Raw genomic sequence first — 144,179 nt, forward strand, 5'->3', positions numbered from 1 at the left:
AGGTGCTTCCTCCTGGTCTCCATGAAGGTGAAGGGGTCCAAGCACTTGGGCCATCCTCTCCCATCTCCCACTCCCTCTCCCATTCCACTCACATCAAAATTCATTTTCAATTCTCTTTATACACAGAAGATCAATTTAGTATATATTAAGTAAAGATTTCATCAGTTTGCAGCCACACAGAAACACAAAGTGTAAAATACTGTTTCAGTACTGTTACAGCATTAATTCACATTGAACAACACATTAAGGACAGAGATCCTACATGAGGAGTAAGTACACAGTGACTCCTGTTGTTGACTTAACAATTTGACACTCTTGTTTATGGCATCAGTAATCTCCCTAGGCTCTAGTCATGAGTTGCCAAGGCTATGGAAGCCTTTTGAGTTCGCCAACTTCGATCTTATTTAGACAAGGTCATAGTCAAAGTGGAAGTTCTCTCCTCCCTTCAGAGAAAGTTACCTCCTTCTTTGATGGCTCATTCTTTCTACCAGGATCTCACTCACAGAGATCTTTCATTTAGGGGTTTTTTTTGTTTTGTTTTGTTTTGTTTTTTTGCCAGAGTGTCTTGGCTTTCCATGCCTGAAATACTGTCATGGGCTCTTCAGCCAGACACAAATGCCTTAAGGGCTGATTCTGAGGCCAGAGTGGTTTAGGACATCTGCCATTCTATGAGTCTGCTGTGTATCCCGCTTCCCATGTTGGATCCTTCTCTCCCATTTTGATTCTATCAGTTAGTATTAGCAGACACTTGTCTTGTTTGTGTGATCCCTTTGACTCTTAGACCTATCAGTGTGATCAGTTGTGAACTGAAATTGATCAAATGGACTAGTGAGATGGCATTGGTACATGCCACCTTGATGGGATTGTATTGGAATCCCCTGGCAGGTTTCTAACTCCACCATTTGGGGCAAATCCGATTCAGCATGTCCCAAATTGTACATCTCCTCCCTCTCTTTTTCCCACTCTTATATTTAATAGGGATCACTTTTCAGTTAAAATTTAAACACCTAAGAATAATTGTGTGTTAATTACAGAGTTCAACCAATTGTATTAAGTAGAACAACAAAAAAAAAATACTAAAATACATCAACAGTCAGGACAAGAGCTGATCAAGTTACTGTTTCTCATAGTGTCCATTTCACTTCAACAGGTTTGGCATTGTTTATAATGTATTTTTCTGTCCATTTGTTTACTGATCATCCAGCTTATTTTCACTTTGTGTTTCATATCTAGAATTTTTCAAACTCCTTATGAACAATGGTAAGCATCTTGATTTTGCTTACTTGCTCTTATCTTTATTGATTCTCTACTTGTTTTCTTCATTTACTGATTGCCAATAATTCATGACAATTATTATATGAAACATAGAATTATCTGTATATTTCCAAAGAATGTTTTTCTTTTCCAACAAATTTATAAAAATAAAACTAACACTTATAATCACTTAGATATTTGGTTTAATATTTACTTTCCCATTTCAATTAGGTTTCTTGCTAAGTTGTATTTGATAATTAACATATATGGTATGTAAATTTTGACACAACAATGTTAAATAACATCTGAACTACTTATTCTATAAATCTTTACATGATATATAATTTCTGATAACACTTTTACCAAACACAGCATATTTAAAGATTTATTTTAATTCATGATTTATTTACTAGATCTTAATATGTCTTATGTTGATTAATAAATTGAACTTGATAATAAATTAAATAAGATAAAATTAAATAAGATAATAAAATTAAATAAGATAAAAAAGATTATTTATATATATATTATTTGATATAAAAATTCTATAATTGGCCATAAAAATTACAGTTGAAGAAAGTAAAAGGCAAAAAGTACTTAGATTTTGATATAAAACCCCTGTAACTTTCATATTGTTTGATTTTGCATTGTTGTTTATCTCAGAAGAAGCAGTTGTTAACTTTCCCTGTACTCTTTCTATTCAGGCAAATTAAGTATAAATAGTTACTTTTTTCTTTTTTGCAGAATAGGTGACACAGGAATAATAAGCAACAGAGAGAACATATTACATGCCATTATGCTTCTTTACTTCATGGTAGTTTCCCTAGAGATTATCAGCTCTCACAAATACAATAGTCCACAAAGTTGTAAGTCAGTCACGACTTGAAAACTTGCAATAATGTCATGTACAACACTTAAGCTTACCACCTTGCAATATTGTCTTTTTATCCATTATAAATCTTCACTTGCCTAAGATTTATTATGTTTACTTTTCTCCCATAATTTTTACATGGAACTCTGCCCATTGTGATGTGTTCATCTGGTTTGTTAATCAGTAGGTAGAGATATGAAATGTGAATGTGAAGAGTGGGGGTGGAAGGTGTGGCTGTGGTAGGAGAATCAAAGTGCTGATACACCTGTCTACCAGCTGCTGCAAAAACTGCAGGCAAATAGCTCACAGGTGCATCCCCCAAATTGAGATTTGCCCCAGGTCACAAGGGTCTACCTTGCTGAAGGTTGGTGAAGGTGGCAGGCATACAGGTTAAAATAGATTAGCTTTGTGAGCTGGAAAACCATGCCTTTGCCACACCTTCACCATGCCCCTGTGTGACCTCATGCCCTTACCTGGCCACACCTGGGTGCCCATCAGCCAATCAGGTTAATTAACCACTCCCCTTTGAGAGTGGATTTAAAGCCTGGGACTGGTGTGTCAGGCCCTTTCCTTCATTTCCCTCACCCCGGCTTCTTGCCAGAAGGGGGCTGGCTGTAGCCCTGAGCCTCTAGAGATTGTGGCCTTTGGACCACCTGCCCTAGGCTTCCTGGCCTAGATGCTCCTCCACGCAGCTGGTTCCTGGTACTTGGTATGAACCCAGATTCACCCCTCTCTCTTAGATAAAGCTCTCACTCTCCTATGCATCTTACTCACTAAATAAAAGCCTAAAATGTACCATGCTGCCTCATTTATTTATGCTGGCATTTAGAATTCTTCTCTAAATATTAGGCAAGAACCTTCTCAGGCTTATTAATATTGGGGATTTATTAATAAGCATATTGTGATATCATATGGCACCCAAATTTTGATAACATATGTGGCACCCCAGATGGGACTTCTGGGGAACTTTAAGGGGCCATATTTTCATATATATTTTAGGGGCTCAATTCCAATATCATAGGGACTGCTGGTGAGCTACAGTCAGTTCTTGATGACCAAGATGGAATTGTTTAATATTGAGAATTTATTTTCTCATCTGTTATTAAACTGTTATTAGCTTAAAACTGGCCATACAAATATCTACTTTCCCCCCTCTTTTTCCTGAATATATGTATCAATAGCATGACCTTGAGCAAAATACTGTGGGGATACTACTTCATTTTGATACAACTCTAAGCCTTCCTTGCTCTGCGGCACCAATTGAGTAAGCCAAGTGCTCATTGGGCACCAAGTTTCAGGCCTTTTTTGTAATCTGCCCAGTCTTGAGGATTTGGAAGACATGCCTGTATAATTTTTTTTTTTTTTGGCCTGAAATTCTCTTCTATGTATCTGTTTCCCAGGAAAGTATTTTTGATACCAGACCCATAAATGAGATTATGAAATTGTCACTCTCAATGGTTCTCCTGGCTATGAAGATCTTATTATTGGTGTTAAGTGCAATTGTTAGGTACAAGTCAGAAATTTAGCCTATGTGTGTGTGGAGACAGGACTGAAGACCAGCACCTACTGTGGAAGCTCCAGAAGCCCAGCATCTTACAATTAAAAAATCCTGCCCAGACCCTGATAACCTCCCAAGTAGCCCCAGCCCTTCCCCTAAAAAAAGCTCACAGGAGAATTCTCTCCTCAGGACCAGATGGGTTACCTGACCTGACAACATGGGGCAATAAAACCTTCTCAGAAACCCTAAGGGAAGCCCCCCTACTCTGCCCAGGTGCCAGAAAATCTGGGGAGGAATTTGCTGATTTTCACATAACAAATCCTTCTGCCAGGACTCTCCATACTTTTTCCTGGAGGAGAGGGGCAGTTGGGTAAACAGACTCCCTTAAAAACCTAGGGAGTCCAAAGGGACTGCTGGATCAGCCCTCTGTCTCTCTGCTAAGCCGCCCACCTGCCTGCCCAGATGTATTCTCTCCATTCAACCATGTAACTTCTCTCTCCCCCAGTCCAAGGGACTGGGTTCTCTCTGTCCCCTGTCCCTTCTGTCCTGATGGATGCCCTATCCCCAATGAAACCTCATCACTCCACTCTCTGAAGCCTGAATTCTTTTTTTTTTTTTTTGTCAGGCAGAGTGGACAGTGAGAGAGAGCGACAGAGAGAAAGGTCTTCCTTTGCCGTTGGTTCACCCTCCAATGGTCGCCGTGGCTGGCGCACCACGCTGATCCGAAGCCAGGAGCCAGGTGCTTCTCCTGGTCTCCCATGGGGTGCAGGGCCCAAGGACTTGGGCTATCCTCCACTGCACTCCCGGGCCACAGCAGAGAGCTGGACTGGAAGAGGAGCAACCGGGACAGAATCTGGCGCCCCGACTGGGACTAGAACCCGGGGTGCCAGTGCCGCAGGTGGAGGATTAGCCTATTGAGCTGCAGCATGGCCAAAAAATAAAAATTTAAAAAGAAAGCAGTACGAGCCTTTGTGGGGGAGCTCACCAGATTTACTTTTTTTTATTTTAATTTTAATTTTTTTTATTTTTTATTTTATTTTTTTGACAGGCAGAGTTAGACAGTGTGAGAGAGAGAGAGACAGAGAGAAAGGTCTTCCTTTTCCGTTGGTTCACTCCCTAAGTGGCCGCTACTGCTGGCGTGTTGTGGCCAGCGCGCTGTGCGGATCCGAAACCAGGAGCCAGGTGCTTCCTCCCATGCGGGTGCAGGGCCCAAGGACCTGGGCCGTCCTCCACTGCCTTCCCGGGCCACAGCAGAGAGCTGGCCTGGAAGAGGGGCAACCGGGACAGAATCCGGTGCCCCAACCGGGACTAGAACTCGGTGTGCTGGTGCCGCAGGTGGAGGATTAGCCTATTGAGCCATGGCGCCGGCCCTGAATTCTTTCTTGCATGAAGACAAGAACCCCATGGCTTACATGGCCTTTCCCCCAGTGACAGAATTTGGATGACTTTTAGTAAACAGGAGTTGGATCCCTTGTAGCTTTGTGTTTATTCTCATATATTTCTTATTAGTATTTAGTCATTTTAATTCTATAGCTGAATACCTCTATTATTATAATCACCATTTGAGTATTTTTCAATTTCAAAAAGCTAGGGTGGGCACTGCAGCACAGGTCGGTAACCACTTGGGTTGGCTCAAATGCTTGGGCCCCTATCATTCACATAGGAGACCTGAATGCAATATGGACTCCTAGCTTCGGCCTGACTCAGCCCTGGCTGTTGTGGGTATTTGGGGATTGAACCAGCAGATGGAAGTGTTCTCGCTCTCTCCCCACACCTCCCTCTCTTTCTTTCTCTGTTTCCTCCCATCCTTCTCTTCTCCCATCTTCTTGAACTGGTACCCATAAAGGGGATATAGGAGACTCAAGGGGAAGCTTGACCTGATATACCATAATGCTCACCACTGCATACTGGTTTGAACCCAAAACTTAATGACTAAATATACTGTGTTTTTAATGTTAATTTGACACAGATATTTATGTTGACATAATTGTATATACACACATATAAATAAGTGCATAATTATATACTTACAGTCTAATTAAAACTTAAATCTGTCTCATTATTGGTATGTGAATGATATACTATTTTTGTTGCTTTTACAGAATACCCTTTATTCAATATGTAAACATAATTTATGCTTACAAATAACAGGAAATGGATAACAATTTTGTCTTTATATGTTTCATAAATATCAATTTTTGTAATTTCAGAATCATTAAATAGCATTCAATATATTACATTGAATGCATTCCAGTTTGTATCAAATATAATGAATTTTTATATAGTTTATTGAAAATTAGTCTTTTTGAAAATAATATTTGCATGTTCCATTATAAAAAACATTAATAGCAGGGTTTCAGCACGCATAGACATCAAAAGCATATTATGCATTATGATGTATATGAGTAAATAAGATTGCTTTTAAACAGGATGGCTATGATAGTCCAGGTGCTTGGGTCTCTGACTTCCATGTAGGAAATGCAGATGGAGTTTCTGGCTCTTGAATTCTGCCTGGTCTAGCCTCAGTTATTGCAGAAATTTGGGGAAAGAATCAGAAGATGGAAGATCTCTTGATCTCTCTTTCTCCTCCTCTCCTTTCTCTCTATCAATCTGCCTTTCAAAAAATTAAGTTGTACAAAATTCTACAGACAACATATATATTCTTTAATATTATATTTAAAAACATATTTTAAATATATATATTTTTGACAGGCACAGTTAGACAGTGAGAGAGAGAGAGAGAGAGACAGAGAGAAAGGTCTTCCTTCAATTGGTTCACCCCCCAAATGGCCGCTACAGCTGGTGCACTGCGCCAATCCGAAGCCAGGAGCCAGGTGCTTCCTCCTGGTCTCCCATGGGATGCAGGGCCCAAACACCTGGGCCATCCTCCACTGTCTTCCTGGGCCACAGCAGAGAGTTGGACTGGGAGAGGAGCAGACAGAACCTGAACCCCAACTGGGACTAGAACCTGGAGTGCTGGCACCACTGGCGGAGGATTAGCCTAGTGAGCCACGGCGCTGGCCAAAAACATATTATATTTTATTTAAAATCAATATAAAAGAAATTGATGAAAATATTACTGACTTCCATGAAAAACATTCAGAGTTTGTTTTTTCCCTAAGAGATTGAAACACATATTACTGTATTAAAAATAAATAAGTTTTCTGCTTCTCTTTCCTAAACACTACTAATAACGATCACTTTCTTCATATCTGCTTCTATCCAAAATAGACTACTATGCAGAAAAATAATTTATACCTTTAAAAAGTAAAATGAAGAAAACCTCTTCTGCCAGATCTGTGAGGTCTGCATCTCAATTTGAGCAGTCACATCACATGTTCCAGGTCACTGGAGTGCTCCTGGGCACATTACAGCATTAGTGTGGGGCTCATAAATCCTAAAACACTTACTGCGGCTTTCCAAATTGCCGAATGTCATCCAACGCAAGCACAGGATAAAAATAGATTGGCTGCATTTCTGTTTGTGGGTTTTTATCCAAAAATTATTTTTTGTATTATAGTTTCATGTCCATTTTTAATTGATAGCAACATTTTTTTTATAAAAGGAAGAAAATAAGTGTGTATACAGATCATGCCCTGGGAATAACTGGAATAAATATCCACATTTGAATCCAGCCCAGTGATTGAAATCATTACCTGCCATAACTGCTTATGCGGTGGTTTGGTCCAGTATTTAAAAAAAAAATCATTAAACATGATAATTTTAACACAATTACATTGAAAGTAATGTGACAGAGAAGCCACTGTTTATTCTAACATATTACACCAAAGGAATTTAGTCACTATGCAAATAATTACTTTTGGTGAAAGATGCAATATCTGTTTGACTTGGTTATTTGTGTTAGTGTCACTTTTAAATATGATGGAGGGAGCAGGCATCTGGTCAGAAGTTAATATGTCTGCATCCCACATCAGAATGCCTGGGTGTGAGTTTCATTTCAACTTCTGATTCCAGCTTTTTGCTAATATGCAACCATGGAGGCAGTAGTGATGCCTCAAGTGCTTGGGTCCCTGTCAACCACAAGGGAAACCCATATGAGTTCCCAGCTCCTGGCTTCAACGTGGCTCAGCCTTGATTGTTATGGGTATTTGGAGGATAAATAAGCAGATGAAAGACATTTCTCTGTTTATCTCTTTCAAATTAAATAAAATAATAGTCAAACATAGTCAAATACTACTGATCATAAACTGTGTGTATAATGTATAAGAAAGAATGCATTAAAACTCTTCCACATAGGCCAGCGCCATGGCTTAACAGGCTAATCCTCCGCCTTGCGGTGCCTGCACACCAGGTTCTAGTCCCAGTTGGGGCCCCGGATTCTATCCTGGTTGCCCCTCTTCCAGGCCAGCTCTCTGCTATGGCCCAGGAAGGCAGTGGAGGATGGCCCAAGTGCTTGGGCCCTGCACCCGCATGGGAGACCAGGAGAAGTGCTTGGCTCCTGGCTTCGGATCAGCGAGATGCGCCGGCAGCAACGGCCATTGGAGGGTGAACCAATGGCAAAAAGGAAGACCTTTCTCTCTGTCTCTCTCTCTCACTATCCACTCTGCCTGTCAAAAAAACCAAAAAACCAAAACAACAACAACAACAAAAAACCTCTTCCACACAGTTGTAACATAACTAATTCATTTGAGAGGGAACTTTGCCTGGGTTTCTCATGAATAATTTTTTAAAACAAATCAAAAAACAAAACAGAGCAGATGCAGAAAAAATTGTTGTTTAGACCTTTTGGTAAACCCCCATAGGTGAATTCCAGTGCAAGTCTTTAGAGTTTTGGAACAGGACCCAGTTGTCATCAATAAATAACTATTCTTCTTAAAAAAAGAAAAAAGAAAAGAAAATCAATTTCAGAACTTTCATTGGCCCCTGTAAGTTTTGATCATCAGCTTTTCAAACATCTTAAGAATAGAATTATAATATTAATGTATATTTGTAATTTTCTTTAAGTATTGGTTCATGTATAATAATGTCCTTACAAAAGTATTATTTTATAAATCTGTCTTTTGTTCAAATGAAACTGTTTTAAATAAAGGCATTTTTTTTTCTTTTATTTTAAAGGCAGAGAGAGAGAGAGAGAAAAGCAGACTGAAAGAGATCTTCCATGCACCGGTTTACTCCTCAAATGCCTACAATGGCTGCGCCAGGGCCAGGCAGAAATTGGGAGGCAGGAATTTCATCTAGGTTGCCCACACGGGTGGCAATGACTCAAATACTTTAGCCATCATGCACTGTTTCCAAGGCACATTAGCTGGAAGCTGCATTGGAAGTAGAAATAGGACTTGAACACAGGCATTCTGATATGGGATGTGGGCATCTGAAGTAGGAGACTTAACCAATGTGCAGCACCCACCCCTCAAATATTAACATTCTATTCAGCTAAGAAATATGCTTAATTACCTTAAAAATTATCTTTCTCTGTATAGGAAGGAAGGAAGGAAGGAAGGAAGGAAGGAAGGAAGGAGGAAGGGAAGAAGGGGGGAATAAAGGGAGGAAGGGAGGAATGGAAAGACACTTTGTGAATTGAGACAGAGTAATATAGTAGTGAGTTCACAGCACAAGCCCTAATGATGATAAATACACAAATGAATCAGAATCCGGAGTCCTCAGCAAAAGGATCATTGTGGGAAAATTAGACACACGAAGCAATTCAAAGATGGCGCCCAAAGGAAGTAAGGTGGGTGGAACCCAAGGTTGTTTACCACCAAAGCCAATTGGCCATGCAACATCAGGGGAAGTAATAACAACTGATGACGAGTGTATAGACATATGGCTAGTCCTAAGCCAAACTATCCCTCTTTGCAGACAATATGATTTTTATATAGGGGATCCAAAGAACTCTACTAAGAGACTATTGGAACTCATTGAAGAGTTTGGCAAAGTAGCAGGATATAAAATCAATGCACAAAAATCAACAGCCTTTGTATACACAGGCAATACCACGGCTGAGAAAGAACTGCTAAGAAAAATCCCATTCACAATAGCTACAAAAACAATCAAATACCTTGGAATAAACTTAACCAAGGATGGTAAAGATCTCTACGATGAGAATTACAAAATCTTAAAGAAATAAATAGAAGAAAATACCAAAAAAATGGAAAAATCTTCCATGCTCATGGATTGGAAGAATCAACATCATCAAAATGTCCATTCTCCCAAAAGCAATTCATAGATTCAATGTGATACCAATCAAGATACCAAAGACATTCTTCTCAGATCTAGAAAAAATGATGCTGAAATTCATATGTAGATGCAGGAGACCTCTAATAGCTAAAGCAATCTTGTACAACAAAAAACAAAGCCAGAGGCATCACAATACCAGATTTCAGGGCATAGTACAGGGCAGTTGTAATCAACAGCATGGTACTGGTACAGAAACAGATGGATAGACCAATGGAACAGAATAGAAACACCAGAAATCAACCCAAACATCTACAGCCAACTTATATTTGATCAAGGATCTAAAACCAACTCCTGGAGTAAGGACAGTCTATCCAATAAATGGTGCTGGGAAAACTGGATTTCCACATGCAGAAGCATGAATTAAGACCTTTACCTTACACCTTACACAAAAATCCACTCAACATGGATTAAAGACCTAAATCTATGACCCGACACCATCAACTTATTAGAGAATATTGGAGAGACCCTGCAAGATATAGGCACCTGCAAAGACTTCCTGGAAAAGACCCTGGAGGCTCAGGCAGTCAAAGCCAAAATTAACAATTGGGATTGCATCAAATTGAGAAGTTTCTGTACTGCAAAAGAAACAGTCAGGAGAGTGAAGAGGCAACCAACAGAATGGGAAAAAATATTTGCAAACTATGCTACAGATAAAGGGTTGATAACCAGAATCTACAAAGAGATCAAGAAACTCCACAAAAAAAAAAAAAAAAAAAACCCACTTGAGAGATGGGCCAAGGAACTCAATAGGCATTTTTCAAAAGAAGAAATCCAAAGGGCCAACAGACACATGAAAAAATGTTCAAGATCACTAGCTATCAGGGAAATGCAAATCAAAACCACAATGAGGTTTTACCTCACCCCAGTTAGAATGGCTCACATTCAGAAATCTACCAACAACACATGCTGGAGAAGATGTGGGGAAAAAGGGACACTAACCCACTGTTGGTGGGAATGCAAATTGGTAAAGCCACGATGGAAGTCAGTCTGGAGATTCCTCAGAAACCTGAACATAACCCTACCATTCAACCCAGCCATCCCACTCCTTGGAATTTACCCAAAGGAAATTAAATTGGCAAACAAAAAGCGGTCTGCACCATAATGTTTATTGCAGCTCAATTCACAATACCTAATACCTGGAATCACCTAAATGCCCACCAACAGTAGACTGGATAAGGAAATTATGGGATATGTACTCTATAGAATACTATATAGCAGTAAAAAACAATGAAATCCTGTCATTTGCAACAAAATGGAGGAATCTGGAAAACATCATGCTGAATGAATTAAGCCATTCCCAAAGGGACAAATATCATATGTTCTCCCTGGTCAGTGACAACTAACAGAGCTCCAAAAAGGAAACCTGATGAAGTGAAATGGACACTATGAAAAACGGTGACTTGATCAGCCCTTGTCCTGACTGTTGATGAGACAACTTAATACTTTATCCCTCTTAGTATTTTTTTGTTTGTTCTACTTAATACTATTGGTTGAATTCTGTAATTAATACAGAGTTATTCTTTAGTGTTGAAACTTAACTGAAAAGTGATCCCTGTTAAATATAAGAGTGGGAATAAGAGAGGGAAGAGATGTACAATTTGGGACATGCTCAAGCTGACTTGCCCCAAACGGTAGAGTTAGAAACATACCAGGGGATTCTAATTCAATCCCATCAACGTAGCATGTACCAATGCCATCTCACTAGTCCATTTGATCAATTTCAGTTCACAATTGATCATAATGATAGGACTAAGAGTCAAAGGGATCACATAAACAAGAGTAGTGTCTGAATAATACTAACTGATAGAATAATAAAGGGAAAGAATGATCCAACATGGGAAGCGGGATGCACAGCAGACTCATAGAATGGCGGATGTCCTAAACAGCACTCTGGCCTCAGAATCAGCCCTTTAGGCAGGCGGATCCGGCTGAAAAGCCCATGAGAGCATTTCAGGCATGGAAAGCCAAGACACTCTGGCAAAAAAAAAAAAAAAAAAAAAAAGACTTAAATGAAGGATCTCTGCGCGTGAGATCCCGGTGGAAGGAATGGGTCATCAAAGAAGGAGGTACCTTTCTCTGAAGGGAGGAGAGAACTTCCACTTTGACTATGACCTTGTCTAAATATGATCGGAGTCGGTGAACTCAAAAGGCTTCCATAGCCTTGGCATCTCATGACAAGAGCCTAAGGAGATTACTGATGCCATAAACAAGAGTGTCAATTTGTTAAGTCAACAACAGGAGTCATTGTGCACTTACTCCTCATGTAGGATCTCTGTCCCTAATGTGCTGTACAATGTGATTTAATGCTATAATTATTACTCCAACAGTATTTTTCACTTTGTCTTTCTATGTGGGTGCAAATTGTTGAAATCTTTATTCAATATACACTAAACTGATCTTCTGTATATAAAGAGAATTGAAAATGAATCTTGATGTGAATGGAAGGGGAGAGGGAGTGGGAAAGGGGAGGGTTGCAGGTGGGAGGGAAGTTATGGGGGGGAAGCCATTGCAATCCATGTGCTGTACTTTGGAAATGTATGCTCATTAAATAAATGTTATAAAAAAAGTAAAAAAAGGCCGGCACCATGGCTTAACAGGCTAATCCTCCACCTTGCGGTGCTGGCACAACTAGTCCTGGTTGGGGTGCCAGATTCTATCCCGGTTGCCCCTCTTCAGTCCAGCTCTCTGCTATGGCCCAGGAAGGCAGTGGAGGATGGTCCAAGTCCTTGGGCCCTGCACCCGCATGGGAGGCCAGGAGAAGTGCCTGGCTCCTTGCTTCGGATCAGCGCAATGCGCCGGCCGCAGCAGCCATTGGAGGGTGAACCAACGGCAAATGAAGACCTTTCTCTCTGTCTCTCTCTCTCACTATCCACTCTGCCTGTCAAAAAAAAAAAAAAGTTAAAAAAAAAATGCCCCATAAAATGACCTTTAAGTGATTTGTTGGTCCTTATGGCCTGCCACAATGACTCTGCAGTTTTGTGCTTTAAAAGGCTTTGCTACACATGCAATAAGCGAGTTCTTGCTTGACCTGACTCCCCGCTGCGTCTGATTGTCTCCAGGCTCGCAAGGCTGGGAGACTGGCGAGCGGTGCGCTTACCTTTCCTCAGACCCAGTCCATCCTGGTTTGGGTGGACTAAGACCCTGCAGATCATAAAATGGGAGGATGAGAGAAGAAAAGAATTTCATACTACTTTGAAAACCATCAATTTTTTTTTTATAATTGAAAAACCAGTATCTTTGGCCTACTGCAATGTTATGTCTGAAGATATCAAAATATAACCAAAATTATTAAATTTAAAAATCTAGCTTTGCCATTATGTTTCCCAACCAGATGCCATGTTTTAGTGTACTTTCCTTTCATCTTTACTAGCCTAGAGAGAGATAATGTGTCATTCAAATAATCAATGTGTCAATTCTTTTAGTATACTCACTATGCATTTTATTTGGTAACTATTTGAATCAAGGAGAGGGTGTTCTGCGCAGGTAACACATAATTTACATCCAGGTATATGGCTATTTATTAACATTAACATATAATTTACTTTCTCTATTTACTTAAAAGTTTTTATTGTAGGGACTTATTTAAAAATCTACTCAAACAAGCAAATCTTAAGAGTGCTGTGGCCAGGACCAGTGCTCTGGCAAAGCAGATAATGCCACCATCTGCAGTGCCGGCACCTCATATGGGCGCCAGCTCAAGTCCCAGCTGCTCCACTTCCAATCTGGTTCTCTGTTATGGCCTGGGAAAGCAGAAGATGGCCCAAGTCCTTGGGCCCCTGAGCCCCTGTGAGAGACCAAAAGAAGCTCCTGGCTCCTGACTTTGGATCGGCGCAACTCCGGCCGTTGCGACCATCTGGGGAGTGAACCAGAAGATGGAAGATACCTCTCTTTTTCTCTCTCTCTCTAAGCCTCTAACTGTGTAACTCTTCCTTACAAATGGATGAATAAATCTTTTCTTTTTTTTTAAAAAAAAAAGGACTGCTGTGTCATTCCGAGATGATCACAATAGTCTGTACCTGAGGAGAAGGTGACTCTTAAGGCGCTGGCAGTGAGAACACTTGGGTTTTCTCAAGCATCAGTCCTTGTCATTGTATTTCTTTTTTTTTCAAGCTTCAGCAAGCTATAATATTGTCAGTACTTTGGGAACAAAAAGAACCATGAAACAAGCTATTCTATAATCAGCCAAAGGCATAGGAACACTGTATGGATTTGTTATTTGTATAAAAGAAAGAGGAACATCCTGAAACTGCTTTAAATGACAAATGACTATTATAGAAGAGGATAGGTTAATTAAATAACAGGAAGGAAAGCAGAAAGTAGAAATTAGGCAATAGATAACATATAAACAGAGCTGATTAATGCTCTAATGTCATTAAGAAATTGAGGCTTGCCACACCTGCATCCTATATGGGCGTGCTTTCGTGTTCCAACTCCTCCAATCCAGTTCCAGGTCCCTGCTAATCTGCTTTGAAGAGCAGCAGAATCTGACCCAGGTGCTTAGGTCCCTGTACCCACTTGGGAGACCCAGATGAGGCTTCAGTCTCCAGGCTTTGACCAGGCTCAATAAATGAGTGTAGAAATCATTTATATCTAATTTGATAGTAAAATTACAATTGAGTAAGTGTATTTCCAAAGGTATATAATGTCTCTCAAGTATTAAACAATGACTAGCAAGTTAAAACAGCTGATTCTCCTCTTTCCCCAAATTTCTCTTTCTCTGGAAAAATTTATTTTAACACATTAATTCAATAATTACTGCACTAATAATGACAGCTTAATTATTAAAATCATTCTTGTTACTTTTATTGGATTATATTCAAAATTAACTAAACATAATGACTGTGGGATATCCTTAAATCAAACAGGACAGATTTAAAATATGGTACTGGGTCTGGTGTTGGGGCACAGTTGTTAAGCTGCTGCTTGGTTCCACACCATCCAAAATCAGAGTGCCTACGCAAGTCTTAGTGGATGAACTGCTAATCTAGATTCCTGCTAGCGTACCCTGGAAGGCAACAGAGGATACAGTGGATGATGGCTCCAGTACTTGGGCCCATGCCACCCATGTGGGGGACCTAGGTGGAATTCCTGGATCCTGGATTCACCCTGGTCCAGTCCTGGCTATTGCAACCATCCAGAGAAACAGGAGATTAAAGTCTCTCTCTCTCTCTCTCTCTCTCTCTCTCTCTCTCTCCTTCTCTCTCACCCCCTCTCTTTTTGTTGCTATGCCTTTCAGATAAATAAATATATCTTTAAATACCAAACAAAGTATTATGTGGTGGTACATCTGTTATAGAAGAATAAAAAAACAGTGTTTTTGAGCTTTCATATGTTTTTCTTGGCATATATAACTTCACGAACATGAGGGAGTGTCATGGACTTCACCGTAAAGTGCAGAAATATATTATGAAATATGTCACTAAAAACTGAGGTGTTTAAATGTTTCAATGTATTTTTTCCATAGAAATTTTTTATTTAAGTAATACAAGCTCCATGAATTTCATAAATATAACTTAAGGAATATAGTGATTCTTGCTACTATACCCCACCTCACTCACATTCCTACCCCTCCTCCTACTCTTTCTCCCATTCCCAGACCCATTCTCCACTAAGATCCATTTTCAATTAGCTTTATACACAGAGGACCAACTCCATACTAAGTAAAGAGTTCAACAATTTTCACGAAAAAAACAAAAAACTGTTCCTCAATAATCAAGATAAACAGCATTTGTCATATTCAAAGTCACTGTATCTCAAAGTTAATTTCACTATTTTTAGAAACTTAATTTTAAGGATGCACCCAAGAATGATACATCTTTTGTGAGCACTTAGACACAACTATAACTTCTGTTTTTTTTTTTTTTAATTTGTTTGACAGGTAAAGTTATAGACAGTGAGATAGAAAGAGACAGAGAGAAAGGTCTTCCCTCCACTGGTTCACTCCACAAATGGCCGCCACTGCTGGTGCTGTGCCTATCTGAAGCCAGGAGCCAGGTGCTTCCTCCTGGTCTCCCACACAGGTGCAGGGGCCCAAGCACCTGGGCCATCTTCCACTTCCCTCCCAGGCCACAGCAGAGAGCTGGACTGGAAGAGGAGCAACTGGGACTAGAACCTGGTGTCCATATGGGATGCCGGTGCCGCAGGTAGAGGATTAACCAAGTGAGCCATGGCGCCGACCCCGAAAACAAGTTATTTTAAAAATAGTAGTTTATTGTGAGCAAAACCAAGGTGCCAGCCCATCTATAACTTTTGAGACATAATAATATCCTCCACTTAATACATTAAAAGAAAGTAGTCCTTGAGAACAAGTTTTATCATTAATTAGGGAAGCACATAAGAAAACAAGCAATGGAGTTGGACACTTAGGCGTAACAAAAAAATTATGAGACATCAGAATATCCTCCATTTAATACATTAAAATGAAATAAATCTTTGAAAACAAGTTTTAGTGTTCATTTTCATAATATAACTCTTTGAGGATAGAGGTCCTACATGGGATGTTAGTGCACAGTGACTCCTGCTGTTAATTTAACAATTAACACACTTATGTATGATGTCAGTGATCATCCAAGGCTCTTGACATGAGTTGCCTAAGCTATGGAATCCTTTTGAATACACAAACTCCTTCAGTATTTAGACAAAGCCATAAGCAATGTAGAAGTTCTCTCCTCCCTTCAGAGAAAAGTACCTCTTTCTTTGATGACTGCTTCCCATGTTGGAGCATTCATTCCTTTTTATTATATCTACTATTATTACCAGGCACTTAATCCTATTTATATGATCACTTTAACACTTAATCCTGTTGATCACTTTAACACTTAAAATGGTATTTTTGCCACCTGGCTCAAGGGGATTTGTTGTCCCATGGCAAGTTTTTGAACTATATCCTTAGAAGTAAGTCTGTAGGGTTATATGCAGAACTATAAAACTTTACTTCATACACTTCATACAGAAAATGATGAAAAAATACTCTAAAAGCATAAAACTATACTCAGGAAAAACTGTGAAGTACCTTAGTATTTACATTTTATGATACAGAAGAGGCCACTTTAAAGCTCTGCCCAAACTCTCATTTGCTTGGCATTCTTGAAGGAGACTGAATGTAGGCATGCAAATTCATTTGACCTAAAAATAATTATTATACATTTGCTGTTTGTGCTTCTGCTATTCTGCATGATGCTAGATGTATTCATTATTATTGTTGAAAATATTACAATTACTAGCCTTTTTCCAACTTACTACATTATTAAATAAGATTTACAGCACTCTGGCTTCAGAATCAGCCCTTAAGGCATTCAGATCTGGCTAAAAAGCCCATGAGAGATTCTCAGGCATGGAAAGCCAAGACACTGCAAAAAATGGCCTAAATGAAAGATCTCTGTGACTGAGATCCCAGTGGAAAGAATGGGCCATCAAAGAAGGAGGTGCCATTCTCTGAAGGGAGAAGAGAACTTCCACTTTGATTATGGCCTTGTCCAAATAAGGTCAGAGTTTGTGAACTCAAGAGGCTTCCTTAGCTTTGGCAGCTCATGACAAGAGCCTCAGGTGATTACTGACATCAAAAATAAGAGTGTCTATTGTTAAATCAACAGGAGTTACTGTGTACTTACTCCTCATGTAGGATCTCTGTCCTTAATGTGTTGTACTATGTGAATTAATGGTAAAACTAGTATTGAAACAGTACTTTATACTTTGTGTGTCTGTGTGGGTGCGGTCTGTTGAAATCTTTACTTAGTATATACTAAGTTGATCTTCTGTATATAAAGATAATTAAAATGAAAAAAAAATTTACAGAGTTTAAAAATCCTTCATACTAGGAAATGAAATATTAGAAAATACTAAAAATGCTTTATTATATTGTGATAGATACTAGTTGCATTTAATTTATCATGAGTTTTTAATAGATGAATATAAATATGAAAAATTAGGTTAATAGATGGTTTTACTTTATATTTTGAAAAACAGAAATCAGATCAAAATGTCTACTAAAGTGGGCTGGCCTGTGAAGTAGCAAGTAACATCTGGATCTGTGATGCTCACATCCCATAAAGGTGCCAGTTCATGCCCTGGCTGCTTCATTTCTGATCCAGCTCCTACCAATGACATGAGAAAAGCAGAGGAAGATGGCCCAGGTATTTTTCAGCACCTGCCACCCATGTGAGAGACCTCTATGAAACTACCTGGCTCCTAAGTTCAGCCTGATCCAGCCCTGGTCTTTGTGGCCATCTGTATAGTGAACTAGTGGATATTCTCTCTCTCTCTCTCTCTCTCTCTCTCTCTCTCTCTCTCTCTCTCTCTCCCTCTCCCTCTCTCCCTCTCTCCCTCTCTCCCTCACTCTCTCTCTCCCTCTCCCTCTCTCCCTCTCTCCCTCACTCCCTCTCTCCCTCTCTCCCTTCCTCCATCTCTCCCTTCCCCTCTTTTTCCCTCTGTAACTCTTAAATCTTAAAAAATTTGTACTTGGAATATGTTGGCTTCTAAAATAAATTCAGTGTTAACATTATGAAAACAAAATAGAATTTTGAGTGCTTTCTACAAGCCAAGATGCAATAAAAAAACAGCTTCACCTTCTTGTTTTAAAAAATTAAAATTGAGTATATTAGGAATTAGTTTTGGGACATTGGATAATAGGTGTCACATTCCTGTGAATCCTGAGGCAAAATTAAAAAAAAAAAAAATGAGAGTATACTGAAGAATGTCTCAACTTAGTACCTACAGCTGGTCTCCAAGCAATAGTAGAGGAAGGAAAACATAAAGAGAGCCCAGAAGCATTGATAAGTTTATCAAGTTAATATAGGCTATGGACATTAAAATGTGTGTGGCATAAGATTGGAGAATTGAGAACTACGTAGAAAGAGACCACAGGGTTTCCTTACATGTTTGGGAGAATACTGACCTTCACTTGTATAAAAGGAAATTATTATAAGATAGGGAAGGAACACTCAGAAAGCAGAACAAATACCTCTGAAATTACAAAGGAGCTAGAAATAATTAATGTTTGCAAATAGCCAAAGAAGGAAGACTTAGTAATAAATGGGGTACTAGAGTAGTCAGAAAGGGATTTTGGGCAAACTTAATTGTTAATATCTCTTTAGCAGCAATAATTTAAGTAAAGTCATCATTCATGTTTAGCTTATCTGGTGACATTTTTTCCTTGACAAAAGAGTCTTGGAAAGTGATTAAAGATATTCAATGTATTTCTCAACTAAATTTATAAATAGGTAAAATAAAATGGATTGGAAGAACAAAATTTTGTTTTAAAATTTTATGTAATAAACAATCTAATATTGTTTAGTTGCATGAACACTATTTTAACTCTAAAAACACAAATCTTATACACTAGTAGCTATAACTATAACAGGACAAAGTTATTCTTTTTATTACAAAAACAGTAATCACCAAATATATCGCTAAGCAATAGTCTAATAAATATAATGTCCTATTACAAACATAGATACATATACTTTGAAGGAAATAAAATAAAAATATCTTAGAACTTTAAATTTCATTTATTTCAAAATTAAACTGTTATTAAAATGTTGCACATGTATGAAAAGTCTGAAGTCATAAGTACACAGCCTGATGAATATTCAGAAAGCAATCACAAGCAATGACAAAATGAAAAGACCTAGGGATAGAATCGCCAACCACAGTAAATACCAACACATCGTATTCAAACACAGCCAATATCATACCCAACTCTAAGGTCACATGATTCATTTGGTATAAAGCTACTTTGCTCCATAGAAGAACCTTTTACTTGCCTAATACTAGAGCAAATTTTGTCCAGTATCTAGAATTTGTGAGTGCTGTTATATTTGTAATCTCACCTTGCTGAAATTTCACCTTAGTTCATGAATCTACATTGACATTCACTAAACATTACCCAAGTCCTCTCCTTATTTTGTTTACTAAAAAGCATGTTTATTTTCCTAAGAATGCCTTAAGGCTTCCCAAGTGTCTGATCAGCGCTCAGATTTCTAGGTTGCTTCTTGAAAAACAGCAGGTTTCTAGGCAATTAGTTTTGAATGTCAGATAGCTTTCTGACCACCTTCATTCCTGGAATTTATATTCCAGTTTGTTGCCTATATTCATAATCGTCTGATGCATTCAAATAATCCCCTAAGTGTGTGTAATATATAAAGGGATACTTAAAAAAATCCATGGAAGAAGTGTTAACTTTGAATTCTATTGCTCATAAAATATCTATGTGTCAGCTTTTCTAGATGTTCTGATGAATGCTAAGGCAATTATTCCAGATCTTATAGAATAATGTTCAGAGTTTTTTGGTAAATGACAAAAGCAATATTTAGGAAACAGTCAAAATTTAGATTTTTGGGGGCTGGCATTGTGGAACAGCAAGTTAAGCTGCTGCTTGTGGCAGTAGCATCCATATCAGAGTGCCAGTCTGAGTCTCGGCTGCTCTGTTTCTAATGCAGGTCCCTACTAATGTGCTTGGGAAGGCAGCAGAAGCTACTGTAAGGGCTTATGTGTCTGTTACACCTGTAGGAAACCTGGATGGAGTTCCTGACTCCTGGTTTCAGCATGGTCCATCCATGGATGTTGTGGCTATTTGGTGAGTGAAACAGTGGATGGAAATTCTCTCAAGCTCCATCTCTCCCTGTTGCTCTGCCTTTCAAATACATCTTTTAAATTAGATTTTTATGTAAGTACTACTTTTAATAGCAAGTATTCAAATATTCTCTAATCCCTCTCAATTTCAAAAAGCAGTTTTTTTAAAAAAAAAAATCTAGTAGGGGCCAGCATTGTGGCATAGAGGGTAAAGCCGCTTCCTGCAGTGCCGGCATCCCATATGGCCGCTATTTCTAGTCCCAGCTGCTCCACTTCTGATCCAGCACTCTGCAATGGCCTGGGAAAGCAGTAGAAGACGGCCCAAGTCCTTGGGCCCCTGCCCCCGTTTGGGAGAACAGGAAGAAACTCCTGGCTCCTCACTTTGGATTGGCGCAGCTCTGGCCATTATGGCCATCTGGGGAGTGAATCAGTGAATGGAAGACCTTTCTCTCTCTCTTTCTGTGTGTGTGTTTGTGTGTGTGTATGTCTGTCTCTGACTCTGTAACTCTGCTTTTCAAATAAATAAATCTTTAAAAAATAAAATTAAATTAAACAATCTAGTACATATTATTTTCCAGATTTCTTGAGTGCATTATCTAGTTTCCCATGGATTATTAAGCGTAATTGCTAACCACAGGGTAAAACATAACCATAATTTTTGCCAAAGTTAAATCCAAATGAACAAAGTTTTGATTAGGGAGCATGGAACTTTTTGATATCATAATGCACACACACAGGTGCACACACACACATGTACACCCACACATATATATTTATTACCCAAAAGTCTATGAATACATTGTAAGAACTTTCAGTTAAATAACATACAAGGTTCAAAGCAATGTTAATTTTCTTTAGGTTTTTTTTTAAAAAGCTGCATAAAATATAAAATTTATTTTTAAAATTATATGAAGATCAAATTATAAATATTTTTCCTAAAGTTATATACCAAAAAATTATAAGCCTTTGCCATTACCATTTGAAATCCCTGGAAATATCCTTTTTAAATAACTTAGTTGTTACTCAGATACTTACTATCATTTTTTTCTGAGTCACAGTTTTACAGAGGTAGTTTTTACTTTTATTTTTTGAGTTTTAAGCATTGTTTATTTATTTCTCATTATTGATTTTAAAGTTATTTAGACTTTCATCAAATGCTATCAATATATTTACATGTGTCAAGTATCTATGAAAAATTTCAGTTCAATCAAAATTTTTAGCTTCTACTTATATAAATAGGTATGTTAGTGACAGTCAAGTAGTATTTCATAACAGCATATCATTGCTTTCTTTGAAATTAATATTTTTTCTAATTTATTTTTTGTATTTCTGCCTTATTTAGCTTTTGCTATTACTCTCATATTAATATATTGAAATTTTTTTAATTAACAGAAACTTTTTTCAAATTAATCAAATTTTGTCCATTGTTATGTTAGGTTCCCTTTAATTTTTGCAAGCATACCTTAATTTCTTTAACTATTATTCCCTTAACAGTAATGTATTACATCATATTATTCCTACATCATGATTTAACAGTAGTGTTTTATCTCTCATGGATAATAGTTACAGACTTCAAAAGTTTTTTCATCCCTCTCTTGTCTCTATTTTTCCAAAATTATTTCTATTTTTGTAGCTGTTTCTTGTCTTTGTTATATATGAAATATGTTCTGCAAATGTTCTGATATTGCTGTTTTTTTCTTATATTTAAAAGTGTATTAAAGGATTTGATTAGATGTACATATGAAAGAAGTGGTAAGGAAGAAACAAAACTAGGTAAAAGCATCAATCTGATTTCCAGCCCCCAATGCTTTATTTTTGCTATCTTGTTATTTTCTAATAACTCAATTATACTGTAATTGAAGGAAAATATACCGGTTTTGGCAAGACAGCATGTTTAAAAGGTTCTGTAAATGTTAATTGTTTAAAACATCAAAATTGTGTTTTAGATTAATTTGAATTTTAAATAGAGACATTTTAATCAATAAAACTAATTATCAAAAGTGCATTAGAAGAATCATTTTGTATATCTTTATAATATGGTCTTGTTACTTTGCTCATAATACAAGTGAAAATAAGTCTTCCATCAGTTTACACAAATACCCTTTTCTGATAAATTGAAGTGTCAGGGTCTCAAGCCCAATGCTAGCCCCTGACCAGCAGGGGCAGCACAAGCACTCCTCAACAAGGTGAACGGGAGAGGTAAGGTCGATGGGTGATGAACACAGTACAAGCACCCGTGAGTTCTGTCAAAGCAGGAGCCACTTTACTGAGGAAGTGTATAGGTTTATAAAGCTTAAAAAAGACATGCGCAGTAGGGGAGCCAATCAGCGATAAGGTCATGTAGGAGTGGGTGGATCACACACAGGGGCATCTTAAGCAAAGTATAGGGATCACGCACTGTCCACGTGTCCGGAACTACCCCTGCCAGTGGTCTGATCTTAGGTATCTTAACCACAGCATCCGCAAACACACCCCTCCCTGGAACATCTGCCAGGAGCCATATTGTAATGGAGATTTTAGGCAATGTCCAACATTGAAGTATAAATTTTAGAAAACAAAAGTTGTAAAATAGTACAAAGGGTTCCCATGTAACCCACATCCACCTTTCCTTATTACTAAGATATTAGTGTGATATATTTGTCATATAAACCTCACCCAGAATCCCCTATGTTTTTTTAATCTGCACTTCCTTTGTTCCTCCATCCCATCCCTTCAAGTCTCTAATAATCACCAGTATATTTTCATGCTGTTTTTTTTTTTCAGCTCTCACATATTAGGGAGAAAATGTAGTATTTGTCTATAAAATTATGTGAAAACATTTCAGCAGTGTGTAAAACTGAACTAGTCTAGGATGTTATGTAGTACTAAATGCAAGTTTTATCCACATTGTGTGGTCTTTGATCACTGGAAATTTATGCAGGTTGCAGAACAATTCTGCATTGTATGGCTGTGTCATCTGCAATGCATAGCACCTATCAACCTTGACAACCAACAAGTTCCACAGATCATATTCTAGTTTCCAACATTTCCTACAGTAAAATGTATTTTGCACTATACTCATATACTTCCTTTTTTTTTTGTGAGAGAGAGAACACATGACAAAGTCTTTACTTTTAATTTATCAGTACACCAAGTAATAACATGTAATAAGTTCTTAAATTCTATCATTTAGTAATTTTGAATAAGAAGCTAAAAGCAGCCTAAACAATTACATGAGTAATTCATTGCTTTTACCTTTAGAATAGACATTAAGGTTGGCTGCTGCTTCACACAAGTTACAGGAAACTATTTACTACTTTTTCACAGATAAAGCTCCTGACCTTCAAGAAAGCATAGGGGAAACAAATTGTTTAGTCCCTTTCTTTCTTCAAAGAATTTTTTTTTATACTAGATCTAAGAGAAAAGTCAACACTGACATATATGTTGCTTGAACTAAAAGGCACAGGAAAACACACGACATATACTTATTAAATGTCTCTAAGAAATACGAAGTAAAAAGATGAACTCTTTGGATAAGTCTGGATAAAGAAGCTAACGTGTAAAGGTCCTCCTATGAAACACACAGAAATAATTTAATGCCTCGTCATGAGGGCAGAGCGTGAGCTTTGCTGAGCTCCAGGCTCCAGGAGAGCATCTGAAACGCCCAGCCGTGGAACAAGGGCAGCTTTCTTCTATCCATTTATGCGGTAGTTCTCGTGGAGTTCTGGCCGGATGTCACAGACAGAGGCCAAGAGGTTATCTAAGACCTCATCCCTGTTCTGCTGGAAGTAGGTCTGCAGGATGGTCATCTTCTCCTGGGTCTCCTTCTCTACTTCGCAGCTGCAGCTGCCATGGGATGCCAGGGCCGCAGTTTCCTTGGCCTTGAACTCCTTCTCCCTCTGCAGGCGGTACTGTTCAATTTCATCCTGTGCTTCTTCTTTGGCCTGCTTCAGCCTCCTGTTTTTTCGCTTGCGGGCCTCCGACACCTTCTCCGCCGCCCGCTTCTCGGCCTGCAGCAGCTGCTGGATCCCCTGCGACTGGCTGGCCATGGCGACCTGCACTCTGGAAGCCCAGAGCAGCGGCCTAAACCGACTCGACGGCTCCTCTGGTCACCTGACTCACCCACCCGGCAAACTGCGCCTCACTCATATACTTCCATTTATAAGTATAACACGACACAGAAAGTTAAACATATCATTGAATGTGCATATAAATAAAAGAAATAAATTTTTTAAAAAAGGACTCTGTCCTTTGTTCTAGGCCCCGTCTAGTGCACTTGGGCCTCATTCCTTTGTAATCATAACCTCTACTCTACCTCCAATGGCTCTACTCCCAACCTGTGTGTACTGATGGTCCTCTTCCCCACTTAATGCTGTATAATGGTTCAAACCTGGTAAATGCCACTCTTAGGATCATTGGTTACTATCCTCACTCTGTCTTTTATGACCTTGTCTAAATATGATCAGAGTCGGCAAACTTGGAAGGCTTCCATAGCCTTGGCAACTCATGACGACAGCCTAGGGTGGTTACTGGCGCCATAAACTAGAGTGTCAATTTGTTGGGTCAACAACAGGAGCCACTGTGCACTTGCTCCTCATGTGGGATCTCTGTCCTTGATGTGCTGTACATTGTGATTTAATGCTATAACTAGTACTCAAACAGTATGTTTCACTTTGTGTTTCTATGTGGGTGCAAACTGTTGAAATCTTTATACTGAATTGATCTTCTGTATATAAAGAGAATTGAAAATGAATCTTGATGCAAATGGAAGGGGAGACAGAGCGGGAGAGGGGAGGGTTGCGGGTGGGAGGGAAGTTATGGGAGGGGGAAGCCATTGTAATCCATAAGCTGTACACTGGAAATTTATATTCATTAAATAAAAGTTAAAAAAAAAATTGTGTTTAAAATGAAAATGGTGACAGATTTTCAAAGATTGGGCCAAGAGATGCATGTTTTATGACTAAAGCAAAGGCCCTGTTGTAAGATAAAATAATCAATTCACCACCTAAGCGACTTTAATATAATGAATAAGAAATTAAAGTGATAGACTTCCAAAGTCATTACCAAGATATAGTTCAAAATCTTTTAAACTGATTAAAAGTGTGAGAGTTGTAAAGGAAATCTTAAACATCCTATAAAGAATAGTTCACTGATGCAGAGTTCTACCATAAAGTATATAAGGGTTCCTCAAAAAGTCCATGGAAAATATAATTAAATATGAGTTGATATGCTTGCAAAAATTATACACATGAAATTTATACACAGCTTTTACAAAGTACACATTTTCCATGAGAAAAATATTTAGCACCAAAATAAATTCATACTTTTAATTGTATTTTTCCATAAACACTTTGCTGGAAATAAATATATAATATATGTATATTATATGTAGAAGTAAAGATAATTGGAAATGAAAAAAAAACCTGGTGTTAAATTGGAAATGGCATAGAAAATTAATTAATTTTTTAAAAAAATATTATGTAGGATCTCTGTCTTTAATGTGCTGTACACTCTTATTTAATGCTATAACTAGTACTCCAACAGTATTTTTTTCACTTTGTGTTGCTATATGGGGGCAAACTGTTGAAATCGTTACCTAATATATACTAAACTGATCTTCTGTATATAAAGAGAATTGAAAATGAATCTTGATGTGAATGGAAGGGGAGAGGGAGCGGGAAACGGGAGGGTTGCAGGTGGGAGGGAAGTTATGGGAGGGGGGAAGCCATTGTAACCCATAAGCTGTACTTTGGAAATTTATATTCATTAAATAAAAGTTCAATAAATGAAAAAAAAGAAAAAAAAAGAAGTATACATATGTATATAACCGTATGTCTATATGTTGAATTATACTTATGTATATATAGAGAGAGTATGTGTACATATATAGTATATGTGGAAGTATATATCTATATGTAAAATAGTATGCATATATGTTGAAGAATATATATGTTTGTGTATATATATGTAATCTACTAATTTCATATATTTGGCAAACCAGAGGAAAACCTAATTTAAAATATACAGGCAGATGAAATTAAATACATGTGGTATCTACTGAGCAATGCAGTAGGAATTATACAATGCATCTAAAGTAATGTAGATATGGGCAGTTTTGTATATTTTTACCACACATAACCATGATATTTGAAGCAATCTATTGACAGAAATGATGTATGAGAAATTTAAAGAAAAAAACCACAGTAAGAAAGTTTAGAGTAGTTATATTTAGCAGAGTACATAATAAATTAGACTAAGAAGATATTTTTAAAAAATAATATTACACACAGAAACAAGATAGGGTGATTCATGTGTAAAAAAGAAATAGAATTTCAAAACAATAAATGTAATCATTTTGAATCAATGCCTCTTCATGAACTAAAAATGCAAATTTATATTTACTTCTTGCTCTTTATTTTATCATTAATTATATCTTTTCTTCTGTGGAAAAAAAAGCCAGTGGGAAATGTACTGGGCAGGTCAATAATTTTCCTGCTCATTCAAGAAGCTACAGAAATAGAATCTCAAAATAAACGCCCACTTACTTGGCTACAATGAAAATTCTAAATTTTTCTTCCCAGCCTTAGCCTGTATTGGAACATGTTTCATCTGTTATCAAAAAAGGATCATTGTACTTACAGTCTCATTTTTCCTCAAAACTCCATTTGCTAGTTTAATATTGGTCTTCAGAAAAGGGCCTAAAGGGACAAGTGACTAACAAAAGGTCTTAGTCCCACAAGAAGGAAGTAGCAATCATTTGACGTCAGGTTCTGGATATTTGCTGCTTCCCTCTTTGGCCTTTTGTGGGACCCTCACAGCTTTCTGTAGTGAGTACTTGGTGCAAATGACATAGAAAAATAACCCTTTCAGCCAGTCACTTCTCCTTGGCTCCTGGTCTCCTGAAGATTAATCCTCAGGCTATTAAATGCTTGAGTTCTCTTGCCTTTAGGAGGCCTTTTTGAGCAGAATTTGATATAGTTCTCATCATCCCTCTCTTTTTCTGATCCATTCATTGTTCAAAAAAAGAAAAACTTCATTGCATCTATTGACCAGCTCTAAGAGTGGCAGCCAAGCTTAACTCTAATTTCCAAGAATTTCATCGAGCTATTAAATTCCATTATTCAGATTTATTGAGATATGGATCAGACTCCAGACTCTAGAGAACAAATACATTTTGAGATGTAGGAGTAAGCAGTCTGCAACTCCTTCATAAGGGAGAGTGGGGAGGACTTTCAGAAGAGCCAAAGAACTCCTCCTCAGCCATCTCTCCCTCCTCCCTCAAGCTCTTGCTCCAATTACACAGCCCTTTTGGTTCACATGTCATAGGTAGATTCATTAAAGCTCTAACACTTTTGTGATTTGTTGTGGATTTGAACACTTGTGTTTTTATCTGTCAAAATGCATTTGTATCAATCACATTATGTTATCAATGAGAATTTCATTTTGAGAATTGTCTTCAGTAACTGTCAACATTGTCAAATACCAAAGACAAACTGTGAAATGTAAGATTAAATAAAAGGACACATATAAAAAAATCATAAAATCATTGTTACTGATAATTTTCATGAAAACTGTGGAGGTAAAGCATGATTGTAAAGGACTTGGATATTTATTATTTGCCTAACATCTTAAAATTTGATTTCTTGAAAAATTAAGACTTTATGGATATTAGTTTTTGCAAATCTAATGGCTACTTACAATGCCATTTTGAATAAACTTAGGAATAGAGATATATAGCTGTAGTCTAATCACTTAAAACAACAGGAGTCAGAAAAATAGAACTTCATAATTTATAAATATATATGCACATTTTTGAAGATTTGCTTATGTATTTCAAAGGAAGAGTGACAGAGGGCAAGAGAGGCAGAGAGGAGGAGGGACACAAGAGAGAGAGACACACACACACAGATAGACAGATGCAGAGAGAGTGAGAAAAATCTTCCATTTGCTGGTTCACTTCCTAAACAGCCACAACAGCTGGTTTGGTCACATCGAAGCTTGGCCCAGAAACTCCATTCTGGTCTCCACACAGGTAGCAAGGATCCCACGAACTTGGGACACCCTCCTTTGCCTTCTCAGGAGCATTGGCAGAGAGCATGATCAGAAATGGAGCAACCAGGACTCAAACTAGCATTCCAATATGAGATGCAGACATCCCAAGCAATGGCTTAAATCAGTGCATCACAATGGCAACCTCAATAAGTATGCAATTTAACACTATAAACCAAATGCATCACGTGAGTTCCTATGGCACTGGGAGTCAAAGCAATTTTAGGACTAAAGGAGAAAATAGTAGATTATTCAGCCACAAAAAGAATGAAAGAGTGAAATCCCGACATTTGCAGCAAAATGGATAGAATTTGGGATATTACATTAAGTGAAATAAAGCCAGACACAAAGACAAATATTGAAAGTTGCACATCATGTTTGGAAATTAAAATAAATTCTATCGATTTAAAATTTTAACTTATAGAGGCTGAGTAGGGTGAACTGACGGGGGATAGGGAAGTTGGATGATGGGTATCAAAACATGATACAATGAATGTAATGGGTCCTAGGGTTTTGCAGTAATAGTATTGTGACTACAGCTCATGATAATGCATTATATTCTGTATAATGAACTGGAACAGATGAACTGGAAGGTTACAAACCCAGAGAAAAGATAAGGATATGAAAAGCTAATGGCCCTATATGGTCAGTTTATGCTGTGCATGTTTTGAAATACGCTATTGTATCTTTTAAAAAGTCCAAGTATTACACATTAATACAAAATTGAAAAATAAATACTAGAAAACAAGAATAACACCTTGCAAAGAGGGATGGTGATACCGTCTGCCATGTTTAATACAGTTCTTGAAAACAATGATAATATATCACATACATAACAGCATAAACACACACATAAACATAAACACACACACAATATTTCAATTTCATTGGTTTAGTCACAGACCTTAGAAAAACAGGAGAAAAAGGAGCTACAGATATAGGATAAGTTACCAAATTTTGTGTTGCTCCAAATCAAATTAAAGAAGCCTAAATGATCTTGTTTGTCTCTCCTGTCATTTTAAGACACAGCAAGAACATGCCCTCTTTATAAAATTTGCTTTTTCTAGTTGAAAGTCAGAGAAAGATAGAGACAGACAAAAAGATATTTTCCATTGCTGGTTCACTTCCCAAGTGTCTGCAATAGCCAGGGCTTGGCCAGGCAGAATCCAGGGGCTGGGAAATCAATCTGGGTCTCCCTCTTGGGTGGCAGGGATCCACATGCATAGCAAATCCCCAAGTGCCTCTCACTGTACCTTAACAAGAAGTTTGTATCAGAAGCAGAGGTGCGACTTGAACCCAGGCACTGGGTTCCCAAACAGCTACTCAGCCACTACCCTAGAAGCCCACTCCAGATGCCATCTTTGAAGCAGAAAGTGAGGCTTCAACAAACTCAGATTTTCTGGGCCCATGATTTTGTACCTCTTACCCTCCACAACTATGAGTAATAAACATCTATAGTTTAGCTATTGCTCAAGGTATTGTCTTGCAGCAGCATGAACAGACTAGAACAATGATCTTGTACATAACTTTCTGCCCTCCAAAAGCTTCTGTCAGACTGGAACATGAATGAATTACTTATCTCCTGACTTGTGTCAACTTCTATATTCTGTGCCAAACATCTCCACCCTCAGCATCCCTGCACACACAGGGGATAGAGAAGACTGAAGTACAGTGCAGCTGCTGGATATTGTCAGTCTATTATTATCTTGTCTCTTCAGCAAATGAGACTTCTCTGATTTTAGTAGAATATGCTCAGAGCAGTCACATACACACAGGGTGAAAAGAAATAGCATCTGAACAATTCATTTTTCAGGAGGATCAGATCCAGTTTGGGTGGGTAGACCACTTGCAATTGGTTTCTCCTAGGTATGGCACTAGAGTCCACCCTTCAAATTTTCAGACCAAAAGGCTGGGTTGTTTGTTATCATGAGAGTGGCTGATTCTCTGATTTCACTTGAAGTCTTGAGAATGTCTTTCTCAGCGAGGTCCTGCCAGGCAGCTTTTCCATGTTATGGCCTATGGTGAAACACCAAAACGGAGGGCACATTGATGTGGTAGGTGGATGGATTCTAATTCAGAAAAATTCCTCTAAGGTAGCTACACATCCTCTTTGGAATCTTAGGAAACCCCTGTTCTGCACACCTGCAATCTCTCAGTAGTTAATAGTTAAGAAGTGACAGCAGTGTAGGCTTGGTATTCTATATGGCAATAGAAGAGACAAAACATATTTAAAATATAAGGTTGGAAGATATAAGGAATGTTAGCAGAGTGATAAATTTAAAGAGTGAAAAATATCAGGGCTGGTGTTGTAAAGTGGGTAAAGCTGCCACCTGTGATGCCAGCATCCCATATGAGCATTGGTTCAAGACCCAGTTGCTCTATTCTGATCCAGATCCCTGTTAGTGTGTCTGGGAAAGCAGAGGAGGATGGCACAAGCGCTTGGGACTCTGCCATCCATGTGGGAGATTTGGATGAGGCTTTTGACTGCTGGCTTTGACCTGGCCAGCCCTGGCATTTGCGGCCATTTGGGGAGTGAACCAATGGAGGGAGAATCTCACTCTCTCTGTCTTTTCCTCTCTCTGTGTAACTCAGATAAATAATCTTTTAAAAATAAAAAACTGAAAAACATCAGGGTGATCTCTACATATGACAGGGAATAAAACTGACCTTGAAAACTCGTTTCCAGGATGGCAGAATAGGGAAAAAGTGGGTGTATTGCTCTAGGCAAGGGGAAAATAGTTTAAAAAAAGTGGAGAAACTACATTCTCAGAAGAGAGTTACAAAGAAACCTGCAGTAGAGATTCAACAGAAGGGAGTAGGGACGGCATAGGCCTTTGCTGAAGGTGCAGATACGCAGCAAGGAGTACCAACACAACACAAGGCACAAGCAGCAGAGAGCTGGAGGAAGTGCCAACATTGGAGAGCCAGGTGAGATCAGACTGTGGTGGACACCAGTAGCAGCTGCAGTAGATCTTGTGCACACACCCAGCTGGCAAGGAGAAGATGACATCTTGACAGCAGAGAATTTAGGCCATTTACATTCGAGGTTTTTATTGAAAAGTAACAACTTGGTTCTGTTATTATTCTATAAATATCCATATTGCTTTCTTGGGATTTCCTTTGTGCTTTTACTGCGAGAATTTCTGCTTTCACTTTCTTTCCTAATGGTGACTATTATTCTGTGTTTCTGTGGGTGGCACATCCTTAAGCATCATTTGTAAGGCTGGATGAGTTGAAGAGAGGAGGTGAGGGTGTGTTTATATCAACAGAAGTGATCATACCCTTCCCTCTGCTGACAATAGAGATCTACCATGCCCAACTTGGGTGACACCCTAGAGCAATGGCATGGCCACACCCAGCACTCAAGTCTGGGTAGTCACTGAAGGAGCAGACACTTCACTAAGCCACAGAGGCATAGTTAAAAGATAAAAGTCATCAGAGGAGAAAACCAAGTAAGTCCACAAATACCTAAAAATAAATAAGGAAATTCAAGAAACAAGAATAAGGAAGACAACCTGACTCCACAAAAGGGACACAATATTAGAATGTGAAGATGAAGAGATTGATGAAATACCTGAAAATGAATTCAAAAGATTGATCATAGGATTACTCAGAAACAATGAGAAACAAATCCACAAGTTAAAGAAATCCATACATGACATGAATGAAAATTTTTCCCATGAAATTGAGATTTAATTTTTTTTTTTTTGACAGGCAGAGTGGATAGTGAGAGAGAGAGAGAGAGACAGAGAGAAAGGTCTTCATTTGCCGTTGGTTCACCCTCCAATGGCCGCTGCGGCCAGCGCATCTCGCTGATCCAAAGCTAGGAGCCAGGTGCTTCTCCTGGTCTCCCATGCGGGTGCAGGGCCCAAGGACTTGGGCAATCCTCCACTGCCTTCCTGGGCCATAGCAGAGAGCTGGCCTGGAAGAGGGGCAACCAGGATAGAATCTGGCGCCCCAACCAGGACTAGAACCCGGTGTGCCGGCGCCGCAAGGCAGAGGATTAGCCTGTTAAGCCACGGCGCCGGCCAAAATTGAGATTTTAAAGAAACCAAAATGAAATGTTAGATATGAAGAATTCAATTGATAAAATAAAAAATATGGTGAAAGCCTTAACAGAGTTGGTGATGCAGAAGAAAGAATATCGAAGTTAAAAGACAAATCCCTGGAAATTTTGCAATTAGACAAAAAAAAAGAAATTAGAATAATTAAAAACAGTGTTGGAGATTTATGGCATATTATAAATTGACCCAATACACAGGTCTTAGGAGCTCCAGAAGGTGTAGAATGGAGAATGGATTAGAAGGCCTATTTGGTGACTTAATTATAGAAAATTTCCCCAATTTGGAGAAAGAAAATGAAGTCTAAGTACACTTAAAACTCCTAATAGACATGATGAGAAAAGATCTTCAACACTACATACTGTAGTCAAACTTTCAACAGCTAATATAATTATTCTAAAATGTGCATGAGACAAATTCCAGATTACTTTCAGAGGATCTCCACAGCTGACTTCTCATCAAAAACCCTATAGGTTAGGAGAGAATGGACACAGTCCAATTCTTAAAAAAAAAAAAAAAAAAAGGCAAAAGGCAGCCCATGTCAACACAGAATACTGTACCCTGCAAAGCTCTCCTTTATAAATGAAGGTGAAATAAATACCTTTCATAAGAAACAGAGATTGAAGGAACTTGTCAAGGGGCCAGTGCTGTGGTGTAGTGGGTAAAGCCACTGCCTGCTGTGCCGACATCCTTTATGGGCGCTGATTCAAGTTCTGGCTGCTCCATTTCTGATCCAGCTCTCTGCATTAGCCTGGGAAAGCAGTGAAGGATGGCCCAAGTCTTTGGGCCCTTGCATATGAGGGAGACCCGAAAGAACGTTCTGGCTCCTGGCTTCAGATCAGCACAGCTCCGACCACTGTGTCCAATTGAAGAGTGAACCAGTAGATGGAAAACTCTCTCTCTCTCTCTCTCTCCTCCTCCTCCTCCTCCTCCTCTCTGTGTAATTCTAACTTTCAAATAAATAAATACATCTTTTAAATAAAGAAACAATTTGTCAAATAAATAAAAACCTTTTTAAAAAAGTAGTGTGTTTGGGGAGGGCACTGTAGAACAGGATTTTAACCACGTCTGAGATGTCCACTTCCTATACCAGTGTGTATTTCAAGTCCCAACTGCTCTGCTTCTGATCCATATTACTGTTAATTCACTCTGGAAGTCAGCAGATGGTGACCCAATAATTGGGTTCCTGCCACACATGGGAGATATGCATGGATATTCAGGCTCCTATTGTGGAATTTTCGGGTTGGAACATTTCTCTCTCTGTATCTCTTTCTCTCTTTCTCTCCCTCTGCCCCCTGCCTTCCATCACTCCATCCCTTTTAGTGAGATGAACTAAATAAAAGTAAACATCGAGAAAGAACATTATACATTTTATTCTGGTGGGAGATGGAACTATATAAATTTATTTTTGAAAGAGTTTTGAGAGTAGTTTGAGAAACTGATACTTTTTCCAACACTAAATAATTATTTTCTTTTTTGTCAAATATGCTTTTCTTTTCTCTCCTATGTATGTATATGTGTGTTTGCCTGTGTGGACTCTCTGTGACTCAATTTTCTTATATTTTGCTCCTCAAATTCTATTCTGATAATTTCTCATGCAATCAGTTCTTCAATTGCTTAATTTAGCTATATTTAGTTGGTCCAAATGATTTTGCCCACATTATATGAAATACCATTTTATAAAAATGTTGTTTATTTCTCATAATTAACAAAACCAATTAGAAACAACTGCATGATGAATTAAATAAAAGCATATTGCATTCCAAATGCCACTTAAGAAAAAAGCAGTCCTGCACTGTTGGTTTATATGAGAAATTATGTCAGGGCTATGCCATGGGGAAAATATGATCTGAACTAGAAAAATGAGAAATACAAGAAGGATATTAAATGATAAGTCACTCTCCAGTTTTCTGAATTATTTGAAAAATATATTTATAATTTTGCTTTTCTATTTTACAGCAGATTCAGTTATGAAGTGGTCATTTTCTTCATCTTTCTCACAACTAAAGCTTTAGTGCAAAGGAGAAAATATTAGAAAATTTCATGAAATTCCACCTTGATGAAAATTTAAATTTATTATAAATACACAGATTTATTATGTACTTTATTATTAAGTTCCTAATTGCTCTGGCTTTATTGATTTTTCTTATGATCAGATGTAAAAAAATAAAATATTATGTGGCACAATAAGTATTATTTTTCTATTTCATAGTCTGCCTTTCCATTTCATTGATTATTTCCCTTTGTGTACAGAATAGTTTTAGCGGGGCCGGCACTGTGGCTCACTTGGTTAATCCTCCACTTGCAGCACCGGCATCCCATATGAGCACTGGGTTCTAGTCCCGGTTGCTCCTCTTCCAGTCCAGCTCTCTGCTGTGGCCCGGGAGGGCAGTGGAGGATGGCCCAAGTGCTTTGGCCCTTTCACCTGCATGGGAAACCAGGAAGAAGCACCTGGCTCCTGGCTTCAGATCCGCGCAGCGCTGGTCGTAGCTGCCATTTGTGGAGTGAACCAATGGAAGGAAGACCTTTCTCTCTCTCTCTCTCTCTCACTGTCTATGACTCTACCTGTGAAATTTAAAAAAAAAAGGATAATTTTAGCTTAATATAGCCCTATGCCTTAATCTTGCTTATTTTTTCTGTATGTAGGGTGTCATATCCAAAATTCAGGTCTTATTTTTTTGTTGTTCTTGATTTTTAATAAAACTAAATATTATTAAGATAAATTTTTTTTCAGAATGGGTCACATAGCAAACCCAATTGTATGCTATATGTAAGAAACACATCTAAACAAAAAGATTTGGAAGTTTCAAAATTGAGCAAACACCAAGGAAATAAAAACACAAAGAAAGCAAGGGTGGATATATTAACCAAACAAAATGAAGAGAGAAGAGAATGTTTCAAGTGACAGACTTCAGTGGAGACAAGATTTATAAATATCAATATACTAAATAATATGACATACATTTTTACTGTATACCCATATACATATTAAATTCAACATGTGAGAGAAAATGTATATAGTATTTGTCTTTTTGTGCCTGATTTAGTTGACCCAGCATAATGATCTCCAATTCTACTCATTTTGTTGCAGATGTAAAGCATCCATTCTTTTTAGGTCTGAGTAGTATTTCAGTGATTCTGCATATGTTTATAACATTTTATTTATCCATTTATCCATCATCAAAGTTGATTTCATGTCTTTCCTATGGTGAACAGTGCTGCAATCAATACTGGAGTTCAGGTATCTCTTTTATATGCTGATTTATTTCTTTGGCCAAGACTGATTTAAAGAGCTTGTCCTATGATTTCTTTCAGAGACTATAGTGTTTTAGATTATATATTTAAATATTCAACTCATTAGAGTTAAGTTCCGTAAATGCTTTCTGAAGGGGGTTCTCCAGTCTCCCCAGCACAAATTATTTATTTATAAGAATATACTTTCCCCATTTAGACTTTTTGGTACTCTGGCAAAAAATTAGTAGCTTTTATAATATTGGGTTTATTTATGGACTCCCTATTGTGCTTTGTTGCTTCATTGTTCTATGTGTTTGTTTTTACAACAGGACTGTATTGTTTTAATTACTTTGTGATATGATTTGAAACAAGGAAAGTTTTGTTCAATCATAAAATTACTTTGGCTATTAAATATTTTGTGGTTCCATGTGAATTTAAGAACTGTGTTTGTCTATTTCTGTAAAAATATGCCTTTTTGATTTCAATATACATTTCAGTGAATCTGTAGATTTCTTTGCATGATTTGAATCTTTTTAAAACATAACTTTTCCATTTGAACACATGGGGTATCTTCCCATATATTTGTATCATTTTCAATTTCTTCTGTCAATCTTTCATAGATTTCAGTGTAGCCACCCTTCACTTCCTTGGACAAGTTTACTCTAAAATACTTTAGTTTGTAATGCTGCTGTAAATAGGATGCTTTTCTAATTTCTCCTTCACATGTTTATCGTTAAGGTCAAGAAGCACAACTGATTTATCCATATCTATATTGTATTCTACAACTTTATTAAATTTATGTATTAATTCTAGTAATGTTTTGGCATAGTCTTTAGGTTTTCTATATATAAAATCATGTCACCTAAAAGTGAGATAATTTAACTTCTTCCTTTAAAATTTGAGTTTTTTCTTGTGTAATTGTTCTAGCTAAGACTTGCATTATTATAATGAAAAGAGTTTCTGAGTGTGAGAATCAGTGTTTTGTTTCTGATTTTAGAAGAAAAGCTGAAGATGTGCATGGAATCGAGTCCCACCTGCACATCTGATCCAGGTTATATCTAACGCATCTGGCAAGAAACAGATGATGTCCCAAGAACGTGTGTTCTTGACACTCAAATGAGAGACCGAGAAGGAGTTTCTAATTCCTGGCTGCAGCCTGATCCAATCCTGGCATTGGCAACATCTGGGGAGTAAGCCAGCAAATGTAATGCGTACTCAATAGCAAAAATATTTGATTAAATAATACACACAACATAAATAGGCATTTTTCCAAAGAAGGAACATAATTGGACAACACATATATTAAGAGGTTTTCCACCTTATCAGTGGTGAGAGCATTATACTAAGTGAAATAAAACAAAACAGAAACACAAATATTATATGCATGATCCCACTTTTATTTGATTGTTTTTTTAAAAATAGAACACACAGTAATGGGGAATAGAATGGTGGTTTCCAGGGGTTGGGAATTGTAGGATATGAGAAGAGGAGACCCTGATCAAAGGGTGCAAATTTCCAGTTATATAAAGGAATATACTCTGAAAATGTAAATACACTCTGGATCCTGTAGTTAATAACACATTATTGTATACTTGACATTTTCTAGGAGAGTGTATCTTAAATGTTCTCTTCAAAAAACTAAACAAGAATAAAATAACTACATGAAGGTGATGTAAAGGAGGTGTTAATTAACTTGACTGTGGTAATCATTTCACAACCTATATGTTTATTAAATCATTATATTATACCATGTAAATATATATATATATATATAAATAATTTCTTTGCTAATTAGGTGTCAGTAAAGCTGAACAAAAATAATTGTTACAGTAATTGCCCCTCAATTAAGTGGAAATTGTGTATGGAGTACCATTACTTGCTGTTTTGAAGACATATTTAAATATCAAAAATGTATTTAAATTAGTACTACACATATTTCCTCAATAGCCCATTTTGATGTACAATGTATAGTTGTTCTTTTCATAAGAGAGAAACCAACAATAATCCCTATTTCTTAAAAAAATTATTTTATTTAGATGGCAGAATTACAGAGAGAGGAGAGACAGAGAAACAGAGATCGACCATCTGTTGGTTCACTCCCCAGATGGTCTCAACAGGCAGGGCTGGACCAAGCATAACCAAGAGTCAAGTGCTTCATCCAGGTCTCCCATGTAGGTGGCAGGGTCCCAAACACTTGGGTTATCCTTTGCTTTTTTCCCAGGCTCACTAGCAGGTAACAGGATTGGAAGTGGAGCAGCTGGGTCCTGAACTAGTGCTCATATGGGATGCTGGCACGGCAGCCAACGGCTTTAACCCGCTGAGCCATGGTAGTGGTTCCACTACTCACTTTTAAAAGCAGAATCTTAAAATTTAATAATACAAACAACTTATTCTTACCTATTTACCCAGATTGTGACTCCTGGTTAATTCCAGAATACCTCAACAAATTAGAAGCACTTTCTAGTGTGAAAAGGGAGCTTAGTTACACACAGTTCATTAATGCCACTAATGTGGTTACTTTTTCGAACGAGAGTTGAATCTTGCATTAACCTGGCATAGTCTAAGTGCTCTATATGTAAATTAACTTTGTTAACCTCACATTTAATTTTTCTTTAGCAGTAGTTTCCATTTAATGGCATTGTGCATGGATAAATACTGTGATATATTTTCTAAGAGTAATTTAAAAGCATAATAGAATTAGTTCTAGAGTGCATCAGTTTAACCCATTTTGAATTTTAATTTTTAAGATTTGTTTATTAACTTGAAGGCAGAACTACAGAGAGAGAAAGAAGGTAAGAAAGAGATCATTCATCCAGTAGTTCACTCCCCAAATGTCTGTAACAACCATGGCTGGGCCAGGTGGAAGGCGGGAGCCTGGAAATGAGTTTGGGTCTCCTATATGGATGACAGAGGCCCAAGGACTTGGACCATTTTCTGCTACTTTTCCAGGCACACTAGCAAGAAGCTACACAGGAAAGCAGAGCAGCAAGGACTTGAAAGGGTGCTTCAGTATGGTATGTCAATGTCATAAGTGGTAGCTTAGCACCTTACAGTACAATGCCTATCCTCTCTTTACATCTGGTATTTACCTAGGATATATATATCATTTTAAGTGGAAGATATCATCATGTTATTTTTAATATCTTATTTATTTTTTAAATTTTATTTAAGGTATATACATTTCATGCATTTCATATAAATAGATTTAGGGACATTCTGATTCTTTTCACCCTACCCTCTCTCCCTCCTGTGCTTCCACCCTTCATATTATTTAATAATTGTTATTTGATCTACGCTGGTTTTGAGAATATAATCATTGCAATCTAGAGACATTTTATTGTCTTGCTTACAATTTCTAGAGGGGTAATTTGTTAGCTGAATACTAGCAATTATTCATCCCATCACCTTTTCCCACTAGTCATAACAAAGCTTCAGGTGACTGAGCTGAAGCTAATTATACACCTAGACATAGCACATGTTATGGTTCATAGGAGGACAGTTGAGATAAAATAAATAATTACTCTGAATCTCAGGAGGCTTTTTTATTCCTGTATAAGCTAGGATAAATATACTTTTATTCTGTCAAGCAAAATGGACAAATCACACAATTCTATGAGCTGTTTAAAAAATATTAGATACATGGTTTCTCAAAATATAGCATTAATAGCTGGAAAATAAAAAGGAAAGAACTATATTCTTTTTTAGCTCTGTGGATTTAATAATTAGGAGTTGCCTGCCATCAAAATTTACCTAATTTTCAATTACATAAAGCAAATCAATAACAGTTTCATTAAGTATGATATATATCCATGTATATAGAAATATAAAGGAGTTTGGGGAAATGTGTACTATTGAAAAATTATGCATACATTTCCATTTTATATCAGAATAAATTCATCTATTGATTTCAATTTTTCCAAAATTTTACAAATGCCCTCATACTTCATATAAAGTACACAAAGCATAAATGCATGACACAATAAATTATCATCCATAGAAAAACTTCCATGTCAATCAGCATATAACAAACACCCTCAAAGTTTTTTGATATGTTGGGTGTTTGGCCAATAATTATGATGCCATACTGAGGACACCCACATCCTGTATCAGAGTGCTTGAGTTTGACTCCCAGCTAGGCTTCCAGTGATGGCTTCCTGCTAATGCACACCTTGAGAGGCAGCAGGTGATGGGCCAAGTATTTGGGTCTCTGCCACCCATGTGGGTAACCCAGATTGTGTTGCAAGCTCCTGGCTTCAACCTAGCTTAGTACCTCCTGTTATTATAAGTATTTAAGGAATGAATCAGTGGGTAAAATACTTTCTCTCTCTCTCAAATGAATAATAGATAGATAGATAAATAGATAGATAGATAGATAGATAGATAGATAATGTTGTAACAATGAGGTTAAACTATCTGAGATGCCTGCATTCCTTTTCAGAGTGCCAGGTTAGATTTCTGGCTACACCACACTTCCAATCCAGCTTTATTCTGATGTGTTTGGAAGGCAGCAAATGATGGCTCAAGTACTTCAGTTCCTGCCACCCATGTGGGAGGCCACAATGGAATTCCAGACTCTTTGCTTCAGCTTTACCTAATCGTGACTACTGGTGGCATTTGGGGAGTGAACCAATGGATAGAAGATGTTTGTGTGTGTCAGTGTGTGTGTGTGTGTGTGTATGATTCTTTTTTTTTTAAGATTTATTTACTTTTTTGAAAGGCAGAGTTATGGAGTGGCAGAGGCAGAGAGATAGAGAGAGAGAGAGAGTCTTCCATCTGTTGGTTTACTCCCCATTTGGCCACAATGGCTGGAGCTGCACCAATCTGAAGCCAGGAGCCAGGAGCTTCTTATGAGTCTCCCACATGGGCCATCCTCTACTGCTTTTCCAGGCCATAGCAGAGATCTGGATCAGAAGTAGAGCAGCCAGGACTCAAACTGGGACCCATATGGGATGCCGGCACAGCACAGCAGATAGAGGCTTTACCCACCATGCCACAGAGCTGGCCTCTGTGACTCTGTTTTCAAGGAAATACATCTTTAAAATTTAAATTAATACAAACGTTTCTAAAGCTTATTGATGTCCCCTGCCAATCATTGTTCTTAACTTCCTGCCCATTCACAGGCAAATAATATACTGGTTTTCACACAAGTGATTGATTTTTCTTGATTTGGAACTGTAAATCCCTAACTCATACACAGAGGTTTGATAGAGACAGGAAACAGACAGATTCTTTATACAAGGTGAAGAGGAACAAGGGACCCCCTAAAGAAAAATGATGCAATCACTAGATGAGGTTTCATCAACCACTTGTTCTGGCCATGGCATCTTATTTAGGCACTGTATCAACTTCTCTATGTACAACAAGTTTCTCTGGCTCTGACTTCTGAGTGGATCACCAGGAGCAGGTCAGTTTCACCTTGTTAGTACATGTGCGCAAAAGCAGTGATTTTGTCAGCTGGCTCTCTGATTGACGCACATCCAGGGTTAGTGATTTTTACCTTATTAGTATTTATAAACACAATCAGGGGAAGTTCCCTTTTAAAAACATTTAAAAACCCCTACATACAACCTCTTCTTCAGCAACTCCTTTCTGGATCCCCACCACATGCTGGAACTTTCTCTTTCACTCAGTAAACTTCCTTCACTTCGCTCACATCTCCTTTCCATGTGTGTACCTAATTATTCTTTATAAGACAAAGAACCTAGTGGAGATAAAGGGCTGTAAAATAAAAGAACTGTAATATTTCTGAAGAATTAAGTAGAGTGAAAAGTGAAGAAAACCTTCATCTTCATTTTTTGCCTGCCTTCTATTGTAAAATTGTGCTTATAAGATGGAAGCAGATGTTTAGCCTATAATTAAGATGCCCACATCTCATATCAGTTACCTAATTTCCATCCCTTGCTCTGGCTGTTGACATCAGCTTATTGTCAATGCTGAGGCAGGAGTGGTCAGTCCAGTAATTGGGTTCCTACAGCTAATGTGGAAAAGCTAGATTGAGATCCTGGCACCCAACATCAGCCTGCCACAGCCCAGCACTCATAAGCATTTGACCCAGATTATGGGAAGTTTCTCTCTCTGACTCTCCACCTTCCAAATACTTTAAACATATTAGTGTGTTGCAACAGGTTGAAAAGCCACTTGTGATGCTGACATTTGATACTCAAGTGCTGGCTTAAATTTTGATGGCTTTGCTTCCAACAAACTTCCTCCTGATGTGCCTGGGAAGGAAATGCATAATGGCCTAAGTACTTGGGCCCTGCCATCCATGTGGGCGATCAGGGTGGAGTTCCTGGCTAATGGTTTTTAAACACCCCGTAAATGGCTGTTGTGGCTATTTTGGGAGTGGAGTGTGGGAGTGAATCAGTGAATGGAAAATCTGTTTCTCAGTCTCTCCCTCTCTATCTGCTGCTGTTTCAAATATTTTTTTTTAAAGAGGAAACTGCAGATAGCTGTAACACATTCATTTTTCATACTATATTCCACTTCTGATTGTTCAGACTTATTTATCCATTCTATTGCCCATCTGCTGATAGATCTTTATTAACATATATGTCAATAATATATACATTCCCATGGCTAAGTATGTTTATTTTTCTATTTACCTTTTTCCTATGAATGTCACTGTTCAGAATTTTAAAAACAGTCTAATTTAGTGGTCTTTATTAGTCTCTTAGGACCTTTTATAATATTTTTCTTTACTCTGAGATAACAAAGATATTATTCAAAATTATCTCTAAAAAGGATCATTGCGCTGAAATTCATATGGAGACACAGAAGACCTTGAATAGCTAAAGCAATCTTGTACAACAAAAACAAAGCTGGAGGCATCACAATACCAGATTTCAGGACATACTACAGGGCAGTTGTTATCAAGACAGCATGGTACTGGTACAGAAACAGATGGATAGACCAATGGAACAGAATAGAAACACCAGAAATCAACCCAAACATCTACAGCTAACTTATATTTAATCAAAGATCCAAAACCAATCCCTGGAGTAAGGACAGTCTATTCAATAAATGGTGCTGGGAAAACTGGATTTCCACATGCAGAATCATGAAGCAAGACCCCTACCTTTCACCTTACACAAAAATTCACTCAACATGGATTAAAGACCTAAATCTATGACCCGACACCATCAAATTATTAGAGAGCATTGGAGAGACCCTGCAAGATATAGGCACCAGCAAAAACTTCTTGGAAAATACCCCAGAAGCACAGGCAGTCAAAGCCAAAATTAACATTTGGGATTGCATCAAATTGAGAAGTTTCTGTACTGTAAAAGAAACAGTCAGGAAAGTGAAGAGGCAACCGACAGAATGGGAAAAAATATTTGCAAGCTATGCAACTGATAAAGGATTGATAACTAGAATCTACAAAGAAATCAAGAAACTCCACAACATCAAAACAAACAACCCACTTAAGAGATGGGCCAAGGACCTCAACAGACATTTTTCAAAAGAGGAAATCCAAATGGCCAACAGACACATGAAAAAATGTTCAAGATCACTAGCAATCAGAGAAATGCAAATCAAAACCACAATGAGGTTTCACCTCACCCCAGTTAGAATGGCTCACATTCAGAAATCTACCAACAATAGATGCTGGGGAGGATGTGGGGAAAAAGGGACACTAACCCACTGTTGGTGGGAATGCAAACTGGTTAAGCCACTATGGAAGTCAGTCTGGAGATTCCTCAGAAACCTGAATATAACCCTACCATTCAACCCAGCCATCCCCCTCCTTGGAATTTACCCAAAGGAAATTCAATTGGCAAACACAAAAGCTGTCTGCACCTTAATGTGTATTGCAGCTCAATTCACAATTAGTAAGACCTGGAACCAACCCAAATGCCCATCAACAGTAGACTGGATAAAGAAATTATGGGACATGTACTCTATAGAATACTATACAGCAGTCAAAAACAATGAAACCCAGTCATTTGCAACAAGATGGAAGAATCTGGAAAACATTATGCTGAGTGAATTAAGCCAGTCCCAAAGGGACAAATATCATATGTTCTTCCTGATCAGCGACAACTAACCGAGCAACAAAAAGGAAACCTGTTGAAGTGAAATGGACACTATGAGAAACAGTGACTTGAGCAGCCCTTGTCCTGTTGATGTACAATGCAGTATTTTATCCATTTTAGTATTTTTTTTTGTTCTAGTACTATTGGTTGAACTCTGTAATTAACACACAATTATTCTTAAGTGTTTAAATTTTAACTGAAAAGTGATTCCTGTTAAATATAAGAGTGGGAAAAAGAAAGGGAGGAGATGTACAATTTGGGGCACGCTCAATCGGACTTGCCCCAAATGGTGGAGTTAGAAACCTGCCAGGGGATTCCAATACAATCCCATCATCCAACTTTTGAAATCTTTACTTAATATATACTAAACTGATCTTCTGTATATAAAGAGAATTGAAAATGATTATTGATGTGAATGGAATGGGAGAGGGAGTGGGAGATGAGGGGGGTGCGATTGGGAGGGAAATTATGGGTGGGGGGAACCATTTTAATCCATAACTGTACTTTGGAAATTTATATTTACTAAATAAAAAAAAGTGTGAAAAAAAAGGATCATTGCTTTACTTTTCTCAGCCCTCAGTCTTGGATGAAACTATTTTTTGCAAATAATGTGATAGAGGGTGAATGTTGTTTTTGTTGCTGTTTTCCTATTGTTTGTTTTTCTACTTGAATATTCAACTGATTTAGCACTTTCACTGAACAGTTTATTTTTTCTTTTTGCTTTGCGATTCACCTTTGTAATAAATAAAGTATCTTTATTTGGACCAGTCTATGTGAGCTCTATTCTACTCTATTATTTTCTCTGCCTCCTTTGTTTTCAATATTGCCCTAGCCTTAATCAATTTTAATAATCATAAAGTTATGATGTCTCAATATTCAGTAAGATAAAATTATCAGTTTTCTTGGTCATTAAGTATGTGTTCAATTTCAAAAAAATTTTAGATCAGAAAAAATATATCTAGATTGTTTCCCATCCCAGGACTGAATTTTTAAAAACATGTATTTATTTGAAAGAAACAGCGAGAGACAAGGAGACAGAGAGACAGACAGAGGGAAAGACTGAGAGAGAGCAAGATCTTCAAATCACTGCTTCACTCCCCAGATGAGCTCAAAAGCTGGGGCTCTTCCTGACCAAAGCCAGAAGCCTGGAACACCATCTGGGTCTCCCACATGGGTTTTAGGGGCCCAACCACTTTGGTCATTATCTTCTGACTTCCCAGGCCAAGAACTTGGAATTGGAACTGGCACTCTGATATGACATGCTGGCATGGCAAACTGTGGTTTAATCTGCTATGCCACAATGCTGCCACTCTCCCACCACCCCATCTCACAGTACTTAATTCATTAAGAACTAGAATTTTGTGGTGGAATGAGCAGGCCATGCCAAGATGGCCACTGGCAATGGAAACTGCCTGGCAACAGGCTGTGATTGGATGGCTTTGGAAACTGCCTGGCAACAGGCTATGATTGGTTAGGGAATAGACTGCCCCTTGATCGGAGTGGCTGCCATGGCTATTTAAGCCGCTGTACCAACTGAAATAAATGAGTCTGCAGACTGCTCGCCTCAGGCCTGTTTTCACCCAACTCCCAGGGTCTGTGTGGTAACTCTGTGCCTCTTGGCCCTACCACACTCCTCCTCTCAGAACGAATCCACCTCAACAGAATTTCCTTTAATTTGATGTCTCAATGAAGCATTCACTCCTGTTCAATCCTAGGACTGTGAATTCTCTGGATAAGCACCTGTCACTTAAAATGAGTCTAGGATAAAAGCTTTCCCTTTTCCCTAAGCTTCCACATTATTTATTTCATAATCCATTTTTTGATGAAATTTATGAAAATTTTCCTTCACTTAATTGAGTTTGTGATGGGAAACAAACCTTGCATTTGCAAAATATGGTAGATCTGGAGTGAAAATATTGAAATACAGAGTTAGCAAACACTTTTAAGTAGCTGTCCATATAAGGAAAACCTGTTTCCTCCCTTATTTCCCATGCACTGACTGATAATACCTGGACCAAGGGAATTCTGGAGCCACTATCTAGCAGGATGCCTACTACCAACAAGGAACTCATACTCAAAAGCAAATGCCAGATAACTTCATATTGTTTTTTACTTAAGAAATTTATCTTACTGTTTCACTTACGAACTTCTAATTAATGTTCAGCCTTTCCTATTCCTTTTTAAATTTGAAAATTTATGACAAACATTTCTAGTTTTTCATTGGTTCTCAAAAATTGAAATATGTGATAGATTGCTTAGTGTTAAATATCTACTAATTCCTATTATGATTTGTTATTCAACTCACAATTAAGAAATATAATTCATACTTTACATAACTCATTATATTTTAACATACAATTTAATTGCATAAAAGGAAAGAAAAGTCCTCTATGACATATAAATCTAAAAATTTCTCAAATAATTTTCACAAGTATTCCATGGAGACTTTTGTGGGTGTTAGGTTTAAAGGCTTATATATACTTTGAGATAAAAAATTTTAATTCCATTTTTTTAAAATTTGCCATATATCTATTGTTTTTGGTTGTTTAATATTATTGACCTGACTACTAAGAAATTAATTAGATGTTTTACTTTATAGTTAGTTTTTATATGACTCTGTGCATACAATATATCTATACTTTCAGTTTTAGCTATTTTTCTTTGTTTAAGTCACTATGTATACATATATATATATATATTATTTTGGTAGTTACTTTATTTTTATATGTATCTATTTTGTTGGGTCACATATATTAAATGAACCTAGGGTAACAATGTGTGTTATACCTGGGTTCTGTTGAACATTTCTTATGATTATATTAATTTATCTTTATGTCTCAATCAGTGACAAAGAATTCTAGTAATTCAACGATGATTCAGTGAGTGAAGGCAAGTAGTAGAAGTAATATCTGTGGACCTAGGGTTTCAGGGTCTCCTATTAATCTTTTCTGTGTATGAGCCCTGGGCTTTGTCTGCCAGCCTCCAAGATATAAGACACAGAAAAACAATTTATGGGTTTGCTAAATTTGACAAATGTCTTCAAGGTGAACATCAGTTTCATCACTTCTTTTATATCTCTCAGTTACAGCTTTCTTTAAGATTTTGGACTTGGCACTCTTTTCCTTTTTTGGTCAGTACAAAAATTCATTCAAAAAATTCTTTTTTAAATGTTTTGTATTGCATTTATATTTTTTCCAACAGATATTCAATCCATACTGCTAGAAATAGAAACAGTGAATCTTAATCATAGTACAGATTTTTGTGCAGATAAAATAATATCTATTTACCACAGCATCTAATGATAAATGTTATTAATTTTGGTAATTATTTTATTGATATTCAAAGCATCTTAATTTTACTGATATGACCATATTGGCAGTATACTAAGCTCTGTAATATGACATAATTGTACTGAATGAAATGTTTATATGCTAAGAAAAATACACTATGCACAATTAAATATAATAAAGGAAATTAATCTTAACTAATGGTTTAATAATTTTTAAAATTCTGCTTTCTTTCAGGAAATATTTTAATGCAATCACATATCACATGAAGTATGGCATAAAAGTACACAAAAATAGGCCGGCGCTGTGGCTTAACAGGCTAATCCTCCGCCTTGCGGTGCCGGCACACCGGGTTCTAGTCCCGGTTGGAGTACCGGATTCTATCCCGGTTGCCCCTCTTCCAGGCCAGCTCTCTGCTATGGCCCGGGAAGGCAGTGGAGGATGGCCCAAGTGCTTGGGCCCTGCACCCGCATGGGAGACCAGGAGAAGCACCTGGCTCCTAGCTTCGGATCAGCGAGATGCGCTGGCCGCAGCGGCCATTGGAGGGTGAACCAACGGCAAAAAGGAAGACCTTTCTCTCTCTCTCTCTCTCTCTCTCACTATCCACTCTGCCTGTTAAAAAAAAAAAAAGTACACAAAAATAAATAAAACACATTGGGATTTCTAGTCAAATAAATCCATTTTTTCCATAATCTACATGGCTTTCTCTGTTCTTCCATGGCTATCTTTAAAACTGTATTGCCCTGAGTGGTCCATTGCCTTACTCCTTCATAATACTCATTTTGATCCTGTCATCAGCTATTGTCTTTCCCAATATTGATATTTTGCACACAATATCAGCTTCCGCTACTCTTATCTTCACAAACTCAATGTGTACTGCATTAGCCCATTTTAGGGTGCTTTAAGAAAATGCATCAAATTTGGTTCCTTATAAAGAAAATAATTATGTATATTGAACTCACACTTTTTGAAATCTTAAGCCCAAGAATGAGTTGCATCATCTGGTTGGTCTCCGTTGAGCACCTTGGGAAAGATGGCATCACAATGGTGGGGACATGCGCAGCAGCAACAGCCAGAAACATTCTGGGGTGACACTTGCTCTTTGTTTAGTAATGTGCTCTCATGAAAACTAAGGGACAACATTAACCCATTCATGAGGACTTGCTACTAGCAACCTAGGGACACCCCCATTAGGCCCCAACTCTTAATTTTATCCATCTCCTAATACAGCCTCATTGGGGGATCAAGCTTTGTAACATATGGAATTTTAGGTGACGCACTCAAATCAGACCACACATTTTGCACTCAGATATCACCCACCCCAGAGGAGGTTTTCTATTTTCTTCTTAAAGCTGATATCTTTCTCAATTATTTATCATCCTAACCAAATGGTGATTTGAGTAATTAATTACAATATGCTTTTTAATTGCTTAGTTGTTACATTCCTTTCCCAAATAATTGTTTCATTATTTAGATTTGAAATTCATTTATTTGAGAGGCAAAGAGAAGGAGTGACAAAGAGAAAAAAGACAGGAAGACAGAGTTCTCATGCACTCGTTCTCTCCCCAAATGCGCCTGAGTACCAGAACTGGACTGGGTGCAGAGCCAGGTGTGGGCAATTCCAGCAGTTAGCCTGAGCCCAGGCACATCTCTCCCCACTCTTGCCTCCTGACAATCCAGTAAACTGCTTCCGGGTGTGGCCCAGGCCCATTAGGCCCACCTGGAACGCTACGTGACCTACAAGCTGATTGGAGAGGCATATTGGTGCCAGTGTCAGTTCTGTCCTTTAGTAAAGTGTTCCCCTGAGTTAGTTACACCCCTTCTCCCTGCTCTTTAAAAAGCCTAGGCTGCTGTTAATAAACAGATATGTTTGCCAAAGCCTGTCCCCGGTGGGTGTTTCTTTGTGGGAAAGGACACCGCTGCCTTTCTCTTTCATTGGGCAGTGGACCACACTGCCTGATGGTGTGGCCTTGCAGGACAAGCCACAGCCAGGAACCAGGAGTATAATTCAGGTCTCCAAATGGGTGGCAGCAACTCAATTACACTGGTAACACTGCTGCCTCCTAGAGTCTGCATTGGCAGGAAACTGGAATCAGGAGCCAGAGCAAGGAATCAAAAATAGGTACTCCATAGTGGGATGAAAGCATTGTAACTGCTAGGCTGAATATCCATTCCCAGAGTGTACCTTTAATGATTGTAACATCATAGATTACTGATGAATACAAGGTGCTTTTTAATTTTTTTTTATTTTTAAGGAATATAAATTTCATAAGTACAACTTTAGGATTATAGTTATTCTTCCCACCATATAAGCACTACCAACCACACTCTCACCCCTCCACCTGCTCCGTCTCCCCTTGCCACTCCCATTCTCCATTTAGATTCATTTTCAATTAACTCCGTACTCAGAAGACCAAATCTATAGTAAGTAAAGATTTCAACAGTTTGCACACACACACACACACACACAACCTGTTTGAGAACTTGTTTTACAGTTAACTCTCAATACAACTCATTGAGGACATAAGTCCTGCATGGGGAGTTAGTATACAGTGACTCTTGTTGTTAACTTAACAATTAACACTCTTATGTATGACATCAGTGACCACCCAAGGCTCTTGGAATGAGCTGTCTAGGTTATGGAAGAATTTTGAATCCACAAACTCCATCAGTATTTGGACAAGACCAAAAGCAAAGTTGAAGTTCTCTCCTTCCTTTAGAGGAAAGTACATCTTTTTTTTTCTCTTTTTTATTTTATTTACTTTGAATTTTTTTAAAATTTATTTGACAGGTAGAGTTACAGACAGTGAGAGAGAGAGACAGAGAGAAAGGTCTTCTTTCCATTGGCTCACTCCACAAATGGCCACTATGGCTGGCGCTGCACCAATCCAAAGCCAGGATCTAGGTGCTTCTTCCTGGTCTCCCATGCGGGTGCAGGGGCCCAAGCACTTGGGCCATCCTCCACTGCACTCCTGGGCCACAGCAGAGAGCTGGACTGGAAGAGGAGCAACCAGGACTAGAACCCGACACCCATATGGGATGGCGGCACCACAGGCGGAGGATTAACCAAGTGAGCCACGGTGCCGGCCCCTATACATCCTTTTTTGATGACCACTTCTTTTCATTGGGGTCTCACTCACAGAGATCCTTCAAGTAGGATTTTTTTTGCCACAGTATCTTGACTTTCCATGCCTTAAATCTTCTCAGCTAGACCAGGAAGCCATAAGCACTGATTCTGAGGTCAAAGTGTTACTTCAAGTGTTACTTAAAGCAATTGTCAGTCTATGAGTCTTCTGTGCGGACTACTTCCCATGTTTGACATTCTATCCTTTTTAATTCTATTATTACTGCCAGGCACTTAATCCTATTTATATGATCTCTTTGACACTCAATCCTATCAATATGGTCACTTTAACACTTAATATGATCACTTTAACAAGTAAGAAGGCATTTTTACCACCAAGTTTAATAGGATTTGGAGCTCCATGACAATTTTTTAAACCATACCCATAGAAGTAAGTCCATAGAACTAGACAGCTTTACAGTTACAAACTTCCTCTTCCTTCTCTGTTGCCCATTTGTATTTCCTCTTTTGAAAAATGTCTGTTTAAGCCCTTGGCTCATCTCTTAACTGGATTGTTTGTTATTGTAGAGTTTCTTGATTACCTTGTAAACCCTGTATATTAATTATCAGTTGCACAGTTTGCAAATAATTTCTCCCATTCTGTTGGTTGCCCCTTCACTTTCCTGACTGTTTCTTTTGCCATACAGAAACATCTCAGTTTGAAGTAATCCTATTTGTTAATTTTGGCTTTGACTGCTTGTGCCTCTGGGGTCTTTTCCAAGAACTCTTTGCCTGTGCCAATGTCTTGCAAGACTTCCCCAATGTTCTCTAATAAGTCAATGGTGTCGGGTTGTAGACCTAAATCTTTACTCCATGTTGAGTGGATTTTTGTTTAAGGTGTAAGGTAGGGGTCTTGCTTCACATTTATGTAGGTGGAAATCCAGTCTTCCATTTGTTGAACAGCCTGTCTTTGCTAAAGGGATTAGATTTAGCTCCTTGGTCAAATGTAAGTTGGTTGAAGATCTTTGGATTGATTTCTGGTGTTTCTACACTATTCCATTAATCTGTCTATTTTTGTACCAGTACCAGGCTGTTTTGATTATAATTGGCTTGTAGTATTTCTAGAAATCTGGTATTGTGATGCCTCCAGCTTTGTTTTTGTTATATTAGATGGCTTTAGCTATTCGAAGTCTACTGAGCCTCCATATGAATTTCAGCATCATGTTTTCCAGATGCCGTGGCATCGTCTGTGTATACAAAAGGTGCTGATTTTTGTGTATTAAGCTTATATCCCACTACTTTACCAAATTCTTCTATGAGTTCCAATAGTCTCTCTCTTTTTCTTTAAGATTTATTGATTTATTTGAAAGTCAGAGTTACAGAGAGAGAGGAGAGGCAGAGAGAGTGGTCGTCCATCCGATGGTTCAATCTCCAGATGGCCGCAATGGCCAGAGCTGTGCCGATCTGAAGCCAGGAGCCAGGAGCTTCTTCTGGGTCTTCCACATGGGTACAGGGGCCCAAGGACTTGGGCCATCTTCCACTGCTATCCCAGGCCACAGCAGAGAGCTTGACAGGAAGTGGAGCAGCTGGGTCTCGAACCGGCACCCATATGGGCTGCCGGCGCTTCAGGCCAGGGCATTAACCCACTGAGCCACAGCGCCGGCCCCCCAATAGTCTCTAAGTGGAGTCTTTTGGATTCCCTATATATAGAATCATGTCATCCTTCCCAATTTGTATCCCTTTGATTTCTTTTTCTTGCCTAATGGCTCTGGCTAAAAATTCCAGGACAATATTGAATAGCAATTGTGAGAGTGGGCATCCCTGTCTGGTACCAGATCTCAGCAGAAATGCTTCCAACTTTTCCCCATTCAATATGATGCTGGCCATGGGTTTTTCATAAATTGTTTGACTGTATTGAGGAATGTTCCTTCTATACCCAATTTGCTTAGAGTTTTCATCATGAAAGGGTGTTGAATTTTATCAAATGCTTTCTCTGCATCTATTGAGATAATCATATGGTTTTTCTTCTGCAGTTTGTTAATGTGGTGTATACCTTGATTGATTTGCAAACATTGAACCATCCCTGCATACCAGGGATAAATTCCACTTGGTCTGGGTGGATGATCTTTCTGATGTGTTGTTGGATTCAATTGTGTAGAACTTTGTTGAGGAATTTTACATCTATGTTCATCAGGGAAATTGGTCTGTAATTCTCTTTTTTCTGTTGCATCTTCAACAGGTTTAGGAATTAAGATGATGCTGGCTCATAGAAAGAATTTGGGAGGATGCCCTACCTTTCAATTGTAATGAATAACTTGAGAAGAACTGGAGGTAGTTCTTTTTTAAATGTCTGGTAGAATTCAGCAGTGAAGTCCTGGGCTTTTCTTTGTTGGGAGGGCCTTTATTACTGATTTAATTTCTGTCTTTGTTATGGGTCTGTTTAGGTTTCCATGTCTTTAATGGCTCAAGTTATGTAGGTTGTATCATCCAGGAATCTATCCATTATTTCTAGGTTTCCCAGTTTGTTGGCATACAGCTCTTTGTAGTAATTTCTAATGATTCTTTAAATTTCTGTGGTGTCTGTTCTTACATTTCATTTTTTATCTTTGATTTTATTGATTTGGGTTTTCTCTCTCCTTTTTGTGGTAGTTGGGCCAATGGTGTGTCAATTTTGTTTATTTTTTCAAATACCAGCTCTTTGTTTGGCTGATCTTTTGTATTGTGTTTTTTTTTTATTTTTGGATTCAATTCTGTTGATTTCTTCTCTGATTTTAATTATTTCTTTTATCCTACTATTTTTGGGTTTGGCTTGCTGTTGTTTTTCTAGATCCTTGAGATGCACTGACAGCTTATTTGTTTGGTGCCTTTCCAATTTCTTGATGTAGACACCTATTGCTATAAACTTTCCTCAAACTACTTTTTCTGTACCCATGAGTTTTGATATGTTGTGTTGTTGTCTTCATTTGCAGAAATTTTTTTGATTTCTCTTTCGATTTCTTCTATGACCCACTGTTCATTCAGGAGCATGTTTCATGTTTTTTGTTTGTTTGTTTGTTTTTGTTTTTTTGGACAGGCAGAGTTAGACAGTGAAAGCATGTTGTCAGTCTCCATCTGTTTGCATACATTCCAGAGATTCCTGAGTTGCTGATTTCCAGCTTCATTCCATTGCAGTCTGGGAAGATACATGATATGATTTCGATTTTTTGAATTTGCTAAGACTTGCTTTATGGCCCGGTATGTGGTCAATCCTAGAGGAAGGTCCATTCACTTCTGAGAGGGTGTATATTCTGCAACTGTAGGGTGAAAAGTTCTGTGGATATCTGTTAGGTCCATTTGGTCTATAATGTCAATTAAATCTACTGTTTTCTTGCTGATTTGCTGTCTGGATGATCTGTCATTGCTGAAAGTGGAGTATTGAAATCCCCATTACTATTTTATTGGAGTCTAAGTTTCCCTTTAAAATCTCTTAACATTTCTTTTAAATAGCCATGTGCCCTGTAATTAGGTGAATATACATTTATATAATAGTTATATTTTCTTGTTGAATTGATCCCTTAATCATTACATAGTGCCCTTCTTTGTCTCTTTTAACAATTTTTATGTTAAAGTGGCTACACCAGCTATTTTTTTTCCTTTCTGTTGGCATGGAATAACTTTTTCTATCCTTTCACTTTCAGTCTGTGTGCATCTTTGTTAGTGAGATGTGTTTCTTGTAGGCAGCAAATAGATGGATTTTGTTTTTTAATGCATTCAGCCAGTCTGTGTCTCTTAACTGGAAAGTTGAGGCCATTTACACTCAAGGAGACTATTGATAAGTAACCATTTTGCCCTGCCATTTTTCCAAAAATAGTCCTGTTTTTTACTTTGAATTTCCTTTGAACTTTTACTGAGAGATTTTCTTTCCTTACCTTCTTTCTGTGTTTCTGTGTGCAACACATCCTTAAGCATCTTTTGTAGGGCTAGACAGGTCAATTTATGTTTGTTATGGAAGGTCTTTATTTCACATTCATTCATAAATGAGAGCTTTGCATGGTATAATATTCTCAGTTGAGAGTTTTTTCTCTTAAGACTTGTTCTATATCTCACCATTCTCTCCTAGCCTGTGGGCTTTCTGATGAGAAGTCCACTGTGAGTCTAATTGGAGATCCTCTGAGAGTGATCTGGCATTTCTCTGGTGCAACAATTTAGAATCTTCTCTCTATGTTTTACTGTGATGAGTTTGATTACAATGTGTCATGGCAAAGGTCTTTTCTGATCATGTCTGTTAGGAGTACTATGTGCTTTCTGCACTTGGATGTCCCTTTCTCCAGATTAGGAAAAATTTCTGTTTTTATTTCACTAAAATCCCTTATAATCCTTTCTCTTTTCTTCTGCTTCACTGATTCTGTTAAGGCTCTCCACTGCATTTTTTAATTTGTTCTCTTGTATTCTTCATTTCATTTTGATTTTTCTTTAAGATTTCAATTTCATGGGAGAAATTTTCTTTCATATTCTGTATGGAGTTCATTATTTTGTGCATTTGCTTCTGATTACTTCTATATAATCTATGATCAGTTTTTTGAATTCCATTTCTTGCATTTCTTCCATCTCATTATCTCCACAATCTATTATTGAATTGTTGTGTTCTTTTGAGGGCATTACATTGTTCTTCTTATTCTTGTTTCTTGAATTGGTGCATTTTTTCAGCATTTGTGGAGATACTCATGGGCTATCCTTTGTTTTTTTTTTTTTTTTTTTTTTTTTTTTTGCTGTGGCAGCTTTTATCTTTGTACTATGACTTTGTAGATAAATGGAATCTATGCTTTCAGTGAATATCTAGAGGCTTGTAGTGGGTGTGGCCAGGGAGCTCTGTTCAGTTCTCCAGGTGTAGGGCATGCCTAAGGTGAAATACCCAGGTTTAGCATGGTAGATCTTCTCTTTTTTTTTAATCAGAAGGGAAATTTTCTGCTCAGCTGAGCTCCTCTCCTCAAAGGAGACCAGTGCCTGAGCGCTAGCCCCAATAGGTATATTTGTCTGCACTGTTCCAAGGACCACACAAAGGATCTGTGCAGTCCTCAGTGTAAGTTCATATTCCCCAGCAATGTTTCTCACCAGCTAACCAGGAAGCACTGAGTGTGTGTAGTCTTCCACTGTGACTGCCCAAAGTTCCAGCCACACCGGAGTCCTCCCACACACCCTCAGTTTTTTTCATTGCTCCAGTACAGAAGCTTCACACAGTCACAAGCTCCTAGCCCCCTGTTAGTTCTCCCACCATAGTCAGGAGTCTCCATCAATCAGCTGAGTGGTATGGACACGAGCTGGTGCAGCTGTTACATATGTCCAAAATGGTGCCTGCTCTATTGGCTTGTTACAGGACACTGTTGTAAATTGATAGGGGAGAGAAAAATGTATCTGAGTCCCATCCTTTTTTTTTTCTCCTCTAGTTTGGCAGGTACACCATCCCCCATGGGGCTCCAAATCAGGTTCCCTATAGGCTCTTTCTGCAGCTTTTTCACCAGTGGCTTGGGCTCTGCAGTTTGGGCTCACCTCACTGCATAGGCTCTCAGCTGCTGGAGTCCTGAATTGTGAGTCTCCATGCCCTCTGATAGGTCCACCATGTACCTCTAATTTTGATACAGTTTCCTATGCTGTTTTCTTCCTAACTCTTCCCCGAGACTACAGTCTCTCCCATTTTTTAAACTATCTTCTCCTAGACTAGAGTAGTAAGCTCCCTCTCCACTCCACCATCTTAGAACTGACCAAAGGTAATTTTTACATATTGCCATGTGAGTGTGAATATAACTTTGCATGATTTATATGTACTAAGAAAATTCTCACCTTCCTGATACCGAAGATCAGAAACAGAAAACCATGTGTAGAATATAAATATGTATTTAAATAAAGGGAAAGTATTTACATAAGTATTATAAATATACAAATTAAAAAGGAGGTAATTTATACTTGCAAAATGAAAATAAAGAAATTCAGGAGTTTTTTAATGTTGTAGTGTTATTGGAGTCTATATGAGGCATATAGCAGGACTTAGCCACCACTCCCTTTACTAGCTCTAATTTATTAGTAGAGGCTGAGTGGAAAAACTGAATGTTTTCCACCACACAGTGATATCAAGGATACCCACTCTCCCTGTGCTAGTAATGTAGCATTGAAAGTGGAGGACGGCCGGTGCCGCGGCTCAATAGGCTAATCCTCTGCCTTGCGGCGCTGGCACACCGGGTTCTAGTCCTGGTCAGGGTGCCGGATTCTGTCCCGGTTGCCCCTCTTCCAGGCCAGCTCTCTGCTGTGGCCTGGGAGGGCAGTGGAGGATGGCCCAAGTGCTTGGGCCCTGCACCCCATGGGAGACCAGGAGAAGCACCTGGCTCCTGCCTTTGGATCAGTGTGGTGCGCCGGCCGCAGCACACCAGCTGTGGCGGCCATTGGAGGGTGAACCAACGGCAAGGGAAGACCTTTCTGTCTGTAGCTCTCTCTCACTGTCCACTCTGCCTGTCCAAAATAAATAAATAAATAAAAGAAAGTGGAGGGCAATTAGTAGGTACTTCTATCCCTATATTCAGAGATGTATAACAGGAGGCCTACTGGGGAACCAGAAGTTGGCTCACAGTAATAAAGAACACTCCTACTCCACACACATGCACACACATACCCATGCACATGTCAATGGAGATTCCATAGATAAATTGAACTTCTATATCTAATTGGTAGCTTAAATGATGAAATCATGTCATAAAATCAAAACTAAACAGAAAACTTAACATTTAGTCTTTCTACATAATATACAAAATGTGCATGTTTAAATGAAAAATTGCAATATATCAATAACCAGAAAGATTTCAATTTGAATGAAAAAAAGACATTTCAGGGATGACAGAATGTTATAATCATCTGAAGCATACTTAAAGGTAGCCATCATTAATCTGCTCCAATGAGCATTCTTGAAATAAATGAAAAAGTAGAATCTCAGCCAAGAAATACAAAACATATGGGATCTCAAGGAAATTTCACAGCTGTAAAATACTTTGACTGACATTAAACATTTTAATAGAAGGCACACAGGATAATGGAAGCGTCAGCAAAGTAAAATTAATCAGGCTCCCTTGCTGTCATGACAACTGGAAGATCCCCAACTGCTACAACCTGGAGTTGCTGCAACTGTTATATAACTGCTTGGGTATGTGTCATCATTATCTGTAAGCTTATATAAGGAACTGAGAACACAGTTAGGAGTGGGCCTCTTTGTAGCTCTTTGGCCACCAGCAAATTGAATTTGTTTCTTGTGTACTCTCCTCTGCCACTGCAAATATAAAGAGGTATAAACTTACAAAATGGTTCGAAGCTTTGCTTTGGATTGCTTCAATTTCAATTTGATTTTCCTGGAGCAGGGTTCTTCTGTAACAGTTAATATAGCCAGAAGGATTTGTCTCAGGCCAGTATGGAGCCTTCTGCCCCACCGCAATACAGGACTCAGTGATGGCCAGTCCTGAGAGTGTGGTCCTAGGTGGCTATTGCCTTGTCTGCCTAAGTACACAGACTCCCCACGAGTGGATCAAAGTGGACTGGCTTGCCTACTAGTGTAGAGAAGGCATTGACTGCCCTGGGAGAAACCTGGATACAACTGGATAGCAGCTGGAGACATGAGGTAGGTGTTTTAAACTACCTTGTGGACAGAAAATATTGCTAGATTACAAGTGAAGACCCAAGAACAGGGGCTGCATTGTGACTTTGAGGAGTTGAGAGAGGATCAGAAGGTGGAGAAAAAGTTCATTCATGCCCTGCAAGGATGAGTTGCCACCTTCTGAGCTACATTCAATATCAGAAACAACCTGGCACAGCCCTCCACCCTAGAGGTAAAACATTCAGTGTTATACCGGTATACTCAGACTCAAGCCTGGGCAGGAAATGGAGCTCTGACTTGTGTGTATTGATGTGGCAGCTACTGTGCCTCAACCAGGTGTCTCCACTCAGTAAGTTCCATAGCACTGCCATGCCTGCACCCTCCCCTGGCATCATACCACTTGCGCCACTGCTGGGGACCAGGGGAACCTCGGTTCAATTTTCTATGCAATTTCAGCAAAATTCCAAAGAGTCCTTTTATTCCATTATATAGATGTCAACCTGTGACTCACTTGTAGATTATGAAGCAGCTATATCCACCAGACTGAGCTGTCTAATGTCACCCTTTGAAAGATGCACACAAATTTTACTGGACCTTTGACCCAGTCAGACAGTTACAGCCATGTGGCTACAAACACCCTAATGGACTAGATGTACTCATTCATAACAGTGGCGAGCCAGTCAGCTTGCTGGACATGCACTGAGTTGACTGTCAGCTTTGCAGCTGGCATGCCTTAGAAGACAACTGAAGCCACTGACCAAAACTGGACTTAGTTGGAAAAATGGAGTTCCCATTATGGAACAACACCTGAGCACCTATAAAGACATTAGTTGTGGAGAAGTATAATAAAATCCAGCTCAGGTTGGGATATTTTGTGTGGAATTATTTGGACTGCTTTTTTTTTCTTTTATAGAGACAATAAAGTTGCTTCCCACACATGCCAAAATGCATTAAACAACACAGAATGGGTCCCAAATTTTGGGTGCTTTATGGGCTTGTGTAATGTTTGGATAACTAATCAATAAAATAACCAATAGAATGAGCCCTACTTATTCTATTTGGTGTTACATGCTTACTTACAGTTTGTTGCTATAGCTTACATTGTTGTGCCATCTGGATGCTGTTATACACGTCTTGCACTCACTTCACATGGAGACTCTCCTGGAAGATAACATACACATAAATTGTGAGACAAGAAATCCTGAAAGGGTGCAGTAATGGAAAACGCAAATTTAATCGGGTTCTATGGCTGTCATGACAACTGGCAGACCCAGAACTACTAGAACCTATAATTGCTGCAACTCTGTTACATAACTGCTTGGCATTGTGCCACTATTGTCTGCAAGCTTGTATAAGAGACTGGGGGAACAACTGGGTTTGGACCTCTTTGTAGCACATCAACCACCATGAGCAAAGCAGATGTATTTCCTGTGTACTTTCACTTGCTCCAGAAAATATAGAGAAGGCTCTAATGTTGTTCTTTGGCCTCACTGAATTTGAACCTGATTTTCAAGGAGCTGAGCTCTTCCATTATATGGAGGATAGAAAAATCAGTCAAACTGAATATTGAACAACAAAAATGCTCAAATCTGAACAACTAGGAACAAACAGATTTTAACAATGAATGAAATGTGTTGTAGCAATTCAACTGACAATGTTCCAATTATAATCAGCGAATACGTTCAAGAGATCTGCTGTACAATATTGTATGTATGGTTAACAATATGATACTTTGCACTTAAAAATTTGGCAGGGAAGGGGAACTCATGTTAAGTGTTCCTACTGTAACACAAATTAAATAAATAGAATAAAAACAACAGAGCTTCAAGACTCCACTGGAATATAACAAAGGATTAACATTGTACAATAATAATTCAAAAGAAGAAAATAGCAATCACTTAAAACATTCAAATAAATAATAAAGAAAACTCCTCAAATATTGGAAAGAAATTAAAAGCACAATAGATTTCACATAAGAAATCCTTCTTGAGATCAAAAGCAAGTCCCACAGATTGCTAAATGTTGTAAAGAAAAGATTTATCAATCAGAATGCTATATTGATAGAATGTATCCATGATAAAAGTATAACAAATTAAATAGTTAAGAAATTAAGCAGATTAAGAAAATTTATAATCTTCCTATCCTAAAAATGATTCAGATGTGATTTCACTGGTGAAAGAAGGAATTTTGGAATACTAGGATGTAAGAAAAACACACTAATAAAAGATATGGGTAATTGCACTAGGCTTTCATTTTCATCTTGCTCCTTCTTAATTATATTTGATAGTCAAATCGAAATTATAACACTGATTTGTTTTAAATTGTCATAGAAAACATTAATACAATTATACTATAAGTGCTAAAGAGAAAAGGGAATTAGATACAGCAAAGTTTTCTATATTTCACCTAAAATAATAAATTGACAATTATTAGTAGACTGTGATGTTCTTTATATGTAGTATAGTACCTGATAACCAAAAAGAGCTTTTAAAAAGATATAGTTGGAATCTCACTCACAGAGATCTTTCATTTAGGTCTTCTTCTTTTTTTCTTTTCCATGGTATCTTGGCTTTCCATGCCTACAATACTCTCATGGGCTCATCAAAGAAGGAGGTACCTTTCTCTGAAGGGAGGAGAGAACTTCCACTTTGACTATGACCCTAGCACAATAAGATCAAAGTCAGCGAACTCTAAAGGCTTCCATAGCCCTGGCAACTCATGACTAGAGCCTAGGGAGATTACTGACGCCATGAACAGGAGTGTCAAATTGTTAAGTCAGCAACAGAAGTCACTGTGTACTTACATCCCATGTGGGATCTGTCCTTAATGTGTTGTCTAATGTGCAGTGATGTTATAACTAGTACTGAAACAGTATTTTTACACTTTGTGTTTCTGCGTGGGTACAAACTGATGAGATGTTTACTAATTATATACTGAATCGATCTTCTGTATATAAAGATAATTGGAAATGAAAAAAAAAAACCTGGTGTTAAATTGGAAATGGCATAGAAAATTAATTAATTTTTAAAAAAAATATTATGTAGGATCTCTGTCTTTAATGTGCTGTACACTCTTATTTAATGCTATAACTAGTACTCCAACAGTATTTTTTTTTCACTTTGTGTTGCTATATGGGGGCAAACTATTGAAATCGTTACCTAATATATACTAAACTGATCTTCTGTATATAAAGAGAATTGAAAATGAATCATGATGTGATTGGAAGGGGAGAGGGAGCGGGAAAGGGGAGGGTTGTGGGTGGGAGGGAAGTTTTGGGAGGGGGAAGCCATTGTAACCCATAAGCTGTACTTTGGAAATTTATATTCATTAAATAAAAGTTTAATAAAAAAAGAAAGAAAGAAAATTAAAAAAAATAAAAAGATATAGTTGAAAACCTAGAAATAAAATATTTTGTAAAATGTTCTGACTAAAGAGAAAAATGCAAGAAAATAAAAACAGAAATGTAGATCAGTGAAATCAAAGGTAACTCAAAATTTAAATTGGAATGGAGATGGCATTATTGTGTACAGGTTAAGATGCCACTTGTGATAATGGCATCCCTTATCAGAGTGCCAGTTTGTGTTCCTGCTTTTCAGCTTCCAATCTGTCTTCTAGCTAAATGTGACTGAGAAGACAACAAATGATGGCCCTCTGTCGCCCATGTAGGAGCGTAGGATGGAGTTTCTTGAACTTGACTTAGGTCTGGCCCAGACTTGGATTTTGCAGCCATTTGGAGATTCAACCCACTGATAGAAGATCTTTCTGTATGCCTCTCCCTCTGTCTTTTCAATAAATAAATATCTAAAACTTTTAAAAAAATGGCAAATTTCATGTGCTCTTCAGCCATGACGATGACCATCAGAAAGACGGCAAGACCTACAGGTGCCGGATGTGCTCCCTGACATTCTACTCAAAGTAGGAGATACAGATCCACTCCAAGTCACACACCGAGACCAAGCCCCACAAGTGCCCACATTGTTCCAAGACCTTCGCCAACAGCTCCTACCTGGCCCAGCATATCCGTATCCACTCAGGGGCTAAACCCTACAGTTGTAACTTCTGTGAGAAATCCTTCCGCCAGCTCTCTCACCTTCAGCAGCACACCCGAATCCACACTGGTGGTAGGCCACACAAATGTGCACACCCAGGCTGTGAGAAAGCTTTCACACAGCTCTCCAACCTGCAGTCCCACAGACGGCAACACAACAAAGACAAACCTTTCAAGTGCCACAACTGTCATCGGGCGTACACAGACGCAGCCTCATTAGAGGTCCACCTATCTACGCATATGGTGAAGCACGCCAAGGTGTACACCTGCACTATCTGTAGCAGATACATCTGATACAGATGTATCAGAAACATACCTTATGAAACACATGCGCAAACACAACCCTCTTGATCTCCAGCAGCAAGTGCAGGCGGTGGCGGCGGCAGCAGTATCCCAGGCTCAAGCCCAGGTCCAGGCCCAGGCACAAGCCCAGGCCCAGGCCCAGGTCTCTCAGGCATCACAGCAGCAGCAGCAGCAACAGCAGCAGCCACAACCACCACACTTCCAGTCTCCTGGGGCAGCCCCCCAGGGTGGGGGTGGTGGGGATAGCAACCCTAACCCTCCACCCCAGGGTTCCTTTGACCTGACCCACTATAAGATGGCGGAGCATCATAAGGACATCTGCCTCACTGTCACCACCAGCACCATCCAGGTGGAGCACCTGGCCAGCTCCTAGAGATCGGTGGGAAGAGGAGGAAGAAGTTCTGGTCCCTTCTTTCTCCAACTCCTCTTGGTAGAAAAAGTCCTCTTCTTCTTGACAAGCCTTGGCTACGTCTCCTTGGGCCTCAGGCACAGACATCATAAGACATCATCCTTATTCTCCACTCCTCTTCAAAAGGAACATCAGTCTTCCTGATTGGCAAAGGAATACTGAGCTGATGGTGAACCCAGCAGGTTCCCCTCCCAAGCAAAGCTTTTAAATTGGGGGTTGGTGCTCAAGGGAAGGATTGCTGTGACCTCAAAAGAACTTGCCCTTTGTGGGTATTTGCCCTAACCCTCCTCATCCTCAAAATTTGGGCTGATGTGGACGAGAGGTTTGCCCTTCCTGATCACAGAGAAGAGGGAGCCCTAGCTGCAACCAGCCTCCTGTTCTGTCCTTGCTGGCAAAAGAACAGAGGATTTTCATGTGCCCGAATCCCTGAGAGCCATTCTCTTCCTTCCATGATCTCACTTCACGATTTGGGGGGAATTAGACCTTTTATTTCTAAGGGGGCAGGGGCTGAGATGTGGTCCCCAAGGGGCCAGAGGTGGTGAAGAGTGGCTTGTAAGTGTGGGTTATGGTTTTCCTTGGAGCCTCTCCCCCCTTCTCAGCCAGCCAAGGCCCTATACACTCAGTCTACCTACCCCAAGCCCTAAGGAGCTGTGGGATTTTATGTTCTCTGAAACTCCAAAACAAAGAGTGTTGCAGAGAAGGGGAGAGTCAGGGTAAACACATGGACTGGACTTAGCTCCCCAGGTGCCATGGTCAGATGCTGGACACAGATATATATATACCCACTCATCACAGCCATCTTTGTTGTAACCATTTCTGCGTTTATAAATGCGTTATCTCTGAGAATTTAAAAAAAAAAAGAAAATGTACTAACAAATATTTTAAAATTAAAGATCAAGACTTCTTAAAACAAAAAAAGGCAAATTTGAAGCCTAACATATCATTAACATTGCAAAACATAAATAATCATAGCATTAAAATTCAGGTAAGAAAAATAAACTAACAAAAAGGACCCAATTACATGCTGTTACCAATAAATGGCCTTGAAATATAAAAGAATAGGAAGATTGAAAGTAAGAAGATGACCAGTTATATTATATAAACATTAATCAGATAAAAGCAGGAATATGTCTTTATTGATATCACAGTAGGGAGAATTAGAGAAAAGAATATTACCAGGTAATAAGAGAGATATAAAATAGTGATATAATTTTCAATAAATGATAAGGCACGGCAATACTAACTTGTATGTACCTAACAATAAAGGTACAAAAATTAAAGGAATCGCTGCTATTGTGGTGCAGTAGGTTAAGTTATCATTTGTGATGCTGGCATCCTACACTGGAGTACCAGTTAGAATCCCAGATACTTCACTTCTGATCCAGCTTCCTGCTAATGTATCTTGGAAGGCAACAGAAATGACCTAAGTGCTTGAGTACCAGCCATCCAAATGAGAGAAAGAGACAGAGTTCTAAGCAGCTATCTTCAGCTTGGACAGGCCTCAACCACTGTGGCTATTTAGAGAGTAAACTGGAGGGTGGAAGATTTTTCTCTTTCTATCTGTCTCTATCACTCTGCCTTTAAAATTAAATAAATGTTTTTTTTAATGAAAAGGAAAAATAATAGAACTGATAAGAGACATAAAAACCTATAATGAGAAACAGAAATATCAACTGAACAATCAATAGAACAAATAGGCAGGAAACATATACATCTAAATAAGCCAAAAGTTACAGAGAAAATATCATTGATAAACAAACCAAAATATTGAACCGAGTGAAGAGGACTGAAAAGCATGCTACATTTGTTGGATGCAAATGACACAATGTTGAGAAAGAAATTTATAGCACTAAAAGTATTAGAAAAGGTAATTAAAAGAAAAGTCCTATACTTTCTCCTCTATAAACTAGAAAAATAAGAACACAATTAATCCACAGCAAACTGAAGTAAAACAAAACAATGAAAAGAGCAAAAATTCATAAAAAGCAAAAAACAAGCAAAATCCATGTAGCAAACAGCTGGCTCCCTTAAAAGATAAATGGATGAACCTCAACAGTATTTCTCATGAAAAGAAATATGTGGGCAACTCTCAAAACTCAATAGTCAATAGGGGTAAATTTCTGCAATCTGACACCATGGTCCCCTTGAGAGGCCACCTCCTGCTGGAACCCTGTCTTGACTGTCAGTCCCTACTGATTCCCTACTCAGCTTGAAGCATCCAGAGCAGGTGTCCCCCTCAGCCCTGTCAGCAGCCAGGGTTTCCTTAAGTAGAGAAGGGGAATGAGGGAGCTCGAAACTAAATGCAGGCCAAACGCCATTCCACAGTGCCTTCCCAACTATGAACAGAACAAGGTGGAAGCCTCTTGTAACGGATACTTATGATGGCAAGATCTAGGCTTACATAAAACAAGCTAGAAAGGGGTCAATTAAGACTGCCCCCAGCCTTCACAGCAGCTAATGTACAACTTCTACCTTTGTTCCTTTGAGATAACATGTTAAGAACATACAAATACCCCTAGACTGTGAGACCCAGAGGCTTGGTCTCTTTTTCTACAAGCCCCTCCAATCATACTGCTTGGAGGTTTTTGTTCTTAATTAAATAAAACTCACTTCTTCTACTTTCAAAAATATAAAAGAATCTAGAGAATATATGCAGAAGAGACATTATAGCAAAGAGAATGCACACACACACACACATGAACACATAAAAATGCTCCGTGTCATTAGAATTTCAGATAATTGAAATGCAATTATTATAAAATATCACAATATGCTTATCAGAGTAGCATAACTGTGTTAACATCAAATACTGAACAGGAACAGAGGATCATTCATAGATAACTGATGTAATATTAAACTGGTTTGATAATCTGGAAAACATTTTGGCAGCTTCTCAGAAAACTAGACACACCTCTTCCATACATCACAGTATTTGCTTTCCTGGGCACTTATCCCAGAGAAACAGAGACTTATATTTACAAAAATCACATAAAAGTGTTTATAGCAGCTTTATTCACAGCTGCCAAAAAATGAAATAAATTCCAGATGTCTTTCAATGGCCAAATTATTAAGCATATCCTGGTACATACATAACATGTGATACTTCTCAGCAGTTGAAAAACAAAAACAAATATTAAAGCCAGCATTGTGACCCACTGATTAAACTGTTACTTGAGATACCAGCATCCCATATCACAGTGCTGGTTTAAGTCCTTGCTGCTCAGCTTCCAATCCAGCTTGCTGCTTAATGCACCTAGGTAAGCAGCAGAAGATAGCCCAAGACTAGGAGTCCTTGCTATGCATGTGGAAGCCCCAGATGGATATCCTGGCTCCTGGATTTTTTGTGCCCAAAACCTGGCTATTGTGATTGGGGCTATTGCATAGCGAATCAGCAAATGGAAAATCTGTCTCTCTATATCATCTGTTTCCCGCTCTCCCTCCCTCCCTCTTCCTCCCTCTCCCTCCCTTCCTTTCCCCCCCGCCTTTTTAAATAAATAAATCTTTAACAAGTAAGATTAAAAAACCAAACATTAATCTATACAAGGACCATGAACCAATAATATGAAGACACAGTAGATATCTAGGAAATTATGCTGTGTGTAAAAGCTAATTCCACAAGATCACATACTTGATGAAAAAAATGAGAAATGAAAATCACAAAATTATAAAACAGAGAAAAGTTTAGTAATTGAAAAGATTTATGGAGTTTGTGAGAGGGTAAGAAAAAAAGTGGCTATACATAAAAATCTAAGGACAATTGTGGAAATTAAAATGTATATATCTCAACTCTGACCAATGTTAGTATCTTGGATCTGATAATGTAACATGGTTTTTCAAAGTTTAAACATTGGAGAACTTGAGTAAAAGGCACATAAGATTTATTTGTAGCATTTCCTTTCTTTTGTTTATAAGTGAATTTGAATTTGTAATTATCTGAGCATAAATAACATGATTTAAATATTTAGAAGTTCTGAAAATTATGGAACTCAAAAATAACAACAATAAGTATTTTAAAAATCTGACTACATGGTCTTAATAATAGAGTGGAGGTAACAAAGATAAAGTCATGGTGCTTGACAACTGATAGAATAACCCTATCTGGAAAAGACAAATTAAAAATAGATTTATAAACAACCTAATAAGCAGAGCTTATGGCATCTTTGTGGAAATAACAAAATATCAAATAGCTTTATCATATTTATTCCCAAAGAGGAGGAGGAAAAACAGAAAGACTGAAAAATGTTCGATGCAGTATTGGTTAAAAATACTTTCCAGATTTGGGGCCAGCATTGTGGCTTAGTGGGTATAGCCACCACCTGTGATGCTAGCTCCCCTGCTAATGACCTGGGAAAAGCAGCAGAAGATGGCTCAAAAGCTGGGACACATTTCACCCACGTAGGAGACCCAGATGAACCTCCTGGCCCTGGCTTCTGCCTGGCACAACACTGGCCTTTGTGGCCACTGGAGAGTGAACCAGAGAATGGAAGATTCTCATTCTCTCTCTCTCTCTCTCTCTCTCTCTCTCTCTCTCTGTCTTCTCTTTCAAATAAATAAATCTTTTTTAAAAAATTGAAAAATTTTCCTAAATTTGAAGAAAGATAAACACAACTTCACATAGCTGAGTGAGTCTGAAAATGGATTAAATGGCTGGCTTTGAGGTATACCAGGTTAAACTATTGACTACAATGCTAGAATACCATATGGGTGCTGCCTCTTGTTCCAGATGCTCCCCTTCCAATCAAGCTCTCTTTTAATGCACATTCACATTAGCAGGAAAAGCAGTGGAAGATGAACCAAGTACTTGGGCCCCTGCACCCACTTCAGAGACCTGGATGAAGCTCCTGGCTTCTGGCTTTGGCCTGAACCAGCCCTGACTATTGTGGCCATTTGGGGAGTGAACCAGCAGCTACCAGATCTCTCACTCTTTCTGTACTCTGCCTTTCAAATAAATAAATAAATTGTTAAAAATAATTAAAATTAAAAATGGGTTATATTATCAGAAGAAGCCCAAAGACATGCACAGCAAGCCACATCATAATGAAACATCCAAATACAAAAGACATATTTCAAAAAGAAATGAGAAACAAAACAGCCCCTGTACAGAAACTAAGTCAGAGCAGATCTCTCATCTGATACCTCGAAGGTCAGAATATAGTAGTGCAGTTTGAATGATGAAAGAAAAGAAATATCAACTAGAATCATATGTTCAATTAAACTCTACGTCAATGATGAAGGAGAAATAGAGACATTATCATAAAATAGAAAACTAAGAATTTGTTTCTGGCAGGACTCTCCTTAAAATGGCTATAGAGAGCTTAACAAATGTAAAGAAAAAGATTATGGAAGACACTGTAAGCTTCAGGAAGGAAATTTTGAAAACAACGAGAGAATGTAAACCTTTCCTTTTCAATTACTTTGATCATATAATTATGGTTGAATAAAAAGTGATAATCTATGATGCACAGTCAACAACTTTTGAGGGGATATTTAAAACATTTATAAATTTAAAATGAGGATAAAGACCAAAAATTAAAATAAAATTTCAATATTGCGCTAGAAGCGATGAAACATTAACACTAGTAGGTAGTGATAAGCTAATCTGTATATGAATATACCTGGAGCAACAACTAGGCAAATTTAGAAATTATAGATACTAATAACAAAAGCAAACAAACAAACAAAAAACAATTGGGAACAGCATCTTTTTGCTACAGGATAAGCTGCCACTTGTGGCACCGAGTTCCATACTAGAGTGCCAGTTCAACTTCTTGCTACATCATTTGTTATCCAGCCTCCTGCTAATGCACCCAGAAGGCAGTGAATCTTTAATGGATCCTCAGGTCCCTGCCACCCATGTGGGCAACCAGGATGGTGTTCCTGGCTCTGGGCTTCAATCTGGCCTACAGCCAGGCTCCAAATTGGCTAAAACAGCCATTTAGGGACTGAACTAGTGGATGGAAAATCTCTCTCCCTCTCCCTCTGTCTCTCTATCTTTCTATCACTCTGCCATTCAAATACATACATACATACATATTCATTAAAATGGAAACCCAAGGGGCTGCTGTTGTGTGTAAGTCTGCGGCCTACAAAACTGGCAACCCCCATGGGCACCGGTTCATGTCCAGCTGCTCCACTTCTGATCCAAATCACTACTAATGGCCTGGGAAAGCAGCTGAAGACGGCCCAAGTGTTTGGGCCACTGCTACCTTTATGAGAGACCTTGAAGAAGCTCCTGGTTCCTAGCTTTAGCTTGGCCCAGCCCTGGCCATTGTGGCAATCTAGATAGTGAACCAGCAGATGGAAGATCTCTTTCTCTATGTCTTTCCCTCTCTCTCTGTCACTCTGATTTTTCAAATAAACAAGTAAATCTTTAAAAATAAAACTAAACCCCAAAATGTGTTCAAGTATTCCAAATGAATGCAAGATGAATGAAACAGCATAATGAGCAACAGGTGGATGTAGCTGCCAAAAGATGAAATTTAACCTGTAAGGTACAGGTAATTTAATTAAATGTAAATAAGTACAGAAATTAAGATATATTGTCAGAGAAGATTTCAAAGAATTAATAAATTATCCACAATATACAAGAAATATTTGTCAAGCAAAATGGTATGTGTGATTTCTAAATAAAAAGATGGAAAATATTTGTATATGGTATGTGAATTAAAATCAGATAAAATACACACCAAATTAAAACAAAATTAGAGAAAGAGATAGCAACTCTAAGAGTATATTCACCAAACAATGGACTTTCAAAATAAATGGAAAGAATTTGATAAATGTAAAACGTAAAAATTGACAAAACACAATTATAATTGAGGATTTTAACATCCTACTCTCAACAATAATCAGGACAATAAGCAGAAATATTCAGAAAACTTTTGGTTGAAATGATCTTCAACATCAATTAACAGGTTTAGATTTATACCTACAGAGCACTCCACACAATAGCCAGCACATATCCTTTCAGGTGTGCTTCGGACACATCTTAAGATAGACCAAACTTTGGTTCATAAAACAAACCTTATCTGTTTTAAATATTTAAAACCATGAAATATAGCTTGTCTCACCATATATTTCCATTAAATCTCTTACAACAAATAGATTCAAGAGGAAATCTATGCTAAAAAGACAACAGGAAATCTAACCATTTGAAAATTCAACAACACCCTTCTGAATAAGGCGTAGATTATTGAGAAAAGTTTTTAAGATTTTAAAAAACACATAATAGGCCAGCGCCGCGGCTCACTAGGCTAATCCTCCGCCTTGCGGCGCTGGCACACCGGGTTCTAGTCCCGGTCGGGGCACCAGATTCTGTCCCGGTTGCCCCTCTTCCAGTCCAGCTCTCTGCTGTGGCCAGGGAGTGCAGTGGAGGATGGCCCAAGTGCTTGGGCCCTGCACCCCATGGGAAACCAGGAGAAGCACCTGGCTCCTGCCATTGGATCAGCGCGGTGCGCCAGCCGCGGCACACTGGCCGCGGCGGCCATTGGAGGGTAAACCAATGGCAAAAGGAAGACCTTTCTCTCTGTCTCTCTCTCTCACTGTCCACTCTGCCTGTCAAAAAATAATAATAATAATAAAATAAACATAAAAAAACACATAATAGAATGAAAATTAAAGCAAAGCATTGTTTGTGGAATACAAATAATGTAGTGTTGAATATTTTTGCTTTTAATTCTTAAGTATAAAATTCTGAAATAATTCCAAGTTTCTTCTCAAGTGCAGACATTTATTGCAGTGTTTAAGACAGCACTTGGGTCACTAGAATCCCTATTAGAGTACCTGGGTTCAAGTTCTGACTCCATTCCAGATTACAGCCTTCTGTTCTTATACACGCTTGGAGGCAGCAAGTGATGCACAAGTAGTTCGTCCCTGCCACCCACATGGAAGATAGAGATCAAGCGCCTGGTTTTCAGCTTCTGCCTGTGCTAGCTCTAGCCATTGCAGACATTTGTGGAATGAACCAGTATATTTTATTTATAAATAACTGAATTAGCTATAATTAAACATAGTTTTTAAAAATTAAGTTTGCTATCTCAGAGCAGTCACGAAGCCCAACAGTCAAGCTGCTGGTTAAGCTGCTTTCATACATTTTCTGCCTCCTTCTTCCTGCTAATGCAGACCCTGGGAGTCAGTAGTGATGATATTTCAAGTAACTGGATTCCTGCCACCCACATGAGAGACCTGGCTCAAGCTCCCAACTTGGGTTATCCCAATTTGAGTCTGTAAAGTAATTTTGTAAGTGAACTAGTGATTGGGAGTCCTCTTCCTCCCTGAACATTCCTCTGTGTGTGTGTCTCTCTCTCACACACATACACATTCTCACTTTCTCTGCCTTCCTTTCTGTCTCTCTCTAATTGATTAATTTTTAAAAATGAGCTACTTCAAGAAATGGGAAAAAGTAGAGCAAGGTACACACAAAGCAACTAGAAAGTAAGAAATAATAAATGCAAATCAATGAAATTTTAATAAAACCACAGAGAAATCCGTAAAAATTAGGTTGATTTTCAAAAATATCAATAAAAGTGATAAATCTCTAGGCAATTTAATAAAAATAAAAGAATAGAGATTTAAATTAGTAATATCAGGAATTAAATTATATACTACAGTGAATACTTGATCTATTAAATGGATAAATGAGAGATATCATTTCAGGCCAGTGTGGAAGAAATTTATTAATTATCACTTATGTCCTTTCAACAAGAAAAATCTTGCAAAAATTCAACAACTGCTCTTGACACCACCAGAGAACTGAGGATGCATAGCAAATAATCACCTCTAAAACTGAAGAACAGGTGGATCCAGAGCCATGACTAGGCTGTACTTACATGCAAAAGAGGCTGTGGAAGCTAGAAACTGGATGGGACACTATGTTTATTCAATTTTCTGTTGTAGCAAAATAGTTGAGAAAACTAATTGACAAAGAATAGAAGTTTATGTAGCTCATTACTGTGGACACTGAGATGTCCAACATATGGTGCTTGCACCTGCTGAGAGCCTCTAGCTGCATCCTACCATGGCAGAGGACATCACACAGAGCTGGAGGAAGTGTGGGAGCTCAGCTCTCTGTCTACCTTCTGATAAACCTACTGATGCCATTATGGGGTCCACCCTCATGATTATCTGAATTATTTCACCAAGGCCCCACCCAAAACACTATTAACACATGAAATAAAGATTATGTTTTTAACACATGAACTTTCTAGGGAGGCACATTTAAAATTCAAACATAACAAGCACTACATTGGAAATGCTGATGAATTTCTGTTTGCTAGTTTGGACTGGGATGAGGATGAGAAACTCCTTCATCCTTTCAATCCTAGAAAAATACTCACAATTTTGTGGTATTTGCCACAAGAAAAATATATCATGCTCACCAAAGGACCATGATTTAACAAATAAAACTAAGCATAATTTTCTCTCCCATACCATAATTTACCATTGCAACAACAAGGCTCTAAAATAATTATGATAAGTTACAATTTAATGACCTGTAAAACAATGTTGGATTTTAAGCAGACTTTAATGTTACGATTTTAACAGTGTATTGGAAGATTATCGTATCTGGACACATGATCTGAATGAGAGCAACGTCATAATTGATGGGAAGAAAAAATTGGAGGTTTTTACAATATTCTACTTGAAATACATGTTGAGTGAAAAAGTATCTTAAGGTCAATACAGATTGTGGAAAAATAGACATCCTAACCAATAGACAACTTTTATTTTCTAGTAGTGTAATTTGTTATATCTATTGGCGTTCAACAAGAGAAAGAATCTGACAGATACATATTAAACGATCTATTAAAAGGAATAAGTATATGTGACTGTAAGGTTTCGTGGAGAAAATTAAAAAATCAGAAGAGCAAGACATCAGGAAACATTGCTTAGAATGTTCCTGTATAAACAGAATATCGAGTTCTCTGGGAAGCTGTATTTCTGTTCCTCAAAGGGTTTAGCTGACTGAATCAGTGTCACCAAAGTATCTAGAATAATCTCTCTCTACCAATTTATTACAGATTTCATTCATATCTACAAAGTAACTTCATAGCAAAATTTAGATTAATGATTGTTGAAAAAGCATATAAAACATCTAAGAAAACAATTAAAATAAGATGTAGAAATTATTTATGCCTTTGCAGAATATTACACATATATTTAAATTTATATAACAAATTATAACCAAAGGGAAATGTTCACTTATGAATATAATAGGAGAAAGTAAATGAAAATATTAAGGTATAATTCAAAGGTACACATAGAAAAGCATTTGGAATAAAATATACAAAAATATGAAAACATTTATTTGGATATTGGGATTAAGCATAATTTTTATTCTGTATATTTACTATTTCCAAACTTTTTACATTGTTTAATTTCAAAATTATTTATAGAAAATGTAATTAAAAATGTTATAGTTAGTTCAGATTCTAAGAGCAGGAAATCATTCTAATCAACTGATGGTAATTTTTTAAAAGCAGTTAAAGATTTTAAGAAACTATTACTGAAATTGCTTTATTGTTCCATCCTGTAATGTATGTCATGTGTGGCTAACAATTTTCTGTAATAATAGCATGGCCACATAGAAAACAAAATAGCATAGCCAAAATGAGAGCTTATATTACGATTTGACAGCTGGATCTACTTTGCCATAGGCACAGTAAACAAGCAAAATCTCCCTTTTCAAACCAAACTAGAAGAGAAATAAAAAGTTTCAATAATAACTTCAAAAATTATAGATAAGATGGTCATCACGTTTGAGCTTAAATTGAGGACACAGATTTTCTTATGGGCACTGTCTACTTCACACAAAAAACCACTATCGAAACATGCCTGTGACTATAAATTTCTAGCTCAGGCCATAAAACGTTGGGAATGGGATGGAGCACTTCTTGGCTGACATCCTAAAGGATGCCTCTATGGTCTACCATAACAGACCAGGAGGAAGAAGAGCAAGCTGGACAACAGGAGCAACGTAAAGACAGGTGGCATGCCCAGCTTTTCACAGTGATCTGCCATCAATAAGAACCAACAAGGTCAGTCCACCACCATTGGACTTTGATGTGGAAAACCATGGCTTCAGATGGACAGCAGTCATGTCAGACATCAGCCTCTGAGGAGCCCTGTCAGCTCTGCCAGGCAAGAATTGGGTCACTGGAAATGGAATTCCCCAGAGTCTAAGGACTCTTAAGTGAGAGCCACAGATCCTGTTGGCTCTAAGCTGAAAAGCCCTTCATCTTGTCCAGATTCTAATGTAACCATCACTGTTGAGGGGACAGTGTAGAGTCAGTAACATTGCAGGTAGAACTATAAATTTGCTTTTAGAGACACCATCTATTTGATACTAACCTATTCAGGACAACTATCCTCTCAGGCCATCTAGGTAATGGAAGTCAACAAGGTACCTTGCCTAAGGAGGTTCACACCTCCTTTGTGATGCCTCTTCCAGTACACAATGTGAACAGATAGATAGGTCTGAGCCCCATAAAACCTGGGCAGGCCTTATCACCCACCTGATTATTATCAAGCTCTTCCTGTAAGTTTCTATTTACCTCTCAATGGGAAAACTTCTTCATGCTTTGGACAGCACATTTCTTAGGTTCTGTAATAACTCTCTCCTATTAGACCCTGTGTATAAAACCTGCTAGCTAGAGTCATTTTCTCCAGACATTAAATTCCAGAGGGCCATGCTCATGAAACCTCAATGGAAGCAGTTCCTCCAAGCTGGCATTGCATCTGCCTGGAGGGGCCACCTACTGCTGGAATCCTGCCTTGACTGCCAGTCCCTACTCACCTTGAAGAAGCCAGGGCAGTGGGTCATTGTCCCATACCCTAGCACAAGTTAGGGTCCATATTCTAGGGGAGGGATTATGTGGAGTCAGATGGGCCAGCAGGCAGTTAGATTGGTCCCAGTGCAAAGTAAGGAAAAGTAGAGGCCCTCTTAGAGAGTATAGAATGCCTGCTTCCCCTAAAAGTTATCTTTACCAAGATCAAGGTGCCAAATCCCACTGCATGTTTCTCCCCAAAAGTTGCCTTCAGCAAGGCAAACATGGCTGTCCCACCCCTGAGTTTCTATTTTTACCATGAGAATAGAGAGAAGTTGATTAGCCTACTCTTCCCATGCCTCTTATGTTTTATCATGAGCAAGCCAGAAAGGGTAATGATTACCAATCAGGTCTTCTGATGAGTTTTTTCCCCACCTTGTAACTGATTGTTAGCTGTGTGTCATTTTTTTCCTCCCAAAGTTGTGCTTAAAAACTCCACTACCATAAGCTTCTTCGGGGTTTGCCTATCTTGGAGCCCCCATCCTGGCCAATTTGGCAGAAGGCCTCCGACTTAAATAAATCTTGCTTTTCTCTCTCAAGAAGGAAAAAAAAAAAAGGAAATGGAAATAAAACATGTTGATTTTGATGAAAAATTTGAAATCTATACACAAAGGATCTTCAAAAAGTTTGTGGAAAAATGTGGTGTTATAAAAAATATGCATGGGTTTCAAAGTATTTTGAACCAAAATTAACCTACCTTTTAATTAACTTTTCCACAATATTTTTAAATTCTGTTTTATATTACTTTTATAATATTAAAATATCATATGTAAGCATTAGCGTAAGGAAAACAATCTGTATTTTTAAATTTTTTGTTTTATTTCAAGATTTTTCTATATTAAACTACTGGAGGAAAATACAAATAAATGAGACCTAAAAAATCCACTTAAACTATTTATATCAAATGAATAAGCATAAATCCACATAAGTATAAATATGATATAGATACAGTAGCTAGTGATCACTAGAAAAATATAGTTCAGTCTCAGTAAGTTTAACTAATTACTGGAATTTATGAAACAGCAACTGTCAAATACTTTTTTATGTGATTACTTTCCATAGGAAATAAATATTTCAACAAGATGTCATAAATCCTATTGTTCTCTGTTGTTTTTAAAGCACTGTATATCACTCAAACATGTTCAAATTTCCCAGGAGGAGTCATGCCTGACAATTTTAATGACATAAACCCCCTTTGATTTGACCTGAATCCTAAATTCAGAAAACAAAACAAGCTAATCTAATGTTCAAGAAAAGCAAGTGTCATGAAAGTGGATTAACAACTCTGATGACTAAAGTGTTTTATTTATCAATTGACTGAGAGAATTGAATAGTCAATAAAACTCAGGCAATTTAAAGCTCAGTCAACCCTAAACCTGAGGGACCAATTCTAGGAGTAGCTGGTATTCAGTTTAATGCTCATTCAGTTCTTGAGAGCTCTGCTGAGGATGTGAAGTAGTTGCCGAAACCTGGGAAGCTGGTGGCTTACTATTATGATGATTAGAATTATCCAATGACTTGCCTGTGAATTTGTTCTAGTGACTTCTCTTTTTGAGATTAATGATAATAAGAAGTAACTGAAAGGTTAAGTTTTAAATTATAAAATTCAAATAGAGACTTTTTTTAAGGAAAAGAACTTAGATTTGCTTTTGCTATCTATTTTTATATTTCCTATTTTTGCCCTAATTATGGCACATTTTTATATCTCCCTGTGTTTTCTTTTTCTGGAAGTGGATTTCTTCCGTATTTATCTCCCACCTCCCCCCACCTCTTGAGTTTAGAATGTATCTGTACTTTAGTGATTATGGGGTTTTTGTCTTCATGCAAGAAAGAATTCAGGCATGAGACAGAGAGCAGAGTGATAAGGCTTTACCAGGGATAGGGCATCCCTCAGGATGGAAGGGACAGATAGAGAGCACACCCAGTCCAGTCACTCAGACTGGGGGAGAGCAAGGTTACCTGGTTGAGTGGAGAGAATACACCTGGGCAGACCAGGCAGGTGGCTTAGTGGAGAGGCAGAGAGCTGTGTCCACAACCCTTGGGACTCCCTAGGTTTTAAGGGAGTCTGTTTACCCACCTCCCCCTCTACTCCAGGACAAAGGATGGAGAAACCTGGCAGAAGGGTTTGTTGTGTGAAAAATCAGCAAATTCCTCCCCAGATTAGCTGGCCCCTGGGCAGAGTAGGGAGGCTTCCCTTTGGCTTCTGAAAAGGTTTTATTGCCCCATGTTGTCAGGTCAGGTAACCCATTTGGTCCTGAGGAGAGAATTCTCCTGGGAGCTTTCCCTGGGGGAAGGGCTGGGACCACTTGGGAGGTTATCAGGGTCTGAGCAGGACTTTGAGTGCAAGATGCTGGGCTTCTGGAGCTTCCACAGTAGGTGCTGATCTTCAGGACTTCCTCATACACACATAGGCTCAATTTCTGACTTGGTACCTAACTATTCCACTACAGATTTTACTTTCATATTTCTTTTTTTTTTTTTTTTTTTTTTTTTGACAGGCAGAGTAGACAGTGAGAGAGAGAGACAGAGAGAAAGGTCTTCCTTTGCTGTTGGTTCACTCTCCAATGGCCACTGCAGCCGGCGCGCTGTGGCCAGCGCACCGCACTGATCTGAAGGCAGGAGCCAGGTGCTTCTCCTGGTCTCCCATGGGGTGCAGGGCCCAAGGACTTGGGCCATCCTCCACTGCACTCCCAGGCCACAACAGAGATCTGGCCTGGAAGAGGGGTACCCAGGGCCAGAATAGGCGCCCCGACTGGTACTAGAACCCGGTGTGCCATCGCCACAGGTGGAGGATTAGCCTATTGAGCCACAGCGCCAGCTTAGCTTTCATATTTAAACTACTAAAGTATATGATACATTAAGATCTTTAGTCTCCTGAATACCACAATAAGTTGAGAAGGTTTCAATTTAGATAATTTACCTGTCATTTTTCACAACACACAAAGATCTGCATACCTTGATATACTATTTTTGATGGTATAAATAATAAAGGGATTGTCAGCATTTTAAAAAGTCACTTAGTAATTAAGTAATTAATCCAGTAAAAATTAATATCCATATGCAATTTTAGTTCACTATTTCTGTTTGATTTCACACTTATATTTACTTTTTCTGAAGTACATCTTTTATAAACCCTTTAATGAAGTCTTATATGAAATGAGTCTCTTTGGTCTTATATTTTCTGGATATGCCATTCTAGGTTGTGATTACTTTTTGACACAAATAATACAAGCATTATAATAATATTATTAAATTAACTAATTTAAACTGGAAATTTAATTTTGTTAAAAATATATCATAGGTGGGGTTGGCCCTGTTGCATAGCAGGTAAAGCCACTGTCTTCAGTAATGGCATCTCATATGTGTGCCAGTTCGAGTACCGGCTCCTCCACTTCCAGCCCAGCTCTCTGCTATGGCCTGGGAAAGCAGGAGAAGATGGCCCAATTCCTTGGGCCCCTGCACTCACATGGGAAGACCTGGAGGAAGCTCATGGCTCCTGGCTTTGGATCAGCACAGCTCTGGCCGTTGGGGCCAACTGGGGAGTGAACCAGCAGATGGAAGACCTCTCTCTCTCTCTCTCTCTCTCTGCCTCTCCTTCTCTCTGTGTGTAACTCTGTCAAATAAAAAATCTTTAAAACAGATATATATATATAAATATATATGTATATATTTATATATATATATAAATATATATATATTGGTTTTCCTTTTACCAATTTTGAGTAAAACTTTGAAAACAAAATATTTCAAAGTATCTTCTCAATTTTTTGGTTTATATTTTGAACACATGATATATATATATTTATATATATTTATATTATATATATTATATTATAATATATATTATATATATTTATATTATCATATATTATATTATAATATATTATAATATATTTATATTTTAAAATTTATATATTTAATAATTTACATATATATTATATATTATATTATAATATATATTATATATTTATATTATTATATATTATATTATAATATATTATATATATATTTATATTTATATATATATATATATCATGTGTTCAAAATATAAACCAAAAAATTGAGAAGATACTTTGAAATATTTTGTTTTCAAAGTTTTACTCAAAATTGGTAAAACGAAAACCAATTGAAAAGACAACATGATCAAAATATATTGTTAGATATTTTAGTGAAAACACTACATAGCTCCAATACTCATGAAGATGTGTTCAACTTCTATAGGAGTAGGGAACCATTTTTTTGCAAAAGTTATTTATATATATATATATATTATATATAACATTATTCATAGAGCATACAAAATTAATAACTTAAAATTACCCTACTGTTGATTTATTGAATTTCATGTACCTCCTACAATTGCCTGGCAGGGCCAGACCAAATGATTTTGTGAGATTTATATGGCCCAAAGGCTGCATATTTTCAACGTTGGCAATAATTAGAGAAATAAAAATTATACTAACTCAATATATTATTTTAGCATAATTGTGTTGACAAAATTTCAAAACTCTATCAATTACAAAATATTTTGTGATTGCTTACCAAATGGTAATTTATAAATTACAGTTGCAGCATACACTGAGACAATCATAGCAAGAAACCATTTAATCCACAAATATATGTAATTGGCTTATGAACTGGAATCTACAAATACTACTATATGTTTATAAACATAGGCATATATAACGATTATCTTTTCCAGTATATGTTAAACCTGGCCATGCTGAAACCTATCACTTCCAGTAATCTATGTGCTGAGTACAATGGCAATTATTACAAAGCAAATTCCAATCTTGTAAATACTAGAAACTTTTTCAACCCTAGTCTTTCTTCTAGAATGTCATTCTGTCCTCCTTTGTTTTCTTTTTTTTTTTCTGTTTTTTTTTTAACTTTTATTTAATAAATACAAATTTCCAAAGTACAGCTTTTGGATTACAATGCCCCCCTCCCCCATAACTTCCCGCCCACCTGCAACCCTCCCATCTCCTGCTCCCTCTCCCATCCCATTCACATCAAGATTCATTTTCAATTATCTTTATATACAGAAGATCAATTTGTATATATTAACTAAAGATTTGAACAGTTTGCACCCACACAGAAACACAAAGTGTAAAGTACTGTTTGAGTACTAGTTATACCCTTAATTCACATAGTAGAACACATTAAGGACAGAGATCCTACATGTGGAGTAGTGTCCTCCTTTGTTTTCCTAAGTCACTTCCTTCACATTTCTGTTATCTAATCCCTTTACTTTATAAGACAATTGCTATTCAGCCTGTAGCAATCCAGGTGCCCAAGGAACTGCTGGAGTTTCTCTACCCAACCTGCTTTTTTTTTTTTTTTTTTTTTTTTGCTTTTGTGTTTTTTTTGTTTTGTTTTGTTTTGTTTTTACATCTGATACCAGCAAGGTAGTAGCTAGCAAAGACAGAGCTGAGGTCACTAGCCTTTCCTAACCTCATTTACTCCACCCAACTACCATACAGCCCCACAACAATTTGTGCTGCAGAAAACTGGTATTTCTGTTAAATTGCTACTGATGCTAGCTGAGTATTCCTAACAATGTTGCTAACCACATTCCAGGATGATCTATAGATAATTATAATAACATATTCATAACTTCCACTGATTACTACTTTTACTGTTACTACTACTACTTTACTTCCCTGATGCTATGACACTGTTGAAACTTCCAAAACAAGCAAAAAAAAGCTACTCAAACTGAAGGACCCTTATGGGGGAGAGGGACAAGAAACTAGGCCTGGGCAGATATCAGGGGCTTCTTAAGAGGTTAGATGTTCCCCAGGGTCCAGCGGGCACGTTCTCTGGGAAGGAAAAGTCTATCCCCTTTAGAGAACCTCTAGGCATGCCCAGAGCAGAGCTGCCACTCCCCTTCGGAGAGTCTCAGTACTCTCCTCAGCATTCTCCTCAGCTGGTTCCCTCAGTACTCTCCTCAGCATTCTCTTCAGCTGGTTCCCTCAGCACTCTCCTCAGCATTCTCCTCAGCTGGTTCCCTCAGCACTCTCCTCAGCACTCTCCGGTATGCTAATTGTCCCTCCGAACCGGCCAATCCCATATGCTAATTTGTTGACTATATAACCTGTGTGAAACTGCCGCTCAGGGCTCCTCACCGCCTTAGGTGGGGGCCCGTTTGCGCAAACGTACAATAAATACCTCATGCTTTTTGCATCAACTGGTCTGGAGTCTGGATTTTTGGGCGTCCTCTCGAGCAAGTGGGCATCTCTACAACTGAGAGGTCCAACAAAACCCTGCCCCAAACACCACCCTCTGTGAATGTTAAATTAAACCCCTATACAAACACCATCCAGTATGAATATTCAACTCCTCCAGATCATATAAAGAGATAACTTTGAAATTCATTTAGTGCTACCCACTCTGCAGCATGCCCACATTCACTCTTGAGTGTGTACTTTTATTTTGCTAATAATAAATATCTTTCACTAAACTTTAAACATTTTATCCTTGAATTCTTTCTTGCATCAAACACAAGAGCCTAGACCCAGCTTTCGACAACATCGTTGGCAAGCCAACCATATGGTAAAGGCCCTCCCAGAAAGCAGTGGGTGAGTCTTTCTCCTGACTCTTTCTTGCCTTAAATTTAAGTCTCAGTTGTTTTGTCTTTCTTTCCTTCTTCACTATGTTCTGAACCACTGTGGACTAGCTCCTCTTAACCTAATCATGTCTGCTACCTCCAATTAATATTGCAGGTACGTAGGCCCAGAACTGACACTATGCAGCTCCGATACCATTGGGTCCTTTGTTAAGAAGGATTAGACTTACTGCCAAACTGTGCAGTGCCTGGAGGATGTCACAGGTCAGGATATAAATGTTCTGACTTATATGGAGGCCATTTACCCTGTTCTGAACTCCCTTGTGGGATCTTTATCCTCAGAGAGGGGAGTGTTTTCACAGGAGGTGATGACAAGTCCCCCTTTTCATAATTTACCTTGTCTCTGGTTTACCAGATAAAAGATGTCTTCCTGTCCCATCAGTTTCCCATAATGCTAGGCTGTCTATTGCTTTTATTTGGCAGGGTTTTTCTACCCTATTAGGGTTCCTCTCTCAGGTTCATTGCCCCTAAATTTTTAAGATGCTGATTAGTATTGAGATAAGACCTTGCTTGGATTAACTCCCTGTTGAAATCCAAGATAGAGTAGGTCCTCGGGTATTGGATCAGAACACACCTAATGGACTACACAGACTCCCTCTGTCATTTTCCTCCCAAATGGCAAGGGGAGGTTTCCTCAGTGAGGCCAATACTCTTTAAAACAAGAAACCCAGTAGGAACTATGAACTTTGTTTAATAAATTTCTTGATCATGGAACCCTGGGTTCTTGTCAGTCCCCTTAAAAACTGTCCCTCTTTAGGCAGTTTTCAAGCCAACTGGTGAATATTCAATGGTTCCGAACTTCCAGGACATAAATGAGGCTGGCATTTCACTACATGCTTCTTTACCAAATCCCTATAGTATCTTAATCCATACAACTGAAAGCATCACTTACATGCCTAGACTTGAAAGATTCCTTTTTCTGTATACCCTTATTTCCCAGAATCCCAATATATACATTTTCTGAATGGATTGTTACGTCCTCAAGTGTGGCCCAGCAGTACACCTGGTTAGTAGGTGTACTTCCTCAAAGCTTTAAGGATATCCCTCATTTGCTTGGCAAGATCTTCAGGAAGAGCTTAGAGAGCTCAAATTATAGACTGAAGCCTTTTTATAATATGTAGGTTATATCATCATCTGGAGTCCATAATAGAGCATTTGGATGAAACATCAATTAGATTTTAGTGTTTTATAGGAATCAGGATACAATATTTCCCTAACCAAAGCTCAGATATCTAGGCAATGAGGCCTGACTTCAACACCCCCACCCCCACCCCAGCCCTCTGTCCTGGCAAGCTCAGACCATTCTCTCTTTACCACTCCCCATTCTGTCCTCCCTAAAATAAAGTCTTCTCTAACTAGCTGCCTCCTCATCTCTTACAAACCCTAAAATCCTAAAACCTAACGTAATGGAGATGCATCTGGCACTGCTATTCTGTCTCACAAAGAAATTCTCTCTCACACAAAAACAAAATCTCCTTTACAGCCATCCCTAGTAATATATTTGGCAGAGCTAGCAAAGAAAAATTCAAGAACAGTGGACCCACCACTCTCAGTTTGACATGACTCCCTGTAATACCAGATGAACTGTCTCATGTCCCTGACAATTCCTGAAATCCACATATTTCTCCAAATAATTCTATAGGAAAGCTGTTGGTACTCATCTCTACCACTATACCTTCCCAACCTCATCTCAGATTGCTGGCTCCAGGGAGATCTCTGATTTCACACCTACACAGAGATATCCTTTTTAACCTTCTGTTTATACTTCATATTGTAATTCACTGTCACTCTTTGTTATTACCTACAGCTGTAGTCCTAGCCCTAACCTTTGCCATAGGCTTGATGGCAATCACTCTCAGTTGCTGGACCTATATTATAAAAAAAAAAAAAACCTTCTCTTAACACTCTTTTATCTCTTCAGGGTAGGATGTTTTTATGCTATCTCCAGCTTCTAACCTGGTCCCCTTATGTAGTTCTAAGCCCCCATATACCAGTCACCCACATTTAGTCTCAAAATTTTTACATACCTCTCAACAATATTTCTTCTAGTGTATTTTTTAAAGATAATGCCAATGACTCTTCATGTTGGATCTGTACATACTCCTCCTCTACGAGCTGGCAAGCCCTCCCTACCCTGACCCAGCTCTGGGAAAGGGCCCATAGACTTGGTCATATTACAAGGACCAGAATCCTCCTGGCGGAACCCCTGGAGATATATCTCTCCTGAGTTCTCGGGAAGAAACACTGATATAGCTAGGGGAAGAAGCACTGACACTGTATAGGGAAAAAACACTGGATGATCCATCTGTTGTAACTGTCCAAAGCTTTTTTCGCTGTCGCGTTGCTAATTGGTCAAGCCCCTTTATGCACCATGTGTGCTTCCTTCCCCTCTTCTCATAATGTGAGTTCATTCCCCCATGACACCTGTGCCCTAATTGTCACTCTTCCAGACCCACCCCGTACTGGTCACCACTAAGCCTTACACCCAGTGGAAGTGGCTGCAATGGCATTTACTGAACATATTCCCCTGCCACATGAAGCTTGAAGGATATTTCTTACTATATGATCACATGTATAGGACCAAAAAAAGGGGTATTCTTTCTCTGTGGTAACAAGGCATACATCTGCCTCCCCACCAACTGTACTTGTCCACTCACCTTTCTATTTCCACCATTGTCCTATACCCTGGACAAATCTCTATTTTCTGTCCCTCTAAACCAGCATGTCAAGAGGGATTTAGGACTCACCCCCCTTGCCAGTCTCACTGGGTATCTTGATAGGAATTGGAACAGGAATGACTGGACTGGACATTTCAGTAGACAAAGGAAATAAAACTGAAGATTTATCTCTCAGCCTCAAAGAAGAAATTAATGACTTTGCACAGTAACTGTCTCATCTCCAGGATCAGGTGTATTCATGGGCAGCAGTTCTTCATTCTTAATTTTTACAAAGATCTATTCTTAGTTACTTAAAGATCATAAAGTTAACCCTATACAAAGAAAAGAATTAAAAAACAGTATGCCATCAATTTAGAAATGCACTGACTAACCTAGACATATTGTAGTTTACATTAAACATCTGCTAAATATAGTGTTACAAACAAATTCTTTGTTATATTTTAAGTTTTTGCCACTATTCATTTCTGTTAAGGGCAATGCGACCTATAATGAAACCAAGAGACTAGAAAAACTTCTTACTTGAAAGCCTTTACCCATGAGTATTAATTATCATGGAAACTTAGATGTGTATTTTACAGATTAATTCTATTTAAGTAGCAAATGTCATTGACTTTAAAATGAAAAGTCATACAGAAGTCCTTGCTAAAAAGTGTAACACATGGTATAAATATATTTACTTCTGAGATTTCAGTGATTTTTTTCCTAGATATCTGGAAATACTTCTATACTATTTCATATAGAATAAGAAAGGGAAAGACAATGAAATAATAAATAAAAACAGAATAATTAATGCAATATAATATACAACTTACATAGAGAGAAACCTGGAGATTATAGATTTGTCTATTTCTTTAAATAAATGTCCCCATATACAAAGAATTGGAGAAGAAGTACTTCCAAAGTCAAATCACAAAAGTAAAGTAGAAAAATTTGCAATTTAAATAAATTATTACCAGGGATTTAAAACTTCTGAAGTTAATCTTACTGTACATATGTTTGTCTGCCCATACATATGAACACTTTTGAGAACTAAATAAACATTGAAGGTGGCATGCTTCCACTAATTTTGCTATAAATACATGATACACAATCGCACCTTTCAAAAACTAGGTGATAAAATACCTACATATATAGATTGACTTTAATAATAAAACAGATGTTATGGGCTTTTAACCAAGGTAAGCATTTCATCCTAAAGGAGCAATGAAATGTATTCAAGGATTTGTAAATGATTTAGTACGCCTAATAGATTGAGGGCAGTATCTTGTCATAGGCAAGATATTTGCCATTTTGATTTTTAAACCAACATGCTGTAAGCACAATACTTGCCAGCTTTGTCCTCTTTAATAGTAGCTTGTAGCTGGACGCAAGTCACTACCAGTTAGTGAAACTCAACAAAATTAACACCTAATCTTTTTTTTTTAAATGCTTATTTTTAATTTAGTTGAAAGGCAGAGTTGAGAGAGAGAGAGAGAAAGAGAGAGAGAGAGAGAGTAAGGGGGGGGGGGGTGGTCTTACAACCTCTGGTTCACTCCCTAAATGACTGCAATGGCCAGAGCTGAGCTGATCCGAAGCCAGGAGCCTGGAGCTTCTTCCATGTCTCCTATGTGGGTTTAGGGGCCCAAGCTCCTGGTACATCTTCTGCTGCTTTCCCAGGCAATAGTAAATAACTGGATTGGAAGTGGAGCTGCAGGACTTGAACCGGCTCCCATATAATATGTTGACACCATGGGTGAAATCTTTACCTGCTATGCCACAGCTCTGGCCTCAACACCTACTATTTTAACTTGCTTTATTTATTTATTTAATACTTACATATCTAGCCAACTGCCTAACAGCCACAATGAAATAAAAATACACACATTGAAACTGCATTCTTGATAGAAAGACTTAGTCTGGAATATTGAAACCAAGATTGAAGGAATAAGGCAACAGGAGCACACTGGAATAGGGTTAAAGACTCTAAAACTTTATTCACTTGAGCTAGTTTTTTCTGAGGTTGTTCCAGGAAAGCTTATCTTACAACATTGTATGAAGAGGAAGTCAAACCAAAACCAACAAGGAATGCTGAAATAGACTAGTATGAGTCAAATTTTAATATTACATTGTATAGTGCAAGCAGTAAGCACTTTCCTATTTTCCCTTTTCCATATCCTGGATGCTCTCCTAAACCTTGCTATAAAATTCCTGGAAACTTGTTTCTTGAAGAAGTGGTTGCATTAGGGAGCTATACCTTCCTACTCTCTCCTTTACTTGTCTCAGGTAAATAAACATTTTTTTTTTCTGAGCATCTCCTGATTGCAGCTGATTATTTGGTGACAACACAAGCTAATGAACTCCTTGTGTATGCAATAATACTTAGGAAGTTTCTCTAATTCAAAGAGAAGGCACTTTTTTTGCATTAAATATCACCATTAACATGAGACTACTTTAAAAACCTCACACAAATAGAATTCACTTTATTACAATTCAAAATAATGTGAATTCTATGCCTACAAATTTTTCAAAAAAGTCCATAAAATACTTATTATGAAAACTCATGGATTTCAAAGTGTTTTGAAACAAAGTAGATATTTTTATTATTTATTTGAAAGGCAGAGTGATAGAGAGAGCCTGAGAAAGAGGAAGCAAGAGAGATCTTTCATCTGCTGTTTCATTCCCCAAATGTCTGAAACAGCTGGGACTGGGACGGACTGGAGCCATGACTCCACCCTCGTCTCCTAGACTACTAGAAGGATCCAAGTTCTTGGACCATCTTCCACTGCCTGTGTAGGTGCATTATCAGGAAATTAGATAAGAAGTAGTTTATCTGGGACCCAACTGGCATTTGCCAAGGAATTCCAGCATCTCAAGCAGTGACTTAACTCATTGTACAACAAGACTAGCCCCAGAATTAAACATCTTTAATTCCTTTTTCCCAACAACTTTTTTTTTGCAGTACCTCCATGCTTTTTCAATCAGGAGTTAATAAAAAAAAAAAAAAAAAAAAAAAAAAAAAAAAAAAAAAAACACTTTAAAATAGTGAGGAGGCTATTTTCTTTGTACAAGTCATAAAAATAATCTATATAATATGGATAAAATTTAAAATATGCATAAAATTAAAATCACACTTCCCAAAATAATAAACAATTATGATAATTTATTATTAATAATACAGCATATAAAATTGCATGAAGGGATAAATAATTGTATAAAATTCAAAATATTTGTGGCTGCATTGTGGCATAGCAATTTAAGCTGCCCAGCATCTGATGTTGGCATCTCATATGGGTGTCAGTTCAAGTCCCAGCTACTCCACAACCAATCCAGGTCCCTGTTAATCTGCCTGGAAAAGCAGCAGAGGATGGCCAAGTACTTGGGCCACTGAAGCCATATGGCCGACCCAGATGTGTGTCTAGCCTCCCAGATTCGGTCTGTCCCAGTCCTGGCCATTAAGGCCATTTGGGAAGTGAATCAGTGATAGAAGATTGATCTCTCTCTCTCTCTCTGACTTTAAGTAAATAAATAAATCTAAAAAAAGTTTGTCATTAGTAGGTCTATCCTAAAGAATGGCTAAAAGATTTTCTACAGGTTAAAAATAAAACAGAAAATGTGTTGGGACAATATGGAGAAACCTCAGAATTCTGAATATAGATCTACCATGTGACCCAGCCAACCCACTCCTGGGACTTTCCCCAAGGGAAATGAAATCAACATATTAAAGAGTTATCAGTACCTGCGGGGCATGATCGCAGCCATGGCAACATAAAGCAGCATAGGGAAGTGAACTCTGGGCCAGGGAACCTGCTGCCTCAGGCCTACCCTGTTAATTTAGCTCCAGGTGGCAACAGAGCTTTGGAGTGGTATCTCTGGGAAGTGAAGGACTTAAAGGAGCTTCACAAGGCAGTGGTGGAAGACGGGCCAAATTCCCCCTGGGCCCAAACCCTGCTGCAAGATGTAGCTTATCACCCATGTGTCCCTGAGGGCTGGTTGGATGTGGCCAAGGCAGTCCCTGCGAGTTTCCAGTTCATAAAGTGGTGCGCCTTCTTTAAGGAGGAGTGCTGGGTGAGAGCCGAAGCTAACCAAGCAGCCCAGCCAGCTATCCCTATTACATAGGCTATGCTGGCTGGGACGGGGGAAGGGTTCTCTACAGGGATCCAGCAAGCTGTGCTACCTGCTCTGTACCGTGAACAAGTGAGGCAGGCAGGACTTAATGCTTGGTACAATCAGCATGAGGGGCCCACCGAATCTCCCACCGCGGGGGTGCGACAAAAACCTGGAGAGCCAGATTTTGTAGCTAGGGTTGAACACAGTCTCCATGGTAAGTTGCCAGCTGGGGACCTTCGGGACCAGTTTGTTAAAATGCTTGTTTGGGAAGAAATGAATGCTAATCATCTAAAGGCCTGTGCTGGCCTGAGGGAGCCTCATAAATCCCCAGAGGCAGTTAAAACTAAAGTGGAGCCTTCAGGTGTGGCGGCAACCCCTAAAAGCCCAACACTGCCTCAACGCACTGCGCCTCCAATTCCGCCCATGTGGCCACCCCTTTATGGTTATTCCCCTCCATTGAATCGCCCACCGCCATCTTGTAAACAGCGTGCCTACCCAACCCCACAGCCAGTCCTGCTAGGCCCCGGAGAGCACAGTCTTCCCTGTAGATGGGGGACCACAGCCTTTCTCTGCACTCTCTTCCAGTCAGTGTAGCCTGTTGCACCCATGTAGGCCACAGCCAGATACTCTAGGGAGACTAGTCCCTAGGACTGCTTTTTTTTCCTCTCCATTTACAATTCAATGCTGTCCTCACTAGGAGGGGGAAGAAAAAATGTCTTTGGCTACCACTGGCCTTACCTAAAGGAACAAAAACCTTCATCCATTAACCCTTTCCAACCTAATGAGTCTTTATTTGCAGTTAATAAAACTTTTCCTCCAGCACTACAGAAGTCTCTCATTCTCTGCCGCTTTGTTTCAGATGTGTTTCCCTGTCCTAAGCAATGGGCTCCCATGCTGATGACCAGCTCTTTTCTGTGCTGCTGTAGTTAACTTATCTGAGAGTTTGCACGCGTCTTGAAGGTTTCGTGTTTTATTGGATTTGTCTGTCTTTAATGTTTGAGTGATCACCTAACTCTGATCAGATCTACCCCACAGCTTTGGTTAAAATACTCAGGTTATACGTACTAGTTCTTGGCTGAGCGGTTGGACTCTCTAACAGTTTAAATTCTCAAGTGGAGTCTAACAACTTTGGGACTTCCAGTAGGATCCCTGGAACTCTCAAAGGATGGGACTCTAAATTTGTTAAAGTAACAACTGTTTGAGTCAATTCAAATTATGCAAAATGTATTAAAATGTTGTAAATGATGTCAGACCTATGTTATATTCATGTTTTTGCTTTCCAGCTAAAGTGGTCTTATATTCTGTGTATACAAGTCTTTACATGTCCTTAATATGCTCTTAATATACTCTAAGTTCTCTTGGCACCTTTAACAAACTTTCTAAAAATCAAAGTTCTAAATTCTCTAAACTTTTGGTATCTCCAAAAGGGCCCCTGGAGATGTCAAAGATATATCTCTCATATTACAGAGATAATAACCAATCGGGATATTTAAATTAAAAGTGCTGCCAAGATGTAAAATGATTCAACACTCTACTAAAATTCCTCACAACCCACAGGAACAGGCTATGGTGAAAAAAAAAAAAAAAAGCATCAATGCCTCAAAAAACAGTTATTAAAACAAAAAGGGGGAGTGGCTACCCCCCATCTACAGTTACATAAGGCTTTGTTCATCATCAATATTTTAAATTTTTCAAAAGGGTAAAGGGAGTCAAGGTTCCAAAAACATTGGAGACATTTAACCCCTAAACCTCAGATGCTCGTTAGATGGAGAGACCCTCTCACCAGACTCTGGAGAGGGCCTGACCCACTGATTTAGTTGGGAAGAGGATTTGGCTGCGTGTTCCCCATAGGGGAGTTGACTCTGATTTGGATACCGGCCAGAAATATCAGGCCTATGCCCGGTGCAAGTAACAATCCACCCAGGGAGCAGTTTGCCCCTGAGGGAGATCCCCTTGTCTTTCCTCTTCCAGAAATGGAGATCCAGAGGCAGGTAATGATGCAGACGCTACTCTTCACTGTGATTCTGACAAGAAGTGCCCGGCCCAGTGATGGGGGATTCGATGACCCAAATGAGATCATCAAAACACTTCAGGAGGACCTGAAAAAGACGAAGAGAACTCCAAAAAAGCCCCTTTTGGACGAGCCTTAATGGACTCTTTCCCTACCTCTTCTCTCTTCTTGGACTGCTTCTTGCCCTGCTTTTAATCCTTGCTATTGGCCCATGAATAATGAATAGGCTTATACAGGTTATACAACAGCGCATAGAGGCAATAAGGGTGAGACAGGTTGAGGTTCATTACTAGAGGCTGCTAGCCAGAGGGCTACGATCCCCTGAACTGGGGAAGCACCCCCAGTGCTCTCCATGTTGCCAATGACGGGTAAGATTCCAGATGGACCGGAACAACCTAAGACAGGCGGTGGAGAAAGCTCTCCACACTCCCGTAATTACAAGTCACGCGACACCCCAAGACGGGTAAAGCACCCAGCGTCCTGTACCAACCTAAGACAGGGATCATGGCCAAGCTGCCTGGGTTACCAATGACGGGTAAGGGCAAGGACGGCTGGGGGCAACCTAAGACAGGGACCGCGTGCTAAAACAAAAAGGGGGAATCTGCGGGGCATGATCGCAGCCGTGGCTCGGCCAGGCCAGGCCAGGCCAGGCCTGGGGGCTCCGCATGCACAGCTGCCCCTGGGTGCCCCCGCCCAAGCTGCGCGGAACCAAGGAAGATGGTGCCCAGAGGAAGTAAGATGGGCGGAATCCAAAGTTGTTTACCACTAAAACTAATTGGCTGTGCAACATCAGGGGAAGTAACAAAACTAGTAACAAGTGTAAAGACATAGGGCTAGTCCTATAGAAATCCCCCCATAAATGCAATACCCATCAAGATCCCGAAGACCTTCTTCTCAGATCTGGAAAAAATGATGCTGAAATTCATATGGAGACACAGAAGACCTCGAATAGCCAAAGCAATCCTGTACAACAAAAACAAAGCCGGAGGAATCACAATACCTGATTTTAGGACATACTACAGGGCAGTTGTTATCAAAACAGCATGGTACTGGTACAGAAACAGATGGATAGACCAATGGAACAGAATAGAAACACCAGAAATCAATCCAAACATCTACAGCCAACTTATATTTGACCAAAGATCCAAATCTAATCCCTGGAATAAGGACAGTCTATTCAATAAATGGTGCTGGGAAAATTGGATTTCCACGTGCAGAAGCTTGAAGCAAGACCCATACCTATCACCTTACACAAAAATTCACTCAACATGGATTAAAGACTTAAATCTACGAACTGAAACCATCAAATTATTAGAGAGCATTGGAGAAACCCTGCAAGATATAGGCACAGGTGATTTTTTAAGTGATTGGTTGGTCCTTAGCCCTGCCCCAATGACTCTGCAGTTTTGTGCTATAAAAGGTACTATTATGCAAAAGGAAATGAGTCTTTGCTAGACTTGGCTCCCCGCTGCATCTGATTGTCTCCGGGATTGGGAGGCTGGGGAACGGGCGAGTGGCACACTTACCTTTCCTTGGACCCAGTCCATCCTTGTACGGGTGGACTAAGACCCTGCAAGTACCCACATGTTTATTGAAGCTTAATTCACAATAACTAAGATATGGAAACAAACCAAATGTTCTTCAACTGAAGACCAGATAAAGAAATTATGGGATATGTATACCATGGAATACCAAACAGCAGTAAAAAAAAAAAAAAAAAAAAAAAGAAATCCTGTCATTTGCAACAAAATGGATGAAGCTAGAAAACATCATACTTGGTAAAATAAGCCAGTCCCAAAAGGACAAATACCATATGTTCTCCATTACCTGTGATAACTAATAGAGCACCATTTTAGGTGATCTACAGAAATGAAATTGACACTTAATCATGAAATGAATCTGAACAGCCCCCATCTGAGGAACAGTTCTTTTTTTTTTTTATACTGTTTGTTGAATCTCTACTTAGTATAAAGTTAATCATATGTGTATAAAATTAACTGAAAATGGATCTTACTAAAAAATAAGAATGGGAATAGGAGAGAGAGGAGGAAGGAGGGAGGGGGTATGTGTTGGAGGGTGGATACGGTGGGAAGAATCACCATGTTCCTAAAGTTGTATTTATGAAATGCATGAAGTTTGTCTTCCTTAAACAAAAAGGTTTCTGGGGGAAAAAATTAAAAAGAATAATTTAGTATGTAGACTAGAAATAAATGTAATAAACTATAATCATTAGATTTTAAGCTATAATTGATGGGTCAAGCAAAAATCACTCCTTGGTTTTTGAAAATTGTTAAAAACAATTCAGTGGAAGGGTTTTCTTCTTAACAAATTATTCTGGAACAACTGGATATCCACCAGTTAAAAATAAAAAGAATCTCATCCTTAACTAAACGCCATGAAAATTTACTTCAAAATGAACCATAAATTTCAATCTAAAGCATAGATCAGTAAGATTTTTAAAAGATGACACAGATGAAATTTTTAAGATCTAGGAGTAGCCATAGGCATCTTACCCATAACATACAATAATAAGGCATTAAAATTATGATCTATTCATTTCTTTAAATAGCACTGTGAATGGCTGATGACAAGTAACTACCTAGAAGAAAGCTTTTTTTTTTTTTTTCTAACAAAGAACAACCAAAAATATGTAAGGGATTATGAAAACACAACTGTATAAAAACAAACTATCCAAATAGAAAATCAGGAAAAATGTGAACAGAAATTTTACCACAGATTACATATAGATATGAAATTAGTATATAAGATATATTTAGCGCCGGCGCCGTGGCTCACTAGGCTAGTCCTCCGCCTTGCGGCGCCGGCACACCGGGTTGTAGTCCCGGTCGGGGCACCGGATTCTGTCCCGGTTGCTCCTCTTCCAGGCCAGCTCTCTGCTGTGGCCAGGGAGTGCAGTGGAGGATGGCCCAAGTGCTTGGGCCCTGCACCCGCATGGGAGACCAGGAGAAGCACCTGGCTCCTGCCTTTGGATCAGTGCGGTGCGCCGGCCGCAGTGCACCAGCTGCGGCGGCCATTGGAGGGTGAACCAATGGCAAAGGAAGACCTTTCTCTCTGTCTCTTTCTCTCTCACTGTCCACTCTGCCTGTCAAAAAAAAAAAAAAGAAAGAAAGAAAGAAAGAAAAGATATATTTAGCAGCCGTAGCCCTTCAGGAAATGCATTTTAAAGCTAGATATTTATTGATTATTGATCTAATAATCTAATTATTATTATTACCTAATAATCTAATAATTATTGATCTATTAAGAACATATCCTTAAAAAATATACAAAAGTATAATAAGTACAATAACAGCCCTCAAAGATGTTCAGGTCTTGAACTCTTGAACCTGTAAATAATATATTACTTCACGGGGCCAGAACCGTGGCTCACTTTGTTAATCCTCCACCTGCAGCTCTGGTATCCCATATGGGCACCGGGTTCTAGTCCCGATTGCTCCTCTTCCAGCCAAGCTCTCCGCTATGGCCCAGGAGGGCAGTGGAGGATGGCCCAAGTGCTTGGGCCCCTGCACCAGCATGGGAGACCAGGAAGAAGCACCTGGCTCTCAGCTTCGGATTGGCACAGTGTGGGCCATGGAAGCTATTTAGGGGGTGAACCAACAACAAAAAGAAGACCTTTCTCTCTGTCTCTCTCTCTCACTGTTTATAACTCCACCTGTCAAATTAAATAATAATAATAATAATAATAATAAATTACTTCAATGGGTAGGGAACTTCATAGATGAGACTGAGGGTACGGACCTTGAGGTGGGATGATTAGCCTGCATTATGTGTATCAGTGCAATATAATCATGAGTCCTTAAAGTGGAAAATCATTCAGTTCTGGGTAAGACAGGGAGAAATGTGATGAAAGAATAAGAGTCAGAGGCATGAGATATTGCTGTCTTTGAAGTTGCAGGAAGAGCAGCCAAATCAAAGGTGTGAGGGTAGTCTCTTAGATACTAAAAAGGCAAAATCAAAAACAAAACAGATTCTCTCCTAAAGCCTCCAGGATGGAATGCAGTAGTCTGACCCTGAGAAATACCTGAGACACAGACTTCTGCACCAAAGAACTGCAGGATGACAAATTTGTGCTATTATTTTTTTAAAGATTTATCTATGTATTTACAAGGCAGAGAGACAGAGAAAGAGATCTTCCATCCCTTGGTTCACTCCCCAAATGGCTGCTATGGCTAGAGCTGGGCCAGACAGAAGTCAGGAGTCAGGAACTTCTTTTGAGTCTACCTCATGGCTGCAGGGGCTCAAATTCTTGAGCTGTCTTCTGCTGCTTTCCCAGGTGCATTAGCAGGAAGCTGGATTGGAAGTGGAGTAGACAAGTCTCAAGCCAGTGCCCATCTGGGATGTGAATGTCTTTGGCTTAACCTGCTATAATAAAAAGCTGGATCCCAAATTTGTGCTATTTTAAAATACTAGGTTTTGGGTAACTTTGTAGAGAAACCATAAAAAATAACATAAATGCAAAATGATAATGAAGGTACAGAGGAATTTGATCTCTCATAGTCCCTACTGGTAGTCATTTTATATAAATTTACTATGACAGGCCAGCGCTGTGGGGTAGCAGGTAAAGCTGCCGCCTACAGTGCCAGCATTCAATATGAGTGCTGGTTTGAGTCCCGGTTGCTCCACTTCTGATCCAGCTCTCTGCTACAGCCTGGGAAAGCAGTAGAAGATGGCCCAAGTCCTTGGGCCCCTATATTCACATGGGAGACCTGGAAGAAACTCGTGGCTCCTGGCTTCAGATTGGAGCAACTCCAGCCATTGTGGCCATTTGGGGAATGAACCAGTGGATGGAAGACTTCTCTCTGCCTCTGCCTCTATGTAAGTTGGCCTTTCAATTAAATACATAAATCTTTAAAAAAAAGATTGTGTTTCTTTAAAAAAAATTCTCTAAGTATGCATCCAATTATAATATGAGCTAGCAATAACATTCTTGAGCATTTGCCTTAGGATGTGTTAGGTAGGAAGTCAGAATGAGCTTATGTGTGTGTGACAAAGGCCTAAAGAGTTGGCATCTAAGTCCAGCATATGCATCTCAAAGTCATCCCAATAACCTTCCAGGCGCAGCCCAGTATCTGCATTGGAAATATCCTGCCCTGTGCCTTCTACCCAATAACCTGTCAGGTGGGGGTCCCACCCCTTCTGCCTGATAACCTTCCAGGTGCAGCCCAGTATCTGCACTTCAAACATTCTACTGATCTTCCAGGGGGTCCTGCCCATCCTTCCTCTAACCAGGGGTGATGCCAGGCAGGCTTCCTCCTGTCTGATAACTTCAGGGGGAAAAATCAGATAGGAATTTTTCATATTTACATCCAAAAAGTCCTTTGTTCCAGGAGGAGTGGAGGTGGGGAGACAAGACCTATCCCCTTAAAAACCCCTGGCCTCAACCAGACTGCGTGCTCAGCCCTCTGCCTCTATGCTGAGCCACCCGCCTGGCCTGGCCAGGTGTACTCTCTCCACTCAACCATGTAACCTCGCGCTCTCCCCCAGTCTGAGCGACTGGACACTCTCTCTCAGGTTCTATCTGGAGAGGTGCCCATCCATTCTATGGATGTCCCTGCCCTAATAAACCTTGCTATTTTGCTTTCCACTTACTCTCTGTCTCATGCCTAAATTCTTTCTTGCGCAAAGACAAGGAACCTGCAGTTCTCTAATAACAGACGGATAAAGGGAGACACATATTCATGCATATATCTATACACATGTGTTTCCAGCAGCTTTGTCTTTAATAACAAAAACTGGACATAACCTGCATGTATTTCCATAGATGAATAGGTGAACAAATTTGTACATCCATGGAACTAAATCTTAATTGAGAGAAAAGTAATGTTTTTGATACATGCAACAACTTGGATGAAAAATACAATCTCTAAAGTTATATACCATACAATTTCATTTTTATAACTTTCTCCAAATGACTAAACTACAGAGATGCAGACTAGAGTTCCAGTGTCCAGGGAATACAGATGAGAGATGCAAAAATAAAATATCATGAGGAATTTCCTTTGTACTGATAATGATGTCGGTTATACACATCTCCTTCACTTGCACACAAACACACACACATGCACACACACAAACATTGGTATATAAGATAAAACTGTTGGCCGGCACTGTGGTTTAACATGCTAATCCTCCGCCTTGCAGTGCTGGCACACTGGGTTCTAGTCCTGGTTGGGGCGCTGGATTCTATCCTGGTTGCCCCTCTTCCAGGCCAGCTCTCTGCTATGGCCCGGGAAGGCAGTGGAGGATGGCCCAAGTCCTTGGAAACTGCACCCGCATGGGAGACCAGGAGAAGCACCTGGCTCCTGGCTTCGGATCAGCACGATGCGCCGGCCGCAGCGGCCATTGGAGGGTAAACCAATGGCAAAAAGGAAGACCTTTCTGTCTCTCTCTCTCACTAACTGCTCTGCCTGTCAAAAAAAAAAAAATTAAAAAAAAGATAAAACTGCATAGAACTATACCATCAGAAACTATTTCATATACAAATGATAAAATCAAATGAGCACTGTAGTATATTTAAAAGTATTTTGTTTATATTAACTTACTGATTACCTAACTTAGGTAGGAAGTTAGAAATTGAGCCTATGTGTGTATGAGAAAGGCCTGAAGATCAGCACCTACTATGGAATTTCCAGAAGCCCAGCATCTTGCACTCAGTCCTGCTCAGACCCTGATAATCTCCCAGGTGGTCCCAGCCCTTCCCCCAGGGAAAGCTCCCAGGAGAATTCTCTCCTCAGGACCAAATGGGTTACCTGTCCTGACAACATGGGCAATAAAACCTTCTCAGAAGCCCTAAGGGAAGCTCCCCTACTCTGCCTGGGGACCAGCAAATCTGGGAAGAATTTGCTGATTTTCATCCAACAAACCCTTCTGCCAGGATTCTCCATCCTTTGTCCTGAAGGCGGGGGATAAACAGACTCCTTTAAAACCTAGGGAGTCCAAAGGGACTGTGGGGTCAGCTCTCTGCCTCTCAGCTGAGCCACCTGCCTGGCCTGCCCAGGCGTATTCTCTCCACTCAACCAGGTAACCTCGCGTTCCCCTAGTCTGAGCGACTGGACTGGGTGTGCTCTCTATCTGTCCCTTCCATCCTGAGGGATGTCCTATCCCCAGTAAAGCCTTATCACTCTGCTCTCTGTCTCATGCCTGAATTCTTTCTTGAGTGAAGACAAGATCCCCAGGGTTTCCATGGCCTTCCCTCAGGTAACAGTTTAAAAACTATGTTATATCCATTGGAAAAAACTGAGTGAAGAATAAATAGGAATGTGTATTTTGCATTATTTAACAATTTGCTTCAAACCTACAATTATTTAAAATTATTTTGTTTTTGGAAAGCACACTTAGAAAGAATAAGTATAAACATAGGATGTTGAATAAAAATGATATTTCTAAATGTAGTAGTATGTTTAATGTTATACTTTTGTTGATAATCAAAGAATCTTAAAGAAAATACAAGTTATCTTCATGAAAGTTTTCAAAATATGATAAATGTACAAATATCTTAACCCCCTGTGAAATATACAAAGGTGGTGTTACTTTTATTTTTCAATTGATCCACTAGTTTTGCACCATCTGAAAATAGAAAGGTCTTGGCAATTGAATTCAACGTATGGCAAACTCAGGCAAAAAGTTGCCACAAGGAAGGCTCTTGATTTACTGAGCTCTTGCCAAAGATGTAGATGAAGGTGATGCATTATAAATAAACAAATAAATAGTTGAGAAAAGACAAGAGGGCTCCAGTTCATAGTCCTAATATCACTATAATGGTAGGGACCACAGTTCATCACTCTAATCATGTCATGAGTTTAATCTCAAAAAAAAAAAAAAAAAAAACAAACCCATAGATCATAAAGGATTTTCTTCAAAATCACATTTGGTGTAATAGATCGATGTAATGCAAGGTGTGGCCTATAGGATCCACAAATTTTGATATGGAACTCTATTTATAAAACTGCAATTTACCTCTACCAAATGTTTTTAGTAAGATAGTAATGAGTCTCAAAGGTATACAATAATAAATATTATAAAATGGTTAAATTTTTAACACTTTCAAATGTTTATTTTTGTCAGTATAAATACTAGGGTTTTGTTTATATAGTCATAAACAGTTTACTATAACTAAATTAAAATAAGCAACTAGGTGCATTTTCTTAAACTCAGAAATGCAACTCCTCAAAATTTTATAAATAGGGATCATATTTATTTAGAAAATAATCTCATACATTTATATATTAGTCAAAAATTTCACATAATGTGCTAAAATAGAGCAAACATAATGCTTATCCTAAATTATATTTTTTCTTGTACTTGGAGCTTCTTTCATCATTTCTAGTAATTACATGAAGTATTCTACAAATATGAAGAAAAAATATTATTTCTATCATTTATGAACATTCTAAATTGGATAGAGGTAAGAGTCATTATCATTTTTCAGACTTTCTCCTGGTTAAAAATTTCAAGAAACAATGCTGCTTTTTTTAGGCAAAATATTATTTGAAAAATTCTCATGCTTGGAATAGAGCACATTGTTCTCCTTCTTTCCTACATTTATACTTATCTACATTAAAATTTCTGAGTTAATTTGCATTTCCATTTTACACACTTAATCATTATTGTAAACATTTAAAGAGTTCAAAATATGTTAGTGACTTCACTTTAACTTTTGTTTTCCTAAATCCAAATATCAAATCCAGTAATTCGATATCTTAATCTTTAACTCTTCCACAGGAACACCATCTCAGAATGCTCCCAGCATCACTATCAACAGTACATTAGGACACAATGCCCCAGAGAGTTGCAATAGCTAGGTTATCTTGCCCATAAAAAGAACCCCCTGGGCTTCCGCTATTCATCAAAGTCTTTTACAGTGGCCGAATATTCCAGGAAATGCTATCATTGTACCTGAGTCTTTGTGTTCATTAAATACTGCTTCTATGACAATAAAGTTGAATTATTTTTATCCAATTTAATTTTTTCTTCTTATACCTACTTCTCCTACTTCTTCCTATATAACTGCTTCATATAAAATGCTGCCGACTGTTAATTGGTTCTATTATAATGAAGAGGTGAATCAGAAAGGGTACTAATTGTATCTTGCAAATATTAACATTATTGCAAACCCTGATTTTATTTCTTTCTTTAGTACATCCATTATGTTAATAGGGATACTTCAAAATAGCTACATAGCCAAAATATTATCTTACAATGACAGAAATCTTTGTTTCACAAACGAAATATCTTCTCAATTGTTGTTTAAACATAAATGTGGTAGTTGTTAAATCCTAAACTTCTGATTTAACATTCTTGATGATTTTTACTGACTGATTACATTGTGCAGGTCACATTCCAGGTGTAAATGGTGTTATTATTTTTGTGAATATATGTCATTGGACTTCAATGTTAAAGCAACCAAAATATGACTTTCTAATACATGGACAAACAAGGGTAACATTGAATGAGTCAATTATCCAATTAATAATGCAAAGTGGTTCAAGAACATGTGTGAACTGAATCTATTCATATGTTGAATACCAAACAAAAACCTGTAGCTCTTCTTGACTGAAGACAAGGTTTATCAAATGTGATTTCTGATTGATCTTCCTAAAACTCCCACACCTTATATCTCCTGTATATATTTCTCACTATTTATGCAACCTGGTTGTGTTGTCTGATTTCCATCTAATTGCCATTGCATTATCCACTGCACTTTATACCTTTTTTACAGTTAGTTACATATCATTAAATGTATCCATGAACCATTCTAATGTGATGCTTTTAAAATTTATCTAAGGGTTGTTTTATTTTAAGAAAAAATGATACATTCAAACTACCTAATGCAGAAAGGGAGTGATTTTACAGACTCAAATCTCAGAGAGCCCATGAACAATGTACTTAGCTTCATGAAATGGTAGAAGAAATGTCTGGAAACAATAACTAAAATCTACCCTAATCAACTTAGATATGGATGGATGTAGAACCATCATTCAATGATGACATTTTGGGGTAAACACTGGTTGTACTTGATGGAATGTATTGTCCAATTGTAGAATTGCAGGTAAAGCAAATCACAAAATTACAGGTATAAAATAAAAATATTTAGATTTCCCAGAAACAGATAAATGTAAAACATCACACAGAATTGCATATTAATTGTATATTATACTCCCAAATTTCAGAACCTATTCCACTATAATCAAGTGTCTTGGGTGCAGAGATCATATCTTAAATTTCCATATCCGGAATAAATGGGATTTGCTCATCTTACAATAGACACTTTTAAATAATTGAATATTAACAAACATATCAATTTATGATTTCCCCAGAAGGTACTGTCCATAAGAGGAAACTAGGACTGTGATATGTACATGTGTGTATGAATGTGTATGCATGTGTCTGTGAATTGCTGGTACCATGTAATTATAAACAAGATTTCTTCCCAACACTGAAAAAGTCTCTAGAAAATAAGAAAGAAAGAAAACTATTTTATTATCACATATGTAAGCCTTAAACCAGAATGTGATACATATCACAATCACTAAGATGCAAAAACAGGAAAAAAAATCTCACATTTTTACAGCCGAACAGATATAATCCATTACATACATACTACCAAGATAAACAGTAACTAGTTTTCAAGTAAGAGGACTTGACAGCACTATTTGTCACATATCCTTCGTCATCACAGATTTGCCTTTTAATAGGAGTGACCATCTGTGGCAGCTAATTGACTTTATCAAAGGGTAAATAAACCACATATTTTTATGACAGGGGACAATTTTAGAGCAAAATGAAGGTAGGTTCTTACCCTTTAACACAGAAAATAAGGGAAAAAAAATCTTTGTTGATGTCAATATTTCAAAAAGACAGTCGCTGTTCCTTGAGAAAAACATTTCTGGCCCCTAAATTGGACAAGAGCCTTACATAGCTTTTTATTCCCCCAATAATTTTATTTAAGGTATACAAATTTCCTGTGTTTCATATATACAGATTTAGGAACATAGTGAACGTACTACCCTACCTTCCCTCCTGCCCATGATCCTACTCTTCCTTTCCATTCTACTCTTATTCCCTCTCTTAATTTTCATAATGACCCACTTTCAGTTATTTTATACTCATAAGAGTAACCCTACACTACTTAAAGAATTCAACAAATAGGGAAAAAGAAAACTGTTCCTCAATAGTAGAGACAAGAGCTGTAAACAATCAACGAATCTCAAAACATAGCTTTTAAGAACAGTTATATAAAATTCAAAGTGATAGTGGAAAAAAGCTTAAAACGTTGCTAAAGCAATTGCCATCAAAAAACAGATGTAAGAGAGGATTCCTAACTTCACTTTTAAATGAATCTTAATTTTAAAATTTATTGCAAACCATGTCTCCATTTACCATACTATTGTTTAAAGATAAGAATTTCTGGTTTTCTTTCATATTACATATAACCTTTTTTAAGGTCTTCCTTCCGTTGGTTCATCCCCTAAATGGCCACCACAGCCGGCGCTGTGCTGATCCAAAGCCAGGAGCCAGGTGCTTCTTCCTGGTCTCCCGTGCAGGTGCAGGGGCCCAAGCACTTGGGCCATCCTCCACTGCCCTCCCAGGCCACAGCAGAGAGCTGGACTGGAAGAGGAGCAACTGGGACTACAACCTGGCACCCACATAGGATGCCAGCACCGCAGGCGGAGGATTAACCAAGTGAGCAACTGCGCCAGCCCCTACACATAGCTTTAATGTCAAACAAAATGATTTGGCTTGAATTTATGTACAAAGGCACTAATCCAACAAGGTTTTTTGATATATAAAATATAATAAAAATATTCCTTAGGAATTGATCTCAAATCATCTTGTTTTCCTAAAATTTAGTGTGATCAAAGTAAAAAATGAAATGTTAATTCACTAACTTTAAATATTTCATAATAAAATATTCAATATATGAAAAAAGTATGAATGTGCTTCCAAATAAATCTAATAATAGTAGCTGATCATACCTTTGTAAACCAAGATACAAAAACAAAGAAATAAAAGCTAAAGAATATTATTATGAGTAATTTTTTTGCATTTGCAATATCAACAAAACATTTCTCAATCAATTTAAAGATATACCAGTGAAATGAACTGATAGACAAGTGAAATTAACTGATACACAATAAACAGTATTGTTAGATTAGTATGATCTCAAGATCTTTAGAGAATTCTTTTGTTCTTGAATGCATATTGGTCTAATTCAATTTGTGATATCTTTGAGTATATATAAGTCTATGCTTCAAGGTCTGGGAACAGTGTTAGTTACTATTGTCACAAAAGCTATATTTATGTTGGGATAAAAATTCCGAGATTTATCCTTTGACCCAGATGGTGATTTGTGGAACAGGATTTTTATTTTACATCCCATACAATTGTATATGTGAAGTAGAGTAATAGAATCTGGTGTTAAAATATTGGCAAATTATTCAGCTGCAAATATCTCACTGTTTCAGTTACATATTTTTTATTTCAAGGGCAAAATATCTTAATAAATTATTTTTAAGATAAAAAGATTTGTCTTCATTTTTATTAAATTTTCAGCTTCAAACTCATTATTTAGAATAACTTAGTACAGCATTGAAAGGATTATAATTCATCCAATTAATTTAAAGATGAAATAACTTTATAGAATACTGTAGTTGATTCAGAACTATTATAATTTAACCTATCTATGTTATGTTTTCAAAAAATATTGTTATAACTCCATGGAAAAAGAATTTGTTACACTTCTCAACTATTCACTATGACACCGTGCTTACTTTGTTTTTATTCTGATCTTATACCTACAGCCAAATATTCTCAGAATTAGAAAAAATGTCAAACCAAAGTATGCAAAGCTATAATCTCAATAATCTCACATAATTGTAAATGGAAGATAGCAGTACCAGGTTGAAAAGACTTGTAAATATTTGTCCACTATTTCTGACTATGAAAGTAACTTACTTATTATAGTTCATTACAAATTATTACTGGGTTAATTATAATATTAATAATGAGTTTGCATTTAAACATGTATTAAATTGCTTTTAAATATATTCTATATGTTTATTTACAATATGTTCACTATAATTATATAGAACTCTATATATGTTGACTATAATTATCATATGTTAAAGACAAACATATCAATGATACCTTATTCCAGAGTATACCTTTCCGAATGATTTCCTAGGAATGTTTCCATTCAGGTTGTTCATATTCCACATTGCTTCTTCAGCCTTTATGTGAAGAAATATACAATGCATTTTATAACATCAGTGGCTATCATGTCTTCTTATACTTATAGGCGACACTTTTAGAAGATCTATATTTATTGAAATGTGGTCAGGAGATACTGCTGGTTTGTTAAATAAACCCCTTTTAAATTGACATGTGGTATTGATCATGTAAAACATAGGAGATTTGTGAGTTAAATCATAAACATAAGAGTCAAAACAACCTAGTTAGTAGGTTGAGGTCTTGAGGAAGTCACATAAATCCTCTTCACTGTAGGTTCATCAAGTTCCTAATGGATGATATTTGGGACATAATGGTGAACTGTACACATGAAATAATTTCATGTGTTGTCTTCATCTAGGGCATAGCACATAAAATGCAATTAATGATAGAAATGCACAAATAGCACTATCAACACAATAGATACTAATGTGTAATTTTGTGGGTGATTAGATAAATTAAGAGCTTTAACAAGATTTTGAATGGAAGTATCTGGGTCATTAATTTCCAAAATTGGCATCAATCGTCATCACTTGTGGGTTTTGAAAAACACAAATTCTTATGTCCCAAACTAGGAATCTCTAAATCATTAGATATGAAATATGAAATTATAAAAAGTTCCCAAGTTGACACCGACATAATGAAACATTCTGAATTAAAGGATCCTTAAATATATCTTTCTTACAATTATCTTACTTGGACTTGTTATTAAAATTTTCAATGATCTCATAATGTGCACTCCAGAAAAGTAGACAATTAATTCTTTCACTTTTTCTTAAGAACTTTAGTTTTACATCTAGTTTAGAGGAAAATCTAAGGGATAGTGTATTGAGCATTTACAGGTGTCACAGTTCAAATTCCATGAACCAGCTATGTGATGGTAGAGAACATGAGCACTTAACTGAGGTCCTATGATTTCATATTAGTAAAAAGCATGGTAGTTAATATGTGTGGCAAGAAAATAAAGTCAAATTGGGAAGGCAAGTAGAGCGTCAAATTTTACCCTTTAAAGTAGTTAGATAAGGAAATCTTAGAATATTGTAGCATATAACTCTCCAAGAGATTAAATGAAGAATGAAAAAAGTAACTGAATTCTGGAAGAGTTAAATCAACTTTTACAAAAAAGAATGATGGGTATAAAATTGAAAAAAAATAGGGATGCATCCAACAATTCCTATCCTTGTCTTCTTATTGAAATTGCATGTGGTACTTTTAAAAATTACCTCTATCCCTAAATCAAATGGAAAAATTATTTTGGATACAGAATGAGAATCAGTATTATTTTACTCTATGTTATTTTAATTGATAATGCAATAAAAATACCAATTTTATTTGCACATTTCTGTGAGTTGTAATGTTTATAGATTTGTTACAACTCAGCCATATTCTGGAAACAAAAGTTCCATAACTTACCCCCAAAAAGTACTTTGTGTTATCTGCTATAGAAATATCCTTTTAATTCATGACAACCACTGATCTGTTATCTCTTAACACAGTTCTATTGTTCCAAGGTCATACAAATAGAATCAAACAGTATGTAACCTTTGAAGCAAACTCCTTCTACACAGGAGAAAGAAAGGAGAAATGTAAATTCAGTCTAATTTTCATATTCTAGTCTTCTTTCCTACTCTGCTTATTACTATTTACTTTTCAGAATCCTTGAATAACTTTAAATTTTATTATTCTCAAGTTTAATAGCAACATTCGTTGGGTAAGGCAAGGTTATGTCTGAACATTTCATTTTACTTCAAAACCAGAACCCCTGTAATATTCTCAGAATTTAATACATAAGTAGGATTGCAAAATACAGTTCTTGTCATCACAAATACACAAAGAAGAAAAGAACGTTATAGTAAACAGTACTGTAATTTGACATTTATCTGTTCAGTGTTTCTCAGAGTGGACTGTAACTGCCTCAGAAGCACATGATGTACATGTTGGAATGTACTTTACAAACAATGATATACAAAATAAGCATCTCTGAGAAGTGCAGCTGGGAATTTCCATTTTAAATTTTGGCTTTGTATATTATGCTTATATAGCCTAAACTTTGTGGTTCAGAGAATTATATAGCAATAGGAGTCTAATCCAAGTTCAGCCTTTCACCATCTGTTCATGCTTGCATAAATCATATAATCTCTGATTTCATATTTAAAATTAAATTTAGTGAGTCAATATTTTACTATATTCGATGCAATTAATATATTATTATAAATTTTTATTAATGCACCAATTATTTTAAAGCTTTATTTTTACTTATTTGAAAGGCAGAGTGACAGAGAGATAGGAAATAAAATCTTCCAACTGTTGATTCATTCCACAGATGGCCATAACAAATGGGTCTCCCATGTGGTGACAGGGTCGCAAGCACTTGGACCATCCTCTGCTGCTTGCCCATGAGCATTAGCAAGGAGCTTTATTGGAAGTGGAGCTGCCAGTTCGTGAACTGGCATTCCAATGTGGGATGCTGGTTTTGCAGGTTGTGACTTAACCCACTGCCCTACAATGCTGGCCCCTGTTTAAGACATTCTTAACATTTTTATCTTTAAAATGTTTTGTTAGATTGACATTTACACTGAATTTCTTCTAAAAAGATCAAAAATTAATTTTCTGATTGTTGATTATATTTTGTTTTTCTTTTTAGCATTGGGCTTCTTTATGAGCATTGTCAATTTGATTTGTAAGTTCTTTTGATGGAAATTTTTTTTTATTTGACAGGTAGAGTTGTAAACAGTGAGAGAGAGAGACAGACAGAAAGGTCTTCCTTCCATTAGTTCACACCCCAAATGGCTGCTACAGCTGCCACTGCGCCGATCTGAAGAGAGGAGCCAGGTGCTTCTTCCTGATCTCCCATGCAGGTGCAGGGGCTCAAGCACTTGGGCCATCCTCCGCTGCCCTCCCGGGCCACAGCAGAGAGCTGGACTGGAAGAGGAGCAACCGGGACTAGAACTCGGTGCCCATATGAGATGCCAGTGCCACAGGCGGAGCATTAACCAAGTGAGCCATGGCACCGGCCCCGAAAATTGTTTCAAATTAGGGAATTGCTTCTTTGTTTCCTCTGTTTTCACTCTCCCTCTGTCTTAAATTCTCATCAGGTTTGGTGTTGCCACCCACTCTGGGCTCATATTTTGGCATGAGGTTTTAAATCTCTCTAAAGCATTATTTCCCAGAAGGCACACTGACAGGATGCCAAAACTCATCATGAATTCTGTGAGTTTATGACTTCGTGCCAGAAAGCCAGGTAGTGTTGTGAGCTCCTACTTCTCTTCCCTCAAACTCTAAAGACCTTTGCTTGGATTGTGAATAAATGAATTCTGTCCTTCATTCTTCACCTTCTAAGAGTCCTTCCTGTTTTTAACTTAAAAAAATGTACCTGTGTCCATTAAAGTCATGTTATGATATGTTTATAAATCATGGTGATTTCCCTTCTATCTCAACAACCACATTTCCATTAATGATTCTTCAGGACTTGAAATACAAAATGCTGACTTCAATGCAGTTCATTGCTTTGCGTTTCTGTCCCATTTCTAGCTCACAGAGATAATCTTTATATTTAATTCTATCCGTGTATTTTAAGTTTCTACAAAAATATCCTTCACTCCTGGTGTTCAAAACAAATTTTAAAGCATGAATTACCAAATTATATCGAGAAATTAGTATCTATGACATTTTTAGTAATAATTTATCCTCTTCTCATGCTTTCTATGGAGATTCTTTGGGAGAGCTAGTATTTCCTCCTCTATACATTTCTTCATTTGGAATGGGCTTTTCTAGCACCAAATAGGAATTTAATCCTACTCTAGCTGTCTACTTTTCAGGAAAGGAAAACTCAAGGTTGGTGATAAATCAATACTTATGCCTTATATTAGCAAATTGAAGTTTGTGAGTGTGCATCACATTATCTAGTGATGTTTTGCTACTCAAAACCATCACATGAATATGTTTAGGGGATTGTATTAATTAAATTCTGGCCATACAGCTAAAATATAAAAATATAAAAATATGAATTACAAGTAAGTACTGAGGGGTGTGAGAAAAAACAGCCAAAATATTAAAACTTAATCTCTTTCCTGAAATATGAAAGAGAAAAAAAATAGCGAAATAACTAACAATGATTAAGATTAATAAAGGAATGTAAAACCACTAACATTTTTAATGAATAATAATATTTAAGGGTTCTATTACTAAAATTGATATAAGATACATTGGAGATTGGAGCCAGTGTTGTAGTGCAGCATGATAAGTCACTACTTGCAGGGACCACATTGCATATCAGAGAGCTTTTTTGAGTCCTGGCAAATCTTCTTTTTGTCCAGTTACCTGCTGGTAATCCTGGAAAGGCTGTAGAAGATGGCCCAAGTGTTGTGCTCTTGTCAACACGTGGGAGACTAGGATGGAATTCCTGGCTCTTGGCTTCAGCTTGGCACAAATATGGCTGTAATGACCATTTGGGGAGTGAACCAGAAATGGAAGGAAGAGCTCTCTTTCTCTCCGTCTCTTCTCTTTCTGCCACCCTGCTTTTCAAACAAGTAGATACACCTTTAAGATATAAAAGGGAATGCCAACAATTAAGATTCTAAAACAATACCTAGAGTCTGGATAGTTTATATTATTTTCATCACATTAGATGTCTCTCCCTCAAAGACAAATGTCTGTCTCCCATCTCTTTGATGTCACTATTGATCATGTGACATATTGGTCAGTCATTATTTCCCCACTTACCAATGCTAATGGTTTCTAAGGATCAGCTGCTTCACCAACTTGGCCCCATGAGGTTAGAAGCATATTGCATGGGCAAGGAATAAACCATTACAGCAGTTGTAGTGGAGGAAATCAAAGTGTGAGGTAAAAGGTATGGCTTAAAGTATTTATCTAAAAACAATGCCTTGTAAGTTGTAAACATATTTCTTTTTTAAATTTGAATAAAATGAGAAGTCATTTTAACACCTTGAAGAGAGGAAGAATGTAATCTACTTTATATTTTAAAAGATTGCTCATATTAGTATGGGGAATATTTTAAAAGAGAAGTAAGAGGAATCAACAAATCTTGGCACTTGTAATAAGATAGTAGCAGTACAGAACTGCAATTAGGTACATTCTAGATGGATTTTCATGCAAAGTTAACAGAAGTCTTTGGTGAATTTCATGTGAGTTATAAAAAAAACTGAAATGTTTTCAGTATGAAAAATTGGAAGAATAGCCAACTCTACTCATCCTCAACCCCATCCAAATTAGGAAATGCATTTTTTAAGATGTATTTATTTGTTTGAAAGGCATGGCTACAGGGGAGGAGAGGGGAGGGGAGGGGAGGGGAGGGGAGGGGAGGCGAGGGGAGGAGAGGGGAGAGAGAGAGGGAGAGAGAGAGAGAGAGAGAGAGGGAGGGAGGAAGGGAGGGAGGGAGGGAGAGAGAGAGAGAGAGAGAGAGAGAGAATGAGAGCTCCTCTATTCTCTGGTTCACTCCCCAAATGTCCCCAACAACTGGAGCTGAGCCAATTTGAAGCCAGGAAACAAGAAGTTCTCTATTTCAAAGTGGGTGCAGGTTTCCAAGCATTTGGGCCATCTTCCACTGCTTTCCCAGGCATATTAGCAGGGAGCTGGATTTGCAGTGGAGCAGTAGGGACTCAAACCAGTGTTCAGATGGGATGATGGCAATGCAGGTGGTAGTTTAACCCACTATGCCACAGCAATGGCTCCAGGAAATGCATTGCTAATGTTATCCTTTAATTCCAAGTGACTATAGTCAGTGGAATTTATTATTTATTATTATTTTATATTAGCTTCAGACATTGTTTTACCATTTTTATTCAAAACACTTTCTTATATTGATATCTGTGAACTCCATTTCCAGTTTTCTTCCTTTGTCTCTGAATTTTCTTTATCTTTTTCTCCATGCAGCAGCAAACTATTCAGGCAAGAGATTAAGCCAGAAAAGTGGCATCTATCCTCATTATCTTCCTCTTCCTTGCTATTTGCTATTTACACAATATTCAGTCAATAGTAAACACCTACAGTTTCTTCCTCTCCAATATCAATCTTGTTACTTAGCTGAACTGTTCTAGTGGCTCTAACTGAGCTTTCAACATCCACACAAGTTCTTTATAATAAGTATTATTTATTTTCAAATAAAAATCTCTTATACTTTCTCCATTATAGAAATCAATGTCCTAAAAGCTGAGATACTATTCCTGACATCTCATTCATCTTAAACTCAAATCTCTCTCATAATCAGCCTCACTATCTGAGCTTCAATAACAGTGTTTTCTTGATTGTTTGTTTAGAGAATTGCATGCACTTTCTCTTTCCAAGAGCAAGAACTTCTTTTGCTTTTTTAGTTGGGTAAGGTTTTCTGGATTAGGTGTTTAAAAATATTATTGCATATACTTTTGGAGTAAAATGTGACAGTTTGACACACATATTCAATGTGTGAAGATAAAATCAGGTTAGCATTCCCTTCTCCTTAAATATTTATAAACATTTTTTATCAACACTCAGCAATTGTGTATATTTATTGCACCATTTTAATAGTGTTTATTGTAAAGGCATACACACACTGTAAAACATAGACATACCCACACACATACACACAGAGTATCATTTCCTTAACATGGAAAGTGTATTGATTTTGTTGATTAAATTGTACAATAGCTGCTGCTTAAGTATTCACAAACATTATTAGTAAAATTTTACATATTTTGCTCACTAACATTACTAGAATATTTTTAAGGTTTCTATGTTCTATTCCCAATTGTAAATAGGCAAATTTAAAAGTTTTGAAGATTATTTGCTCTCTACCTGAGTCACTTTGTTTACCTACATATCTTACATATGCTTCAAATTTCAAATTTGTTTTTTTAATAAAGCACAATTCTTCACATTGTGTACAGTAATATTCACTGAACAATTTAATGTAATTTATGTAACTCAGTGCTTTTTGGATTACATAATTTTTCCCAAAACCTATCAATAACTATTACCTATGCAAATCAAATTGAGTTCATTTATGTTAAACATATACACATGCAAAAAATTCACACCCATATGATTTCAGGCTCCGAGGACAAGAATAAGGCCATTATACAGGCCCATTCTTTTGGGAAGAAATTGAAGAAGGAAGGAATTTCAAATGACAAGGACCAATGTACTTATTAACTGCATCACTAATAAGAATGCATGTATTCATTTTTTATAAAGATAAATGGAAAAATGTGCTTGCTTTCTTAATCCAGAAGAAATTTTAAAATATTTAATTATGTTATTAACTTTGAAGATATCCATGGAAAATAAAATGTCAAATAGAAATGTTATATAGTAGAAGAAAATGTTTCAGAGTCTCAAAGTAATGTTTGTAACAAATTCAAATAATGTTAGTCTTCAATCTAGTATCATCTTAAAGGGAAAGAAGAATATTTAGTGGATTAACAACCTCCACTAAATTTATTATTATTAAAGAAAGTAGCGAAATGTAAAAAAGAAAATGAAATCTATCACCTTTGAACTTAAAGGACAATTCCTAGAATTATAGTTGCCACACTAAATATGAGATGTTAATAAGGGAAATGTGGTGCGGGATATGTGGAATTCTTAGTATTGTTATCTTACAATTTTCGTTTTTGTAAATGCAAAGCTATTCTGAAATGAACAAAAATGATAACAATTTAGTAATTATGAAATAAAACAGCAGATGTCACTTGTTCTAGGTCATACACCAGTATAACCTGCTACATTTTATTTGGTTACTTTAAGTAAGAAGTTCAAAATTATATTTCAAAGTTAAATGGAAAGTTCTAGCTTCTAAATGAAAAACAGATAAATTGGGACACATGTGTACTAATCAGTGAAGTACCTCAAAAATTTAGTATCAGATAATTTATAGTACCATATTAACAGTGAGTTAACGAAATCATGAAGTAATAGGCTAATATATTCACTGAATTCATAGCTTTCATGGTGTTGCAAATTGCTCTGTTTTTATTTTTCAAAAACATCTGTGGTATCTGTCCTATTTGGAAGGAATTTGAGTCTGCATGTTTTTAGCACTGCACCCTTGCAGGGTTCTCCACAAAATTCAGATTGACTAGCTTAAATTTGTGTCTACATAGCAAGTCTAGTGGGAACAATTTTGTTCCACATGATTTTGGCACTTAGCTTGTTTTGATCATTTCTCACATCCTACTGAACTGCAGGCTTTCTTTGGCAAATAAAAGATGTATGAAATATGAAAATCTTAAACCCATCCTTTCTTCAGAATAAAAATTACGCAAATTCAAATCAAAAAATGTAGATAATCTCACTAATATTTTGGAACATACAAATCCAAAAAGAGGAGTTTTATCTAGGGCAATTGCATTTCATAATTATGAAATTGATCAAGTTTTACATACATATTACCTTTTTGAAGTACTCATAACACTCTACCAAATATGACAAGGATTTATGTGTTCATATGTTTCGACAGATGTGCAAATATGTAAACACACTGACTTCTTGCTTACCAGTCGACAAAGAAAACAAATTATATAAGTGTGTGAGAGTCAATGATATATTATTTAGTAGCTATGTTAAATTTAATGATTATTTGTAAAGATTGAACTTATATGTTAAAATAGATCATCAGTAAGGTTGATAATACCAACACAGTAAAGAGGAGATGCTTAGTGAATATATGGTGAATGTGTAACAGTTATAAAGGAATTAATATAAAATGTTCTTTCATACTAATATCATACAATGAAAGCTTTGCTGTTGATGTTGCCAAGTTCACTGAAATTATGGATTTGTAGTTGAGTTTTTGGTTCCCTTCGCCTTATGTGGGATACCCAGATGGAATTCTGAGCTCCTGGCCTTGGCATGGTCCATCCCCATATCTGAAGATATTTTTTCCTTTTTTTTTTTTTTTGACAGGCAGAGTGGACAGTGAGAGAGAGAGACAGAGAGAAAGGTCTTCCTTTTGCCATTGGTTCACCCTCCAATGGCCGCCGCGGCTGGTGCGCTGCGGCCAGTGCACCGCGCTGATCTCATGGCAGGAGCCAGGGACTTCTCCTGGTCTCCCATGGGGTGCAGGGCCCAAGCACTTGGGCCATCCTCCACTGCACTCCCTGGCCGCAGCAGAGAGCTGGCCTGGAAGAGGGGCAACTGGGACAGAATCCGATGCCCCGACTGGGACTAGAACCCGGTGTGCCGGCGCCGCTAGGCGGAGGATTAGCCTGTTGAGCCACGTCGCTGGCCTATCTCAAATATCTTAAGGGAATATCCTGTTTTTGGAGAAGGATCAAATGCTCAACTTTGAAAACTGTTTAAGAAATTGAAAGTGCCTTTTGACAACATAAATCAGTTTGGAGGGAGTTACATTTAGTGAAATAAGCCATACACAGAAAATAAGTATTACATGATTCTACTTATATGAAGTACTTACAAGAGTCAAAGGTACAGAGACAGAGTTGAAGGAGTGCAGGAAATGGGGTTATTTTTCAATGGATATGTTTCAGTCTAGTTAGAGGAATACATTCTAGAGATCTGCTACATAAAATAGTATCTACAGTGGACTATGACAGGGTAGCTTTAAGTTTAAGGTTTTACCACAGGACATAGCCTGTCCACGTGGTTATAGGTTAACTTGGCTTGTTGCTTCAGAGCAGGGACCGTTCCTTTGAGAGAAACAAGTTATAGATATCAGTCTGCCTCTCTGGCTGTAACTGGCATATTTCTGGCTTCTGTACTTCTGCTTGCTAGCTTGATAATGGCCAAGGACACCAAAATGTAGTTTCTGGCTTTAAAAACCTCCACCACTGCACCTCGGGACTGTCTTCTCCAGACTTGTTCTGTGAAGGGGCAGTCGCCTGCTGGCTAATAAAAACTCCTAATTTGACCTCAAAAGTCTCGCTCTCTTTTTAATCTGTGTGTCCCACAACAGAACAACAAGGTATTATGCACTTAACATTTGGTTTACAGAGTTATCTCATATTAAGTGTTCTTACCTCAAAATCAGCAAGTGAACAACAACAAAAAAATGAACAAACAAGAAACAATGGCATACAAGGACACTCTGAGAAGGGTTTGGCATGCCCATTACCTTGCTTGTGGTGACCAGATGACAGCTGTTAGCAAATGCCCAAATTCATCCAATTTTGTCTACTAAAACTGTGCAGTTTCTTGTACTTGCACATCAAATGTATTTCAATAAAGCCATTGCAAAATAGCATGAGAGTTCCCATTTTGTATATCTGAAATCATCTTCAAACTGACGTGTATTCACTAAAAAACTACTGTCTAAGGAAACGAAGATAGCCTCAATTTAGAGTGTCAAGAATATTTAAGAGGAGTCAACATCATGGAAGAGGGGATTAAGTCATCACTTGCCATGTCTGCTTCCACTTCAGAGTGCCAGTTCCATTTCTAGACAGTCCTCATTTGATCAAGCTTCCTGTTAATGTGCCTAGGGAGGCAGTTGAAAATTGGCCAAGTTCTTGGGCCATTGCTATCCATGTAGGAGACCAGGATGGAGTTTCTGGCCCCTGACTTCAGCTTAACTAAACCTTACCTGTTGCAGCCATTTGGAGAGTGAACTAGCAGATTAAAGATCTCTCTCTCTCTCTCTCTCTCTGCATGTGTGTGTATAAGTGTGTGTGTGTGTGAGAGAGAGAGAGAGGTGAGATAGAGAGATATTGCCTCTCTATCACTCTGCCTTTCAAAAAAATAAATAAATAAAAAAATTTTGGAAAAGCATGTGTAAAAATATATGAACTATTTAATTTTGGCTTCTCCATTTAGGACTGTTTGACATAAAATTCCAATGATTTTTACTGAATGTGATCATTATTTTGGATCCAAAGCAAATTTGCTTAGAGTTTGGTTACTGCTCCAGTAACACAAAATAATGCTTTGTTTTACACTTATAAGGAAAATACAGAGGATCTTTTGTTGAATGATGGTAGTTAGTATTATTAAGATATTTTATTATCTGAATACATCCAATTTTAGGGAAAGCCGTACAATCTTTGGCTTAGAAATGTGCTTCTTTGTTTTTGTATCTCCTGAAAAGATGTACTCAATTGACTCAAGGTGAAACAGTGGAATCACTTCCTTTTTCATTAGTAAATGTATTATCAGAAATTCTTTTCCTGTTTGAGGCCAGTTAGCAAAAAACAATGCCACACAAAAGCTGTGATAAATTATTCCAAACTGTCTTTTAAAACAAAAGAGTACTAAAGGAGAACAATATAACGCAACTTTTTAAAAATTTATTTCCAATATGTTCAAAAATGGGACTGAAGGAATTACTTTTCTAGGAATAATGAGCAGAAAACCTTGCAAAAGATTTACTGGGGAACTCAGGACCCAAGGAATTGCATACAGGTAAATTCCAAGGGTTTCTTTCTCTCTCAAATTTCAAGGACCTGGAACTGCAGAATTTGGCAATGTGGACATATAGATATATCTAGATATAAAAATATCCCAACAAAAGCTTGCTGCTTCTTATAAATAGCCAGGAGTAGGGTAACCTCATGGGACAGGAAGTATTCAGATAAAAGCTGCTCTACTCCAAATAAGGATCACTGAAAAGACTGGTCATGACCTCACCTACCTGCTTAATGGTATCACAGAAGACCAAATAGAGAGTTGAGCCTTTCATTCTGACTTCTGCACTGTAAGTTGAGATGGTGTGATTGAAGAACCTGAACATTCCTCTTCACTGGACAGTAAGACATCCATCCCCTTCCCAGATGGATCAGCATCAAAAGACATGAAGTGGAAAGTCATTACTGTCACCACTAGTTAGTGACAATCAGATAACCCTAAAACAGTTTTAGTGACACCATGAGGGGAGCAGGATCCAACCTTAGAACAACAGTAATGAAAAACCCTCTGGACTTAAGATTTCAATATAAATGGAGTTGGGAACACAGGCTTCTATTTGCCTCTATCACTGGCAAGGTGGCACTGTACAAAAGTAGTATCAGGAAATAGCTGCTGAAAAATGAGGTTTACAAAAGACTCTGAGTCTCATAATTGATATGAAAATTTTAAGGCTACAATTGAAAATCACTCATCATACCAAGATCCAGAAAAACTGAACACTGCAGGAAAAAAAGATACTCCATATGTTCCAACACTGACAGAACTGATGCGCTTTAAATAACACAAAAAATTAAAAGCAGCAATGAAAAGCATGCATTAGTGAGAAATTAGAACTCCACATGAAACACAAAATAAAAATAGGATACCCAAATTGAAAGTAAATAACTAAATAAATTCTCAGCAAATAAATATAAGACATAAACAAAAAAGTGGATTTTTTTCTTAAAAAATACAAGAGCTGAATTAATAAAACAACAAAGCTTTGTTGCATCACATCAACAGGAAACTGAAAGTGTGGAAGTGTGGACCTGGTGGCTAGAACATTGATTGAGATGCCTACAGCCCATATGAGAGTGCCTAGGTTCAATCAATGCACAGATCAATGAGATAGAAAATCAACAAAGAAACAACACAGCTAAACTATACTCAGGACCAAATAGAAGTAATTGATATTCACAGAGTATTTCATCCCATAGTTGAGGAATACACATTCTTTCATCAGTGCACGTAACTTTCTCTAGGATAGACTCTAAGGTATAACATCTCAGTAAACTCAAACAAAATGAGATTATATAACTTTCTGACCCAGTGGTTTGAAGCTGGAAATTAACAACTTAAGAATCTCTCGAATAAATACATATTCAAAAAAAAAACCAAACTCTAGAATGTATGCAAACACGTGGATACTGAACTATATACTCCTGAATTAACAGTGGGTCACAGAAGAAATCAAAAGCAAAACTAAAATTTCCTGGAAATGAACTAAGATGATAATACAGCATATAAAAACTTATATCAGTGTTGAGAGGGAAGTTTATAGAAATTAGTTCTTATATCAAGAATTTGGAAATAAATCAAATAAATGAGCTGTAAATGCATATGTAGGACCTAGAAAAACAACAACAAACCAAAAAACATTAGTGAAATGAAAAGCTGTTTTTTTTGAAAAAAAAAATTGCACCATTGGACCAACTAAGCAAAAGAAAGAGGGAGAAGACCCAAATCAATAAAATCAGGGATAAAAAAAGTAAATGGAACATTGATACCACAACAATAAAATAATCATCAGGAATGACTACAAACAGCTATATGCCAAAAAATTGGAAAATCTAAAATAAGTGGATACATTCTTGGACACATAGTCTGCCAAAATTGAGTCATGCAGACATAGAAAACCTAAACAGATCAATAATAAAGATGGAGATTGAATCAGTAATAAAGACCCTCTCAACAAAGAAAAGCACAAGACTGAATGGCATCATTGCTGAATTCTACCAAACTTTTAAAAAATTATTTCCAATTCTTCTCAAACTATCCAAAACATTGAAAGGGAGGCAATTTTCCCAATCTCCTTCTATGAGGTCAGTGTCACTTTAAGTACAAAAGCATATAAAGATATTACAAAGAAAGAGAACTATAAATATCACTGATGAATGTAGATGCAAAAACCCTCAACAAAACATTAGTTAACTGAATTCAACAACACATCAGAAAGATCATTCACCCAGACCATATGAGTATACAGGGATGGCTCAACATATGCAAATCATAAATGTGATACATCACATCAACAAAAGGAAGAATAAAAGCAGTATAATTATATCAATAGATGCAGAAAAAGCATTAGCTAAAATATGACAACCTTTCATCACATAAAACCATAAGCACATTTGGTATAGAAGCAACATTCCTCAACACAATAAGGCAATATAGAAGAAATCCATAGCTAACAACATATTGAATGGGAGAGAGGTGGGAGCATTTCCACTAAGATCTGGAATAAGACAAGGATGACCACTTTGACCACTGCTATTCAATATACTTCTGGACATTTTAGCTAGAGCATTTGGCAAGAAAAAGAAATCGAAGAATACAAATTGGAAAGGAAAAAATCAAAATATCCCTATTTCCAGATAGCATGATTTTATATATGAGGGAAATAAAATACTCTGTTAGGAGACTATTGGAACTCATACAGAGTTTGGTAAAGTTACAGTATATAAAATCAACACACACATATCAATAGCCTTTATATGTACAGAAAATGCCATGGTTCAGAAAGAACTTGTAAAATCAATGAAAATTACAAAACATTGAAGAAAGAAATATAATACACAAAAAATGGAAAAATCTTCCATGGTCTTTGATTAGAAGAGTTAATATCATCAAAATGTCCATACTACTGAAAGCAATTTAGAAATTAAATGCAATCTCAATCAAAATGCCAATGATATTCACACAGATCTAGAAAAAATGGTACTAACATTCATATGGAAACACAAGGAACCCCAAATAGCTAAAAAAATCTTAAACAACAAAATCAAAGTTGGAGGCAGCAAAGTGTACTATAGGGCAGTAATAATCAAAACAGTCTGGTAGTGGCACAAAGAAAGACATTTAGACCAATGAAATAGAACAGAATTCCCATAATACCACATCTAAAACCAACTATTATTTGAAAAATGAGCTAAAATCCATCCTTGAATAAAGGACAGTCTCTTCAACTCAAAATGGATCAAGTATCTAAATCTATGACCTGATACCATTAAATCACTAGAGAACGTTGGGGGAAACTGTGCAAGACATCTGCATAGGCAAAGACTTCTTCGAAAAGACCCCAGAAATACAAGCAATGAAAGTAAAAATAGACTAATGGGATTACATCAAACTAAGAAGTTTCCACACTACAAAGGAAATATTTGATGAAATGAAAAGGTAATTGACAGAATGGGACACAAATCTGCAAACTATACAACTGGTAAAAAATTAATATCCAGAATCTATAAATAGCTCAATAAACTCAACAACAAATGATCCAGTTAAGAAATGGGCAAATGACTTGAACAGGCACTTGTGCAGACACTGTGGAAGACAGTATGGAGATACCTCAGAAATCTGAAAACAGATCTACTATATAATCTAGGCATGCCACTCCTGGAAATTTACCCAAATGAAATGAAATCAGCATATTAAAAGGCATTTGTACCCCCATGTTTATTGTAGCTCAACTCACAATAGCTAAGATATGGAATCAACATAGATGTCCATCAACTGAGGACTGGATAAAGAAAATGTGGTATATACACACTATGGAATACTACTCAGCTGTTAAAAGAATGAAATCCTATCTTTTGCAATAAAATTTTAAATACAGTACAATTTTCAACTACTCAAAAATGTGAAATACTGGGTGTATATTTAATAAAGCATGTACAGAAAATGTATTCTTGAGCATCTCTCCTAGGTAAATTAAGGCTGATTTTCACACAAAAAAGCTCTAATGGAGTTTTAGAGCAGCTTTATTCATAATAGTTTAAAATTGGAAAAAACTCACATGTTCTTTAATGGGTGAGTATTTCAAAAAACTGTAGTATATCTCCAGAAAGAATATTATTCAATAATAAAATTAAAGGAAGCATTGATATAGCTAATGATCTCTATGAAATTCCAGATAATTAAGCTAAAAATAAGTCATTATTAACATTATTAATGCTTGCATATTATATAATTGCATTTACTTGTCATTCTTGGAATAATTCAATTACTGAAATAGAGAATAGATTAGTTGTTGTCAGAGGCAAAGAAAGGGGTGATGGGAGGATTCACATTGTTATGATTACAAAAGGATCTTTGCCTTATGGAAATGTCCTACATGTTGGCTGCATCAATGCCTATATACTGAGTGTGATACTTTACAAATGCTTTGCATGACATTACCTTTCAGGATAATTGAATGCAGCATACATGGATGTCTATTGTTTCTTACAGCTAACTGAATATAAATTTTCAGTTATCTCATATTTTTAAAAAATTGCGAAGAAGGGAAAGAGATATTGGCAAGCCCTGATACATTGTAGCTCCAGCCAGTATCTGTAATCCTTTATAAGAGACTGACCAGAATAATGCTAGTAACCTCTTTGTCTACAAACACAATCCATAAAAACTGTAATGAAATGATGAATGCATTTATATTTAGTATACACTATTTCAATCACACTGCATTTTTCCTAATTTCTTCAAACTCATATTGAATAGTACATGTCTTATACAACTTCAGATCCCAATGCTTTAGAATACACTTGATACTCCATTATATGTGATGAATACACTCACAGATATGTATTACCTTTAATAAATTGTATTTTCAAAATCATTTTCTCATATCAGTTTAAAATATGATCAGAAGAGTAAGACTTTGTTGTATATAAAATCAACAGTCTAAAGTGAACCCAGAAATAGTAAAAATATAACGATTGCCATGTTTTTTCTCCTAAGTGAAACTTAGGAGAAAAATACACTAGGAGGGGCCAGTGCGCTGGTGCAGCAGGTTAACGCCCTGGCCTGAAGTGCCCGGCATCTCATATGGGTGCCAGTTCTAGTCCCGGCTGCTCCACTTCTAGTCCAGCTCTCTGCTGTGGCCCTGGAGGGCAGTGGAAGATGGCCCAAGGCCTTGGGCCCCTGCACCGGTGTAGGAGACCTGGAAGAAGCTCCTGGTTCCCGGCTTCGGGTCGGCAAAACTCCGGCCATTGTGGCCAACTGGGGAATGAACCATTGGATGGAAGACCTCTCTCTCTGTCTCCGCCTCTCCTTTCTCTGTGTAACTCTGATTTTCAAATAAATAAATAAATCTTTAAAAAAATACACTAGGAGTTTATTCTTCATCATTCAATAAATATTTTCAAATGTGTAAACCGAGACAGGAGAGAGCAGCCTTTACATGTTAGTGAAACTGGCGAGTCCTATCTGAGGTACCATCTTGTACAGTAAGTTTCAGTTTCGTAAGTCCAGCCTGATTTACCAGAAATCAGGTGACCAAACGGCTTAACCATATGCATTGCCTTCACCCCACCCAATGGAATTCACTGTTCTTACTTCCTCTGCTAAGCTATACAACACCTATTCTCCTTGTATGGGCTGCTGTTTCTCTTGTGCACAGAGAGAAAGCCTTGTCCTCCAACAATAAATTTTTCCTTTACTCTGGTGTTTGGTGTTTTTGTGGTGGCCTTTCATATCACACACCAAGAAGTTACTTTAAATAGATGCATGTTGCAGAATTCTCTTTTTTATGCTATGAAATCATTTTTGATAGCATTTCAGAATGACCAATTCATTCTCTAATCACTTAAAAGCTGAGAACCTGCTTCATTTTTTCTTGATAAATTTCATTATTTGCAAATATTTCCTAAACCATCTTTCCATCAGGAAAAAATTGAACATTTTCTTTGTGAACTAAATTAATTTCAATATTTAGCATATTATAACTAAAAATGTTAAAATTTAGAAATGTATAGAGCATTTTTCTTTTATAGTCACTTCACACTGATATTAGTAGATCAATATGAGTTACTTTCAAGATTTCACCTAAAGCTGTATAAACAATAGATGTGAAACATATATCTGGAAACCTCTTTCCAAAGATAATAAAGATCTGAACTCTTATCATTTAGGATAGTGGAGGATATGTTAAGAACAAAAAAAAAAAGGAAGAAAGATAAAGTCTAGTATGTATGATATGCACAAAATGTATTTAATGCTTTATTTTTGTCATGTTTATGCGATAGCAATACAGAGAGGAGATTCAATGTAGTTCACCAATAAAATTCCAAGGATACAGTATTTCCTTCTTCCTTCCCTCCTTCACTCCTATCGTCCTTGCCTCTCCCTCACCCTTTTTTACTCTTTTCCTCCCTCCCTCCTCCCCACCTCCCTTCCTTCCTTCTTTCCTTTCTTCCCCCCCTCCCCCCTACCTTCCTTCCTTCCTTCCTTCCTTCCTTTATTCTTTTTGTCTTTTTAATTTTTGAGATAACATATTTTAATTACATTATAAGCAAAGGCTTAATGCTCCAGTAAATAAAGACTTCAATGAGCGGCCAGCACGTAGGTTAAGCCTCCGCCTGTGATGCTGCCATCCCATATGAGCAAAGGTTCTAGTCCCAGCTGCTTGTCTTACCATCCAGCTCTCTGATAATGACTTAGAAAGCAGTGGAAGATGGCCCAAGTGCTTGGGCTCCTGCACCCATATGGGAGACCCAGAAGAAACTCCTGGCTCCTGGTTCGTAATCAGCCCAGGTCAGGCCTTTGTGGCCATTTGTAGAGTGAACTACCAGCAGATGTAAGAGCTCTCTATCCCTATCTCTTTCTTTCTGTCTTTCTTTCTTTCTTTCTTTGTTTCTTTATTTTTTTCAGGTAGAGTGGACAGTGAGAGAGAGACAGAGAGAAAGGTCTTCCTTTGAAATAAATGAAAAAAAAAATAAAGTCAGACACTTTATCACTCTACAAAAATAATTCAAAGTGTATCATAGAACTAAATGTAAAAACCAAAATAATAAAATTTCTAGAAGGCAACTTGGAGAACATTATGTGCCCTTGGTTTCCATGGCGTCTTTTTTGATACAATACTGAAAGCATGATACATGGAAGACATAACCGACAATATGTAACTCATTAAATTTAAAATATTTTGCTCTGTGAAAGAAAGAAAAGTCACAGACAAACATCTGCAAAACACATGCCTATGAAGGATCATGCATTCAAAAAACACAAAGAATACTAAAAACTTAATTTCCACTAGCAGATAAGTGAATGATTCAATATGTGGAATCTTTTTTTTTTCATTTATTAAACTTTTATTTAATGAATACAAATTTCCAAAGTACAGCTTATGGGTTACAATGGCTTCCCCCCTCCCATAACTCCCCTCCCACCCGCAACCCTCCCCTTTCCTGCTCCCTCTCCCCTTCCATTCATGTCAAGATTCATTTTCAATTCTCTTTATATACAGAAGATCAGTTTAGTATATATTAGGTAACGATTTCAACAGTTTGCCCCCATATAGCAACACAAAATGAAAAAAATACTGTTGGAGTACTAGTTATAGCATTAAATAACAGTGTACAGCACATTAAAGAAAGAGATCCTACATAATATTTTTTTTAAAAAAATTAATTAATTTTCTATGCCATTTCCAATTTAACACCTGTTTTTTTTTTTCATTTCCAATTCTCTTTATATACAGAAGATCGATTCAGTATATACTATGTAAAGATTTCATCCCTTTGCACCTACACAGAAACACAAAGTGTAAAAATACTGTTTCAGTACTAGTTATAGCATCACTGGACATTAGACAACACATTAAGGACAGATCCCACAGGAGATGTAAGTACACAGTGACTCCTGTGGAATCTTAAGCCATTAAACTCATAGAAGAAGAGAGCAGATTGGTAGTTGCCAGAGCCTTAGGGATGGGGAAACTGGGAGATTTTGATCAAAAGGCACAAAGTCTCAGACAGGAGGATAAACAGAAAAACAAGTGGAGCACAGACATCTTTTAAGGCAATGAAGCTAGTTTGGTGCTATAAGAGTAGATGTATGACTTCACCCATTTGTTGAGCCCCATAGTAAATAACATTCTATAAAATCTTTTAAAAAGTAGTGTTCTATTATTTCTAATAATTCTAGTATTTCAGGCTGTCAATAAAAATGTGAGGAGATGCTATGTGAGAATTCTGTGGATTCAACACTCAATTTTCTGCAAATCTACTAATGCTCTAAAATGTAGTATATTAATAAAATCACTTCTTATCACAATCCAGACATAATCACAATAAGTTGTATTTCTGAATCTGAATATTGTAAATTAGCATGCAATTCACTTGAAAAGGTTGATTTAAATTTATTACATAAATATCAAGGTTGTTTCATATGCACTTTCTACAACAAGTTGTCTGCTTCAGAAATCACAAGATAAATGCACTTACAAAGTGCTAATTAAGATATGAGGGGAAAAAAGAAAATGTTATTATTAGGAAAGCAGTTTTTCTTACTGCCATTAAAGTAATTGTTTGTGGTTATTGGTTTGAATATTAAGCATCTTTTAGTATACCTAGGAACCCATTTGACTGTATAATTCACTTTGAAGTTGGATGTGCAGATTCTTTTAAAACTCAGAGAAACAAAATTCAACCGGATTTTTCATCTTCCATGACACAGAGTAGCTGCAACAGTGTGATGAGCAACCATTCTTCCATATGTTCTATTTAAATCTTGCCAATTTCAGAGGCTTAAAAAGTGCAAATAAAATGAACTGCTTATTTTTCATTTTCTATGATTCTAGAGTAAAGGGAAATTACTTTCACATTTGGTAGTCAATAAAAAGGTGTAATAAAAAGTTTAATTTAAAATGAGTCTTAAATAAGATTACTTGTAAAACAGGCACAAAGGAAGCACAGAAGTCACAGCAGATGCAAAGAGTTTGCTGAGGGCAAAACAAAAAAACAATAGCTGGAAAACTGCTGCAGAAAGTTTATAAAGATTGATCACTCTGCAGAACTGTGAATTATTTAGATTGGGAGAAAGTTATGTGTGAGGAATACTGTTTATAGTTTCTTTACAAAGAGAAATTGAAATAAGGTTACCTTGCATAATGCTGAAGCAAAACTGAGGGGATATAGATGAGATGGAAACTACAATTAATTTTTAGAGTGCATATGTAGGTATGCATTAATGTGTGTCTTTTAAAAAAAAATCATTTGATTTGAGGAGAGCAAAGTAGAAATCCCCAGCAGTTAGTGAGTTTAAGATATCAAAAGAAATGACAGTTTACTGATAAAATTTGGAGTATTTGCAAAGTAGTCTTACACTTAATGTTTTGGAATGAATGAGATCTCTAGGTGATGTGTTGAATTAAACAATGCCTAAATGCTAATTGATTGGGAAGGAGCCCATAAATACTTCTTTTGATTGGTAATACAAACTGAACCACAGCTTGAATAGCCCTCACAGCCTGATGCAGCATACCTGAAACCTTGAACCAAAAAGCTTTAGTATGCTTTATTATACCCTTGGAATATATTGAACATGTAGTGTTTCACTGATGGATGTGCTACATAGATAATAAAATATACCAGAAACATTATAATTAGAATTGCATTACAAAAACAGTATGCTTGTATCTCTGATTCAGCCTACACCAATTTTAAGTTGTTATTAGTATATATATATATATTTTTTTCTACTAAAATCAATGAATTTTTTTCTCTTAAATTTGGTTACAATATTTTGAGATCCTCTTTTACATCTCTGACACTAAGCTTCAAACTTGGCATCAAACTATAACTCTGATTATTTGTCCAGTTTTCAAGTATATTACATCTATAAATTTAAATGTTTTAATGTTCTTCAAAATAACGTATTTACTTAAACAAAAAGATTGCTCAATCAATTCATGCTCTCTTTAATTCTTTAGGTATTTTAGTTTTTGTTTTTTTAAGTGGAGAATATTTTAATCTAGCTCATATCAATTAACACATCAATTACTACACAGATCCAACTAAGAGTCCCAAAGCTATATTTTGTTTGTATGCTTTGGCTTGCATTTGGCAGCTGCGATTTGTTCATCATAAAATCCATAATGAATATTCAAATCCAGTTCAAGTTAGGTAAATATAAAATGTACTTTCATAATGTTTGCCACTGTTACAAAAATTTGCATTTTTTCTCTTAGAATTCTATTTGTGAGTATATTCAGAAATTTTAATAGAATATTTTCCATGAACTTTTTGAAGATTCTCCATTGGAATATATTTCAAATTGTATTTTGCACCAAAATCAACTTATCTGTTAATTCTAACTTCTATGAATTTATTGAAGCACCTTCATATAATATTACATATTTATATCAAATATATATATATATATTTGTGTGTGTGTGTGTAAGGTAGGTTAATATTTCTAGCAAGAGAAAATTCTAATTTCACCATCCTACAGTTTAATTGGCATAAGTTTTTGTTGGGCATTATGATGTTTTAAAGAAGTAATGTTAGTCAACTTACATCAGAAATTTCACCAAAAGTTTTCATTTTTTTCTCACATAATTCAAATATCTTTGTCAAGTATCAATTTGATGTTTACTTTGACCACCTTGTAATCAAAAATACAGTAATAGTTCAATTCAGTGAAATTACAGTGATACTTCAGAAAGGTTATGGGAAGTAGAACTTAAAGATCAGTTTATTTTATGCCAAAATTTGAAATTTATGCATAGTTTTTTGATAAGATGCATTTTACTACTTTTTGAAGTGTCATTATATTACACATATTCTCCAGCCATAATCTCCATACAGTGATCTACCTTTTTCCTCAATTAGGTTTTACCTTCTTCTAGGATTCCAGGTAATTTCTTTACATTATCTTTTATTCATAGTGTCCATAGGGCAAGTGTTTTGTTTGATTTATTTGATTGCTTGTTTTTGTCTATTTTGCTTAAGTTCAAGGACATAGAGGAACTCCTGGTATAGTAACAAAGAGGCAAAAAAGTATTTTTGAGTGGATGAATTTCTTTTCTTTTTAATAGTATCACATTATTATGAGAATTGTGTTGTATTAATTATCATGTATGGGTTGTGACCCAGATGATCTAATATATTAATAAATTACTTAAAAATAAAATAATGCATGTAAAATGTATAAATGAACAGATAAACAAATTTGTTCACAGTTTTCAACTTATATGAAATCTTTTTATTTCCATATCAATTTCTAAAGACAAATAAATTACATTAAGAGTTCCTTAAAATATTTATCTTCCAAGCTAAAATAGATTATCTTTATTACACATTCAAAACTTTTGAGAAAATAATCGGTACCATAACTTTAATAAAATTAATGCTTGTGGAAGAAGAAAGAACATTCTGAGTAGTGGCAGATATCACTGAAAATCATCTTTTTGGTAAGGGTGCCAACCATGAATAGAAAGATCTGAAATCAGCCACTCAGCTGCAGGCGTTGAATTCTGTGTAACTGAAGTTCAGACCATCTGCTCGGCCTCTGCGTGTGGGGCTGGTGTTGGGACACCATATTTCCTGAGTTGTTTTTTAGGATTACTAACCTAACAATGTTCTGTCATTTCCTCTTCCTCCTTGCTTAGTCCTTCAGCTACATGGAATAGGCTTCTGGTTAGCTATTTTTATCTATACTCATTGAATTTTCCAGAGGATGGCTTCTTCAATTGAAGTCAAGGAATCTTGGAGCAGTAAGAAAGCACAGAAAATTCAGAATTGTCATTAGCCACATGTGATCACTAAGATGAAGGGATGAAGTTGTTGGCTCTTGGCTTCAACCTGGCCCATCCTTGGCCTTTGCAGACATCTGGGGAGTGGACCAGTAGATGTAAGATCCCTCCCTCTCTCTCCAGTAGACGTAAGATCCCTCTCTCTCTTTCTTTTTCTCTCTCCCCCTCCCTCTCTCTATCTCTTCCTCCTCTGTCTCTGTAACTCTACCTTTACAATAAATAAATAAATCTTATTTTTCTTTTTTTATGAACATATGAGTTAGTGAAAGAGAGAGAGAGAGAAAGGTTTTCCTTCCATTGGTTCACCCCCCAAAGGGACACTATGGCCGGTGCTGCGCTGATCTGAAGCCAGAAGCCAGATACTTCCTCCTGGTCTCCCAAGTGGGTGCAGGGGCCCAAGCACTTGGGCTATCCTCCACTGCCTTCCCGGGCCACAGCAGAGAGCTGGACTGGAAGAGGAGCAACTGGGACTAGAACCAGGCGCCCGTATATGATGCCGGTGCTGCAGGCGGAGGATTAACCAAGTAAGCCATGGCGCTGGCCCCTAAATAAATCTTTCTTTTAAAAAAAGCAATTAAAACAATAACATATTTATTTAAATTACTTTTTACATGACTGTTAGAAAATATAAATGTATCTTTATCTCAAATTTTATTTCTATTGGAAATCATTATTCTAAGGGTTAATTTGTTTTAGAAGCAAAACATAAATTCTGAATTCTCATGTTTTCTCAGTCACTACTCCTTAGACTTCTCATTCTATGAAACAAATTCCCCGGCAATGATGATGGTGCAGTTCAAGCATTCTTACAAAGGGCCAGGCTTTAAACTACAAGACTTAGTTATTGATCGTGTTAGTCACATATGGGTAAATCTAAAATTTCTGTCATAAAATGAGGACCAACAGAAATAAAGATATTTTAAAATACAATGAATTTGCTGATAAACTGTAAGAAGCTAGTGTGAAAATTTCTAGTAGACCAGCCTAAGTATGACTACCCACAAGAAACCTTCAGTTTCTCTTCAATACACAGTCTCCTTTTTCCTACTTTCCATATTTTAAAAAATTCACTTGATTAATCTCACACATCATAACAGCTTATTTGTATTGTTGTTCATTGTTTTCCAACTAGAATTCTAGTTTGATGAGAGTAGACATCATATTCACCTGGTTCATCATCACCGTAACCTCAGAACAAGACAGTGACAAGATATTTATTAATAATTGTTGGATAAATTAATTTGCTTTTAGAAAAAGATAAAAATAGGAAAATCATTTGTTAATTGGATTCAGTCTGTACATAAAATATTTTTATATTCAGTTCATTTTTTGTCCTTTCTCATCTTTGAGTTTCTCAAAACATTTCCAAGAACCCTCCAAAAATTCTAGCTAGAAAACATTTTTAAAACACCTAAAACAGAGCCATAATTTAGCAGAGAGCTCATGTCAATCCTGGTGACAGACATTAGGGAGGCCCTCCTGCCTGTCTTGTTCAGTCATCTGCTCTCTGCCACACTCTCCCTTAATCACAGCTGCACCCAGACTTAGTCACAAACTCTCACCTGCTGACATAGCTTCTCAATCACATACACCTTCAGACACAAGAATCCTCACATCTCACGCACTCATACAATCACAGAGACATACTCACATTTATGTTACTTACATTCCCACTCTCACTCACTCATTCATGCACATTAACATACATGCTAGTTTATCAGTCTTTCTCAGTCTGATTCCCCTCCTCATCTCTAACTCTTATTCATTCTGTCTTCCACTGAAACTTTCTCTCTATCTTGGCTTTTCACTCATGCCTTGCTTCTCACACTCAAATATGCTTGTTAATATCTATTCTCACAAACTTGCTACACATGTTCCAATGCATCTACTTACCCACCCATAGCTCACACTCTCACTTTCAGTAATACACACAAAAACATACACACTCAGGCTTGGCATTGTGGCACATCAGGAATGCCACACCTCTGATGTTATGCAGGTTCCTGTCCTGGCAGTTCCATTTTTTGATACAACTCTTTTCTGGTGGCGTGTGAAGAGAAGCAGGAAGACTGGCCAATGACTGTGTCCCTGTCAAAGATATGAGAGACCTGGATGAAGCTCCTGGCTATTGACTTTGGCCTGGTTCAGCCCTGCTTTTTGTGAGTCCGGGGATTAAACCAGTGGATGAAGGATCTCTCTCTCTCTCATTCTCTGTCTCCCTCCCTCCCTCTCTCCAATGCTGTAACTCTGACTTTCAAGTGGATAAATAAATCTTTACACACACACACACACTCACACACACACACGCACACAAAGGAAGGAACTATACTTGCAACTCCTGACTCCTCCCAAAATGGGCAGACAGAAAAAAATGAAGTATCAAGCAATATACATCAGTCTCTGTGTGTGTATGTGTGTGTGTGTTTGTGTGTTAGTGAGTTTATTGGCACTGCAGAATAGAGATTGTCATATTGGGCAGCTGAATTTGGAAATACTCATATATACAGGTATCCCTAGTTTATGTTTTACACATTGTGGAAAGTAAACATGAGGGAGAATATCACATTTCTTTTTCATTGTGTGTAAACAATCTCTAATCTCTCTATTTTCAATGGAATAACAACAGAGAGCATTCCTCCACCCGACTCCCAATTTCTTTGTGTTTATATTGAATACACTCAAAATAAGTTTCAAAAATCTATCTGACCACATCAATACCTCTTAATTTCTCCTCAGTCTATTTCAGTTTGATTTCCAGTCTCTGCTTGTGTTCATGCAAGGGTTACTAATATTATTACTAACATTTCAATTGGGAGTTGCGCTGCATTATTGCGGCTATCATCTTACTTGGCCTAATTTTCTCATTTGGTCCTTTGAGTTGATTTCCTCACTGCAGGGCTCTGAGACACTGGCAGTAATTGTTTTATTTGTTGTCTCTTCTTCCACTTCCCCTTTCTGCAGCTTAGAAAGCAACTCACCTTGAACCTTTTATCTATCAGGTTATTTGTTATTGAAGCACCATTTAGTTTTCTTTATTTTTTAAAAAACACTTTTGGAGGCTGGTGCTAAGGCATAGCAGGTAGAGCTGCCGCCTGCAGTGCCAGCATCCTATATGGGCGTCATTTCAAGTCCCAGCTGCTCCACTTCCAATCTAGCTCTCTGCTGTGGCCTGGGAAAGCAGTAGAGGATGGCCAAGCCCTTGGGCCCCTTCACTCACATTGGAGACCAAGAAGAAGCTCCTGGCTCCTGGCTTCAGATAGGCACAACTCCAGCCATTGCAGCCAATTGGGAAGTGAACCAGCGGATGGAAGACCTCTCTCTCTCTTTCTCTCTCTCTCTCTCTCTGCCTCTGCCTCTGCCTTTTCTTCTCTCTCTGTGTAACTCTTTCAAATAAATAAATAAATCTTTAAAAAACACCTTTGATCACTATGTAAAATCACTATGTAATTTTATGGGGTTCAGCATATTGCAACACATGTACATAGCAGAAACTGATCAAACCATTTAATGTATTCATATAGTTATATTATCATCTCCATGAAAACATTCCCAGTCAGTATTCACAAAATGGTTGGCTCTTTAAAAGTTTTCAATTGACAATAATAATTGTGTGTATTTGTAGGGTATGATGTGCTGTCTGGATACATCTACACATTGTAGAGGTTCAAATGAGGGTAATTAGAATCTCCATCACCTACAATGTCCATCATTTCTTTGTGATAAGAACATTTATAACTCTCTAGTTATTTGGAGTTAAACAATATATTATTATTAACTATAATCACCATGCTGTATAACAGGACACCACAAATTTGTCCTTTCTATCCAACTATAACTTTGTAAACACTAGCCAACATCTTTCCTTTCCACAATACCCTATCACCGACCCAGCCCACCAAATCTGTGGTTTTAAGTTGAGTACTTACATATTTCTAGAATCACTTACCCTGACAATGCAATCCTTCTGTGTTGAATACAAATTCCCTACCGCAAAAACTGCCATTTCTCAAGTTATCTCTGCCATCCACCCCGTCTCTAACACCAGGCACCATTTCTGCATCATCCTGAAACAAACCAACTGACTGACTTTTCTCTTCAGCCACCACATCCATCTATTTTTATCTGCAGTGTTTAAGCCTTTAATATCATTTGCATCAATGATTTGAATTACATCTTAAACTCTATCTACTTTGATCCTGAACTTTTTGAAATGTTTCTCTTCTAAAATGCCATTGCATTTATCATCTATGAAGACACTAATCAGGGAAAAAAATCGCATATTATAATAATGTTCAATTTTCTCTGGGACACAAAATCCATGTCATGATTTACTTTTATCTACACCTTGTTTGGTCTCTCCTGATGCCAATTTTTTTAGCCCTTTCTCAAACCATATAATTATCTGCTGTTTTCTATCACGTTGTGCTGTGGTTTAACTCTGCTCAGCTACTTTTTCTTGGTGTTATACACTCTTTCATATGAGAACATTTCAGAAAGTCATCCTTGTGGAAAATGAAATTAAAATGAGTTTATGTTAGTGTTTAGCTTATTTAATAAATTTTTCATAATACTAGAAAATGCATATTTTGCAAGAGTATGTATGGATTCCAAAGTTGGCTTTGCACCAAAATAAATTCATTATATAATCCTATTCTCCATGAACTTTCTGAAGTTCCCTTGCATGTGGTCATATCATCTCAGAGTTGTAAACCTCTCTGAGTTTATGAGAAACTACACATTGTCAACAAAAGTTCATAGAAAATGAATTAGAAAGTACAATGTATCAAGGCACAATATTTGTTGTATTCACTATTTTTAGTAATTAACAGTGAAATATTCACAATTGAATACAGGATGAATACCATACATTAATCAATGTATTCTTTAAATCTTATTTCCAAATCTTAATCTACCTGTTGGAAAATTATTTTAATTCAGACATCTGTATCTATATCTACTTCTGTCTCTATTTATAAACATGTCTGTTTAAAAGAAGATATCTGGCATTTCCATTAACACCAACTTCAGGAAATTTTACAGGAATTATAAGTAAACGTGAATCTATAAGAATGTACAAGACTTGCTATTCTTGGATCAAGTATGTTCCTGTGAAATGTATAAATACAAACCATAATTTCATCAAATGCTTCTATGCTTGTAAGGTCATAAATCCAAGCAATGAATCTATACTGCAGTATGAGCAAAAAGAAGCCACAGTTACTAATGGAAGAATATCTTGCTAGAACTTGCATAAAAAGCTTTTTTTATTTTTTTTAATTTTGTACATTGGAATATGCAGTTACTTCTATTCTCCTACCTGCTAGCCTACAAGCAGCACCATAACTGGAACTAAAACAAAACAATTTATAAAAATATTTTAGGGTAAAAATGGTGATAAGTGCATTCTTATAGACAAGGCCATATAAAAAACTATAACAGAATAAAAAATTTATGTCAACAGTAATGTTTGCCGAGGAAACATTTAGCTTTTATCTTTAGCTTTCCATACATACAAATATGAAGTTCATCAAATATTTGAAAGGACTTGCAAATATGTAATGAATTTTCACTTGGTAATAATCACTATAAACTCAAAGATGTAAGTATTATTACTTAATTATTTTAAAATCATTTTATTTCTTTTGTTGCATAGGAAAGTAAAATAAGTATAATGGAAAAAGATACTTAAGGAATTATCAATAGATTTTAAAGTTTCTAATGTATTTTTCTTGGCACATATTTATGAATATATTTCATACACAATACTAAAGGCATATATGCCACTCAAAATAATTTATAGATTCAATTCAATCCCAATAAAAATACCAAAATCATCCTTCTAAAACACAAGAGATCCTGCATAGCAAAAGGAATCCTAAACAATATAAACAAAGCCAGAAATCACAATACCAGAGTTCAAGACACACTACAGTGCTACTATAATAAAAAATATACATGTGGACCAACAGAACAGAATAGAAACCCCTAAAATTAATATGTGAGTCTATAATCAACTAGTCTTTGACAAGCTAAAATCAATACCTAGAGAAAGGACAGTTTCTTCAACAAATGGTATTGGGAAAATTGGATCTCCATATGCAAAATTATAAAAATAAGACTATCACATTACACTTTACACAATAATCAACTTACAATGGATGAAGGATCTAAATTTCTGTCCTGATATCATCAACTTACTAGAAGAAAACATATGAGAAATGTTGCAAGACATTGGCATAGGCAAAGACTTCTTGGATAAAACCCAGAAGCATAGGCAATAAAGGCAAAAAAAAAAAAAAAAAAAAAGACAAATTGGATTACATCAAGTTAAGAAGGTTCTGCACAACAAAGGAAGCACTAAACAAAGTAAAGAGGCAAGCAACAGAAAAGGAGAAAATATTTGAAAATTATGCATCTGAAAAAATGATAAATTGTAGAATATGCAAGGAACTCAAGAAATTCAACAATGACAAAGCAAGCAATCCAGTTAAGAAATGGGCAAAGGACATTAAGAGGCATTGATTTCAAAAGATGAAATTCAGGGACCAGCTACCACCTGCACTGCTGGCATCCCATATGGGCACTGGTTCAAGTCCTGGCTGCTCCACTTCCAATCCAGCTCTCTGTTGTGCCCTGGGAAAGCAGTAGAGGATGGCCCAGGCCCTTGGGCCCCTATAACCATGTTGGAGACCCAGAGGAGACTCCTGGTTCCTGGCTTCTGGCTTTGGATCTCTCTCTCTCTCTCTCTCTCTCTCTCTCTCTCTCTATATATATATATATATATATATATATATATATTCCTCTCCTTCTCTAACTCTGTCTTTCAAGTAAAATAAACACATCTTTAAAAAAAAGAAAAAAATGAAATTCAAATGACCAATTGATATATGAAAAAACATGCTAGGAATCACTAGCCGTTAGATAAATACAAACAAAAACCACAATGAGTTATTACCTCACCCCAGTTAGAATGGCTATCATGCAATAATATAAAAAAAGCTGGAGACTATGTGGACAGAAAAAGATATCTTAATACATTTATGATGAATGTAAAATGAAGCAATCATTATGGAAGACAGCATGGAGATACCTCAGAAAATAGATAACACCATACGAACAGACAATCCTACTTCTGAAATTTACCCATGTGAAATAAAATTGGCATATTAAAGTGTTATCTGTACACCCATGTTTATTACAGCTCAATTCACAATAGCTAAGCTATGGAATCAATCCATATTTCTATCAACTGATAACTGGATAAAGAAATTATGGTATATATACACTATGGAATACTACCCAGTCATAAAAAAGAATGAAATCCTGTCTTTTACAACAAAATGGATGCATTTGGAGACCATTGGGCTTAGTGAAATAAGCCATACCTAAGATAACAAATGTCATATCTTTTCTCTAATTTGTAGTAACTCTTATATGGAGTACAAAAAGAAAAACTCAATAGATATGAAGGAAGTTAAAATCTTCAGACTTGACAATTGCTTATAGCCATTGTCTATATATCTGTTAAAAATAGTCTTGCTGTTTTTAATTTGTTTAACTATTGAACAATAATATTAGTGTAATGTAAATTAAAAGTATCACAAAAGTTAGACAGATAAAGAAAGGAAAAAAGAGAGGAGAAAGAGAGGGAGGGAGGGAAGTATCAACATATGTATTCTGTTGCTTTATATTGATAAAAATTAAAATAAAAAAAATGTTCAGCACTATTCATTTTAGCATTGAGTTTATACTTCATACCTGAAAAATTTGTATAGTTAAAGCACTACATTTATTCATTTGAGAGAGAGAGAGAGGGAGAGAGAGAGAGAGAGAGAGAGAGAGAGAGAGAGAGGATAGAAAGAATGAATAGCTCCCATTCACTAGATCATTCCCCAAATGCCTGCAATTTTTAGTGCTGGGGCCAGGCCAAATCCAGGAGCCTAAAACTCAATCTTGGTCTTCCACATGAGTGTCAGGGAACATATCACTTTTTTTTTTTTTTTACAGGCAGAGTGGACAGTGAGAGAGAGAGACAGAGAAAGGTCTTCTATTTCCATTGGTTCACTCCCCAATGGCCGCTGTGGCTGTCATGCTGCCGCCGGCACATCTCGCTGATCCGAAGCCAGGAACTAGGTGCTTCTCCTGGTCTGCCATGCGGGTGCAGGGCCCAAGGACTTGGGCCATCCTCCACTGTACTCCTGGGCCACAGCAGAGAGCTGGACTGGAAGAGGAGCAACCGGGACAGAATTCGGTGCCCGACCAGGACTAGAACCTGGTGTGCCGGCACCGCAGGTGGAAGATTAGCCTATTGAGCTGCAGTGCCAGCCAACATATTACTTTAGCTATTAACTACTTCTTTCAACAGGAAGCTGGAATTGGGAGTAGAGTCAGAGCTCTAATGTTGATACTGTTACATGGGATATTGGTCTCCCAAATGGTGTCTTAACCTCTGTGTCCAATGCCTGATATTTGTTTTCTTTTGTTTTGAACATATTATCTCTGTATACACATTTCATTTCTAAAGTAAAGAAAACCTTGACACCTTCAGAACCAAGAGCAGGAAAAAGAGTATTTTCTATTTAATTATGTGGTCAAATTATTTCTATTGCCATACACAAGGTAAATAATATTGCTCCTACCATTAAAATTATGTGAAAGACAAGCTGACAGAGAGAAGGAACAACAGATGTGGGGATAAAGAGCCTGTATGCTGGTTCATTTCCTAAATGGTCACAATAGCCTAAACTGGCTCAGGCTGAAGCCAGGAGCCTAGAACACCATTCTGGTCTCCCATGTGAGAGGCAGTGGCCCAAGTGCTTGGGCTATCTTCTACTGCCTTCTCAGGAATATTAGCAGGAAGCTAGATAGGATACAGCATAGCCAAGACTCTAACCGTAACTCCAGTAAGTGATCCTCAGGATAGATATTCTAATTGAAAATATGTGGGAGAAAATTTAATTTTCTTTTCTGTTAACAAGTTGTCACTTTGGACAACTTTTTCATCTACTTGCAATTATACATCTTAAGAATACTTCAAATACATTAATGAGGTGCCTGGGGGAAAAGTGAAGATCACACATACAAACACACACACACACACACTCACAGAGACAATAAAGATGTAGTTGCTATCATAATTTTAAAAATATGCTGAAATGATGAACTATTAAGAGAAGGAAGCCGTAAATTTGGTTCTATGGATTCTTTTGTTTCCTTATTTTTCTTTCTGGATTTTTTAATCAATCATGAACAAATGAAATAGTTTACACGTACTAGTGTGTACTTTAAGATAAAAGTGAATTAATTACCAAGGCTCTAGAATATCTTTTACTGGGACATGAGCCATTTTCCTCCTGAATTGACTTGAAAAAAGCATTATTATTGTAGTAAAATAGCAGTGAGTATTTATAAGCTGTTAATTATGATAATGCCCCCTGAGAGGCAGTGCCATAAAGTCTATGTGTAACACAGGAAAATGTTGTTAGAGCAAATCCTTGGTCAGCTTTAAACAAAAAGGCTAGATTCTTATTTTCATATTCAATAACAAAATAAATGTCATACAAGTGAATTATTTAAGATAATCAAAACTGTACACCTTATAAGAGAATGTATGTTTACAAATGGTGCAATTATTTTTTACAAGTATAGATTTATAACGATAAACATAAGTATAATATAAACATGCCATAAAGTAAGATAAACTACAGATGCAAATTATTTACAAAACATGTAACGAAAGGGCAATTATCTTAATAATAGTTCATGTAGTTAATATTTGCTAATCATTAGAGATAAAATAACCAATTAAATAAATTACATGTAAGTATGAAAACTAAACCCCAGGTTTATAATCACTGGAAAATGTTCATTTTAATATATTTTAAATAAATGAATAAACATAAACAAAAATTTCATGTGATATTTATCATTTATAATTAAATGTTTCTAATGCTATCAGGAGAATTAGGTAACTATATTGGATAATAATTTTATATTAACATTTAAATGTAACATAGGTTATGAATGAGGATTCCAATCTGATGAAATATACTGCCTTTTATTCCCTGATTTATTTCATCTCTCTGTTTAAAAGTTTCCTGCCATTTTGTCTCCCTTTTAAAATATCTTATTTTTGACTTCTCTTCCAGTAATATGTGAACTTATGTAAGCATGACAGTGAACTATCTGGGAGAGGGTCTGACAAACTTCAGATTTAGTCTTTCTCTTCTTTCTGTTGCACTTGATGTTAAGGGGCTTTCCACTATATTTTTATTTGACATATTATATTCTTCATTTCTGATATTCCTTTTTTTTTTTTTACTATTTACCCCTAGCCTAGAGCAGTATGCCATCTTGGAATCCCATCTGTTGCACTTTTAACTTCTACTATTTGCTCTGCTAATTTCTTTACCTGCCATACTTCCAGAGAATGTCTATGCTTCCAGATTGACTCCTTCTTATAGAAAAGGGTACCTTTCCAAAATATATCCCATTTTTTCTGTTCTATATGCTTTGACAATCTATATGCTCACTTATTCAGTGATTACTGCTAATTTACTGTCTCAGATCTGTTCTCAATATTTCCTTCCCCAGTTAAAACCCTCTTCCCAATGTGATTTTACCAATGTCTGCAACCACTGGTTCTATACTACAAATTGTATTACCTCTGTTCTATGAAAGACACTTTTTAGAAAATATAAAGAAATTCCTCAATATAAAATAGGAATAAAACCTCAAAGAATCTTAATTGTTTGAAGGAAAACAAACCAAAACATGGAAACTTTATAATTTATCCATCTGTACAAAGCAACTAAGTTTCAACTTGATATCCACAGTAATGGATATCTGAAGTCAATGACTGTTCATGATTCCATTGCTTTCTCACTCTGTGTAACATCCATCAATGTCTACCCAGATACATTACTTCAGATATGAAAATTAAATACTTAAGTGTTTTCTAATTGTTGATTATACAGAATGACAAATATATATTTTAACCTTTTGCTTTTGATTTAGAAACAATGTACTTTATGCCACTATTCAGCTTATATTTCAAACTTCATGGACCATCTTTTTAAATATATTTCTAAATTGAAACAGACTTCTCTATGAATCTACTTCAGGGCAAATAATAATTACATTAAGCTAGTTTCTAAAAAAGGTTTTAGAAAGAATCAACTTGAATGCGTGTGTGTGAATCTGTATGTATAGTAGAATATGACTATAAATGTAGAATTATACTAATATTAACAGCACTGAGTAGAAGTCTCTAAACAAATATTAAATTCATTTCTAATATCAATTATGTCATTCTGGTAGTCACCATAGTGATTCCAAGAAATTTAGGCATGTTGTAGAAAAATGAATTTTATAATAACATTAGCTGTTGGAAGCTTTTGCATCTTTCTTTACAAAAATGAACAACCGTTATACCTAACTTTTTGAACTTGTGATAGAGAAGGAAATATTTCCAATGTAGTTGCTCTTGCTCTGTTCTAGCATAAGAAGAAATAAGCAATGGTGAGCTGTCGTTCTGAAAATATGATTATTCCACTCTCATTAATAGCTTCTATCACAGTGTCAGTAGCAAGCCAGGGGAAATCGCCCCTTTACTTTCCGTAAGTGTTACAACTCTAAAATGTCCATAAGACCCTTAATCAATACATTCCTACTTTACAGGGAAGGTGAATGATTTAACCCTATCTAGAATCCCTTTAACTGATATAAGTTAAACATCACAAGAGCATCTCCAGCTCCTCCATTCTTTCTGGATGTTGATGAGAATGAGCTTCTCTGGGTGAGAATGAGCTTTCCAACCCTCCATTTACTAGGTCTTTTAGTGGCCAAGTCCCATTCTGATCATTTCTAAGGGGTGCACTCCAGGGCTTTTCATTAGCATAAACTTCAGTGTGATCAAAAGCTCACTGTGAATAACAACTGACACTCCAGTCCCTCAGTTATTACTTCAAGGTTTTAAAAACATTGCCAGGAACTGGGGATAAACAGAAATATATGCATTATAACATAATAACATGCCCCCACCACCATGTGTCCCCAGAGGACAGACAGGGAATATGGACTTTGGCCATAACAAAGTCACACCTCAGTCAGTTCCACTGCTGAAGTGCTATCAGAGGAAGCTCGCTCTAGCAGATGATTTCAACAAGGTACACAAGACATAATACCTCAAATATCCACATTTTAATATAAAATAATTTATCATCATCTGAACTAGAAAGATTCAGACCAAATACAGCTGGTAAGCAGTGGACGACAATTATCAGATAATAAAATTTAAAGCCATCATCATAAAAATGATTCAATAAACTTTTACAAACACGTTGAAACAAATGAAATATGGAATGTTTCAGTAAAGACACAAATTAGAACCAGAGTGGCAAAGCAAGATGACAAGGAAAATCTTCCAGAGATTATTTTTCTATAGAAACATCAATTGTTTCACCTATTAGCACAGGGAATTGCTGTCAGAAGAGCTAAGGAAACAAGGTGGCTCATCATTGCACCTTATTTTAGCATAATAATATGAATCATTAAAGAAAACAAGAAAGAGTTACCCATTTCAGCACTCCCCCACTGCAAGCAATACAGCAGACAGAGCAAAACCTGCTTGCCAGAGGGAAAGAGAGATAAATCCTTAGACATGAAACTAAGTATCAAACCCACCACAGGAAACCCACACCAAGCAAGGCTGAGTATCTTTATCCAGAGTCCCATGCCACTACCTGCCACTATCCAGAGTCCCATTCACATCCTCTGGACAAGTCAGCCTGGTAACTGATGGACTTCCTTGACCACTCCAGCTCAAACCATGGGTGTCACAGTACAAGACTGCATCTGCTGAGGGACAAACAAGGAAGTAAACATAGTACGTATGCTTGTAATTCAGGGTGGGGCCAGTGAATCTAAAATTCTGGCAGCTACCAACAGTCAATAGCTCTTCATGTTAAAGCCCTAGACAAATTAGTTACAGAAGAAACATAGTACAACATAATTAAGAATACACATAAAAACCTACTCCTGGATCATACTGAGTGAGAGAAAGCAGAAAGTTCTCTCTTTAAGATCTGGAACAAGACAAAAATGCTCACATCTACCACTTTTATTCAAATGTTCCTAATCAGAATAATCAGGAAAGATAAGTAAATAAAGGACATCCAAACTTAATAAGAGGACATCAAATCCTCACTGTTTCTATATGACATTATCTAATACATAGAAAACTAAAAGTTTCACCAAAATGTTAAAATAAATGAATTCAGCAATATCATTGATCACAGATCAACATACAAAAATTCAGTAGTGTTTCCATATGCCAATACCAAATTTTCTGAAAAAGAAATCACAAAACATTCATATTTTAGTAGCACATAAGACTCTTAAAAAGTAGTCAAAAGATGAAATATTTCTACAATAAAATGTATAAAACAATTGATGAATGAAATTGAAGAGGACATAACTATTTGGATGATAGCCCATTATTGGATTGAAAGAAACGACATTGTTAAAATGTCCACATATTGCAAAGCAATGGGTGGATCAAATACAATCCCTATCAAAATGTGAATAACATTCTTCAAAGAACTAGAGAAAAAAATCCTAAAATTCATACTGAACTATTAAAAACTTGAGTAGACAAAGCAATCTGGAACAAAAAAACAAAGCAAGAGATGTCTTATAACCTGACTTTAAAAAAATCTACAAAGCTGTAATAACAAAATAACATGGTATTGGGATGAAAAACAGACACACAGACTAAAAGAATGCAACAGAGAGCCTAGAAATAAATCCATACCTCTACAACCAACAGATATTCAACAATGGCAACAAAAATATACATGCAAAAATGATACTCTCTCCACAATAAATGGGAAAAGTGGATATCCAATTTTCAATAGGGTGAAACTAGATTCTCATATTTCATGGTATATGAAAATTATCTCTAAATGGATAACAGACTTTAAGACCTGAAACTATGAAGCTACTAGAAGAAAACATGAACAAATGTTTCAGTAAATCAGAAACGGAAACAAGTTTTTGGCAAGATTCATAAAGCACAAAGAACAAAAGCAAACATCAACCAATGAGATGTAACTGAACTACGAAGCTTCACAGCAAAAGAAACAATCTACAGAGCTAAGTGAAAAACCTACAGAATGAGAGAAAATATTTGTAAACTAGTCATCACAGAAGGGAGGATTATAATCCAAAATATGTGAAAAACTCAATTTGTGTTCATAAACATTTTATTGTTATAAAAATACTTATGAAAGAAGAAAGTTTTTTCAGCTCACCAAAGGTTTCAGTCCATGACTGGGGACTCCAATGGTCTCTCTGATGAGGGTGGAACATGGCAGGACACGTTCTTTGGAAAGATCACATCACAATCCAACAAGCAGAGAAAGAGAGGGAACACACTTATCTATGAGGTCTCTCCTTTGCAAGCCATTAGCATTCAATTATTGGCTCCTCTCTAACAAACTAATGTAATCTAATCACTTCCCAAAAGTTCTGCCTTCAGAAAGTTAATTGGATAGTTTTTACTCTTTTAGTACCAATAAGACTTTGTGATTTAAATATTTGCATTAGTTAGGACACCAAATGATGTGAAAACTAGAGAACAATAGCAAACAAAATGGAACAAAAAAGCAACTAAATATTCAAATTTAGAAATGCCCAATGTATCCAAATAGATATTTCTGCATCAATACTGCTGTAAATATACTTTTGTTAAACTTTGTTTTATATCTTTGTGAAACCAGCAGTTAAGAATGCTGTACTGCGAAGATGGAAGATAGTGAGGGTGCACACTGATAGTCCGGGAAAAGATAGCTCAATAAAAGTGGAGTTACTGTAGCCTCAGGAAAAGACTCAAGAAAAAAACTGCAGAGGAAACACTTCTGGATCTAGTGGATGTGACACAGAGGACCTACAGGGAGCCCACCACGTGGAAGCCCAGCCGCGGGAGCCCAGCCGCAGAATCTCACCAGCGCGGGAATGGGAGGTAAGACAAAAACCTCAGAAATCCGAGACATTGGCGGGGAAAGGCAAAAGGAGGCCTGAGACCCCACTGGGCAAAGTTCACCAGGCTGACTGGAGGAGAGAAAAAAAATGAATAAATCAGGGGAACCAGCACGGACACTAGCCTCTCTCTCCACTCACCTAACAAAGCTGAGCAAGACAAAGAGCAGGTGCCATTTTACATATGTAAAGCGGCAACCTCGAGTAGCCAAGCAGAAAAAACTTGACTCTGGTCAGTAGAAATAACAGGAGGTTAGAATCTAGTGAAAGCAGGTGGAACTAATGATCTGAGACTGTGAAAATCCGAGGGGGAGCGAGGGAACTCACGGAGTACTCAAACTCGGTAACCTTGGGACTGTGGAGAAACTTGAGAACACATTGAGGTCTGCATAAACTCTTTGTGTAGTCCCAGGGGTAGATCAAATGAATACTCACAGAGGCCAGATTTCAATTACCCTCAATTCCACTCAGCTGTGCGGAATTACTTCCCAACTGAGTCAAAAAAAAAAAAAAAGAGAGAGAGAGAGAGAGAGAGAGATAGAGCAAGGAGCAAGGGTGAGAACAATCTGGGTGAGTCACAATTGGCACACGCTTAAACCTGAAGAATCAAAAAGCGCTCTCTGGCCACACCCATCACAGCCTAAGGATCCATCAAAGCAGACAGCCCACTTAATCTAGAGGCATAGTATAATGAGAAAAAAAAAACCATAAATTATCTCCAACATGCCAAACAACAAACGCAGAAACCGAGGTAACAAGAGCAAGGAAGAAACTATGATGCCCCCAAAAGAACAAGACACCCCAATTCAATATTATGAAGATGAAGAGATAGAGGAAATGCAAGAAGCGGATCTCAAAAAATTGATAAGAACATTAAGACGTTCTCAAAAACAAATTCTTGAACTACAGAAATGCTTAATGGACAAGAGAGAAAATCTGTCACGCGAAAATGAAATATTAAGGAGGAATCAAAATGAAATGAAACAACTAGTAGAACATGAAACTGTGATAGTGACAATAAACCATAATGAAATGCAGAACTCAATAGATCAAATGACAAACACATTAGAGAGCCTTAAAAACAGAATGGGTGAAGCAGAAGAGAGAATATCGGAATTAGAAGACAGAGAAAAGGAAAGGAAACAGTCAAACCAAAGAAAAGAAGAGGAAATCAGAAATCTAAAAAATACTGTCAGTAATCTACAGGATACTATTAAAAAACCCAACATTCGGGTCTTAGGAGTTCCTGAAGGCATGGAGAGGGAGAAAGGATTAGAAGGCCTTTTTAGTGAGATACTAGCAGAAAATTTCCCAGGTTTGGAGAAGGACAGAGACATCCTAGTATAGGAAGCTCATAAAACCCCTAATAAACATGACCAAAAGAGATCCTCACCACGACATGTTGTAATCAAACTCACCACAGTGAAACATAAAGAAAAGATTCTAAAATGTGCAAGAGAGAAACGTCAGATCACTCTAAGAGGAACTCCAATTAGACTCACAGCTGACTTCTCATCAGAAACCCTGCAAGCTAGGAGGGAATGGCGAGATATAGCCCAGGTACTAAGAGAGAAAAACTGCCAGCCCAGAATGTTATATCATGCAAAGCTCTCATTTGTGAATGAAGGTGAAATAAAGACCTTTCACAGCAAACAGAAATTGGAAGAATTTGTCGCCACTCATCCAGGCCTACAAAAGATGCTTAAAGATGTGATACACACAGAAACACAGAAACACGGTCACCAATATGAAAGAAGGTAAAGGAAGGAAACCTCACAGCAAATGATCACAGGAATCTCAAACCATGTATTAGAAAAAATCTTTGGCAAATGACAGGGCAAAGTTACTCCTCAATAGTCACATTGAATGTTAATGGCCTAAACTGTCCAGTTAAAAGACACCGATTGGCTGATTGGGTTAAGGAACAAAACCCATCTTTTTGCTGCTTACAAGAAACTCATCTTAAATTTTAACTGAAAAGTGATCCCTGTTAAATATAAGAGTGGGAATAAGAGATGGAGGAGATGTACAATTTGGGACATGCTCAATCGGTCTTGCCGCAAATGATGGAGTTACAAATGTGCCAGGGGATTCCAACACAATCCCATCAAGGTGGCATGTACCAATGCCATCTCACTAGTCCAAGTGATCAATTTCAGCTCACAATTGATGGCTCTGATAGGTCTAAGAATCAAAGACATCACACAAACAAGACAAGTGTCTGCTAATACTAACTGATAGAATCAAAAAGGGAGAGAAAGATCCAACATGGGGAGCGGGATACACAGCAGACTCATAGAATGGCAGATGTCCTAAACAACACTCTGGCCTCAGAATCAGCCCTCAAGGCATTCGGATCTGGCTGAAGAGCCCATGAGAGTATAGTAGGCATGGAAAGCCAAGATATCATGGAAAAAAAAAAAAGACCTAAATGAATGATCTTTGTGAGTGAGATCCCAGTGGAAAGAACGGGGCCATCAAAGAAGGAGGTACCTTTCTCCAAAGGGAGGATAGAACTTCCACTTTGACTATGACCCTATCAGAATAAGATCAAAGTCAGCGAACTCTAAAGGCTTCCATAGCCCTGGCAACTCATGACTAGAGCCTAGGGAGATTACTGATGCCATGAACAGGAGTGTCAAATTGTTAAGTCAGCAACAGGAGTCACTGTGTACTTACACCCCATGTGGGATCTGTCCTTAATGTTTTCTCTAATGTGAAGTGATGCTATAACTAGTACTGAAACAGTATTTTTACACTTTGTGTTTCTGTGTGGGTACAAACTGATGAAATCTTTACTAAGTATATGTAGAATCGATCTTCTGTATATAAAGAGAATTGGAAATGAAAAAAAAAACAACCTGGTGTTAAATTGGAAATGACATAGATAATTAATTAATTTTAAAAAATATTATGTAGGATCTCTGTCTTTAATGTGCTGTACATTGTTATTTAATGCTATAATTAGTACTCCAATGGTAGTTTTTTCACTTTATGTTGCTAGATGGGCAACCTGTTGAAATCTTTACCTAATATATACTGAACTGATCTT

General features: G+C 37.3%; 1 protein-coding gene and 1 pseudogene across 1 annotated transcript; one reads left to right on the forward strand and one right to left on the reverse strand.

Annotated features, from left to right (window-relative positions):
• Positions 1-23,648: 23,648 nt before the first annotated feature.
• Positions 23,649-24,477, reverse strand: LOC133762273 (V-type proton ATPase subunit G 1-like). Its single transcript, XM_062195282.1, has one exon. It carries the CDS (start codon positions 24,416-24,418, stop codon positions 24,062-24,064), a length of 357 nt encoding a protein of 118 aa, XP_062051266.1. The 5' UTR covers positions 24,419-24,477; the 3' UTR covers positions 23,649-24,061.
• Positions 24,417-62,433, forward strand: LOC133762045 (zinc finger protein 384-like; annotated as a pseudogene).
• The last annotated feature ends 81,746 nt before the right edge of the window (positions 62,434-144,179 follow it).

Source organism: Lepus europaeus, chromosome 6 (assembly GCF_033115175.1).
Source record: "Lepus europaeus isolate LE1 chromosome 6, mLepTim1.pri, whole genome shotgun sequence".
Classification (NCBI taxonomy): Eukaryota; Metazoa; Chordata; class Mammalia; order Lagomorpha; family Leporidae; genus Lepus; species Lepus europaeus.

Bases quoted from the DNA above. Each gene is read 5' to 3' on its own strand.
- LOC133762273 (XM_062195282.1), bottom strand. From the start codon at position 24,418: ATGGCCAGCCAGTCGCAGGGGATCCAGCAGCTGCTGCAGGCCGAGAAG.